This window comes from Myotis nattereri, assembly GCF_964212035.1.
Source record: "Myotis nattereri genome assembly, chromosome: 5".
Lineage (NCBI taxonomy): Eukaryota > Metazoa > Chordata > Mammalia > Chiroptera > Vespertilionidae > Myotis > Myotis nattereri.
The window spans coordinates 107,307,903-107,450,011 of record NC_138080.1 but is presented as its reverse complement, the minus strand read 5'-3'; the positions used below and the strand labels follow the sequence as shown (position 1 = coordinate 107,450,011).

At 50.4% G+C, this 142,109-nt stretch overlaps 4 protein-coding genes across 4 annotated transcripts in view; 2 read left to right on the top strand and 2 right to left on the bottom strand.

Annotated features, from left to right (window-relative positions):
- The window catches only part of OCM2 (oncomodulin 2), a gene marked incomplete at both ends in the record, with an annotated part of 3,752 nt that extends 2,522 nt beyond the window's left edge, over positions 1-1,230 (bottom strand). Inside the window, 2 exons of the mRNA XM_081090712.1 lie at positions 213-345; positions 1,170-1,230. Of these exons, the coding sequence (XP_080946838.1) occupies positions 213-345; positions 1,170-1,230 (194 nt within the window). The remainder of the gene's footprint in view (positions 1-212; positions 346-1,169) is intronic.
- A 50,466-nt stretch (positions 1,231-51,696) lies between these two features.
- On the top strand, positions 51,697-108,868 carry LMTK2 (lemur tyrosine kinase 2). The gene is made up of 14 exons (XM_081090869.1): positions 51,697-52,092; positions 70,166-70,290; positions 74,712-74,856; positions 76,332-76,405; positions 78,951-79,069; positions 80,795-80,882; positions 88,917-89,050; positions 94,305-94,389; positions 95,862-95,983; positions 97,778-97,927; positions 99,439-102,418; positions 107,224-107,356; positions 107,574-107,816; positions 108,724-108,868. The coding sequence occupies exons 1-14, from the start codon at positions 52,005-52,007 to the stop codon at positions 108,750-108,752; spliced, it is 4,515 nt and encodes a 1,504-aa protein (XP_080946995.1). The 5' UTR covers positions 51,697-52,004; the 3' UTR covers positions 108,753-108,868.
- A 5,252-nt stretch (positions 108,869-114,120) lies between these two features.
- On the top strand, positions 114,121-114,684 carry BHLHA15 (basic helix-loop-helix family member a15; the record flags this gene model as incomplete). The annotated part of the gene is made up of 1 exon (XM_081093057.1): positions 114,121-114,684. The coding sequence occupies one exon, from the start codon at positions 114,121-114,123 to the stop codon at positions 114,682-114,684; it is 564 nt and encodes a 187-aa protein (XP_080949183.1).
- A 2,484-nt stretch (positions 114,685-117,168) lies between these two features.
- TECPR1 (tectonin beta-propeller repeat containing 1) lies at positions 117,169-141,876 on the bottom strand (the record flags this gene model as incomplete). Its single annotated transcript, XM_081091063.1, has 24 exons — positions 117,169-118,638; positions 118,837-118,956; positions 119,091-119,197; positions 119,899-119,991; positions 120,697-120,832; positions 121,095-121,275; positions 121,772-121,828; positions 122,750-122,829; positions 122,902-122,998; positions 123,541-123,643; positions 124,623-124,750; positions 125,436-125,593; positions 125,710-125,859; positions 126,308-126,463; positions 127,335-127,480; positions 127,682-128,157; positions 132,946-133,091; positions 134,270-134,371; positions 136,283-136,383; positions 136,479-136,653; positions 138,654-138,779; positions 140,601-140,723; positions 141,029-141,211; positions 141,652-141,876. 24 exons carry the CDS (start codon positions 141,874-141,876, stop codon positions 118,489-118,491), a joined length of 3,519 nt encoding a protein of 1,172 aa, XP_080947189.1. The 3' UTR covers positions 117,169-118,488.
- Between the last annotated feature and the right edge of the window lie 233 nt (positions 141,877-142,109).

Here is a 142,109-nt window from a genome sequence, read left to right as displayed (position 1 = left end):
CTAAAACTAGCTCATCTTGGCCCCTCCAGTCTTAGGTGCCCATGTTTCGGCATGTGACCAGCCGACTCATGTCCTTCCCTTTCTTGAGGCTGCTGAATGCCCGGCATCGAGGCTGGTCCATAAAGAAATACCGAGCAGCTGGCCTCCACTGCACCCCAGCCCCACTAGCAATGTCGGGGTGCCAGACAGGCTTAGGACAGGCTTAGGCTTACTTAAGCTCTTCTTCATCCAAGTATCCACTCTGGTCGTTGTCTATGAACCGAAAGACATCCTTCACCTGACTGGCCGACATCTTGGAGAGGCCTGATGTCTGGAAGAATTTTTGGGGCTCAAAAGTATCTGGGTCTGAAGAACAGAGAATGGGTTATTCTGGTGCTCACGGGACCGCATCCTGTGTTTGGGCAAGATGCTGAAAACATGGGTTATTAAAAATAAGAGTATCATTGAGCCACAAGGATGCTCTGCTCAAAAAAAATAAATCTTTTTATTTTTTTATTTTTTTTAAATATATTTTATTGATTTTTTACAGAGAGGAAGGGAGAGAGATAGAGAGTTAGAAACATCGATGAGAGAGAAACATCGATCAGCTGCCTCCTGCACATCTCCCACTGGGGATATGCCCGCAACCCAGGTACATGCCCTTGACCGGAATCGAACCTGGGACCTTTCAGTCCGCAGGCCGACGCTCTATCCACCGAGCCAAACCGGTTTCGGCAAAAAATAAATCTTTTTAAAGACAAAGAGGGCTGTGACTGGTTCAAGATTCTTAAGCAGCCAAGTCTGGATGGCTTTGGGTATCGTCTCCTGCCCCCAACCCCAGCTTTCCTCTCCACTTGGTTTGCCCCTCTCTCCTCTGCTCCCCTGTGCCTCCCCTGCCCATTTTACAGCTGTGTCTCCAAGACCCCAGCACCTCTGGTCTCCTCCGGGAGGGAAAATGCAATTGTTGTAGTCAAATAGGTACATAGCAGCCAATGACCTCTTTTCTCGCTGTGAGTTTCTTTCGCCTTACGGAAATGAGATCTCATGTCCCTATAGTCTTAGTTAATCAAGAACAGTTTTATTCTCTGATCCCATGAACTTTCGGCAAAGTTCACATGTTAATTTTTTGGGACTTTGCCGGAAGTGCGAGTACAAGGGAAAACCCCGCCCGTGCCTCAACCGCCCTTTACCTTGGCACTCCTGCAGGGCGGCCGCAATGTCTTCCGCACTGAGGACATCTGTGATGCTCATGGTCCACCTGTCCGCACGGGATAAGGGACAGCTGGTGAGTGGCGGCAGGAACAAGCTCGTCTTGGGGGATCCCCCTCTTTAGCCCATGGAAACAGTACATTCATTGAGAACTTGAAAAATGTAATCAGCGTGGTATTAAGTGATGGGACAGAGTATCCACACAGAAACCAAATACTGAGAAGATCCCAGCCATCTTTGTCTCAGGGCCCTCTCCGGAATACACCCCGAAGATGAAATTTAAAGCACAACCTAAAAACCAATTTGATTTCATTTTCTTATCAAAATTATATTTACATAATTGACCTTTTATATAAGCATCTACAAACCATTGCGAAGTAAAGCATGTCACAATTGCAGGAGCATCTTCCTGCACCAGCCAGAGAAACGCAATGTTGCAAATTCCACAGGGAAAGGATAGACCTTCTGTGGGAGAGATGCTATTTCTCCTGAAGGATGGGAATCAGAGACATGAAAAGCCCATCTTCCGGAGATCAGAATCCTTCCAGGTGTCAACTCCATGGGAACAGAGATATCTGAGCACAGCATGCACCAGCCTAATAAGAATGCGTAGGAAAGAAGAGTCTGGGGTCTGGTAGGTCCACCAGCTACTCACCGTTTTAGATTTTCCCCAAGAAGAATCAGAAAAAAGAGCTGAAGGAGCAAAACACATGGATGTGCTTTTGCGTCCTTACTGACCTACCTTATATAGGATTGAAAAAGTGATAGTAAGAACCTCTTAGATTTCCTTTTCAAGGATCAAGTGGATGTAGCTCAAATGTCTTGCCTTACTAATTAAACCTCTTTTTTTCTTCTATTTATATCTCAAGGGAAGGTGGGTGGGAACAGCCAATTTTTAAAAACAAACCTCAACAAACCTTAAGGCATCAGTTCTGCAAACAAACCCCTCTGGGGAAGCCTGGAGAAGGCACTAGAGGCCAGAAAGCGGCCGAAATGAGGTGAACGCATAAACTGTAAAGGGCACCCCACATGTTAGTGGCTGCCGCCTGGCGCAGGCCTGTTGTTAACCTCTGCGACTGTGGCCGTGGGAGGCCGACCTCAGTCCAGAGTTGAGACTCAAAGTCAGTGTGTCAGATGGACACAGGACTTGTCCAGAAAATGAACGATCCTGGGTAGATGACTTTCTAGAAAAGCCCTGACTTTGCTATTTCCCAGCTGTATCTTCAATTGCACACACTAAAAAGGCAGCAGGGAGGGGGGACCACCAACCACTTCCAACCCCATAGCTAACATTGGCAGCAAAGACATCAGGCCAGGACTTGCGCCAGCAAGATGATTGCATTGAGCAAACATTGAGTCCCCTCTATGGCTAGGGCTGTGCCAGACTCTTTTTTTTTTTAATTGCAGTAAATAAACACATTTTTAAGTGTACCTACCGTACAGTAGCGTTAACTGTAGGCATGTGGTTGGTTGTACAACAGATCTCTAGAACTTCTTCTTCTTGCCAAACTGAACTTGACGCCCATTGAACCAGAACTCCCCATTCTCCCTCCTCCCAGCCCCTGGCAACCACCATCTGCTTTCTGTCTCTAGGAGTCTGACTGCATTAGGTGCCTCCTACAAATGGAATCGTGGTGTGTTTGTCTTTTTGTGACGGGCTTATTTCACTTGCATAATGTCTTCATCCAAACGGTAACATATGTCAGGATTTCCTTCTTTTTAAAGGCTGAATCCAAGTTTTTTTAAAAGTCAAAAACCAGGCCCATGTTGCAATCAGAAATATTCAGTGGCTTAGAAGTAGACAATTCAAAGGCTCAAGGGAGAGGCCTCAGACTCCTCCGTGGGTAATGTCATCTGGTTGGTCATCTTCATTTTGCCCCAAATATATTCTCTGCCCCCACCCCAGCATCAGACTTCAGTTTGTGTTAGCAATGAAAGTTTCTCTCAGGAACATCTACCGCATTTCTTAAATTACCAAACCTCGGGCCAAGAACCGTTTCTGTCCTGCCCACATTATATGGCCCAATGCCCACTAGCATAGTGCCTGACCTGTTAGGTGCCCAGTAATTATTTGATGAATAGATACATAAAAACAGCAACACACACACACACACACCCCAAAACTCAACCTGAAAACAGGATTACCAGCTAGCATCAACTTGCCTAACTCTTAAAAAACAGTTTCTGAAAATAAGTCTCAAGAGTTTTGATTTCGCTTCCTGACATTACGTTGTCATGGAAACTCTCTGAGCCTTTTCTTTCCCCAGGGAAGGCTTTATGATTGTCCATAGAGATTAAAAAAAAAAACACAGAACAAAACACAAAAAATCCTGCCCACTTAAATGAAAATAGCATATGAGTTAAACCAAGACACGTGTTTTTCTGGTAGAAAATAAAGATAGCAGAGAGTAAACGTCATTTAAATCAGCACAATAGCCAGATTATGACCTGAATTCCACTGTGCGCAATCCGGGGTAAAAATGTTGATTCACACAAAAGGACAAATAACCTCTGATTCCGCTATCTGAGGCCCCTGGAGTAACGTTTGCAGAGACAGAAAGTAGAAGGGTGGGTGTTGGGTGGGGGAGGGGGATGGTGAGTACTTGTTTCATGGGTGCAGAGTCTCAGTTTGGGAAAATGAATGAGTTTTGTGGATGGATGGTGATCATGGTTGCACATCAACATGAAAAGCCACAGAACTGTACACTTAAAAGTGGTTAAAATGGTAAAGCTCATATTTATGTGTATCCTACCACAATAAAAAAAATGCTGATTCAGTAGTCTTCATTGCTTTGGCCGCCGATTCACAGCCACTCCCAGGAAAGAGCAGGAGGCAGGCTCGGAAGTGGGTCTTAATTCGAGCCCCGCTCTGTCCTTTTGCCAGCCGTGGGCTTCTGGGTCTCAGTTTCCTGTTGAAAATAGGAGTCCTGCAAGCACCTGCTCTGTCAACGTCCCAGCGTTCTTCTGAGGATCAGGACCAAGTGCAGATCTGCAGACGCCTGGGGAGGGCTGAGTCCGCTGTTGAACCCCACCCCTGTCCTGGGATCGCAAGAGGATTCCCTCTGTGTCCATTCTGCTCCATTGGTGGGGGCTTCCAGAGTGGAAGGAGAAGATGCTGGGATCGGTTAGCAATGTCTGCAGCGGGGGAGCCAGGGTGCGTGTTTGGGCTTTGCTACTGCCAATGGCCCCGGACTCTCAGATCACACTTCTGTCTCAGGTATTGGATGCTCCAGCTGACCACCTGCTCTAATGCAGATCCCCAGTGTGCCTCTTAACCCACAGACTTCCTCCACCCAGGGCCCCCACTCTGATCACCTGCTGCTTCTGTAGCCCTGTGACGTCTCTCCACCCATGCTGGCCTCACCCATCTCCTGGCTCACTGGCCTGTCCTAGGTGCCACCACGGCCTATTCCCACCTTGTTGGTGACAAATCTCTTGAACATGTCTGAAGACCACGTTTCAGTGTGTTTGCCACTTGCATATTCTCTCAGTAGATGTCACCTCTTAAGCACTCCTCAGCTTGTCTTCTTTCCTCACCTCACTCTCACCACCCTAGCCCAAGCCACCATCATCTCTTTTGGGAACAACTGCACTGCATTCCTAACTGGCCAGCCCTCATCCACTTGGACTCCCCCCCAACCTGGGTGGGCGGATCTTTTTAAAGCCCCAGTGTGCGAGTTTCCTAGAGCTTCCACAATAAAGTACCACAGATTGAGTGGCTGAGAATAAGAGAAATCTATTGTCTCAAGTTCTGGAGGCCAGAAGTCTGAAATCCAGGTGTTTCAAGGCCCGCTCTGAAGGCTCCAGGGAGGGTCCTCCTCTGTCTTTTCTAGCTTCCTGTGTTTGCTGGCGATCCTTGGCATTCCTTGACTTATAGCTGCATCACCCAATCTCTGCCTCTGTCGTCACATGGCCAACTTCTCCCTTTGTGTCTGTCTTCTTCTTAAAAGGAATTTCCCAGGAAATTCTAAGGGATTTAGGAGCCCCATATCAGGAACCAGAGTCAAAGACAAAATATTAGAATAAAAGGTGTTCCTAGTGCGTTTACCACCTAGGAAATTACAAGGGTCTCAGGAGCTCTGTGCCAGGAACTGGGGACAGAGACTAATATAAATACATTCTGTTATCTCACATCTACACGGTGAGTTCTCAGAGGCTCTATAACATACACATTCATTTTATATTTATTTTTTCCAAGCCAGTAATATTTATTCAGTTAACTAGCCAATCATTTAAATTAATAATGTTTATTCCTTGTGCCAGGCACATAACAGGCATTCCATAATAATTTATTGAATCAATGAATAAGAAAATTGATGTGCTATGAGCTTGGGTAAATTCCCCAAAATCAGATAGCTGGAAAAGTAGGAACAAGGGTGGGCTCCCATGTCTCCTGACTGTGTATCTACTTAAGGCCATCCTAATATATAAAAAGCCAGGGGCCGTCACGACTGAAACAACCAGACGGACAACCGAACAGTAGGCTGCGTGGGGCGACCAGGCTGGAAGGGGGGGGCAGTGAGGGCCGACCAAACGACCAAACAGCTGGCTGTGTGGGGCAACCAGGCCGGCAGGGGGGGCAGTTAGGGGCGATCAGGCAGGTAGGCAGGTGAGCAGTTAGGACCCAGCAGTCCAGGATTGTGAGAGGGATGTCCAAGGGGTCCCGGATTAGAGAAGGTGCAGGCTGGGCTGAGGGGATCCCCCCCCCCCCCGCACAAATTTCATGCACCGGGCCTCTAGTGTCCAGATAAGAAGGTGAGGCTTTAGAACAATCTCCTGGGTTTTGGACCTGGCTCTGATATCTGAGGTCTCCAGAACTTTGGGGTGACAGTGCCCCTTCCTGGAAGTTTGTCCTACTGGATGGTTTTCCCTGGGGTCTGATTCTCGGAGGGATGCCTACCCAATTCAAGGGGCCCCTAGCACCGCATCCTGGGGGAGAGCATACAGAGAAGAGGGGACCCTGGAGCAAGAGCAGCAGCCCTCCTTATGTTGGGTTTAGTTGCGATTTCTCCTTAATTAACTCACTCAGTGTCCATTAAATGTTGCCTCCAGCCCAACGGTAAATTGAGACGGTGATGCTCACATTTCTCGTTCATGAAAAAATCAGTCTTCTAACGCATTTTGTTTCTTTTCTCCTCTAACATTTCATACTTGCCTGAACAGTTTGGGGCTCTACTCATATTTTTGCCCTTGGTCAAAAATCGGTCAGTTGATCAAATAAATGACAGAGTTGGTCAGATGGCAAAAACTCCAAGGACAGGTTTTTAGTAATAAAACAAAAAACTCTCAGGAGCTTCTTGCCAAGAAGTCCTTGAACGTGGTAACCATGGGGCGGCTCTCGCCTCTGACCCAGAGTGGTGGTGATGGTGGCTGTAGCGGTAGCTGTCCTTAACAGGATGAGGAGGGTGTGCTCGGGAATTCCAGTTCTTCGGGGGAGGAAGCTGGAGTGGAATAGCTGGGTCGTATGGTAGTTGTCACATTGTACGACACTGCCAGCCTTTTTTCCAAAGAACATTAAATTCAGGAGGGAAAATATGTTGAAAGGTAACTAAGAGTCCATGAGAACTGCTGAGCACTTAGGCAGCATATTTCTGAGTTCCAGTGCCTCCAGACCCTCACCAACACTTGGCATGGTCGGGCTTCTTAATTTGGGACATTCTCATTGGTGTGCAGTGGCGTCTCATTGTGGTTCGAATCTGCATTTCCCTAATGACTAATGAGAAGTGTCTTTTCATGTGCTTATGCTATAGACCGAACGTTTGTGTCTCCCCCAACCCTCAATTCATGTGTTGAAATCCTGTGTGGATGGTATTTGGAGGTGGGGCCTTTGGTAGGTGATTACATCATATGGATGGAGCCCTCATAACTGGGATTAGTGCCCGTACATTTTTTTTTTATCGATTTTAGAGAGGAAGGGAGGGCGGGGGGGAGAGATAGAAACATCAATGAAAGAAAAACACAAACAAAATAGTGATGAGAGAGAATCATCAGTCAGCTGTCTCCTGCATGCCCCCAACTGGGGATTGAACCTGCAACTTGGGCATGTGCCCTGACAGGGAATCAAATTGTGACCTCTCTCGTGGGTTGACACTCAACCACTGAACCACACTGGCCAGGCTAGTATCCTTATTAAAAAGATCCCACAGAGCCCCTCACCTTCCGTCACGTAAGGAAACTACAAGAAGCTGGCTGATTGTGAACCAGAAAGTGGGCCCTCACCAGTCACCAGATCTTCCTGTACCTTCATATCAGACTCCCCAGCCTCCAGAATTGTGGGAAATAAATGTCTGGGGGTTTATTTAATTTTTATTTTTTTCCTTTTCATTTAATTTATTGGGGTGACACTGGTTAACACTGTATAGGTTTCAGGTTCACAATTCCACAACACATCATCTGTACACTGTATCGTGTGTTCACCACGCCAAGTCAAGTCTCCGTCCATCACCATTTATCCCCCCTCTCCCAGCATCACCACACCGTTGTCCGTGTCCATGAGGTTTTCACTTTTTCTTTTATGCTCAGTCTCTTAAGCCTGAACGAACTAAAGACAGCTTCTTTGCTATACATATTGTGAATTAATTCTAAATATAGGATCAATAGCAATATGTTTATATGCTAACGGAGAAGATTTATTAGGCAATGAAAAATTGATGATGGAGCAGAGGGAGGGGAGACCGACAGGGGATGGGACCTAGGGACACACGGAGGAGCTGCTACAGGAAGGACACAGCCAGTTTATCTTACAGAAAAGGAGAGAAGGCAGAGTATGTGGGCAGCAGAGGCTGGTAATGGGCTAATAGGGACTGGGCGCCAGGTCATCTGCTGAGGACGGAGGAGTGTGGGGTTTGAGGAGTGAAAGAGTGGTCTGGGAAGTGAGAGAGAGAGAGAGCTAGAGATGTATAGTATGATCTCCTGGCTGGAATTTTTCTTGCAGGAGACCTTTCAGACTTCAACGACCTCAAAAAGTGACAGGCACTGTGGGTAGTTTGATACCACTGGACATGACCTGGGCTTCCCATTAACCAAATTCGGTGTCATCCTGACCCAGTCACCTGATCTAGTCACCTTGAGCCTCTCTGTAGGTGCTCGCGGTTCTTTTTGGCCAGTGTCAGCACAGCTGAGCAGTATGATTCGCAAATGCCTGAATTATTCATGCTTTTGACCTATTCTAATGAGAACTTTGCCCAAAAGGCTAAATTATTAAGCACCTGGGTGCAAGCTTGGAGGACGCCGTCTAGAAAACCGGGGCACCATGAATTTTCTTGCTGGTTTTGCTTCTTAAGAGAGTTGAACTTTTACCAACGATTGTCCCCCAAATAAAAACGGTGATGCCCGGTGGCATTAACATCCTAGGACACAGAGGAGGAGCGAGAACCTGACTCATAAGGAGAGAGCACTGACCCTTACCTGCCCTTTGAAAGCCGGTGCTTTTTAGAACATCGTGGATATGGTTGATGGTGGCCGCGCCATTCCCTCAGCTCCATAGGCCGAAGCAATTTTAAAAAATATGCTCTTACTGATTTTAGAGAGGCAGGGAGAGGCAGAGACAGACAGAAACATCAGTAAGAGAGAGTCATCGACCAGCTGCCTCCTGCACGCCCCCTACTGGGGATAGAACCCGAAACCCGGGCTTGTCCCCTGATCAGGGATCAAACTGTGACCTCCTGGTTCATGGGTTGATGCTCAACCACTGAGCTACTCGGGCCAGCCCTGAGACAGTTTTTTATTTTTTTTAAATATATTTTATTGATTTTTTTACAGAGAGGAAGGGAGAGGGATAGAGAGTTAGAAACATCGATGAGAGAGAAACATTGATCAGCTGCCTCCTGCACACCCCCTACTGGGGATGTGCCCGCAACCAAGGTACATGCCCCTGACCGGAATCGAACCAGGGACCCTTCAGTCCTCAGGCTGACGCTCTATCCACTGAGCCAAACCAGTTAGGGCCTGAGACAGTTTTTTAAATAAACATAAATCACTTCTAACAACAGAAGAAAATTAAATTCCAGAAATAAAACACATTGAACAGTGCCCGGGAGCCCATGAGAACCGTCCCGTGCGTTTAGAGAAAGTGAGTCTAGCTACAGATATCAATGAATAGGCAACGGCGATACTGAAATCCTTCCTTTTTTAATTAAAATTTGGAAAGTAAAAGGAATGTACACAACTAGATGTGAGGTAAATACGCCAATCTTTTAATAATGGTGAAATTGTCTGGGTTTTGTTCTCCATTTGGATAAAGATTCTAATTGCTTCAGTCCCATATCTGCAGGGCAACTTGAAGACTATTGTATGTATTTGTGCAAAATGTTCTGTCAGTAACACTAGGCTTTCCTTATTTGTATTCAGTGGTTTCTAAGGATGTTGGGTGGTATTAAAAGGACCCATCATATGCTCCCCCAGCCCATGGCAACCACCATTCTCCTTTCTGTCTATGAACTTAACTACTCTAGGAACTTCATAGAAATGGAATCATACAGTATTTGTCCATTTGTTTCTGGCTGATTTCGCTGAGCACAGTGTCCTCAAGGTGAATCCACGCTGTAGCAGGTGTCAGAATTTCCTCCCTTGTAAAGGCTGAATAATAGTCCATGGTCCCAGGGGTGGGGTTGCTGGATCTGCTTTTGTTTTTGAAGTGGGTCAGAGGAGGGCAGGGAGCCAGGCTGCCTCAGCTCTGATCCCGGTGCAGAGCTGGGTGGAATAAATTACTTTCTCTCTTGGAACCCGGGTGCCTCAACCGTGCAAAGGGAGGATGATAATAATAGTAGTAGTGACAAGGTTGTTTTGAGAGACATTTAAAATTGTACGTTTTGTATATGGGACGGTGTCTGGTGCTGCGCAGCTTTCAATCATTGTCGCCTTTTTCCCCTGTAAAATTCAGAGAAAACGGACGCATGCTTCCACCGTCCACCAGGGGTCGCCGCTGTCCGCGGTGCTGAATCTTGCCTGGGCAGTGCCAGCCTCCCGCCTCCACGCCTCCATCAGCTCCCATGATCTTGCCCCTCAGTATTCAGAGAAAAAAGCCTCCAGCTCTCCCCTCTCACCCAGTCCCTTTTTACTGTAAGGTCCCAGTTTTCTTCCTACGTCACTGCTTTAACTCAGGAAGGAGGACGTGTCCTCACGGCCCCATCCACAGGAGCCAGAGGCTGGGCCTGGGAGGAAAGAGTGTCAGAAAGTCCAGGTGCTCAGCTCTTCACACCACCCAGTGAGTGATCACGGCCTCAGGCTCCAAAATAGATGTGCTTGGCAGGGGGCCTGGGAGGGTGCTGAACCGGGATTTCACGCGCCGGCTGGTATCCAAATGCAGTGAGGAGCCAGGCCCTCTGCCTGCCCACCGTGTGTGCCCACCGTGTGTGCCCGGGCAGGGCTCCTCGTGGAGGTCCCAGGTTGTCTTTGCTTCTGACCCCACGCAGGCAGCAGGATCACGTGGTCCTGAGGAGGCGATCCCGGTCCCCAATCTGGGAGTGTGAGCTGCTGAGGGCAGCTCTCCCGGGCACATTTACCCCCTTCTCCCCCAGACTTAACTTCCAGAGATGAACGAAGTCCAACTGTGACAAGGATCATACAGCCACGGTCAAAATAATGCTGGTTCTCTTTCTATAGCTCCCAAAGAGCTGAAAACACATGTGAGTGCCTGTGAACACACACACACACACACACACACACACACACACACACACCATAAATAACTACTGTTGACTTTTAGAAACAGAACTGCTCAAAACAAAGGAGGTTAATCACAGCAGCACTTTTTGTGATTCTGAAATTTGACATCCAGTCAAGAGAAAGCTATTCCCCTTGCCAATCCCAGAAGATGAAGCTGACCACCAGTGTCCCGCCCACTTCATATCCACCATCCAATCTACTTGTGAGAAGTGGCCTCTGTCTCGGAGAAGGGAGAAGTACACCCAGTTTGTCGCTGACATCTCTTTGGGCAGAGGGGGGAATTTGGCATCGGTTTTGTACACCCCCACCCCCACCCCCCCGCCCTCCCTCGCAGGGGTTCTCAGCATTTGGGGCAGCATCATCCTTTGTTGGGGGGCCATCTTGTGCGTTGTAGGATGTTTAATAGCATCCCTGGCCTCTGCCCACTCGATGCCTTGAGCACCCTCTCCCCCCAGTTGTGACAACATCGCCCCTGGCTGAGAATACAGCCCTACGTGGGTCTGCAGAAATTAAAGATCTCGAAATAGATCAGACTGGGGCTTTTATCATGATAAACATCATAACACCGTAGTCCCCCCTTATCTGCTGGGGATACAGTTCAAGACCCCCAGTGGATGCATGAAAGTGCAGACAGTGCCGACCCTGTATATACTGTTTGTTCCTGTATGTCATACTTAAAGGAAGCACTTCACCGCTTCTCTTTGGCGTATTCGAACTGCTAGGATCACTACTCCTGCGCTTGGGGCCTTCGTGAGCACGATAAGGGTGGCTTGGACACGGGCACTGTTACGCTGTGACAGTTGGTCTGATGACCGGACAGATGATTCATGTCCCGGGTGGGAGGGAGCAGGCCAGCACGAGATTGCATCACGCGACTCATAATTGCATGCAATTTAAAACGAATGAATTGTTTATTTCTGCAATTTTCCCTTTCATATATTTGGACCATGGTTGACGGTGGGTAACTAAAGCCATGGGTAGGTAGGGACTATGTAATACTGAAGGGGGGTCTGGTTTGGAAGGAATGCGGTGTGCACTGCAGGGAGCCCGAGAGGTCTGGGCAGGCAGGCGGATGGGTGCCTGACTCCAGGAGGAAGGGGCCCAGCCTCTCACGGTCCACTCCTGTCCATGTCCCTCTGCGCCAACCACCGCAGTAAAGGCCTGGGCTCCTCCTCGGTCAGGACCTGGATAGAGCCTGAGGGGATTTCAGGGCCAGCGGTAGGAAGAGGGCACAGTGAGGGGCCTGGCCAGGGTGGCCAGGACAGAGACCAGACGGTGCTGAGAGGGGCCTGGAAAGCAGGTCACCTGTTGGAGAGGCTGGGACCCAGGGAGCGTCTCCGTCCCTGCAGGAGGCACAACCTCAGGGCCTTAGCTCCGGGTTTACCCTCTTTCCCCAAGAGCAGGGGAGAGAAAACAAGTTATTCTTCACTGAAGCTGTTGTGTCCTGGTCGAGGCGCAAATGCTTTCCTGACCCGGTCGGTCGGCGTTCTTGCTGGATAAGCCGCCTGGAGAAGGCTTTGTGATCGAAGCTGCCAGGTTCTGCAAGACACACAGACCCGTAAGGATTATTTTTTCTTTTGTTTTTAACTTGAGATACGGCCCAGCCTAAAACCTGGAGCCCTGACCTCTGCCATTTCCAAGAAGGTCCTTGTAGGTATGTGTGTGTGTGTGTGTTTATTGGGGTAAAATTCACATAGCATAACATTAATCATTTCAAAGTGTACACTCACAATTGTGCAACCGCCACCTCTATCTAGTTCTAAAACATTGTCATCGCCCCAAAAGGAAACCCCATGCCAGTAAGCTGCTCCTCCCCATTCCCTCCTCTCTCCCCTGACAACCACCAGTCTACTTTCTCTATACATGGCTTTGCTTATTCTGACTATTTCACACAAGCCGATCTGTCCGTTGGGACTGGCTTCCTTCACCTGCCCACCCCGGTGCAGCGTGGGCCAGGACCTGGCTCCTTTCATGGCTGAACAATAGCTGATAGTACGTGTGGGCCACATTTTGGTTTTCCATTCACCTTGTGGCGGGCACTTGAGTTGTTTCCACCTTTGAGCTATTATTGTCAATAACGCCGCTCTGAACATCGGTGCACAAGTGTTCATTGAGAACCGGCTTTCCATTCTTTGGGGTCTCTGCCCAGATGTGGACTTGCCGAGTCACATGGTAATTCCATGTTTAACTGTGTGAGGAGCTGCCAAACCGTTTCCCACAGTGGCTGCGCCGCCTGACGTTCCCACCAGCACCGGCGACGCGTGAAGTGAGATTCACACCCTCGCCAACACCGTTGCTTTCCGTTTTTAGAATGACAGCCAGCCCAGTGGGCATGAGGGACTCGGGGTTTTAGAGGAGGGACTCGGGGTTTTAGAGGAGGGATTCAGCACATTTTCATGAAGAGAATCATATCCAATACCCTCTTCTAGAAGAGTCAGCTATCAGTATAGACCTTTCTCTTACATGCTACCCCCAGGTGTGACTCACCACACTCAGAGACGGCTTCTGTTTTTATCTCCGTTTTGCAAATGAACTCCTGGAAGCTAAATGGCCATTTAGTGGGAGTTAAGTGGCTGTTCTGTGTCCTGGGGTTTGGTAGGTGGCGGAGCAGAGGCTGAACCTGGGCAGTCTGAGCCCAGGGCCTGGGCACTTGACCTCGGCCCTGGCTGCCTCTCGAGGTGCTCGCCCCCTTACCTCCCAGCTGCCACGGGAGGAGCCCTGGTCTCCGTGCAGGAGCCGGACCTGGGAGTCTGGGAGCCCAGCGATGGCCCTGGGCAAACCCACCCCCTCTGAGCCTCAGTTTCCTCATCTGAGAGCAAGAGGATTGGACTGAGTGACAAGTCACATCCTCTCTGACACCCAAGGCCCTCCCCGTTGGGAAGAGAGTAGACCCCTCACTTTCGCAGCTGCACAGAGCAGGGTCGGTGTCCTCTGGGGAGACGATGTCGTCATCACCCTGGCTGGGCTACGAAGTGACAAGCAAGAGAGAGTCTTCGTCCTGGACTCCCCAACCCGCTCTGCCAACACTGGGAACCACAGCCAGGCCTGAAGGTCAGGTCTGGAGACCAGAGGCACCCTGAGAAACAGGCAAAGGGCGGAGGGAGCAAAGCCTCAAATTTTGGGCCGGTCCAGTGCTGGCCAGTCCACACCATGGTCTGGGGACCGGAAAAGCACTCCCGGTCACCACCCAGGGGCTGACTTGCACTGTCCCTGCCAGGAGGGCCCGCAGACTCGGAATCCATCCAGCGCCAAGCCTGGAATCCATGACTTCGGCAAATGCCTGTTTAATCAAGAAGAGTGCGTCCCTGGACCTGCTGCCCACGCTGAGCTAATGCTTTGGAAATGGGTGTTAAGCTCGCAGCCTCGGGGACGGGGAGGGAAAAGCTTTTCTGCCTTGTCACTGTGACTCTTTTCACAGGAAGCCAGAAATAGCCATGCTGGGAAGGGGGCTCTGCCTGGAAATGGCCGGCCTGCCCCCCCCCCCCCCCCCCCCGAGCCCAAGCAGTTCTCAATGTGGCCTTTTTGTGGAACTCGAAAGGACTTATCTAATTAACAGTTAGAGACCTTACAAACCCCATCATGCCTGGCCGGGGCAAGTCCTCTTGTCCACAGTGAGCTAACAGGCTTCCCAGGCAGGAATCCGTGCAAACAGGTGACAGGGATGAGGTGGGTCCTGGGAGCAGCATCGCCTCTGGATCTGTTTCAGATAAGCCTTGTGGGGGGTGTTCCAGGCTTTTCTATGAAGAAGGAATTATGGGTAATGCATGTTTCCTTGGGTGGTTAAACCGTGGTTTTCTCCTGCAGTCCTTAGGAGTGTCCCACTCAGCGGCTGTTGCGTTCTCAAAGGGGTTCTCTCTTTCTCTGGTTTGTTTTCTTCATCGACCTTGTAGTTTTGACACTGTCTTATGTATTGGCTTACTTTGCGTGGGGGGTCTGTCTCCACTCAATAGAATGTAACAATGGCATCATATGGAACTTACTCTTGCCAGGCTTCATTCTAAGTACTTTGTATGTAAATTAATCCATTTAAACATCACAACAGACCCTAGGAGGGAGTATTCCTTTACCAGAGAATATTTTTTCCATTGATTTTTACAGAGAGAATGGAGAGGAAGGGAGGGAGGGAAGGAGGGAGGGAGGGAGAGAGGGAAGCATTATTGTGAGAGAGGCACATCCATTGGTTGGCGCAGGGGCCAGGTGTCAAACCTGCAACCCAGGTACATGTGCTTAACCGGGAATCAAACCCACGACCCTTCAGTGCAAGGGCTGATGCCCTATGCATGGAGCCACACTGGCCAGGACAGGACTGTTTCTTCAAATATCCCCATCTTATCTATAAGGATGCTGAGACCCAGAGAGATAAAATGATTTGCTCAAGGCCACCGTGCCAGGAGTTCAGCTCAGTCACAGACTCTAGAATCTGGCTCCTAACCACCAACCACACTGTTGCTGGGACCAAGTTGCTGGTCGTAAAGACACATCTCAGGGCTTAGTGATCGCTCAAGGCGAGCTTCTTGAGCCCCCACCCCCACCCCATGAGCACTGGATGGGGGGACGGAGGGAGGCAGTTGCGCCTGTGTATGCTGTGTCCGCAGACACTGTTCCTTCCAGCTCATCCCAAGGGTCTGGCCTGAGAGAGGGTCCTGAGCTCACCAAGCAAGGGCCCCTAGGAAGTGCTCAGGCCCACCCTGGCCTCGGTCCTCCGATTAGTCCCCATACTCTCAGGGACTTGACATCGAAAATCATCCCTCCCGCCCTAGCTGGTTTGGCTCAGTGAACAGTGTCGGCCTGAGGACTGAAGGGTCCTGGGCTCGATTCCAGTCAAGGGCACATGCCCAGGTTGCAGGCTCGATCCCCAGTGTGGGGTGTGCAGGAGGCAGCTGATCAATGATCTCTCTCATCGATGTTTCTCTCTCTTCCTCTCTGAAATCAATCAAAATATATTTTTAAAAATTACCCCTTCTACCCCATTGAGCATTGACCTATGAACCAGGAGGTCACAGTTTGATTCATGTGCCCAGACTGTGTTGTGGGCTTGATCTCCCTTCTGCTCTGAAATCAATAAAAATATATATTTTTTAAAAATCATGTCCTTCCATGTTTCTGGCCACATACTTGGCCTTCAGGCTCCTCCTAGAGAAGCACAGTGGGATCCCCGAGCTTACCTTTGGGTGTTCTTGGGTGGGGCCCGCAGGTGTTCCAGAAGGTGCCCCAGCCAGGCCCTTCCTGTGGGATTTCCCACTTTTACACCATGTAAGCTGAGTCCATATGGGCCTGGCGTCCAAATGGGGCCAGTGTCAGCTGAGCCCACCGACCCTCGCTTCTTGCTGTTTTTATCTTGAGAGAATGCACATAGACTTTGCGAATGAAACAGGGTAAGTGGCTGAAATCTGGAGAAAGTGCATAGCAGATAGAATTTCTTAGGATTTAAGCAGAAAGTGTAAACTTCTCCTGCCACCCAGAGCCAAGGGCAGAGACAGTGCTGGGCTGTGCCCAGGGTGGGGTGAGCCCCCCTGCGCAGCTGGCAGTGGTGGGAGCAGAGAGGCTGAAAATGTGCTAACAGGTCCCGCTGCGCCCACCGCATCTGGGGAAGAGACAGGCCTGCACTGTGCAGCTCAGGTTTCATTTGGGGTGAAGGGGCAGGAGCAGTGCCGACTCTGGTGTATGAAAGTGGAAAACGAAGGGAACATTGTACAGGGTGGGACCCTCTGGTGTGTTCCCGTGTTGTCAACAGAGGGGTCCCTGCCAATGGGGGGCCTGCAGCTACTCACTGACCCTTGGATTGGCAGACTTCCAGTTTTCCCATTAAATGACAGAAAGGGAATCTTGTGCTTCATTTTTTTAGTTCAGTGGGTTCTTTTTTAGAAAAAAAAGTATTTTTATTGATTTCAGAGAGGAAGGGAGAGGGAGAGATAGAAACATAAATGATGAGAATCAATGATCGGCTGCCTCCTGCACCCCCCACCATGGGGATTCAGCTCACAACTTGGGCATGCGCCCTGACCAGGAATCAAACCATGACTCCCTGGTTCATAGGTCGACACTCAACCCCTGAGCCACACCAGCCAGGCTCAGTTGGTTCTTTTTAATTTAAATTTTTTTTCTTTTTATGTTAAAATACACATACCATGAATTTTACCATCTTAACCATTTTGAAGTGTATGGTTGAGTGGTATTAAGTACATTCGTCCATCCATCCCTCCTCATAGCTCTTGTAAACCTGAAATGTTATACCTGGTACTTATTGAAGAGCAACTCCCACTTCTCCCCTCCCTCTAGCCCAGGGGTGGGCAAACTTTTTGACTCGAGGGCCACAATGGGTTCTTAAACTGGACCGGAGGGCCGGAACAAAAGCATGGATGGAGTGTTTGTGTGAACTAATATAAATTCAAAGTAAACATCATTACATAAAAGGGTACGGTCTTTTTTTTTTTTTTTTAGTTTTATTCATTTCAAACGGGCCAGATCCGGCCTGCGGGCTGTAGTTTGCCCACGGCTGCTCTAGCCCCTGGCAACCACCATTCTACTTTCTGTCTCTATGAACTTGACTCTTCCAAGTACTTGACATAATTGGAATCATACAGCATTTGTCTTTTGGTGACTGGCTCACTCACTTAGCATTCCACCATCAAAGTTCATCCATGCTGTAGCCTGTCAGAATGCTCTTCCTTTGAAAGGCTGAATGATACCAACTGCATGTAAAGATCCCATTTTGCTTATCCACTCCCTCATCAATGGGCATGTGGGTCGCTCCACATTTTGGCTATTGTGAATAATGCTGTTATGAACGTGTGTGTACAAGGATCTCTTTGAGAACCTGCTTTTAATTCTTTTGGGTATGTACCCAGAAGAAAAATTGCTAGATTATATGATAATTTTTTTCTTGTTTTAGATCTTTTCTTGATTTTGAGCATTATACTTGTAATTACTGATTTTTTAAAAATTTTGTTTTATTGCTTAAAATATTACAAAGAGTAGTACATATGTCTCCTTTTTAATTTTTAATTTTTTGAGGAACATACTTTTTTCCATAGTGGCCAAACCATTTTACATTCCCAACCCATTTACGTTCCCAGTTTCTCCACATCCTGGCCACACTTGTGATTTTCTGGGTGTTTTGTTGTTGTTGTTGTTTGCTTTTCTTCTAAACACAGTAGCCATCCTAATGGGTGAGAGGTGATACCTCATTGTGGTTTTAACTTGCATTTTCCTAATGATCAGTGATGTTGAGCATCTTTTCATGTGCTTACTGGCCATGTGTATATCTTCTCTGGAGCAATGTCTATTCAAGTCCTTTGCCCATTTTAAACCAGATTATTTGTGTGTGTTTTTTGTTATTGAGTTGTAGGAGTTCTTTACATATTCTGGATATTAATCCTAATCAGATAGATGATTTGCAAATATTTCTCCCACTCCAGGGTTGCCTTTGCACTTTGTGAGCAGTGTCCTGTGATGCACAAGTTTTTAATTTTGCGGTATTCCAATGTGTCCATCTTTTACTTTGTGGCAAGTGGTTTTACTTAATTTTTTTTTTTAATATATTTTATTGATTTTTTACAGAGAGGAAGGGAGAGAGATAGAGAGTTAGAAACATCGATGAGAGAGAAACATCGATCAGCTGCCTCCTGCACATCTCCTACTGGGGATATGCGCGCAACCCAGGTACATGCCCTTGACCGGAATCGAACCTGGGACCTTTCAGTCCGCGGGCCGACGCTCTATCCACTGAGCTAAACCGGTTTTGGCAATTTTACTTAATTTTTAAAAAGCCATTTCCTCCTCGTCCCGCCTGGAGGACAGCAGTAACTTCCTAACTGGCCTCCTGTCTTCCTCCCCTTCCTGCTTCATCTCCCAGGTCTGTCACACGGCAAGCTCACGTGGCAGCCAGATGTCGTTTTAAAAACGGAAGCCTTGGAATGAAGTTCTGATTCATGCAACACCATGGAGACAGCACAAAAACATTATGCTGAGCAACAGGGGACAAATAGTGTATGATCCCACTTATATAAAATATCTAGAATAGAGGGATTCGCCCACAGAGAGTAGAATAGAGGTTCCCAGGTGCTGGGATGAAGACAGGAACAGGGGAGTTACTGTTTAATGGGTACAGGGTTTCTGTGGGGGGTGATGAAAAAGTTTTGGAAATAGATAGTGGAGATGCTTGTACGATACTGTGGATATAATGAATGACGCTGAATTGTACACTTAAAGGTGGCCAATGTGGCAAATTTTATGTTATATATATTCTACCACTTTTTAAAAATTAATAATGTACCAAAACCCCTTGAATTGAACACTTTAAATGGGTGAATTATATGGTACATAAATTATATCTCAAAAAAGCGTGTTTTGTTTTTTGTTTTTTTAAAAAAAATGGAAACCTTGCCAGAGATCAGCACCCTCCTGGGTGAAATTGTTAACCTGACCAGGCCCTTGGTCACCTGTCACCCCCAGGACTCCTCTGACCTCCTTTGCACTCACTCCTCTGCATGGATCGCTGGCTGTTCTCCCGGATGTAGCAGGGCCACCTGCGCGGGGCCTGTGTGGGCTCTGCTCCCTCTGCCTGGAGTGCTTCCCCAGGCGCCTGCGAGACCCACCCCGAGTGTCCTGGCTTTGCTGAGTTCTCTGGGTCCCTCCGGAAAATTATTGAATTTGAGCCTGGTCTTGGGGACTCATGATCTAGAATTTCTTTTTGCAACAGTTTGGCAGCAACTTCTGTGGCCTGTGTAGGTGTCTGTGTAACACAGTGTCTGCTTCCTTCTGCCCGCCTTTTGGTGTCCACTCATGGTTCCAGTCCTACCCCCAGCATAGCCATTTAACACGTTAAGCGCCCAGCCTGTTTTGTCTTTTGGATGGAAAGTATAGTCACCAGTGACTGACTGGGCACTTAACGTGTTAAGCTCCTGCTCTGTCTCCTGGGGTTCTCGGAGACCATCGGGGAGGTGGCCAGAATGCACCCTCCCATGCTGGCTTGAGATTTGAGGACAAAATCTTGATGCATCAGAGAGTTGGGCTGGCCAGGCCGCTTCTTAAAGTCGTGGAAGACTAAAAACAGGCCGCATGTCCAAAAGGAGAATGGCAAAGTGAGTTATGGCACATTTACCAGATGGGATGTTACACGGCTCTTAAAAATAGCACCCACGAGGACTGCAGCAACATATAACAAATGTCCATGGCATTTAAAGTAAAATAAGCAGGACCCGAAACGGAATCTGTGCCGACTAGGACTATGGGAAAAGGCGCCTGCAGCTGAACAGAGAGGGCAGGACGGGGAAGAGTGTGGAGTTGATGTGGATGATATTTTTTGTTTTGTCCTTTGTCGTAAGTGATGATTGACAGAGATTGAGAGAGGGGGAAAGTGCTGAGCCTCACAAGGCCAGAGGTGGGGAAGGCGCCTCTGAAAGGGCTGTTGTGGGGGCCCCCAGGTTTCTGCAGGCTCTGCACACGGGGGCTGGGCTCCGCTGAGGGGTATGCCATCCGCACCCGTGTTTCCCCCAGCATGAAACATGGCCCACATACTTTATAGACAAGTGGGATTTTGTTGTTATTGATTATGGCACAGTTTGCCTCACATAAAACTTACCTTTTAGCATCTGTCACAAGTACAGTTCAGTGGGATTAAGTGCTGGGGTCCAACCCCAGCAGGTCCAGGGGTCCCCAAAGGTGTGGACGGAGTCGGTGAAGAAGGAATGACACGGAGACAGCGTTCAGTTGATCAGCAGCCTAGCCAGGATCTCCAGTGAAGTTCTGGTTAGGATCTCCAGCCAGGTTCTGTGTCCATGTTCTCTTGCTAGGTTCTCCAGGTTCCCCAGCCAGGTTCGGTTACCAGATTCTGTAGCCATGTTCCCTCGCTAGGTTCTCCAGCCAGGTTCTGTCCAGGTTCTCCAGCCAGGTTCAGTCACCAGGTTCTAGTCAGGTTCTCTTGCCATGTTCTATCCAGGTTCTGTAGCCAGGTTCTGTCTCTAGGTTCTTCAGCCAGGTTCTCTCGCTAGGTTCTGTCTCAAGGTTCTGTGGCCAGTTTCTGTCCAGGATCTTTTGCCATGTTCTCTCCTGCAAAGTTCTTCTGTCTCTAGGTTCTGTGTAGGTTCCTGTGTCTAGGGTCTGTGTAGGTTCCTGTGTCTAGGTTCTGTGTGTTGTTGTCTTGTTACATCTATATTTATACCAGTTGATTCCAATCCTATCAATCTCTATTCCAAAGGTTAGGGCGTTTCTTATCTCCATTTCAGGGAGTAAAGGTTATGTAGCTTAAGCATGATTGTTCGTAGTTAAAGTGATTAATTACCCGCCTGGCACTTAGTTAAGGGGTTTTATTCCCTCTCTAACTTCAGGGGAAAATCCCTACCTGGGGAAACAACCTTTCTCAGAGAGGTGACCTTGGATAAAACACATAGTGCCAAGAAGGTGAGCAAACATATTAAGAACAGTATGCCATATATGCCAGGTCCCTTGAAACAGCAAGGATGGACCGGCTCCTGGCAATTAAGTACATTTGCCTTGTTGTGCAACCATCATCCATTTGCAGAACTTTTTCACTTTCCCCAAACTGAAACGCTGCGCCCATTAAGCACTAACTCCCCATCTCTCCTTCCCGAGGCCCTGGAACCCACCCTTCTAATTTCTGTCTCTAAGAATTGGACTACTCTAGGGATCTCCTATAAGTGGAATCATACTATAGTTGCCCTGTGGTATCCATGGCAACCAGGGTCACTGCGTGGCTGGACCAGTTGTCAAGTGAGGCTCACGGGCGCCACCTGGTGGCCGTTCTGGTGGCGCGCTCTGCGAGAGGTCCCCAGCTGTGAGTCAGAGGGGCTGCTTTGGGGATCTCCTTGTGTATAAAGATCTTAATTTACTTGATATTCTGAACTGAATTAACTTCATTATGGGCATCTTTTGTCCATACCTATAGCTTTATCTTCTATTACATAATTGTATTTCATTATATGACTACATCATAACTCATTAACAGGTCCTTATTAGTGGAAAGTAGATTGTATATCAGTTGAGAATGTCTTTAGCAGCAAACCAGAATTCCCAAATAAAGTATTTCATTCTAAAAAAAAAAAAAAAAAAAAAGAACAACGTTCTCCAGTCGCCAGAGTCCCTTGTAGCCACGCATGCTGCCCTTAGGGCAATGGCAGCTTCTTTCAGAAACTGCTTTCATTAACCTTCGGCTGCAGCCATTGACCATCAAGGGTTTGTCCCCCCCTGCCCACCCCACCCCGTCTTCTGGTCCCCACAGCACGCTGGGAATTTAGGGGTGTATCTTCATGGGAACCCCCAGAACTCGTGGTTACAACTCACTTAGAGACCCAAAGAGAGAAGAGGGAGTTATAACATGCCACTGTGGGCTTTTATATAGCATATGGCCATTCTTTTATGTTTCATAAATGTTTTACTACTAAAAGTAACATAACTTGTAGAATCATCTCACTACCCACACGTGACCAGAAGTAACATTTGTGTCTTTATCCTCCCGATATCCTCCTGCTCCGCTCATTTTTGAGGGGTTGGTTTCTTAGAAAATTGGAAATTCACAGCCTCAGAGTGATTTTCCACGGGGACCTGGGTTACAAGCGCAGCTCCTCTGTTTAATTGCCATCTCGGGCAAATGAATGACTTTCTCTACAGTCAGTCTAACCTGTAAAATGGGAATATTGACTGCACCTACCTTGTAGGGTCGCTGGGAAATGTTCGACCATCTGATGCATATAAGACTCAGCCGAAAACGTAGTAAGCAGTAGAGCCTCAGCTATCGCTCAAATTACAGCAAAGCACAGCATGGTATAATGACGGCATTCTGCAACCCACTGTTTTTCACTCAGTACAGCAAGAGCATTTTTCCTCCCTCCGTGCAGCACAGGGTCCTCCCTCCATCATCACAGGCTCCTCCCTCCATCATCACAGACTCCTCCCTCTGTGCATGCCAGGTCCTAATCGCCTCTACTTACAAGGACCCCAGTTGTAATGGATCGGGGCGCCCGCCTGGCCTCATTTACCCTAGTCACCTCCAGAAACAGACCCGTCTGAGTACTGGGCTCTGGGACTTCAGCATGTACATGTGGGGTACACACAGCGAGTGGCAGCCCCTTCCTGTTAGTTTGGGCTTCTAGTTCTGAAATAAGTGGAGGAGGAGGTCTGTGCTGGGACCTGTGTGTCGGGACCAGGAGGAAACACCAGTCGGTGAGGGGCATCCAGGGAGCCCAGCCGGTTCCTCCCGCCCCCCTCCCCCCAGAGGAGGCCACCCACTGCACCCAGAGGCCTCGGCGGGACAGAGCACCGGCGAGACTGCCAGGGGTGATGCTGAGACAGGTCCAGGCCGGCAGCGCTTGCCTCCACGCAGAGCCCCGGAGGGGAACGCAGGTGCTGGCTAAATGGAACAGAACAAGCCTTCAGTTAATGCCTCCCCTGGGCTGGGGGGAGGGGGGAATTGTTGGGGGATGGCTAGACTGACATTTTCATCTGCAGAGGCTCCCAGCACGGGGGACAGACAGTGAGTAAAAATAAGCCAGCGAATAATGATGGGGCCCTGAGAAAGGGACACCATGTGATGTGATAGGGGGGTGACAGGAGGTGCCCCATACAAAGGGTGGTCAGGGAAGGCTTCTTGAGGAGGTGGCATCAGAGTTGGGGCCCGAACGGAGGACGGAGTCACGGAAAGACCCAGAGCAGGGTTTGTAAACCTCAGCATGGCGGATGTTTGGGGCAGGAGAATTCTTTGCTGTGGGGACCGGCTGTGCCTTGTGGGGTGATGAGCAGCCCCCGTAGCCTCTATCCACTAGATGCCTGTAATGCCCTTCGTCCCCGCCCCCCCCCCCAAGTTGTGACAACGGGAAATGTCATCGGACATCGCCGAGTGTCCCCTGAGAGGCAGAGTCACCCGTGCAGATGCTCTGTTCCTGAGGATGGCGGTGGGGGCAGGGACAATAACAGGAACAGTAAGTGAAGGGGCAGAGGCAGGTGTGCCAGGAGCAGTTTTCAGAAATGGAAGTTTTCAAGGAAACGACAGTTCATGGTAGAGTCCAGTGAGGGAGGCGGTGAAAGGAGAGGGAGGGCCGCGGCCGTGGCAAGACCATGCTGGATTTAACCTGAGGCAGGAGAGTAAGATGCTGGGAACATTCCTTGTCAAGCAGAATGGGGAAACCGAGGCTGAAAGCTGAGCCCGCTGGCCGAGCACTTCACAGCCAGACACAGGTCACCTCCCTAGAGATAACGTCCAGGCTCCCATTGTATTTCAGCTCCAGGCCCAGTGGCTGAGTGTCGTCCCATGCACCAAGAGGTCACTGGTTCGATTCCCGGGAGGGGCACATGCCCAGGTTGTGGGTTCCCTTCCCAGTGGGGGGCAAGGGGGGGTATGCAGGAGGTAGCCAATCGATGTCTCTCGCCCTTCCTCTCTCTCAAATCAATAAAAACATATTAAACAAACTAGGTGGGCGCTGGCAGGACCAACTGCAGTGATTCATGACCCTCTGCCCTGGCTCCGACCAATCCGTAGAGACCATGACCCTAGAAGGGCACAGCTGGAAAGCTGATGAACAGGCTACTGAGATCCTGCCCTAGACCTCCCTCAACTCCCAGCCTTTAAAACCCTCCAAACAAAGATCCAGCGCTGCTCTCCTTCCTGGGAACCCGCCGTGCCTTTCCCTTCCCCCTTCTTCCCCCACAGGCAAGCATCCCTACACTGCAAGGGGCCAGGAGACTGCAGCCAAGGGAGCAACAGGCCGGGCAGCCCTTCCCAGGCTGGCCCCCTGAGCCTGTCTCCAGGGCCCCCTTTTTAAATTTTCTTATTTTAAATCCTTATTGTTGAAAGTATTACATATGTCCCCTCCCCTCCCCCCATTGGCCCCTTCTAGCCCGCCCCGCCCCCAGGCCCTCACCACCCTATTGTCTGTGTCCATGGCTTGGGCCTATATGCATACAAGTTCTTTGGTTGATCTCTTCCCACCCACCACCCCCACCTTCCCCCTGAGATTCCGCAGTCTGTTCCCTGCTTCCATGTCTCTGGTACTAGTTTGCTCATCAGTTTATGTTGTTCATTAGATTCCACATGTGAGCGAGACCGTGTGATACTTGTCTCTGACTTCCCAGTGAGCCGAAGCAGCCCAGCAAGGCCCATTTCCCCACCCAGTCTCTTTCCTGCTGCTGCTCTGTCCTAGGCCCTTCCTCGTTTCACTGTCCCCGGCTGTAGTAAACATCCTCTAAAAGTCGCCTGGACTCGCCCAGCCGGTGTAGCTCAGTTTGTTGAGTGTTGACTCATGAACCAAGAGATCACTGGTTTGATTCCCGGTCAGGGCACATGCCCCGGTTGAAGGCTTGGTCCTGTGGACGAAAGGGGCCACACGCTGACCTGACAAGCTCAGGGAAAGCCTGCGTGGCAGCCTAGCAGACTCAGAGACCTAAAGTAACCACAAAGGATGGTCTGAAATTAAACTTTGACTAAAAGCAGTTATGGTGGGCAGTTATGTCCTAAGCCAGTATCTTCACTGACAAGATCAACTTTGATCCTTACTGAGCCCATTTGCCTTTTTGCCTCTAAGATAACATTCCTTTGAAGTGTCTGGGTAACTTGTAACTTCCCTTTTTCTGGAACCCCTGGGGCATAACCAAATGTTCTGGGCGCCAGGGCAGATACTACAAATTCCTTCATTATCATGTTAATTGATCCTGCACCCACCTAAGTATGTGTCCATCATTTTACTTTTTATCCTATCACAGAGGTTTCCCCGCTTCGCTTAATCCCACCTCCTTAAATCTGTCACCAATGAATTTCATGTATAAATACGAATGTAACCCTGCCATTCTCCGGAGCACTATCTCAATTCATTGAGGTTCTGCTTCCCGGCATATGTCGACAGTTTGGCTCAAATAAACTCACAAAAATTCTTTACAGGTTTCAATGGTTTTTTTTACGTTAACATTAATTGGCGTAGTCGCGGCAGGATTCCAAAGAAGCTCACCCGGTACCACCTTGCGGGCTCGGACTCGGTGCTAGGATCCAGCAAGGGGCCCATTGAGCCCCGCCGGCTCCCCGCCGTACCAAGTGAACTTGGGTGAGTTTTCTCTTGGATCCAGAACCTTCCCTTCCTTTGGTGGAAGGTCGGACTTTATTTGAGCTGTTTTAAAATCCTCGAGGTGGAATTGGGGTTGATTAGGACCCCAGGTTAAGGGTTCACAGCGGAACCTAGGCTAAGGCAGGACTGGAGGAAAAAATGGGTGGCTGGTTTTGATTTCGGCTCTTCAGACTAGAATTGCTTTCTGAGAGTCTGAGCAAATAAGAAAACCTTCACTGTATAAATGGCTTATCTAGGGGGCCACCTTAAGGCTTGGTCTGCCCGGGCCCTAAACCTTTCCTGTGGTTTTAGACAGCCGGGAGAGAAACTGAGGCCACATTTGACCCACTGCATAACATGTCTAGAAAGTTTGCTCAGACTACAGATATTCAATAATAATAAAAAAATTAACATGGGAAATTGTGCCTCCAAGGCCAGAAACTCCCGAGACACCAGCCCTCATTTAATACTCCTGATAGGAAGCCTTTACTTGCAAGTACTTTAAAATATTAACTGAGAAATAGCTAAAATGCAGTTTGTTTGGGGTACCTATGTTAATATTTTGCATGCAGAAATTAGAAAATGCCGGCTCTGAAATTAAACTGAATGAGTACATGGGAAGCATATCTTGATTTGAAAATTGGAAGCTTCTAGAGAAAAGCACAGGAAAAATTTATTCTAATAAGATGGAATTTAATAAAATTTTAGAGACTGTCTCAGAACTATTCTGAAGTTAATTAATGTCTACACCCTGTTTTTCCTTTAGCCCATTGTTTGTTTGTTTTTTGAATAGTCCATTGGGAATATACTGAAATTCTAGAGAAGGGAAGTTCCTGAACCAGGGACAAAAGACACTGCTTTGGTAGTTTCTAATGCTGGACATTCTTTGCTGTAAACTTTAGTGTGTTCTGTGCGCCTTGATGTTTTTGTGTCTTTGTTGTAGTGAAATAGGAAAAAATTTTAAAATGTCTTTCTATTAATCATGACTTTGGGAAAATACGCCATTTGAGTCATTTGCTGAAACTTCCCCAAAGCAGGATGTGGGGAAGGGGAGAAGGGAACTCATGGTGGTCCAATATGGACGCCTCCTCCCCAAGTATTCTGATTTAAAATCTCCTTCTCGTAATTGAAAAGTTTTACAAAATTTAAAAATGCGTCTGGTACTTCTGTTCACATGTAAAGAGAAAAGCTGGTTTAAAACTAATGCGCGCAATTGTCCTCTTTTTGGACATTTAGATAGAGTTTTAAACTGGAGTCTCTTCACACATATACAGAATAAAACCCAAGACTGATTATTTCTTAGAAAAAAAAAAATGGCGAATTTTACCCAGGGAAGAAATGCAGGCTTGTTCTAGCAACAAGCCTCCAAAAGAAAATTCAGTAAAATTGTCTCTGTTACAAAAATTTGCCGAAGTAAATGACTTAATAATAATAATTGGATTTGAATCTCAAGAAATTATGTAGCTACAAATTTGCTTCTTGACTTTCCCCAGAGAAAAATGGTCGTTTTAAAGTCAAGGGATGGGCCAGGCCTGTTTTGCCAGCCTCAGGTGTGGTTTTCCAGAGCTGCTGGGAACTTGAGACCTTAGAGTTTACTGAGTCAAATGATAAAAACTTATGTCTAGGTATTTTGAAGTGACATAATACATAATGTTGATCTGAGTATGCCTCGTACGAAATCTAGAGGGTAGAATTGAATCTGTTGGTTGATTGTGTCTTATATTTTTGAAGTTTATTCTTAAAAATGTTACTGATGTTAAGGTTCGGGTTGAATTGGGAGAAATGTGTAGCTGTGGTAGCTAGATGCCTAAAATGTAGAAATTTTTGAGAAAATAATTTTTGCTTTCTCTGAAATAATTAGGAATTCAAAATATGCTGCTTATTGGTCTGAAAAAGAAAGAAAGAAAGAAAGAGGATTAACTCTGTGATCTCAACTGAAATTCTTAATACAAAAAAAAACAGTTTAAATTTAATTGCAAAGAACTCGCAGAGCCAGGTGCAGACAGGAGGCTCTCAATGGGGTAGGGTAGCAGCTGCCCCGTCAGGGAATGGACAGCCAAGAGTCAGGATCCCCATGGGGGCATCTGCCAGTGATGCTCTGGTGTTTGCTTTTCACAGATTGGGAGTTTATGAATTATTTTCAATGCTGAAAACACTGCTTGCAATAAGCCATGTGCCTCATTTTAAAATCTTACATATTTATATTATAGAAAAGCAAAGTTTTTATCAAATCTACAACCATGCCACCTTTAAATTTTGTCATTTGTGGACAGCTTTATTCTGATGCATTTGTAAGGTATATTATATGTTTAGAAAAACCCATGAAAAGGACTCTGACTTAATCTAAATTGCAGGTTTTTAAGCAGGTCATATCTTTGAACTGGATGAAGATTTATAGAACTTCAAGGAATAACTGAATTCAAAACCTACTGGCAAATAATCGGGATAAACAAAAATAACTATGGGACTAAATGAATTAAGGATAATTATTCTTATGACTGTTTAAAATATTGTTGACTTTTAAATCTTTTGTTTCCCAAATATAAGGAAAAGTAAAGAGCAGACATTCTGCATTATAGGAACTTACAAAATTGGTAATAGATTCATTTCACAGTGCACTTCCGGGCGACGAAGATTTCAAAGATCATGGCTTACAACCAGGAGATTTGGTGTGTTGGAAAAGATACCAAATAAAAGACTTTCTCCAACCTCGTTGGAGACGACCTTACCAGGTATTACTAACTAACCCATGTGCAGCCAAACTTAAAGGAGTTAGCTTTGGATTCACATTTCTCATTTGAAAAAGGCACCTGACTGTGAATGGACATCTACTTCCATCTCTGACACCCATCTCCATCTGGAGCGGAGATCAAAGACTTTTCAAGGACCAGAAACAGCAGAGGTCTTTCAAGGATGAGAAGTTGCTGACCACGAAGGCAGACAGCTATCCCAAGATGACGTCAAAAAGGCCTGTATACTCACAAACTGATATTGCTAGCTGTGGTGATTCAAAGTTTTTAATGGGGAATGTTATCTGTCTTTATTGTTTAAGTATGTGTCTTTGTTTAAAATTATTTAGCTAGTAAAATTTCTGTTTGTGTCTCTTAAAAAAAAAAAAAAATGAATGTATTACTAATCTGAGGAATGTTAATTATTTACATGTCACCTAAAAATTAAGGCTAAGAGTTCTAACTAACTGGAAAGTATGGCTTAGGTGTGATGGAGGAAGGTAAAGAGAAATACTTAATGGAAGGTCTGAGGCATGGCTATGCATTTTTGAAGGACAGAGAAAGAGGGTTTGAAGGCTAATTTGAAAGTGTGAAATGTATGAAGGTTTTGTATGTAATGAGAAGGAAAAGAGAAATGTTAAAAGAAAGTTGAATGCATGATAGGCCAGTAAGCTGAAACAAGTAAAATAGGGAAACTGAGCAGAAATCCTATCTTCCTTAAACCAAGGACACTTGGGAGTAAATAATTTGCATTTGCCTCCCTAAACAAAGGTTAAATCATTTATGTCAATCTGATTAGTGTTATTTGCTGTCCACACCCAAGGACAAATGAAGTTAAAAAAAATTAAGCCTTATTTTGATTAGTTCTTTTAGAATGTATGTTAAGGAATTTTAAAATTGCTCAGACCTTGCTGCCTTGGGTCGGGTTCTGCGTGTGTAAGAAGGGACAGAGTAAGGTTTAGCAGCAGGAGTGAAGAGGCAGGCAGGGCAGGAGCAGGCCAGAAGAAGCTGGAAAGGCCATCCAAACCACCCAGCGCTATCGGCCAGAGCCGCCTGAGGCAGACCTCCTCGGACTGACAACAGCTGACTCTGACTGGGACAGACTGGGCTCTTTCCAAATGGGCCCCCATGAGTCGATGGTTGAAATGAAAATCGGGGGCCAGACTGGGAACTTTATGGTTGATACAGGGGCAGAGCACTCGGTAGTTACTCAGAAGGTAGCTCCCCTCTCAGGACAGGAAGTCACCATTATTGGAGCTACCGGGACCACAGCTGCAGACTGTTCTGCCACCCCCTCTGATGTCAGTTAGGCGGCCACCAGGTGGTTCATGAATTCCTGTGTTTGCCAGAATGCCTGTACCCCTTTCTTGGATGTGATCTCTTACAGAAATTACAAGCCACCCATAAGCCTGTTCGAGACGCCCTGCGAGTGCCACCTCGGACTCTGTACATCCTTTCCAGCCTGGGGACTCGGTGTGGGTAAAGAAGCTCACTACCTAAGGACTCACCCCAACTTGAAAAGGACTATACACTGTCGCCCTGCTGACAGCATCCAGACCTGGCTACACCACTCCCAGCTCCTGCACCAGGAAACGGCCTTGATCCCGGCAACCAGCGGCCTCACCCGTGAGAGCCAGGAGGAGGCTCGACGTCCGCAAGAGTGGAACTGGACTTCAGTGAGGACAGTACTAATGGGGACCATGGCACTAGGGCACTTGGTAACTGTAAGACCATTTTTTTTTTCTAGCCAGTGAGAAAGTCCAGGGACAAGTGGGGCTAGATGCACAAGGGGACAGAAGAGCAGGAACAGAATAGAGAATGCCCCTAAAATAAGTGGGGTGAGTAAATGAAAATTAAATGTGCCAAACTGGCAGTTTAGAAAAATTAATTCGGTCTAACTACTTGTAGTTAGAGGGTAGTACAATCCCCTAACTAGTAAAGATGAGTCCATGATTTGGCTCATGTACATAAAACCAGTAGGGAATGAAGTGTGGTACATATTTGCTTTGCTTAGCAGTGGAAAAGTTATTTGATTTTCTGAATTGTATACATCATCCCATTCAATTGAATGACCATCCCATTGATTGTTATCTTACTGGTTTTGGAAAGCACGTTCTTCTGTACCTGGGAAACAGGACAGCGCAATTATCCTAGGTTGTTTTAGTGACCACAGATAATGCATTCCAGTTGACTCAGTGGTCCCAAGGCCAGGGCAGCACAATTACTCTAAATTTAATGAGTTCCTGGCAACTCAGTGGTCTCAAGACCCGAGGGCTCTGGATAAGGTGTTTCTGTCAATCCAGTGACCCCGAGACCCAGAACTATAATTCTGCTTCTGTAAACTGTTCTTTTGCAAACCAGGTTCCTCATTCCAAACCCTGGGATGTAACCAAGACCTTTGTGATTTTTGTGTTCATGATATGTAAATGTTATACTAGATGCAGAAAAGCAAAACTTAAGACAAATAGCAAAAAGACTCGGATCATGATGGCTCAAAAATTAGAAATGATCCAGAATACTTTTTAACCAGGACGTATAGGACCTGACTGCCTCCCATTTACCTGCCCTTTTTTAAATAATAATAATTCGACCTTAAATGCCATCTAAGGTTATGGTCTTGCCCCATCCCCAGTGGTCCACCTGTTCAGCAAGACATGCTGACACTGAGACATCCTAGGAATGAGCCTTCCTAGCACCGTGGGACTCCGTTATCCAACCAAAAGGTTGGTCATCAATGCATCCTTTGGATTGATTTATGACCAAAAGGGGGATGTGTGGACGAAAGGGGCCACACGCTGACCTGACAAGCTCAGGGAAAGCCTGCGTGGCAGCCTAGCAGACTCAGAGACCTAAAGTAACCACAAAGGATGGTCTGAAATTAAACTTTGACTAAAAGCAGTTATGGTGGGCAGTTATGTCCTAAGCCAGTATCTTCACTGACAAGATCAACTTTGATCCTTACTGAGCCCATTTGCCTTTTTGCCTCTAAGATAACATTCCTTTGAAGTGTCTGGGTAACTTGTAACTTCCCTTTTTCTGGAACCCCTGGGGCATAACCAAATGTTCTGGGCGCCAGGGCAGATACTACAAATTCCTTCATTATCATGTTAATTGATCCTGCACCCACCTAAGTATGTGTCCATCATTTTACTTTTTATCCTATCACAGAGGTTTCCCCGCTTCGCTTAATCCCACCTCCTTAAATCTGTCACCAATGAATTTCATGTATAAATACGAATGTAACCCTGCCATTCTCCGGAGCACTATCTCAATTCATTGAGGTTCTGCTTCCCGGCATATGTCGACAGTTTGGCTCAAATAAACTCACAAAAATTCTTTACAGGTTTCAATGGTTTTTTTTACGTTAACAGTCCCCAGTAGGGAGTGTGCAGGAGGCAGTTGATCAATGATGTTTCTCTCATCATTGATGTTTCTAGCTCTCCCTCTCCCTTCCTCTTTCTAAAAAGGCAGTAAAAACATTACCTTAAAAGAAAAATCACCTGGACTCGTGTTGTGAAACCTTTGGAGAGAAGGGGGTGGCATGTGACCTGGCCTTGAAAGGTCCCTCCAGATGCCGGGGGCGCGGAGGTTTGGGGCAAAGATTGGGGATGAGTTTCCTGGGGCCGCTGTCACAAATTCCCACAAACTGGGTGGCTCAAAACAACAGAAACATATTCTCTCATTCTGGAGGCCAGATCCAAATTCCAGGTGTGGGCCTGGCCGCGTTCCATCCGAGGCTCTGGAGGAGGAGCCTCGCTTGCCTCTTCTAGCTTCTGGTGGCCCCAGGCACCCGGTCCTGGGCTTGTGGCTGCTTTACTCCCATCTCCGCCTCCATTGTCACATGGCCTCTTCCAGGCGTCTCTCTGTGCCCTCTTCTTCCTAGAAGGACAGCAGCCATTGGATTTAGGGTCCCTGCTAAATCCCGGATGCCTTCCGCTCAAGGTCCTTAACTAAGGACATCTGCAAAGACCCCGTTTCCAAATAAGGTCACATTGTGAGGTTACGGGTGGACGTGGGTTTGGGGGGACACTGTTGAGCAAGCAGAGAGGCCTGCTACTATCTCCAGGCAAGAGTTGGTGGGGCCTGGCCCTGAGACACCAAGGAGACGCAGACACCGCCCCGCTCTGACCCGCAGTGCCTGAGTTTGGCACATAGACCCAGGCCTTGCCTCCCAACCTGTCCCAGGGCGGGCAGCGGGCAGCCCTCACAGGGCCGGATTCAGGCCGCCCTTCTCCCTCTCCGGGGCCTGGGGCTCCGCTCCCTCCCTCCAGCTCTCTCTCCGGGGCCCTCCTGAGCTGGGAGGTTCGCCCCTGGCTCCGGCCTTCCTCCTGAAGCTCCTGTGAATAGTTAGTTTTCTTCAAGAACAGGGGTTAGGAGCCTTTATCTCGGGGCCAAGGGCAAAAAGAAGAATGTCCCTGGCACTCCCGGGCAGGCCGCCCTCCTTGGGGCTGGGCTGGTTTTTCAGGTTTCGGTCAATGGAGGGTTTTTGTTCTCCACAGAAACTGAACCAAGGGCCCTGTGTCCCCTGTCCTGTTGGGGCACAGTGGGCATCGCTGGCCAATCAGCCCAGGTGTTCTTGGTGTGCCCCTCCCCCACTCCCAAAGCCTCAGGCCTCTGGGGAGTGGGTGTGACCTCCCTGGGAAGGAAGCTCCGCCAGCAGGAAGCCTGGCTCCCACCCCAGGCCCCTCCGTGTGATTATTGACAAGCAAGCCGGAGTGGGGGCCGGGAGTGGGGGCCGCCAGGGCAGGCCAGCCTGGGGGAAGGAGTGGAAATGGCACGAAAGGTTAGTGAGCAGGGCCAGGAGGAGGGCACATCCCCATGACACCCTGGAACGAGTGTTTCGTTGGTTGTGACTTGGGTGGCTCATGTACTCCCACCGAGCCCCACTCTGTCCGAGCCGCTGGAGTGTGGTTCGTGTTCCTTGCATCGGAATTGAAATGGCTCTCCGCTCCTCCCACAACGAAGCAGGGCCATTATGTCCACCTCACGCCTGGTCCCCAGAGGCCTTGTGCCGGCCTGGACCAGGACATATTCTCCTGGAAGGAAAAGAACAGCTCAACCCAAGTTAGGCTACACCATGAGGATGTTTATCTCACGTAGCAGGGTGTCTGGGAGGGTCCAGCTGCCGCCAGGGCCAGCAGGGTCAGCGGTCGGTTGGAGCCCAGGAAGGTTCCCCGAGTGGCTTTGAGATGGCCAATGCCCTTGAGGTGTCTCTTCCCGACACCTCGCTTCCATGATCGCCTATCTTTTCTTCCTAATGTCCCTTAGGAGCAAGATGTCTGAACAGAATTACACCACATGGTCATGTGTGAGCCAGTCCATGGCAGGGACACTGGAGTTATGTGACTGGCAGAGACCAATCAGGATCCACTCTGTGGAGATGGGGCTGGGGTTGGGGCTGCCCTCCCCACCTCCCCACTCCCACGACCCTATGGAATCCGAAGAACAGCTGAAGAAAAGTGGGATCTGCCAGGAAGGAGGAGGAGGAAGGTGCGGAGTAACCATCATGCCTGGCCAGTGCTGGTTTCAGATCCTCAGTTAAAAGAGGGCGCCACACTCCAGCCTTCCCCGCACAGGCTCCCGCCGAGGGTGGACAGGGTGCTGTGTGGGCGAAGGGGCCACATGCTGACCTGACAGCTCAGGAAGGCCTGCAGGGCGATCTTGCAAACTCAGATGCCCCTCCCAGTGGAGGCGTGGACAGGGCTAACCTCTCCCAGCAGCATGTGACAATACACCCGGGATATTGCCAACCAGGAAGTCCCCTGAGCTTCGCTGTCCAGAGTCTTTATTGGGGCTCTGTCAGGTAGACAGGGTTGGCTCCCCACAGGGCTGACCTCAATTTCCAGCCTCCGCTAGAGGCCAGGCTGATACTGTGTGGCTCAAAGTCCCCACCATAAATCACAACGTCAGGCTGTCCAGTGTGGCCCCAGGGCCCCGCTCAGTAAGGCAGGACATTTGCAGGCACAGGCAGAGGTCACCTCCCAGGAGCGGAGGGCAGAGGCCGGGCCTCTCTTTGGGGGAGGCCAATCCTAGCCGCTGTCTGTGGAGGTTCTGAAATCACCAGCAGACAAGAAGGGACAGGAAGGCACGTCCAAAAAGCCCAAACCGAGTCCCCAGAAACATCTGGGGGACGGGGGGCTACATATTGGTCCTCTCCTCTCCTTCCCTTGAGCTTGGCCATCAAGGATTTGGGGCAATCTGATTAGGGGACCTTCCCAGCGTTGTTGGTGGTTAAGAACGAAAGGAAGACATTTAGAGGGAAGGGGGGCTCTCACCCCAGGACTAAGCTTTTCAGGGCCCGGTGAGTGCAGGCCTGAGTGCTGGCACCCCTCCCAGGTTAATTGTGGGTTTTGTCTCCAAGGGGTGGGAGTTCATTTTTGCTGTAATTAGGTGAGAATTGTGTTGCAATCATGTCAGTAATTGCTGTACTGACACCAAAAGGCAGGGCTGAGTGGCCAGCTTCTCCTGGGAGGGAGGCCCCAGCTCCCTCAACTCAGGGGCCTGGGGCTCAGATCTGGGATCCAGGCTCAGATTGAGGCTCTGGCCACTGTCTGGGTGTTTAAGCATAGGTTCCCCGGAGCTCTCCAATTGTGACTGTTGTTATTTCTTAATACATGATTGCATTTAGTAATCCGAAGAGATAGGACCCCAGGGCCCCTGTTTCCAGAGGAGGAAACTGAGGCCCAGAGAAGTAAAGCAGCACCCCAAAGCGACACAGCTAGAGGTGGCAGCCCGGAGTGGAAAATGGCTCCCGTCCCCGTGCAAGGAGGCAGGCAGTGAGGAAGTACATGTGTGGCGCCTCGGATGGAGATAAGCCGTGCGGAAAAGTAAAGCAGGAGATGGGGGGTTGTTATTTCATATGGAGTGATCAGAAAGCACATTTCTGATATGACAGAAATTCAAGCAAGAAATGCTGGTGGCCCTAGCTGGTTTGGCTCAGTGGATAGAGGGTCGACCTGCAGACTCAAGGGTCCCGGGTTCGATTCCAGCCAAGGGCACATGCCTGGGTTGCAGTGTGGGGTGTGCAGGAGGCAGCTGATCAATGGTTCTCTCTCATCATTGATGTTTCTATCTCTCTCTCCCTCTCCCTTCCTCTCTGAAATCAATAGAAATAAATAAATAAAGAGTAGGAGTGGAAAGAAAATGAAAAAAAGAAATGCTGGTGGTTTGGCCCAGGTGGTTGAAAAGTACACAAAAGCCTGGTCAGTGTGGCGCTGTGCTGGAGCGCCGACCCAGGAACCAAGAGGTTACCAGTTTGATTCCCCTTCAGGCTCCATCCCCAATGTGGGACGGGCAGGCAGCAGCTGATCGATGATGTTTCTCTCTCATTGATGTTTCTATCTCTCTGTCCCTCTCCCTTCCTCTCTGAAATCAATATATATATATATATATATATATATATATATATATATATATATATATATGTCCCTGGACAGGGTCACTTGTCCCCTAGAACTCCCAAGCGGCTCCTAATTCTTGAAGCAATGAAGAAGAAGCCGGCAGACACCACATCAAATTCTCATGAGGTGGAGCAGAAACCCCTGAACGCTGCCTGCCTCGGCTACTTTACAGCCCCAGACCAAAAACCCATGTGACATGAACTTCCCAGCCCCTTCCAGGGACCTTTTGATCTTTCTTGAGGGCGCGCGGGGATGATTACAGTTGTAGTCATTAGGTACAGATATGTTGGTTTTTTCCCCTCTTTCTTACCCTGTGTTTTCCTGCAGAGAGTCTGTGTACCTTAGTGGGTGAGCTTAAAGACGGTGGGAGCAGACTGCCTGGGTGTGATTCCCAGGCTCTCTTAGGCTGTGTGACTCTGGGAGAGTTACTTTATCTCTCTGTGTCTTCGTTTACTCATCTGTAAAACCCTGGTAATCGTACCTACCTCGTTGGGCTGATGTGCTGACAGAACGAATTAGCAGGTGGGCTACACACAGAACAGGGCTGGACGGTGGCTGAGGCAGCTGTGCACCCGCCAGAAACTCAGAGGCCACCCTGGGTGTTTCCCCTTTGCTCCGCCCGGTATCTGATAGAGGGCACGTTCTGCTACCCCTGCAGCGTCTTTCTGCCGTCCTCCCATTCCCCTCATCTCTGCCTGCACCTCCTTCGTCCATCATCCCCACCAGTGCTCACTCTCCTAGCTGCTCTGCCCTCTTTCCTCTGTCCACGTAGCTTATCACCATAGCGATTTCATTTCTTTCAGATAAACACCCAGAAGTGGGATTGCTGGGCTGAATGGTAATTTAGTTTTTAATTTTCTGAGGACCCTTCATACTGTTTCCCGTAGCGGCCGCACCAATTTACGTTCCCACCGACAGCGCACAAGGGTTCCCTGTTCTCCACGTCCCTCGCTCGCCAGCCCGGATCGCGTGTCTTTTTGATAACAGGTGTCCTGACAAGTGCAAGGGGACCCTCCCCGCGGCTTTGATTTGCATTTCCCCGGCGATTAGAGGCACCTTTTCATGTCCCTGGTGGCCATTTGCATGTCTTCTTTGGAAAGGAGTCTATTCAGTTCCTCTGCCCACTTTTTAACTGGACAGTTTTTTGTTTTGTTTTTTGCTATAGAGACGTATGAGTTCTTTTTATATTTTGAATATTAATCCTTTACCAGATATATGCCTTGCAAATACTTTCTCCCATTTCCTGGGTTGCCTTCGCATTTTGTTGATGGTTTCCTTTGCTGTGCAGAAGCTTTTCACATGGATGTAGCTCAATGTTCTTTTGAAAAAGGCCCCCAATACCTGTCTACCCGCCCCCTCACCTCTCATGGGGTCCCCCAGGCGAGGCACCTGTCTCACAGGCCTTCGCATTCATTGGGTATGTCGGCATTCCTTCCCCCATCAGGCCTTTCAAGTGCTGCCTGGAGAACTTTCTCATGCTTCTCTCTTTGTAGTGCTGGTCACAGCGGCAAAGTCACAGGTGCTGGTGTTATGTTTTTTTATTGGCACCGGCATCAGGCCTCTTTTGGTAACAGAAAGTAGAAAACAAGCTAACTTAAGCTAGAAGTGCATATCTGTGTCATTCACTGAACAAGAGGTGCAGGCAGCCCCTCCCAGCTCTGAGTTCAGTAAATGGGCCCTGGTGAGAGTGTTTACACTCTGGAAATTGGCAGCACAAAAGTAGCCATAGACTCTACATGAACAAATAGAGGTGGCTGTTCCAATACAGACTCTCTTTTGGAACCTGAAATTTTAATTTTCTTTTATTTCCTGTTTCATGACATATTCTTCTTCTTTTGATTTTTTTTCCCAACCATTAAAAATTTGAAAACCATGATGGAAAACCATCTAGAAGTTCCTTAAAAAAATTAAATATACCACAGGACCCAGCAATTCCATTTCTGGGTATAGATCCCAAAGAAATGAAAACAAGCCATCAACAAGACATCTACACCCTTTTATTGCAGCACTAGTCACACAGCTGAGACATGGAAACAACCCGTGTGCAGCAGCGAATGACGGGATACGGAGGATGTGGTGCACACACAGTGGAATATTGCTCAGCCACGACCAAGAACGGAACCCTGCCGTTTGTGACAGGGATGGATTTTGAGGGCTTTATGCTGAGTAAGTCAGAGAAAGACAGCTGCTACCTGGTATCACTGTAGGTGGAATCTGAAAAGCTGAACTCACAGAGCGAGTGAGTAGTCCGGTGGACCCGGGGGCTGGGGCGGGGGAACTGGGGAGAGGCTGCAGGACACAAACTTGCAACTAGGAGGAGCATAAGTCTTGGAGACCTAATGCACAGCACAGTGATTATAGTCAACAGGTTGTGCGTCACCTTCAAAGTTGCTAAGAGACTGGATCTTAACTGTTCTCCCCACAGAAAAGCAGTGATACTTGTGCGGCAGGATGGGGTGTAAGCTGCGGCTGCGGTGGTAACCATATTGCAATGTATCAGAGCCACACATGGGTTTACACAACGTTAAACGTACACGGTGTTTTGTCAATTAGATCTCAATTAAAAATTGCAAAACCAGTTCTTACTTGTGGGCCACACAGAAAATGGACCAGGGACCACACAGATCTGGCCCGGCTGTGGTTGGTCGACCCCTGTCCAAGGCTGATCTTGCCGGTTTTACTGCTCTAAGGATGGATGGGACAGAAAGAGAACACGGAACTCATTGTCTCAAAACTGACATCTGTTGGGCACCTGTAGCAAGTCGGTGGTGTTGACATCCAAGCTTTGTCACGAAGGAAGGCGACTTCCTAACTTCTTTTAGCTTCTATTGATTAGCATGTGCAGGACTGGCTGGCTTTATCCCTTCACTAAGGGCCAGACAAGAAGGGGAAGGGGCCCCTTGCAGCACACAGGGCTCAGTGAGGAGAGAGGGACCGAGGCCAGAGGGAGCAGGTGATGAGACCCTTGTGCCCTGACGGAGCTTTTCGAGATCCAAGCCCCCGAGGGGGCAGCTCAGGGCTGGGGAACCCGGCGAATGGGACCCTGTGGCTGTCCTTTGCGCCAGGGGGTGGGGTACGCACAGGGAGCAGGGCACACTCCTGCCGCCACCACAACGCGAATGAGCCCACAGCAGGCCTGAGCGGTGGCTTGTTGGAACCTGCTGGTCCTGGCCGGCTGATGTCACCAGTCGGCCACGGAGGGAGCATTTACACTGTGAGCATCGGCAAACGCTGTGAATGGGGTCGTTTTACTTTCCGGAGAGCCTGCTGTCAAGCACTTACCAGAACTCCTCTGCATGGCTCTCGGGTGCTATGTTGAGTGACACAAGCTACATTCAGTTGTGCCTCTGTGATCCCCGTACAGGACCCTGTGGCAGAGTGGGAGCAGGGCACCGGGATGCGGAGGTTGACTCTGGCTGAGGGCTGGAGGTGTTGCGTGCCAGTGCTGTCTGGTGTAGTCACTGGTCACATGTCGCCATGTAGATTTAGATGTAAAATTCAGTTCCCTGGCGTGGAACTGGTGCCCAGACTTCGAAATGAGGAGGCTTTTGTCTTATTGGTCGGGGGGAGAAGGGGACGCTGATATTCACACTGAACTACTTCTTCTTCTTCTTTTTCTTTTAATCCTCACCTGAGGATACTTTTCCAATGATTTTTAGAGAGAGTGTAAGAGAGAGGGGAAAGACAGAGAGAAACATCGATGTGAGAGAAACACATTGATTGGTTGCCTCCTGCACGCACCCTGACCAGGGCCCGGACCGGGGAGGAGCCTGCAACCGCGGTCATGCCCTTGACCAGAATCGAACCTGGGACCCTTCAGTCCACAGGCCACGCTCTATCCACTGAGCCACACTGGCTAGGGCTACACTGAACCGACTTCTAACTGGTAACCAGCAGTGAGAGGGGTCAGTCTGGGTTCTTAGTTGTAAGCACAGAACCTCATTCTAACTGGTTTGAGCGTGAAAGGGTCCTGGGCAACTCACAGTGCCGCAGGAAGGCTGCAGAGCGTGCTTGGAGCCCACACGGCCGGAGACTGGAGAGCAGGGTTAGCGAGGCACCAGTTAGGAGCACACAGCAGCCGCCTGGTTCCCTCTCTCTGCCCCAAGACCCCATTCTCACCACCACCCTCCTCCCAAGTGGAGAGCCTTTCTCCCCCGCTCCTGCTTGGGCGCCTGTGGTCTGACTGTGAATAGAGTCCCGCGGCAGGACCCCAGCTTCAAGGGAAATGATTGGCAGCTGCCACGGCCGGTGCTGCTTAGCCGGAGGACTGACCAACGGCCCCTGCAGCCCCTCCGGCCTTTCCCTCCGCTGCTTCCGAAGCAGGATCTCCGCTGGCTGTTTGCTGAACGGAGCCTCTGGCCGATGTTCACTGGAGGAGACGGACAGCGGCTTATCCAGGACCGACCCAGCCGCACCTCTGCATGTGCTCCGGGGCCTGGCACAGGGACGGATGCGCCCGCGGGGTGCCTCCTGCACCCCCTGCCCGTCCTGAGGAGAAGCATCCGCACGTGCAGCCCGCGGAGCAAGTTGTTCCTGACCCGCTGACCCAGCAGAAAGCCCCCTACGGCACCTGCTCCAGAGCTGCTGCTTCCGGTTTCTTTTTCTTTTTCTTTTCTTTTAATATATATTTTTATTGATATCAGAGAGGAAGGGAGAGGGAGAGGGAGATAGAAACATCAATGATGAGAGAGAATCATTGATCGGCCGCCTTCTGCACGCCCCACACTGGGGATTGAGCCTCGCAGCCCAGGCATGTGCCTGACCGTGAATCAAACCTGGGACTCTTCAGTCCACAGGCCGACGCTCTATCCACTGAGCCACACCAGCTAGGGCCCGCTTTTGGTTTCTTTATCTCCGAGAGGAGAAGGTCCCAGGCTTCGTGACCAGGACAGAGGAGCTATCTCCTGCAAGACTTGGACCCCATGCAGACTCACCATCTGCAAAAGAGAGAGCTCTGAGCTCCATGCCTCCGAAGGCCCTTGCAGCTCACACCGATGTTCGGGGTTTGCTGCTGCTGCATTTTGTAATCTTCCCGGGGTCCCTCCAGGATGCAGGTGTTGACACCAAGGATCGCTGAGAGCCAGAAGACTTTGCAGCTGGCCTCATTTCCATGTCTCTTAAAATGTCTGCTTCCTCAGCAATGCAGGGACATGAGCAGGTGTTTGCACACCACAGTCCTAGCAGCATTATCCACAACAGCCAAATGGTGGAAACAACCCATGTGACTCTGTGTGGATGAATGGTAGACAAGATGCAGCCTATCCATACAGTGGAATATTAGTCAGCCATCAAAAGGATGGAGATTCTGACGTGTGTGCCACAATGTGGACTGACTTTGAGGACATTGCGCTCAGTGAAAGAAGCCAGTCATCATGTTTCCACTTGTATAAGGCACCTGGAGAAGTCAAGTTCATAGAGACAGGAGGAGGAGGGTGGGTGCCGGGGGCTGGGGGAGGCGGGTGGGGAGTGAGTGTTTAACGGGGACAGAGTCTCAGCTTGGGAAGAGGAGAGAGTGCCTGCGACGAGGGTGGTGGTGGTTGCAGCACAGTGTGAATGTGCTGAAGGCCACCGAACTGTACAATTCACAATGGTTAAAGTGGTACATTTTATGTTATGTGTATTTTACCATAATAATCATTTGAAAATGTCGGCTTGCTCAGAGCCCAGTGTCTTCAAAGACTTCTGGCTGAACTAAAGCCAAGCAACATGTCAGAACATCCCATCAGCTCACTTGTTCATTGATAACTGGAATCGGGACAGAGGAGAGCACCCAGCCAACCGCCCCCCCCCCTCGCCCCCCCCCCCCCCAATTCTTATTAAACGGGCCAGGAGACCAGACCTTCTGAGCATCACAGTGCGGACTCCGCTCAGATACCCTAAAATTGCACAGCACGTCTTGTCCCCAAACAAGCCAGTTGATGGCTCCAGCTTCCTTCTGAACATAGACACCTACTCCTCCAGATTATTTTTTAAATATATTTTTATGGATTTCAGAGAGGAATGGAGAGGGAGAAAGAGATAGAAACATCAATGATGAGAGAACCAAACCAGCTAGGGCCTTCCCCAGATTTTAATGAAGACATGATGAATGGAACTGCATCTCCATGCATCTGTTCACAAACAGTGCCCAAGAACAAGGACCAACAGCCATCGGCCATCACTGAAGAGCAACAATCTTTAAGGTAAAATTTGAAGAGAATACATGGACGATAGTCAACCATCCCAACCAAAAATAAAACACCCCACTCTCCTAAGCCGATTCAATTATCTCTCTTAAAAAAGCGCTTTTTTTTAACACCTCCCAGCAGGCAGCAGGCTCAGCTGGTGTGGATAGCAGTGCATAAGCAAGCAGCCAGGGCCCAGGTGGAAACCAAAACATGGACTGGCCCGGCCAGGAGCAGCCGACACTGGCGCCATGCATGGCAGCGTTTAGAGACGGATGCCATCCTTCTGGTCTCGTCGGGAACACTTCCCACCCTGTGAAGCATATGAAGAGTTCCTCACAATCTCTCATTGCGAAGCCGTGCCTCGGACGGCGTCTCTGTGCCTGACACGATGTTCTGGGTGGCACCCGTGAAACCAGCAGCTCAAGCGCACGGAAAGTAAGCCACGCGGCGAAGGGAAGGCCTTCCTTTCGCCTGTAAACTAGCTCAGGTTCCTTATGAAAACGTGAGAAAATACGAAAAACAATAACAACAGAAAAACCCCAAAGCGCCAACAAAGAAAAGGAAAAACAAAACAAAACAAAGGAAGACACATCCACAGCCTCCCGCTCAGAGAGCGCCACGTTCGTATCGCGATGGTTGGTGGCTTCCTTCTATTCCGCGTGAATATGTAAGAATGGGAACGTGGGGCCCAGCTTGTGCGGTGACATGGCATTTTCCCTTGACCTGGTCACCCCTGGCCCGGTATTTGCATGACTCCCGTCCCTGCCTGTGAAGGCCTCTGGCCTACGACCGGCCTCCCCCGGCTGGCATCTCCCCTGCCAGGCCCTCCCTGTCTCCCCCGGCCTTACCTCCAGAGATTTTCCACTTTGTTTCCCTCTTAATTTGGAGTTTCTGTGTTCGGGCCTCAGGGCCACCAGGCCCTTCTGGGGACCCAGCAGCCAGACCCACTGGACCCCCAATTCCCTGGCCAGACTGGTCAGCCGGGGCAGCAGCCTCAGCAGACAGCTGCCGCTCACCAGCGGCCTCCAGATAAACGGCTCACGAGGCCCATTTCTGCCTTGAAATGACTTGTTTGAAGTGTAAAGGAACTTGCCAGCGGTTTTCCCTGTAAGAATCATGGTTCCCATTCTGTGGGAGAAAGTCATAGGTGGTTGTTCAAAGGAAGCCAGGCCGCGGTGGGGCCAGACCCCCGGGAACACGGCACCCGCGGAGGAGGCCGGGCTGTTTCCAGGGGTGCAAGAGAGGTCCCACACTCTGAGCCCGACTCCTCGCAGGGCCCGAAAGTCCCCGGTCTCCTCTGAAGGGCTCGGTGAGGTCTTCTGTCCTCTCGAGACCTAGGACAGACCTGGGTCAGTCCTTGACGCCCAGGTCCCCTCTGCCCCATCTCTGCCGCGCCACCTGGACTGGGTGAGCCTTACCCGTTCCCAGGTGGCAGCCTTGGTGCTTGTCAAGGAGAGGTGAGCAGGTGGGACAGACCCGATCTCCCCCGAGAGGAAACGGGTGTGGAGAGGGAAACCACTTGGGCCCATGGTTGGAAGGTCCAAGTTGGAAGGTCAGCCTCCTCTGACCTTCCTGCTGCCAATCAAATACTGCCCCGCCCCCATCATCCTGGGGCGGGGGGGACAATGATGCATCTGTAGGTGGGCGCAGTGCCCACCCCGGCGGGTGCTCTGGGAGTAATGAGGCAGCGAGCACACCGGCAGTGTCTGCATGTCACCAGACACGGCTAGGTCAGCACCCTGAGCACAGTCTGGAACTGTGTGTGGTCTGTTCCTGACAACCCGAGCGAAGGACACCCACATTCATCCCCCTGGAAGGGCCCGGCTGTGCAAGGAACAGTGAAAACGCCCATTTCTAATGAGATCTGGTGATTAAAAGCAGCCACACCTCCCTCTGCTATAAAATAATAAACCCATTGAGGAACCACACGTCCTTCTGGCTGAGCCTGTCGGCAGATGGTGGAACCGCCCTAAACAGCTCCGGGCACACACACGCAGGTGGGGCGCAGGGAGGGGCAGGAAGTCCCCAGGCTCCTTGGCCAGCAGCTGGGGTGGGGGTGAAGGGTGCTGCTGGGAAGGCACAGCTTCCTGCTGGGCACTGAGCCCCCCTCACACAAGACCAGGCGCTAACCAAACAGTGACCCCTGGCTTATCGGAGTGACCTTGACCCCCGGTTCTGAGCAGTTGAGTCTGGAGGAGTCACTTCCTCACTCGTCGGCTTTGGGGTCACACTAAGTGTTTGTTGCCTGGCATTTGGGGGCAGACCGAAAAGAAAAGGCAAGTTCCTAGTTTCAGCGATTCCCATGGGCCACCACGGCCACCTCGGATGGGACAGGGTGGCCTTGCTGCAGGGCCTCCCTCTGAAACCCCCTCTGTCCCAGTGCCAAGGAGGGGCCCGAGGGTGGCGTTGCACGAGCTGGTTGTGGGGTGAGCCCACAGGCCCCTGCCTGCCCTTTCCAGCCACGCTGGGCCCACGTGCCAGCCCCACCCTGGTGACGCTCCCACCTGCACGGGCAGGCCGCCTGGCACCCGCCACCCGCCACCCGCCTCCCCAGCTGGCCTGCGGGGCTGACAGGAGAGGTTGCGCTGGAAGCCAGCCTCGGTTTCCCGGGCTTGGGGCGAGGATCTCGTGACTGGCAGGTACGCGGAGCCAGCAGGACTTTCCACAGCAGACTTGGCGCTGCCTGTGCCAGGATGCCACTCCCCAGAGCAGGGCCCGCGTCTTGTTCACTCGGGTGCCTGGAACCTGGAACGGGGTCAGCGCACCACAGCCACCTCCTAGGACAGTGATGCGAACCTATGACACGCGTGTCAGAGGTGACACGCGAACTCATTTTTTTGGTTGATTTTTCTTTGTTAAATGGCATTTAAATATATAAAATAAATATCAAAAATATGCCATAGTAAATATGCCATATGCATAATGAATCCTATGATTCCAGCAGCTCAAGCTGGTTGCAAATATCAAAAAATTTCTATATGTGACACGGCACCAGAGTTAAGTTAGGGTTTTTCAAAATGCTGACACGCCGAGCTCAAAAGGTTCCCCATCACTGTCCTAGGACTTAGGTTGGTTGAAGTCATCAAATGATAGGTGAGGAGCAGATGTGACGGGAACACGCATCCCGCCCCAGACACACGCTGCAGACTGTCTGGGGAGGGAGCTGCGAGGAGTGTGTGAGGAGCGGCCAGGAGCCCTACTCCAGGGAAAGGCAGGTACACAGAGGGAGGAAGTGGCCGTCTGTGTGAACTGTGTGTGTCTGCCTTGTAGCCAAAAATGGAAATGACGCTCCCCCGGCCCCACTGCAGGGGAGAAATGGGTGGAATCAGGACCCAGCTCAGCCATCCTCCATGTCATCCCCAAGCCCTGTGTCTACACCACACTCGGGGCCTGACCCTGCCATGCTCCCGGGGCATCCCCGACTCCATGGTCTATACCAGACTCTTCCCTTTCCCCATTAAAACTTACCTGTCCAGGGTCCTACTATCAGACAGTGATGGCCTCCACTTTGAGCCATCCGAGATAAAACATTAAAACCCGTGCTCCTTCCTTTATCCCTTTCTTGCACTACCTCCTGTTCGTCCTTGGGATTGCCACTTATGTGTCACCTCCTCCGAGAAGCCTTCCTGGATCCCTAAGCAGGGCTGGGTCAGGCTGGGTTGCACACACACTCTTCACAACCTCCCACTATCACAACAGCACATTCACAAGTAATTGCATCATAGGTTGCGTGATTTCTGTGCCCAACAAGCACAGCGCCAGGAGGGACAGACTCCATCTGTCTTGTCCATCACGGCATCACCAGTGCCCAGCACAGCGATCGACATGAAGTTGATGCTTGATGGACGCCTGAGGGCTTGGTTCGGGAGCAGCTCCTGTGGAGCTGGCCGCCCGTTTAGAGTGCCCACGGATCTTTGCAGAAGCTTGACGTAGCTGAGTTGGTTGTGAGCATCTTCTGATCCTGGAGAGGCTGAGCAGGGCTGAGAAGTCGCTGGAGAACTCTGGACAGGCACCGAAGAGCTGGGCATTTGGGCTCAGGCCATAAGTAGCCACTGAGGGGGCTGGGCAGTGGGGAGGTCACCAGGTCCCACCTGGGGAACTGTGTGCTAGGATGTCGCGGTGGCTGGCACCCTTTCGGACTTGAAAGGATGCCTGTGCACCGCTGCTGGGGCCCCAGAGGGCATATCTGACCTCCAGTCTTCATAGTGGAGGCGGCCTTCCCATTTCAAGATTCCTATCATGGGGCTTTCTCGGTAATGAAGGGATTCAGCTGCTGGGCGGGCCAAAGGGAAAAATGCAAGTGTTCATTCCAGGAGGAGATTCTGTCTTTCACAATGGAAAAATGTACTTTATTGAGCAACTACTGCCTTCAGGGTAGTATTGGTGTCCCCACCTCCACTCTTCTCCCTGTCCCCACCTCTGTCCCCAGCAGAAGGCAACTCCTCGTAGGGCCTCTCCCCTGAGGGGCATTTTGGCCCGTACACTTTGACCTCATTCAGGTTTGGTGTTGAGACTTAGCAAGGACTCTGGAGCCAGCCTGCCCGAGTTTGGGTCCTACCTGTGCCACATGACCTTGCCAAAGTACTTAACTCTCCGTTTCTCAACTTCCTCCTCTGTAAAATGGGAACCGTAGCTGCAGCCAGTCACAAAAGCCACATATTGTATAATTCCATTTATAGGAAATGTCCATGTTAGGGAAGTCCATAGAGACAAAAAATAGAGATGAGTGGTTGACAGGGACTAGCGGGAGAGGGGAAGTGGGGAGTGACTGCTAATAGGTAGAGAGTTTCTTTTAGGAACGATGAAACTATTTTAGAATTAGGTGAAGTTTAAAAGAGTTATTACTTACAAAGTGCTTAGAGCAGTGCCTGACAGGGAGAACGTGGTTTTTAAGTCATTGTCAAATAAAACTCACCTCCAAATGAAGCTGTACACACCAATAAGCTTGGAAAAAATATATTCATAATACAATTTTAAAGTGCAATCTCGGAGGGAACCAAGATGGCGGCATAGGTTAACGCTGGAGTTTGCTGCCTTGAACAACTACTTCAAAAGTGAAACTAAAAAACGGAACGGACATCACCCAGAACCACTGGAACGCTGGCTGAGTGGAAGTCCTACAACTAGGAGGAAAGAGAAACGCATACCGACACTCAGAGGAGGCACAGTGCTGAAGTCAAATTCTGAGGTGCGGAGTGCGCGGAGCGGGCTGGCGTTTTCAATCGGGAGGGAGTCGCAGACTCTGAGCTCCAGATACAGGCGAGTCTTTGGGGACTCAGACTCAAACGGGAGAAGCGGGACTGTCTGGCTTCGGTCGGAGCGAGTGCAGCTTTCTCTCTGAGGTTTGCAGCGGGTGCTGGGACTCAGAGAGGCAGAGCCCCTGGGGACAGGACTGAGAGCCGCCATAACTGCTCTCTCCGGCCCACCCTGTTGATCCTGTGAGACCCGCCCCACCCAAGCCCTGCACAGAGGCATTTGCCGGATAGCCTCAGGCAAACGCCAGATTAGCACCTCCCTAGAGGACAGAAGTTCTCTCACTGCAGACACAGCTGATTCTCATAGCCACTTGGCCTGGAGGTCAAACCCTCCCTGGTATTAGCTACAACAATCAAGGTTTAACTATAAGACTGCGCACAAAGACCACTAGGGGGTGCACCAAGGAAGCATAACAAAATGCGGAGACAAAGAAACAGGACAAAATTGTCAATGGAAGATATAGAGTTCAGAACCACACTTTTAAGGTCTCTCAAGAACTGTTTAGAAGCCGCCGATAAACTTAATGAGATCTACAAGAAAACTAATGAGACCCTCGATGTTATATTGGGGAACCAACTAGAAATTAAGCATACACGGATTGAAATAACGAATATTATACAGACTCCCGACAGCAGACCAGAGGAGCGCAAGAACCAAGTCAATGATTTGAAATGCGAGGAAGCAAAAAACACCCAACTGGAAAAGCAAAATGAAAAAAGAATCCAAAAATGTGAGGATAGTGTAAGGAGCCTCTGGGACAGCTTCAAGCGTACCAACATCAGAATTATAGGGGTGCCAGAAGATGAGAGAGACCAAGATATTGAAAACCTATTTGAAGAAATAATGACAGAAAACTTCCACCACCTGGTGAAAGAAATGGACTTACAGGTCCAAGAAGCGCAGAGAACCCCAAACAAAAGGAATCCAAAGAGGACCACACCAAGACACATCATAATTAAAATGCCAAGAGCAAAAGATAAAGAGAGAATCTTAAAAACAGCAAGAGAAAGAAACTCAGTTACCTACAAGGGAATACCCATACGACTGTCAGCTGATTTCTCAACAGAAACTTTGCAGGCCAGAGGGAGTGGCAAGAAATATTCAAAGTGGCCGAAACTGGTTTGGCTCCGTGGATAGAGCGTCGGCCTGTGGACTGAAAGGTCCCAGGTTCGATTCCGGTCAAGGGCATGTACCTGGGTTGCGGCACATCCCCAGTAGGAGATGTGCAGGAGGCAGCTGATCGATGTTTCTCTCTCATCGATGTTTCTAACTATCTATCTCTCTCCCTTCCTCTCTGTAAAAAATCAATAAAATATATTTTTAAAAAAATATTCAAAGTGATGAGTACCAAGAACCTACAACCAAGATTACTTTATCCAGCAAAGCTATCATTCAGAATTGAAGGTCAGATAAAGAGCTTCACAGATAAGGAAAAGCTAAAGGAGTTCATCACCACCAAACCAGGAATATATGAAATGCTGAAAGGTATCCTTTAAGAAGAGGAAGAAGAAGAAAAAGGTAAAGATACAAATTATGAACAACAAATACACATCTATCAACAAGTGAATCTAAGAATCAAGTGAATAAATAATCTGATGAACAAAATGAACTGGTGATTATAATAGAATCAGGGACATAGAAAGGGAATGGACTGACTATTCTTGGGGGGGAAAGGGGTGTGGGAGATGCGGGAAGCCTCTGGACAAAAATCGTGCACCTATGGATGAGGACAGTGGGTGGGGAGTGAGGGCGGAGGGTGGGGCGGGAACTGGGAGGAGGGGAGTTATGGGGGGGAAAAAAGAGGAACAAATGTAATAATCTGAACAATAAAGATTTAATTAAAAAAAAAATAAAGTGCAATCTCATTGCTGAATCTCACTGTCTGTTGTGTACTTTTCATAAATCCTGTAATTATGTTGTGGATAGCATCGTTATATGGCAATATAAATTATGTGGTCCATTAAAAGTGTTCATTTGTTACACTTACTTCAGCATGTATTTGAGCCTTGCTTCAGCAGTTCTTATTTTCCTTCATTCATTCATTCATATTTTTGCCATATAGGTGTGCCCCCCTAAATGGGAGATGCCTCAGGGCTCTGAAATGCACCTGGTGCGCTGTCCTTGACTCAGACAGTTTTAGACAGAGGATCCAGAAGACAACAAAAGGTGAGGACTTAATACAAAGGCATTTAGAAGGCGAGACAGGCTGAGGTATGCGACCTTTGTTCGATTGGCAGAGAACCAGGAGAAGTCTGGCTTTCAGTCTTCGCAGTCTCCTTATTTGCCAAAGGCCGAAGTAAAGTAATGCAACCACAGAAAAGATTCAGGTCAGCAAGCGGCAGTCATCAGGCCCTATGGAGGGTCCCCTAGGCAAGACCACTAGTTGCGGAACAGACGGCTCTCTGGGAGGAAAAGAGCCCTGATTAGAACTGTTTGCCAATTTCCATGGTGTAAAGACTCACACCACGGCGTACTTCAAGCAACAGACATGATATCACTGAAGGGGGAGTGGGGAAGAGGTGTGCAGTAGCCTAGTATCACACAGCATTTCTACTATACAGCTGCAATCGATGTGCATAACCTCAGAGCGTAGATCACAGCAACATGCGGTGCAATACCTCCCACCATCACAGTTTGGGATTTAATCCCACATTTGTGCCAAAGGTTACTTTCTGACTCCTAGGTGAAATGAGACAAAGCCGGCAGGTTTTCATTTGTTTTATAAATTCCGGGAGCCTTCAAGAGAAGCCCTGGGCGGGGAAGGGGCGGGGGGGGGGGGGGGTAAAGGTTGCCGTTAGCCTCTGAGGAATGTGCACCTCAACCCCTGTGCTGTCAAGTGGAAAAAAAAAAAAGGTTTTCTCAAAGAACCTTTGGGCTTGCTCAGATGGTCATGCAACCTGCTTTGCGATCCTGGCCTGGCGAGGGGAGTTGGGGTGCACTTTCATTAGGATGGACTGCAGGCAAGCTCAGCGGCTCCTCCCGGTCCTCAGCGGGAGCGTTCCCCGCTTCCGGGGACTCCACGTCCGGCTTCCTGATGGATGTCGAAGCACCACAGGGTGACTGTCTCTTTCCGAGACCTTCGCCTTCCTTCCCGTTCCCACGTGGAGATGAGCAGATAGCCATGCCGCCGCAACAGCACGTCGCACGCCAGCCAGTGTTTGTTTCCTTAGCGTTTCCTGGCTCACCTTGATCACTGGACAGATATTCCTGGGCACATATTGTTTGTCCAGCGCCGGCTCAGCACCACAGAGAGGGGGCATTGAGGATGGGCGTTTGAGGAGTTTGGAGAACTGGGGAGGCTCCCCGGCTGCCGGTTGGTAGAGCCCATCTGATAAGATTCAGATCAGTTCCTCTCAGGCACCAACTGGACTACAGTGCATTTTCCAGAAAAGCCCAACCTTTGCCCAGCCTCTAGGCCTCCCATGATTATGTTACTTGGGCCTGGAAAATGCTTTCTCTGCCCTTTCCCCCTGATGGCTGGGCCTTGTCCTGGGGTGGGGAGAGGGTGGACCTGGGAGTTGCTCCCAGGAATAGGACAGGCACCCTTCCTTTAGAGAACCCCTGCTCTGAGCCAGCCCCCGGGGACCCCTGCTGACAGGGGCACAGTTCTTGTCCTCAGGGAGTTTACAGTCACGGGAACAATAAAATAGGGCGCCTGGTGGAGCAGTCTGTCCAGGGCCGGGGCGGGGCGTTAGGAGACAGTCATTCCTCCTGGGATGGGGAGCGGCCTGCTTTGATGACGCCTTCCTCCAGGTGAGTGCTGACAGATGAGAGGGAGTGTGCCAGGTGGCCATGACGGGGCAGGAGGGCACTGTTGGCAAAGGGAATGGCTTGAGCTCAGGAGCTGAGTCAGGGGGTGTGAGGGAAGAGGGATTCTATTCTTGAAATAAAAAACCAAAAGTGCCTTGATGGCTGATAGGATGTGTAGGTCAACCTTAAGGAGAAGAGCCTGAAACGGCTCCGACAGTAAAAAAGGCCGAAGGCAAAACATGTTTTAAAATAGGGAGGGAGAAATTAAGGATGGATTCCGGGTGCTTTTTATTGTCTTTATGCTTTCCCGTGTTTTTAAATTTAAGATAGTTGCCGGTATTACCTGCTGCCCACGCACTTCTCGGTCTGCAGGGGGCGCACCCTCAGACACACACTCTCTGACAGGTTAATGGGCGGGGCCGCCTGTGGCCTGTGGAGCTGGCCATTGGCTAGCTGGGCTGTCCGTCACGGCTTCCCGCCCCCGCTCTACGTCACATGACGCAGCCCATCATGGCGGCGGGAGCGCGGCTGCCGGGGCCCGGGGTGCCGCAGGGCTGCTGCCGTTGCTGCTGTTGAGAGGCGGCGGCGGCGGCGGCGGCGAGGCGGGCGGGAAGGATGGTGGTTCTGTGGCCGGAGCGGCGGGTGCGGACCGGGAGCCGGGCTGAGGTTTGGCCGAAGCGACGCGCGCTCCGGAGCGGCCAGCGCGGTGCCGCTGAGGCAGCGTAAGGGCGGCAGGAGCGACTGACGGACGGACGGACGGAAGGCCACCGAGAGCCGGCCCCGGGCCGTGCGGTGGGCGAGATGCCGGGGCCACCGGCGTTGCTGCTCCTGCTGCTGCTCCTGGCCGCCGGCGGCGCCCGGGCCGTGCCACTTCCGCAAACAGGTGCAGGTGAGCGGGCCCGCGGCGGCCACGGGGCTGCGGGGGCCGGGCTGCGGGGCCGCGGAGACCCGGGGGGAGGCGGCAGGCCGGGCCGGCCTCGGCGCCGCGGAACCGGAGGGCCTGCGGGGCGGGAGGCCCGGGAGAGCGAGCGAGTAGGGAGGCTGGTGCCGCAGGCGCGGGCTGCCTCCCCGGGGCCGAGGCGGGTGCGAGGCGATGCGGCTGGGTCCGGGGCTGGCGCTGGGCGGGCGGCGAGCGGGTGGCGGCGGCCGACCCCTCCCGGGCCGACCCCTCCCGGGCCGACTGCGGTCCTGGCTCCAGACCTATTGCCTGAACGCCCTCAGCCCGCATCCCCTCCTGGCCGTTCCGCTTCCCTTTGCAGATGTCACCTGCCCTCTGCGAGTCTCCCCGTCTCGCCGTGAGACCCGTTTCTTAGCTCTCATCGCGCACCTGCTAGTAAATGCTCAGGATCGAGGGCTCTGCGGGGTTCCCTGCCCCCCCTGCCGCTTGTGCTGAAGTTACAAACGGGTGCTAGACGCTGTGCTTTTTATTCTGATTCATTCTCGGGGCATGAGAAGGAAACAACTCTATGCATATTTCTATTTTAGGAAGCCAGTGATTAGAGTAGCAGCCTTTGAATAACTATTGACAAAATGGCCCAAGGGTGATTGAAGTTTCTATTTTAGCTAAGTCGTGATTTTCCTTCTATTTTAGCGATGCCGTTTTTCATATGCGGTTTATTTTCCTAGATAAACCACCAACCGCAGAAAGCATCCCAAGTTGGGTCTTTTTTTTTTTTTTTTTTAAAGGAAAAAAAAAATCTAGGCTAATTTGTCGTTATCATCTGCTGCTTATCTTTGAAATGAAGAGACTGAAATTTCATAGAATTTTCTTTATTTTATTCTGTTTATTAAATTGGTTGGGGTGACATTGGTCAACATGAACACATAGGTTTCAAGTGTGAGTTTCTATGTGTACAAGATCTGTGTATTGCACTGTAATGCCCGCCACCCAAAGTCAAGTCTTCTCCTGTCACCATCATAGAATTTTCGAGTTGGAATAGTCTATAAAGAAAATTTAGTACAATTTCTTCATTTTTTAGTTGAAGATACTGAGGCCATGGGGGTGTCTTCAATCTGCCTGCTTGTGTGATTCAAGCCTTGTAACTGCCTCGGAATACTTTTGAAGTTGAGGGTTATTTTAGAATGATGGTAATTCGGTACGAACGTGGAAGTTACCGTCCCCAGCAAAGACACAGTTTTCAAACACGTCTCCAGTGAAAGCTGTTGTAATTATTTTCAGAGCTATGCCAGGTTGTGCCATTGGGTGTCCTTTAGTTGAGTATTAACTGTTATCATTGTATCATATAACGTATGGCTAAATTCCTCCCACTGCCTTAGATCAAATATTTGTAAGGTGAATTCTGTTTTCTGATATGATAGATAAGAAGAGTGACTATTATTAGAAGTGTATAGGCAGGCCAGGTAGGAGTCACAGAAAGTATCTGGGAAGTTATAAAAGACTATATGGCCCTAACTGGTTTGGCTCAGTGGATAGAGAGTCGCCTGGCGACTGAAGGGTCCTGGGTTCGATTCTGGTCAAGGGCAAGTACCCGGGTTGCAGGCTCGATTCCCGGTCAGGAGCATGCAGGAGGCAGCCGATCAAAGATTCTTATTGATATTTCTCTCTCTCTCCGCCTCTCCCTTCCTCGCTGAAATAAATAAATAAATACATACATACATACATACATACACATACACACACACACACACACACACACACAAAGACTATGGAAAGATGTTGATATTGGTATTGAAAGATATTGATGATTAATTTGAAAATTAGCCCCAGAGTAGGATAATGGATAAAGAATGGAAGGGATTCAAGAAGTTTCCAGATGACTTGCACTTAATCGAATATTTTTATATTTTGAAAAACGGATCCTATGTAGGAACCTATAAAAACTTGCCTTCCTATAAATCTCTTAACGTGCTTTTTTTAATGGTGGTATGAATAATCTAAATTTTTTTGAGTGCTGTAAAATCAGAAAAATTAATTCATAAATAGAAATATCAAATCCTGACATAAATAAAGCATAAAGAAGTATTTGGTGATTTATAGCAGCTTTTTACATTTTCCCTTCATATCCTATTGCTTGGAAGGTGTATGGTTAGACATGAGGCTTATGACTGACAGGTAACTAAAGTTAAATTTTGTGGAAAAGATGCACAATCACACATAGATTTGGGGGTTTGTATTTCCATCCAGAAGAGATTATTAATCCTGGTAACAGAGATGGATTCTAGACCAAGAATAAAGGAACCTTGGAGCTAATCCTCATAAGTGAGATCACTGATTATGAAAGATATACCCCTCTGAATATACATGGTATATAAAAGAGCAGTTAAACATTGAAAACATAATAATTCCCAAGCTTTAATTATCTGCGGGGCTGGCCATCGTCACATTAAGGACAGATCATTGCATGGGGTCTTTTGCCTCGTTAGCCACATCTTTCTACTTAAAGTTCAAATTGGTTAATAACGTCTTGGAGAAAGCATGGCTTACCAAAACCAGGTTGGAAAAAATACTTGAATTTTATCCTTTGCCAGCCCATTTGCACGGGGAAAGAAATGAGGCAATTTACTAAAATTCAGCATTTAAACTGAAATTTATTTATCCAAGGTTGTTTTTTTTTTGTCATCCAAAATAATTTCTAGATTCAGAAGTTAACAAATATCCATTTAATCATAATAAAACTTTGTAAATATGTCATTGCCTTTGCCCATTAGAGGCAAAAGGCATTTCTTGGTTGCACTTTATTTTGGGTGTCTCTCTCTCTCTCTCTCTCTCTCTCTCTGTCTCTCAGGGAGTCCCTTACACCCTCTCAGGAAGCTTCTTTTCCTGAGAATCTGTATTTCTGCAAATACAGAAATATCCTTGTTAGGTAGACTGACATCTTGCTGGCCCTCACTAGGAAGCTTTCATAGAGGGAGAAAGTCCACTGTTTTCACACAGTTAAGTTGCCGAACTAAGATTGCAGTTAAATTCTTTTCTACAGATCATAGTATCCCATTATGTGCCTTTTATAAGATTTTTCCGGATTTCCATAAGAAAGACAGCTCTTGTATGGGCGAAGGCATTCCCCTCAGCCCATGGTTTATTAATATTGGGGTAGTGGTCAGAGGGGAAACCATTGCCATTGTTCTGTGGCGCATTAGGTCACAGCGCAGAGGAAGCGTTTAGCAGCTCCAGAGAAAGGACCTCGCGGAAGTCGGTGAAGCCGGTGGGACCCAGCTGCTGATTAAACAGCAGCTCTCGGTTTAGATTAAACAAACGGACTTGTGTCTTGAGCAAGATTTCTGAAGTAAAGGTAGTGCTTTCTACAGTTTGAATTTTTGTGTTTATTATAACAGCTTCTGAGAAAAAGTATTTTCAGTAAGCTTTCCATGCACATTATTTCAGCACTTATGGCTGTAAGGCTTGAGATTCAGGTTGGGAATGCTCTAATTGCTTTCACTTGGTGATATTTTTGGGTTAACTAAATAGGCTCATTTGCCCAGTAATAGGAAGTCTGGCCAACAATTTTGTAGCTGATTAGCATTGTAGTTATCAAATCCCTACAGTTTTGCTGATATCAATGTGCTGACTGTTTATGCAGCTCTTGAAATGTAGAGTCCTTGGGCCCTCTGTGTCCCCTGTGGGCTGTGTCACTTAGATAACAGCTGTACATACAATAAAAAAAGACTTTGTAGTGTGATTAAGGGATGGCCAGGGTTTTGAAACAGTTAAACGAGTGCTCAAAAAAGTTCTTGTAGGTGGACATAGAAGAACTTTTTCAGTCTCGTTGAGAGTAAAAGTCATGAGCCAGCCATAGGAAGAGCAGGTGTGGTAGATGGAACTTGGACTTCGGAGTTGGTCTGGCGTTGGCCTTCCTGTGCCACTTCAGTAGCTTTAAGTCCTCGGGCCAGTTACTTGAACTCTCCCAAGCTTCATAGATCTCAATCATTAAAACAAGATGATGATAATATTTACCTGCAGGGCTGTTGGGCAGGTGAGGTAGAGGTGGTGTGACATGTGACACACCTGCTACATGTTGAGCACTCAACAACATAGTCTTCGTCATTGCTTCTGATTGGCAAATTTAGGGGGTTATCATAGAATTGACTAATGGTGAGTGTATGGCTTCAGAGAGGGAACTCAGTGAAATGCCTAGAACTTGCTGGATTTAAAAAATCTTTGTTACTCAGAATAATTTGTTCTATGATGGGTGGAGAAGGAACCCTTTAAATTTAGCTTAAGTATGCAATATAGGCTGGTGGTGTTACTTCTTGAAATTTATAATGTTGGGGAATTACGCTAGAAATTTAAAAGATGATCTGGATTACTCCACTTTTATGTAATAAACTTGGTCTTGAACATCAAGATGCCTAAAGCTCTTGCATGTGCACAGTTGCTGGTTTTAATTTAAAGGAACAGAGAGCAATCTCAGTTTAGTCCCAAACAAAATTATATACTCGCATAAAGCATCCCTGAAGGCAGCCAGTCAACCTGGACCCACAGGGCCGAGGCTCCTTAGAAAATGTCATTTGGAGAGATGATTATGACTGCCTTTTCTTCTCTTTTAAAAACATGTATTTTTGCAGCCTCCTAGCTGCACGCTACACTTTTAAAAATGTGTATTTATTACTTGACATGAGGAAAAGAATATTTTAGAAAGAAGCTGGACAGATATTCCTGGTATAAAATAGACAGCTACATCTAGGGCTGTTTTTAGATTCTAATCTCAACCTTTCTGTGAATCTTCATACGAAGACACTGTTGTGAGAGAAAGCTGAAGAAATAGGCTAAAACTGGTGTGCCAGAGCAAACTGCTGAAGTATTTTTAAATTGTAGCAAGTGACTAATTTGGAACCATGCCTTGGCATTACAGTTATTTGCCACAAAGAACAGGCGTATCAGAAAAATAACCTCGCCATTTCAAAAAGTGTTTTGTTTTTTTACAAAGGTTAGCACAGTGCAGAAACTCCGCATTTCATTTGACCTCATTGTGACTCAAGTGGGGAAAATGAGAACTATTGACATGAAATGCCTCAGGTACCTGAGAGCTCTTTGCAGCCTCAATTTCCCTACTAAGACCTTTTTAATCCCCCCCCCCCCCCCCGTCCTTAGCTATCCCTAACCCTAACCCTAGAGTGTTTATTTGTGGGACAGGATGTTCATGGGGTGCAGGATGAAAACACTGGAACTTAACTCTATATTTATCTTCACCTTTTTAATATTTTGGTTTATGTGATTTTTTTAAGGTATAGAATATATTGGTACACTAATACATTTTTATGGTTTGTAAATAAATAAATTTACATGAAATGGAAGGAATGTAAAGAAAATTTACTGATGGGTGAGCTGTGTGATCAAAAAGGTTTGGATTCAATGTACAGTCTACAGTTTTCATTTAGCAAATAGCCCTTTTAAGTTCTGCCTCTTCACCCAGATTGGCAGGACTCTGTCTTAGACCCTTAGTATTTCTAGTGTTTGCATCGTATCTCACGGTTTGTAGATGATCAGTAGAAGTTTGTGGGTGAGGATGATCAAGATACTGGGGAACGGGGTTCATCACACCAGGGGCCGCACGTGTGTGTGTGTGTGTGTGTGTGTGTGTGTTAAAAGGAGAGAGTATAAGCTTAGAGCAGCGGTTCTCAACCTATGGGTCGCGACCCCTTTGGGGGTCGAACGTCCCTTTCACAGGGGTCGCCTAAGACCATCGGAAAACACATATATAATTACATAACATAATTACATATTGTTTTTGTGATTAATCACTATGCTTAATTATGTTCACTTTGTAACAATGAAAATACATCCTGCATATCAGATATTTACATGACGATTCATAACAGTAGCAGCATTACAGTTATGAAGTAGCAACGAAAATAATTTTATGGTTGGGGGTCACCACAACATGAGGAACTGCATTAAAGGGTCATGGCATTAGGAAGGTTGAGAACCACTGGCTTAGAGCCTATAATTTTTCTGTGAACCTTGCTTTTTATCCAGCCACAGTTCATCGCCTGGAATGAAGCCATTTATAATTGTTTTATTTTTTAATAATGAACTTTTTCTTTTAGAACAATTTTAGATTTACAGAAAAGTTGCAAAGGTAGTACAAAGAGTTCCTGTACATCCTTTACCCAGATTTCCCTATTGTTAACGTGGTACAGTAGCATAGTACATTTGTCTCAAGTAGGAGCCATTACTAATAATTATTATTAACTAGAGTCCATCCTTCATTCCGATTTCTTTAGTGATTCCCTGAGTCCTGTTTCTGTTCTAGGACACCACATTACATTTAGTTGTGTCCCCTTAGGCTCCAGTAATCTGTTCTTTGTTTTGTTTTGTTTTGCTTTTTAATCCTCACCCAATTATTTCCCCCCATTGATTTTTTAGAGAGGGTGGAAGGGGTGGGGGAAAGAGAAACAGAAACATTCATTCATTGGTTGCCTCCCACACGTGCCCTGATGGGGCCAGGGATGGAACTTGCAACCCAGGTCCGTGCCCTTGACCAGGAATTGAACCTTCGACCTTTTGGTGCGCAGGCCCGCGCTATAATCGCTGAGCACCACCGACCAGGGGCTGCTCTTTGTTTTGATGCTCTTGACAGTCTTGAGAAGTACTGGTCAGGTGTTTTGTAGAATATCCCTCTTCTGTCATGGTTTGATGTTTTCCTCCTGATTAGATGGGGCTATAGGTTCTGGGAGGAACACCACAGAGATAAAGTACCATTCTCATCACACCATATAATGGTTACATGATTTCAATATGACTGCCATTGGACATTTTATCTGAACTTTTACCAACTGAATTTCCAGACCCTCTCAAATCACTCTACAACTAAACTCTTAAGCCTAAGAGGTTGGTTTTCTTCCCTTGATCACCTGGCTGAGGTGCTGTTTGTCAGCCTTCTCCACATAAAGTTACTGCTCCTCCCTTCTCCACACTGTGTGTGTGCCGTGATGATGTTATACCCCTAATCTCTCAGAATGTGAGGGACGCCTCGCAGGCTTAAGTGTAGAGTGGTTTTAGGGGTCTATCGACTTTGGAAATTGTTGAAAAGTATTGTGGCACCTCCTGTAGTTGGTGAAAGTGAAGATCAGATGTCTGATGGCAAGTCTCTTGCAGAGCATGGTGGTAGACTTGTTTTGATCTCTACGGAGCTTTTCTCTTTTTTTATTATGGAAAATTTCAAACATACACAAAAGTAGAGGAAGTAATATAATGAACTCTCATGTACCCATCACCCAACATCAACAGTTTTTAATTTACGGTCAATCTTGTTCACATGTACCCTTCTCACTGGCTCCAACCCCATTGTTTTGGTGTAAATCCCAGCTATGGTATCAGTTCAGCTGAAAATGTTTCAGGAAAAAGTAAAGATGTTTTTATAAAACGGTCTCTTCAACAAGATCACCTGGGGATCCCAGCTGGCATGGCTCAATGATTGAGAGGGGACCTATGAACCAGGAGGAGGTCACTGCTCAATTCCCGGTCAGGGCTCATGCCTGGGTTGTGGGCTCGATCCCCAGTGCGGGGCCTGCAGGAAGCAGCCAATCAATGACTCTCTCTCATCATTGATGTTTTTCTCTTCCTCTTCCTCTTCCTCTTCCTCCCTCTCTTAAAAATAAACCAAAACCAAAAGAAAAAGAAAAAAGATCACCTGGGAATTTGTAGGAGTGCAGGTGTTTGAGCCCCAAACAGACCAACTGAATCAGAATTCTGGAAATCTGTATTTATAATACTTTTCTGGGATTTCTCTGCCCCAAAACAAAATATTTTATTTTCTACTAGCGACAAAATCAGTTATTTAATAGAAATCTGTTGGCTTGTATAACCAGTGAGACTTAAGGAAGGAAGAACAATTTTAAATTTAAAAAATTTAAATTAATGTCAGTTCCTGAAACGTGGAGAGGTTGCTACCCCTGACCTCTGTGCCAGCATACAGTGCTGAAGACTCTTCCTGGGAGAAGTGCCTGTTCCGTAACCACAGAAGAATTTAGACACTCAGGGTAGAACACCCTCACAGCTCGACATACCTTTGATTTTATTTTTTTAACTTCAGCCCCTTCTTTGGAAGTCAGTATAACTAGTAACTTCTTTACGTTTTATAAATATCCTGTATAAATAATCAGTCAAAACTGTGAACCGGTACCTGATAGATGCTGGCCCTGGGAGCTGAGAACCTGTGGTGTAGACGTGCCAGCCGATACCTGGTTCTGCCCTGCACCCCCACTGGCCAGGACCTTAAGCTAGAGCCAGTGTAACTCCTCGATATTCCTGTCCGTCCCCCCGTCCCCCCCCCCCCCCGGTCACAGATGCGCACAGTATCCCAGGCGGGCCTCGGTTCTTGACCTATATAGTAGCTGCTGGTGTTAGTTCTTTTCAGCACAATATCATGTTAATATCTTGGTTTTTAAAAAGTTTATTTTTTCAAGCTATTGATCTTGGAATAGTCTAGGATTCGTAGTGTATTTCATATTTTCCAACAGGTACTTTTTTTTAAAGCTAGTCGATATGTGTTGATACATAGGATGGAGCAAAACAGTTGTGAGTATGGGAAACATAGCGATTATTCTTGTATTATTATTGATTAATTATTGTATTATTTTCCAAAACTGTACATTTTATTTTTATTTTTTAAAATATTTTATTGGTTTTTTACAGAGGGGAAGGGAGAGGTATAGAGAGTTAGAAACTTCAATCAGCTGCCTCCTGCACACCCCCTACTGGGGATGTGCCCGCAACCAAGGTACATGCCCTTGACCAGAATCAAACCTGGGACCCTTCAGTCCGCAGGCTGATGCTCTATCCACTGAGCCAAACCGGTTAGGGCGTGTACATTTTACATTGATGTACAAAATCCTATCTAATAAAGAGGGAATATGCTAATTGACCCTCATGCCATTGCAAAGATGGAGACGCTCACAGCCACAAGATGGCCAGCGGGGGAGGGCAGTTGTGGGTGATCAGGCCAGCAGGGGAGGGCAGTTAGGGGCGACTAGGCCAGCAGGGGAGGGCAGTTGTGGGTGACCAGGCCTGCAGGGGAGGGCAGTTGGGGGCGACCAGGCCTGCAGGGGAGGGCAGTTGGGGGTGACCGGGCCAGCAGGGGAGGGTAGTTAGGGGTGACCAGGCCTTCAGGGGAGGGCAGTTGGGGGCGACCGGGCTGACAGGGGAGGGCAGTTGGGGGCGATCGGGCTGGCAGGGGAGCAGTTAGGCATCGATCAGGCTGGCAGGGGAGTGGTTAGGGGTTGATCAGGCTGGCAGGTAGAAGCGGTTAGGGGCAAGCAGACAGGAAGGCAAGGCGAGCAGTTGGGAGCCAGTAGTCCCGGATTGTGAGAGGGATGTCTGACTGCCGGTTTAGGTCCAATCCCACAGGGATCGGGCCTAAACCGGCAGTCAGACATCCCCCGAGGGGTCCCAGATTGGAAGAGGGTGCAGGCTGGGCTGAGGGAGATTCCCCCCCCCCCCCCCCCAGTACACAAATTTTGTGCATCGAGCCTCTAGTATTCTTGTGATTAGCTAAAAAAAGTAAACTACCCCAGAAACTGCTGTATTATAATGGGTTTGATTAAGAACATCATAGGTTCATAGACCAGTACAGATAATTCAGGACTTTATTTTTTGCAACACATATGCCTTGAATAGGAGAAAAGAAATTAGTTCAAGCATCTATGATAGTGAACTTTGAGAGAGAAGTTGCTCTTATTCCAAAGTGAAACCACTATAATTTAATTTTTAAAAGCTCTTTTTTTTTCTCATGTGTTCTCCATGTTCATAGTCCATCCCAAACACCTCTTACATTCTTTTTTTGCTATCGTGAACAGGAGACTTGAGTTTCATATATAATTGCAACTTTTAACTGTAGGAAGTAAGTCTCTAAGATATCTTGGACTTAGAAGGTAGATGAGGGAGAATTTGTAGTCATTTTACACATTTCAAATATCTATTTTAACCAAATAGTAATTGTGAAATTTTGTAATTTCAGTTTTTTATTGCAAAATAGAAGTGTTATAGTCTGTCGGTTACCTCTCACATAGCCTCTAAATTTAAGTTTTATGTGTTTTTCACATTGCAGATTCTTCCTCAGAACCTCAATAAATTCAACTTGTGTTCCTTTCAGAAGGAAAAATAATCCTCTTCCTGGTTCTCCCTGGCAGGGTACCTCTCTAGAATAGTTCTTTATGTCAGTAGCAACTGTTACTTTCCAAGGACCCAGCCTGCAGTTATAGGCAGAGCCCCACTTGACTCTGACTTCAGACTGTTATTAAAATGCAGCACCCGCACACTGATTGCTAGTGAGACACTGAGAAATAACAAACTTACCAAAATAGTCCCCTGGGAACACTCTCCCAGAGGCCTGATGGAGTTCAGAAATGTGTAATCTAATTTCTTCTTTAGGAAAAAATTAACTTTTAACAAAAGATCATTATAACCAATATTAACCATATAGGCACAGGGTAGAATCATAACATTTTGAAATTATATATCCTTATAGCTAGAACTTGGAGCTGATATGCAAGTTTACAGGTGCAGGAACCAAGGCTCAGAGAAGTTAAGGAGCAGACCCAGTCCCGTACTGCCAGTCAGTGGCAGACTAATTGTGGAATGTGGGGTCCTACCGCCCAGCCCACCCTGCTCACCAAGTTCACTGCCTTGCACTGTCGAGAACGCACTTATTAGCGAGATGCACACTCACAGACTATAATTCCAGTCATTTCTCCTCTGGATATTTATTTCTATGTACTGTCTGAAAATACTGGGATGGAATTTAAACACAGTTGTCATATAGTCAATTCTTGAAGTTTCTTAATTTTCACTAAGTAATTCTCTTCAATACTTCAAGAATTGACTATATGACTATTGCCGGAAGGTCTTTTATCTTGGGCTGGACACCTCAGTGTGTGGAAGCACCTAGTTATATCGGGTTAACCTCTCCTTGGTCTGTTTTTCTGTATAATGTGAAGGCACATCAGGGAAGCACTCTCAGGACATCCTAGTTAAACCTCATCTTTGTGTGCCTCGGGGCCTTGTCAGGGCCGGTGTGGTAAGCAGTTTCTGGCTGAGTTATGAAGATAGTACTTAAAAAAGAAAACTTTGTTACGGAGGTCTTTGAACATACACAAAAGTAGACAGAAGAGTAAAATGAATTCTCTTTACCCACCTCCCAGTCCCAGCCATGCCTCTGGCCAGTCCAGCTACATCCATACCGCCATCAACTTCCTCTCTGAAGAGAGAACTTTTAAAAGACACATTGCTTACAACTTTGTTTCAGTTACATTAACAAGAATTCAATTTCAGCCTTAGGAAGCTACACAGCCTCTGGAACTCTAGGCTCTAGCAAGGTGTTGTAGGAAATTAGAAAAAAGAAAAAGGGAGACGTGTTTTTCTAGGATTTTTAGGGTCTGCCCTGCCTGGAAGTAAGGCGCATGCGTTTAGGTCAGCTCCTAGCCTTTGGCCTGTTGTGCAGAAATTGCATTGGCTGAAGTTTGTGTTGTGACTCCAACTTTCCACTGATTTGCCTGCACATCTGTACACATTTCCATGGGAAGGTGAGTGAGGAGACAGAATGTCCTTTCCCCGAGGCAGTAGTGGTCAGTGAAGTAGCCGGCGTTGGGGAGGGGCCCTGGGAAACGGGCCCTGGGGTCCTGCTTCTGGGGCCGGCTGCTGCCTGTTCTGACCTGGCTTCCGGGACTGCAGGAAGGCCTGATTCAGAGTCGCCACAAACCTCTGAGCACGGCGCATGACCGCAACAGGCAACCATGCCATCAGCTTCATGAAGAGTCTAGTTCAGTGATGGCGAACCTAGGACACGCGTGTCAGAGGTGACACGCGAACTCATTTTTTTGGTTGATTTTTCTTTGTTAAATGGCATTTAAATATATAAAATAAATATCAAAAATATACATCTTTGCTTTACTATGGTTGCAAATATAAAAAAATTTCTATATGTGACACGGCACCAGAGTTAAGTTAGGGTTTTTCAAAATGCTGACACGCCGAGCTCAAAAGATTTGTCATCACTGGTCTAGTTCATGGAATACCACCCCTGCCATCGTTTCCCAGGTGTGGGGCACGGGTCCCACAGAAGTCTCCTAAGCCCGACACCCTTTTGGCCAAGCTATGCCTCCTTAGGGGAGCTCTCTTCTTTGGTAGCTTCCATCCTAGTTAGTATCTTTAAAATCGGAGTGAAATGAACCTTTGATAACAAATTTTAGTGGAATAGGCTGAGTGAAACAACAAATTTAGAGTCATGTCTTAGAAAGCATCTACTTGGATTCCTTTTTTTACCAAAAAAAAAAAAAAAAAAAAAAGGAGTGGCAGCCCAGGGACAGTGAGCCCCGTCTCCACAGCCCAACACGCCCTGGGCTGCCAGAGGGGAGAGGGCACCTTTGGGCTTTTGCTTTGCCGGCACCGGAGTCTCCTACAGCTTCCGGTGAAAGGAGCCGTCATGGAGAACAGGGTGTGTGTGAATGAATACTCGCGAACAGAGGAGAACATAAGTTGGGGGAAACCCACTTTCTAAGAAAATTTATTGTTTAAAGAAAACAACTTAATAGTTACACTGCTTAATATGAATTGCAAAATGGGTAAATTAAGAATGTTTTTGGAAGTTCTCTGAGACCCGGGAATAAGTGATGAACTTAATGGTGGGGAGGGACAGGACCACCCAGTACAGGATGCTTTAGGGGGTGGTTAGTAGTGGGAGGAAAATCTTTGCCAAATAAGAGCATCAAATTATCAAAGGACTGCTGCTGTTACAATGTTGTTTGACCCTTAAAACAACATTCTGTTAACCAGGAGATTAGTCATGAATTTCTTTCTCCACCGCTCTCTCCTTGCTTATCTTCCCTCCTTTGCTGGTGCTCCTTAGTTGGTGTCTCTCACTTTTTTCTCTCTTTCTCCCCCTCCCCCTACTTCTGACTGAATGCCAGGCTCTGTGCTGGGCCCTGAGAATCGCTGGTGTAGTACACATGCCTGGTCCCCAACCCTGTTTAGCTTGCAGTCTTGTGGGGAAGACGTGGACATTTGGAATGCTAGTGTGATAAACTCTACGGTGGGGAAATACAGGGTGCATTGGGGGTCCGAAGGTAGGGACTGGGACCTGCGGGGCCAGTTTCCAAGTTGAGATCTGAATGGTGAAGATCAATGGGGGGAAGGGTGTGTCAGTGGGGAGCTTCCTGGTGGGAAGAGTGTAAATACCTGTGACGGAACAGGGAGTACATCCTTGGTCTTTGTCCCCTTTCCTGGACCAGAGCTCCCGAAACACGGGATTTCCTGGTGACGGGGTGATGGGAGCATCTCTTGGTATTAACAAGCCCTTCTCAGTCACACATGAATTTATGCTAATGAAGTGACTCTAGGTGGGCCCCCATTAGCTTCTTGATGGGCTGGCAGCCAGAGGAGCCAAGCACGTGATTAGAGGGTTTGTCCTGGCAGCCCCACCCTTTATGACTTGAAGCACTGGGTAACCACACGGTAAGTATGAGGACATTTCTCTTTATAAAAGTCTATCAATTTGTAACTGAAGAAGGAATGACAACATGAGAGGATCAGCATTTTGCAGTCTCTAATGGATCGAGCATTGATTATCATTGCTTTTTATCAGTGGATGTTTACATTTTTTATTTAACCCCAGGATTGTTTCACAGGTAACTCTTTAGTTAATTACATGTATGTTCACATTCTGATGGAAACTCTAGGCAGGGATTTATAATGGTTGAATTAATAATCAGGTAGTGCTCCTGACTTACTCTGAGTCATTACTGAGAAATTGCATGCTCCTAATTACCTGTCTATAAAACAGATAATAGGTACCCACCTCTTAGAGTTCCTCACGGTTTCTGCTTATTAAATCAAATGGTAGATAACTATTAAAATGGTTTGAAACTGTGAACTATCACTCACAGAATGTGTTTTAGAGATGCCAAGGATGTTTTAATTGGTGTCTGAGGGAAGCATGCTAAGCACCCAGACCTCCAGTTACCCTCATTTCAGTTTGCAGTGGGTAAAGCTGCCTCAGTGTCTGGAGACACTCCTGCTGTTACTGATGTTTTTCTTTACTGGACGTGGGTTTGATGTATGCATTCTGGATGGCGGAGACGGGAATGTTCAAGGAAACCCGTCTTGCTTCATGGTTTCCTAACAGTTGTAATCCAGCCTCCCAGGGGCTGGTTTGCAGTTTGCCCGCAGGGGTGTGGGGACTTCAGCTGCAGTTCCTCGGGCTGGAATTTCCTTCCTCTGTGGCCTATGCAGGCCCATCTCGCCTTCCAGCCTGTGCTAGGTTGGTTCTAGTTCTTCAACTTACGGAAGTTTTTCCTTCACTGGTATAATAGAGGTTTTTTAAAGCACAGTGCTTTGGACGAACCAAGAGAAAAACACAGTATATAAAATAGTTTTAAAAGTGATAAAACTAAAAATTCCTACTGGAGGCTACCTAGTAGGTTCCTTTTCAGGCAGTAATTTGTGGAGTGCTTTCGGTGGGACTGGTAGACACAGGTGCAGGGGTCTGGTGCATGAGGAAATCTGCGTGCGGGAGCAGCTGCCTCTGTGGTGTCCTCACCAGACAGGCATGTAGGTGGACCCAGCAAGTGAGTGAGGGGAGGGCCAAGCTCGACACAACGGGTTGTGTAACACGTGGACGACTTCTCCTGCCGACCTAATGGCCCACAGGAGAGGCTTTCTGAATCAGATAACTGAGCTGCCTTCAGGCAGTTCTGATCCAACTTGACAATAAATAGTCAGTGTGTGCTGAGAAAAAAAATACGGATGGAAAGAGAGGAAAAAATGACTTAATATTTGTTATGTGGAGCTTGGAGGAGAGCCCCAGAAGTGTGTACTGTCTTAATTAACAGTGATAGACTTCGGTTCAAAGTACTTAGGTTAAGCTGTTTTTAAGTGTTAAAAGTTAACCTCGAGAGGCAAAACAGTGTGGGGTCCTGGGGAGCATGGGGTTTATACTCAGCACCACATTCCCACTGTGTCCTCGGGCATATCAGTGTCTCACCGTGATGTGGAGCTGGTCGAATCCCTCAGCAGTGTAGTAACGATCGGATGAAATCATACTGTAGTTTATCAAATCTCAGATACAATTGATTATGACACACCCTTACTTCTGTGCCATTAAAAAAGAGGAAACTCTGCCAATGAAAACCAACTTTTCGAGTATAAGATACACCTGAACATTCAGGATGTTAAAATGCAGTGGACAAACTGCATTTTAAAAATAAAAGACAATACAGTGGCTATGAAAGTGCTTTGCTGTAAGGAGCCTCAGGAGTCATATTTACTTTTTATTGCATGAGCCAGGGGAGGAAAACCAAGTTATAAGAATGAGAACCAGTGGGACACACAAACCGAGCTGAATGAGAGAACAGGTAGCTGAGCGGAGGAGAAGGAAGTGATCTTTCTGGGTTGTCTTCATTCTTAGAAAGTTGGTTGTTGCGCCTCACTTAGTTGAGAAATATGCCGTGTCTGTAGCTAAGGGATTCTTTCTCTCTCTGGAAGTTGACTTCCTCCAGATTGGCTTTTGAGAGGAGTCAGCAAGCCAGCAGTGTGGGTTCAGTGAATGTATGGACTTTGAATGTATAGATATTGTTGGTTTAGAACTTGCAGATTCTTAACAACCTCGGTTTACTGTATTAGTTGTAAATGCAGAGGCTGAGCCCCACTTGTAACAATGTGGTTTCGGCGTTGCTTTCACAAACAGACTTTTGTGTTGAGAAGGAACTTAGTCCTGTTTGCAGCTGGCTTTAGGCCTCTCCGCTCTTCACTGAAGTCGTTTATGCTCAGGAATGTGTCTTGCTCACGTAGGCATTTGGATTCGTTGTTCTTTGCTTCAGGTATTATAGTTTCGCTGCAGAAAAACGGTGGCATCGTTCATAACTTGTCTCCATGCCTTCCCCTTGGTGCATTTGAACACATAATTAGCTGCAGATGAGGATTTTAAGGAAAAATTTATTTCTGACCTTATTGTGGTAATCATTTCCCAATACATATGTATATCAAATCATCACGTCATACGCCTTCAACTGATATCATGTTATATGTCAGTTATAAGCTCAATAAAACTGGGGGGCAATGTTTATTTCTTAGTAAAACACCAGTAGGTGAGACTCAGCAGTTTGCTCTACTAAAGAAGATACTCAAAATAGCCCTAGTTGGATGAGATGTTTTCCAGGTAACTTTTTGTTGAAAGTGAGATGTAAAATCTTTATGCTGTAGACAGGGATTGCACACTTTCCTACAAAGGGTCAGATAGTCAAATATTTAGGCTTTGTGGCTCACATGCAGTGTCTATTGCATCTTGTTTTGTTTTATTTTGAAAACAGTTCTTTAAAGATGTAAAAATCACTCTCCTCTGCCCCCTGCTCCTACCAGTGCCATGCAGAAAGGGGCCACGGGCAGGCTCTGCTCTAGTGGACAAGCTCCTGGTTATGACCGAGGCTCCTCGGAGAAGTGGCTGCTAGCCCGGATCACTGTAGTGCCGGCACGTTAAGGAGATGTGGGGAAAACAGCAGAGGACGGGCACAGCCCAAAGGCCCCGTGGGCAACTGGAAAGCGCTCCCAGGGCCAAAGCTAGAACAGTTTGAGCAACAAAATAATGATAATCCTGGGTTGTAACCCCAGCATATAAAAGAAATATCTGTGAGTTCATCTCTATATATAAAAAGCCAGCAACCATAACGCTGTAACGACTGGTCGCTATGACACCAGCGAACCACGTATCGGGGTGGGGCCAGCCAGCCAACCTCCCGAGGCCCCTCTCCCCAGCCAGCCCAGCACCCAGCCGCTCCCCCTACCCCAATCAGAGGTGGGGCCTACTGGCCAATAGCCTGCAGCCCCTCCCCCCAGCCAGCCTCCCACTGTCTCTTCCTCCTGACAGGCCCAGCCCCGATCTGCCGACTGGGGCTGAGCTGGTCAGACCCCACCCATGCATGAATTCGTGCACTGGGCCTCTAGTAGCTGTATAAGTGAGGGGGGAGGAACTAATCTTCCTTGCAGAAGAATTACAAATAATAAATGTAGGAGTGAGGGAAATAGAAAATCACCATTGGAACATCATGATATTAATGGCTGCAGGTAAGATGCAGTGACAGATAAGAAAATTAGTGTGTAGAACTTACGGGGACACAGGATATTTGCCTAACCTCAAAGTGTCTTCCCCAAATACTAATCACTGTGGTAGTTTTAACGTATGTCCATGAATTCTGTGATGTTCCTCCCTCCAGGAAGTACAGCTTACTCCCCTGTGAGGTACACCTGACTTTCAAACCCACTTTTAAGGAATCGAGTAGTAAAGGAGACAGTGGTAACTTCCCAGTGGTAAAACCCAGCAGAAACCACCTGGGCCAAGTGATCAAGTTCACAGGCCCAGGAACAAGTCGTGCCAACATCTTGTGTCCTTGCTATGAGGTGATGAGAAGGGTCGTTCACCCTGTGCCAGTCTAGATTCTTCCGGCATATCTATAACCTCAGTCCAATCATGAGGCAGCCCACATGGAGGAACACTCTACACAGTAACTGAACAGTACTCTCCAAAAGTGTCAAAGTTATGAAACACAAAGCCTGAGAAACATCAGGGGTTGGAGAAGACTAAGGGGCCATGATGGTTAAATGCAGTGTTGGTAACCTGGATTGAATCTGGAAAAGTTAAAGGATATTAATGGGACACCTGGTAAAATCCAAATAAAGTCTGAAGTTCAGTTACTGGTGTTGTACCAATGTTACTGTCTTAGCTTTGATACGTGCACCATGGAAACATAAGATGTGAATGTCAGTGGGAGCTGGGGAAGGGGCATGGGGACTCTGGATTGTCTCTGGAACTTTTCTGTAAATCTAAGATGATTTCACAATAAGATTTTTAAACCCTAGCTTCTTATCTTGGGTTGGTTGTCATCTTTATCCTGAACACTTAAGCATTATTTTATTAACTCTTGGCCCCATTTATATTTGGTGGAAAATATATTGATTTGTTTATTAAAGTTGATTTTGGAATGTCTACGATGTTAATATTACTTATTTCTCTTTCCAGGGGAGTCACCTGCTGCCGAAGTTTCCTCATCTTTTGTGATCCTATCTGTGTGCAGTTTCATTATATTAATCGTGTTAATTGCAAATTGTGTATCCTGCTGTAAAGACCCAGAAATAGACTTTAAGGTGAGCACAGATAGTGGGAACATTCAAAATCATCCTCTGATACATTTATCAATAGGATGGCTAAATCTTACACTCCCTTGGGAGCAGGGGTGGGCAGACTTCTTCTGTAAGAACCAATACTAAATATATTCTGCCATTGTAAATAGTAAATACCATAGGCCATGCAGGGTCTTGTCACAGCTACTCAACTCTCAGCTCTGCCATCGTAGTGCTACATCAGTCATAGACAGCACAGAAAGAGATGTACCAGTCCTATCTAATAAAATAGAAACATGGTAATTGGCGTACGACCGCTACCCTTCCCATTGGCTAATCAGGGCAATATGCAAATTAACTGCCAGCCAAGATGGCAGCCGGCAGCCAGGCAGCTTGAAACTAACATGAGGCTTGCTTGCTTCAGTGACAGAGGACTCCAACGTTCCCCGCCTGCCGCTGCAGGCCTCTGAGCTGCAACTCTATAACAACTATGTAACAAATATAGAAGCTATGTAACAAATATAATATATAATATAATATATTACATATTCTATATAATATGTAATATATATAATATATAATATAATTATATAATATATAATATAATATATAATATAATATATTACATATTCTATATAATATAGAAGCAACTATGTAACAAATATAGAAGCTAAACAAAACCCCAGAAACCTGCTTTAGTTCACCGCCGGACTTCAGCCAGCAGGATCGCAACATTGTAAGCAAAGGCCAGAAACCTACTTTCAGCAGCGGAGGCCTAAGAGCTGGAGCCAAGCTTCAAAGCTAAAGCTGGCCCAGAATAAAAAAAAAAAAAAAAAAACAGGAGCGGTTGGGAGCTTCAGTCACCCCCAGCCTGAAAACAGCCTCAGCCCCTCACCCAGACTGGCCAGGCACCCTAGTGGGGACCCCCACCCTGAAGGGTGTGTGACCAGTTGCACACAGCCATCATCCCCTCACCCAGGCTGGCCAGGCACTCCAGTGGGGACCCCCTTCAGGGCAAACCAGCCGGCACCCACCCGTGCACCAGGCCTCTACCCTATATAGTAAAAGAGTAATACGCCTCCCAGCACCGGGATCAGCGGAGCCGCGAGGCCTCCCGGCACCAGGATCAGCGTGACAGGGGGCAGTGCCCAAACCCCCTGATCGCCCTGCGGTTCTGTGTGTGACAGGGGAAGGTGCCCCAACCCCCTGATCAGCCCTGCTCTGTGCCTGATAGGGGGGAGCTCCCCAACCCCCTGATCACCCTGCGGCTCTGTGTGTGACCGGGTGCGGCGCCCCAACCCCCTGATCGGCCCTGCTCTGTGTGTGACAGGGTGCGGCGCCCCAACCCCCCGCCCCCACGGGCCCTGCTCTGTGTGTGACAGGGTAGAGCCATCACCTCCCCATCGTCCCTACCCTGAGTGTGAGAGTGGCAGCGCCCCAACCCCCTGATCGGCCCTGCTCTGTGGGTGATAGAGGGCGGCGCCCCAACCCCCTGATGGGCCCTGCTCTGTGCATGACAGGGGGCAGCGCCCCAACCCCCTGATTGGCCCTGCTTTGTGCATGACAGGGTACAGAGCCCCAACCCCCCTGATGGGCCCTGCTCTGTGAGTGACAGGGGGCAGTGCCCCAAACCCCTGATTGGCCCTGCTCTGTATGTGACGGGGTGGCGCCGCAACCTCCCCTTCGACCATGCCTTGAGTGTGACAGGGGACGGTGCCCAAACCCCCCAATCGGCCCTACCCTGAGCATGACTGAGGGTGGCGTCGCAACCTGCCGATCCGCCCTGCTCTGTGCATGACAGGGGGTGGCGTCCCAACTCCCCAATCGGCCCTGCTCTGAGCCCGAGCAGGGGCTGCACCTAGGGATTGGGCCTGCCCTCTGCCACCCGGGAGCAGGCCTAAGGCAGCAGGTCGTTATCTCCTGAGGGTCCCAGACTTTGAGAGGGCACAGGCCAGGCTGAGGGACCCTCCCTCCCCCCCAAGTGCACAAATTTTTGTGCACCGGGCCTCTAGTAAAACTATAAAAGTGGGTAGTTTGGATTTGGCTCACTAGCTGTAGTTTGCTTGCCCTGCCTTAGAGCATTATTGACAATTTTAAGTTTTGAATGGGAGGAATAGAATGTGATGATTCACTTGCTATAAGAGTGTGTATTTATTTGCTATAAGGCCTACAAGGAAGAGCAGGCTGGTTTTGATTTTTCCCAAAACTTTTGTATGCTGGTGAGTCTGTGATTGTTGAGGCCAAGGGATCCTCTAGGGTGTTTCGTGTATGAGGAGAGCATCTTTCAGTTTACCTTGAACCCTACAGCTCCCTAAGTGGGGAGAAAGAAGAATGCTGCCAATTGTAAATACTGTCTTGTATAGCCTCAGGTGGGTAGAAGGTTTCTATTGATTTTTAGAGAGGAGAAAGGAGAAGGAGAGATAGAAACATCAATGAGAGAGAGGAACATCATCAATTGGCTCCCTCCTGCCTCCTACCGGGGATCAAGCCCGCAACCTGGGCGTGTGCCCTGACCTGGAATCGAATCATGATCTCTTGGTTCTTAGGTTGACGCTCAGCCACTGAGCCACATCAGCCGGCCACCCTCTCTAAACCTTAGAATCATCTGCTGCCTAATGGTGTATCATGCTGTGGCAAAGTCTTGAGTAGCATTATTTCTAAGGTGGGAGTGATGGATAAAGTTCTTTTCAATGGGAGAACCTTTAGGAATGTCCGGAAGGAAAGTTGACACAGCTCTTGTTTGAAGGTGTACCTCACTTATTCTGCTTCCCGCTTCCCATTAGCAGTGATGCCCTAATGCATATGACAACATATATGACATATATGGAAGAATGCCCCCTCACATGCACGTGAGAACATAAATGCTCCATCAGAGGAATCTGCCCTTGCAGCTTTTAGTTTCTTCCTTATATGGAGGGCTGTGGGAGGTGGTAGAAAATGAAATGGTTGTTCTGTGAGGAATGGAAAGCAGTCTTGTTCACTCTGTTACGTCCTGGTGGTGTAATACTTTTCATTACATGAGGGAACGAATGACCTTGATGATCAGCTGTATCTGTGTTAACATGGACACCAAGGCAGACCCAGCTCGCTGATGGGAACAGGTAGGATCGTTTTCTGCTGAACAAAGTCACTTCAAAGGTTTCTGCAGCTCAGCGAGAGCAGCCTCGGTTTTCAGGTGCCATCTTTAGAAACCCGGATGTTCTTAGAATGTCAGCTGCACGTGTGTGCTACAGTTTTATGCTGTAATCTTGGTGTTCAGATCTCAGATTATTTTCTACCTCGATTAATTTTTTATTCTACTCTTTTCATATAAATAGGACTTGCCTAAAAATACCTTTTCTGAGTCTTTTAACTTCCTTGTTTTGATTAAAATCACATTGTAACCAGAAGTGCATATACAATTTTAAAATAAATTGTTTTGATTCAATATGCAAAAAGATCTATGAAAGTGAATAATAAGAAAAAAGATTAGCTTAGACCAGCAGTTCTCAACCTGTGGGTCGCGACCCCTTTGAGTGTCGAACGACCCTTTCACAGGGGTCGCCTAAGACTGTTGGAAAACACATATATAATTACATATTGTTTTTGTGATTAATCACTATACTTTAATTATGTTCAATTTGTAACAATGAAAATACATCCTGCATATCAGATATTTACATTACAATTCATAACAGTAGCAAAATTACAGTTATGAAGTAGCAATGAAAATAATTTTATGGTTGGAGGTCACCACAACATGAGGAACTGCATTAAAGGGTCGCGGCATTAGGAAGGTTGAGAATCACTGGCTTAGACTATAATAACTTAAAAGTAAAATTTTGAACTTAGAAGAGTATTTCCATTTTAAGTTCCATGGTCATTATAGAAAACTAGAGGCCTGATGCATGAAATTCGTGCACTCAGGGAGGTCCCTCAGCCTGGCCTGCGCCCTCTCGCAGTCTGGGACCCCTCGGGGGATGTCCGACTTACGGCTTAGGCCCGCTCCCCACTGTGAGCCCGGCTTCTGGCTGAGCAGCGTTTCTCCCCCCCCACCCCCCCGTGGGAGCGCACTGACCACCAGGGGGCAGCTCCTGCATTGAGTGTCTGCCCTCTGGTGGTCAGTGCACGTCACAGTGACCAGTAGTTCTGCCGTTCTGTCGATTTGCATATTAGTCTTTTACTCTATAGGATTTTACATTTAACTTCAAGCTGTCAGCCTAAAGAGTTACATAAAATATATATATAATTTATTTTCAAGTCTTATTTATTCTGCTGTTTGGAGTTGGAGAACCCAAGTACATATGCTTTTTACTTGAAATAAGTGTGAATTGGGGAACAAATTATGGCCACATATCCCAAATAAGTGAATAAATGTTCATATATTAAATGTTAGCCAGTGGTTTTAAGGATTTGCTCCCAAATTGACCTGTATTCACTATAACATTGCTCTTCTTTTATGTTAGGAATTTGAAGATAATTTTGATGACGAGATAGATTTCACACCACCAGCAGAAGATACTCCCTCCGTTCAGTCCCCAGCAGAAGTGTTCACACTTTCCGTACCAAATGTTTCACTACCAGCTCCATCCCAGTTCCAGCCTTCTGTAGGTAAGACCTTCGTATTTTCCTGAGTTCTTTCTAAGAGGTGAGACTGGGAACCTTGCTGGGAATCATAAAATAATTGTACCGACTGTCTCCTCCGGGGGCTTATTTCTCTTCCTTCTGCTCCCTGCTGAGGCTGAATGGTCAGGCCTATTGCCTTCCCGCAAAAGTTGAGTCCTTTCCTTTGGACCCTGGATCTGTTTTAAGAATAAACTGGCCTCCTCACTTCATTAAAGTGGAACTCTTGGACAGAGCTTCTGCCTTCTCTTTCTTTTTTTTTTGCTAATCTTCACCCAAGGATATTTTTCCATTGATTTTGTGAGAGAGGAAGGGAGGGGAAGAGAGAGAGAGAGAGAGAGAGAGAGAGAGAGAGAGAGAGAGAGAGAGAGAAACATCGATGTGAGACACATCCATTGGTTGCCTCCCGCACACAGATCAAGCCTGCAAGCGAGGTAAGTGTCCTTGACCGGAATTGAACCTGGGACCCGTTAGTCTGAGGACCTGGCTTCTATCCACTGAACCAGGGCTCCTGCCTCTTTTTCAGTAGACAAGCTTCTCTCCTAGTTCTCTGCCTGCTTGTCATGCTGAATGGACTCTGCTGTCTTCTGGGGTGCCCTGTGTTTGGGAGGAAGGGTGTATTTGGATTTGTTAATCAAATAGACTTTGCACCCTAAGATAGGGAGAGACAGTCCCTGGGGTTCCCTGCTCCACCACGAAACAGGACTAACTAAAGGCCAGCAGGATGGTGACTAGAGGTTATAGTAGTGTAGTTAGGTCAGAAAAAAAACAGTACAAGTTATTGGAGAATCAAGGTGGGATACTCAATTACAAAATATTGTCAGTTTTAAAACGTGTTGGCATTGTTAGTTTGAAAGAGATGTTTTATGTATTTGTTTCTTTATTAGCACAAGTATTAAATTTATGTTGGTGTTTGAACTTTATAGGTTGTATTTTTTAAATATTTTTTATTGATATTAGAGAGGAAGGGAGGGGGAGAGAGAGAGAGAGATGTCAATGATGACAGAGAATCACTGATCAGCTGCCTCCTGCACGCCCCCTACTGGGGATCGACCCTGCAACCCAGGCCTGTGCCCTTGACTGGGAATTGAACCACTGACCTCTTGGTTCATGGGTCGAGCTCAACCACTGAGCTACACCAGCTGGCTATAGGTTGTATATATTTTTTAAAAATATATTTTTTTGATTTTTTACAGAGAGAAAGGGAGAGGGATAGAGAGTTAGAAACATCAATGAGAGAGAAACATTGATCAGCTGCCTCCTGCACCACCCCCACTGGGGATGTGCCCGCAACCAAGGTACATGCCCTTGTCTGGAATCGAACCTGGGACCCTTCAGTCCGCAGGTCGACCCCTCTATCCACTGAGCCAAACCGCTCAGGGCTAGGTTGTATATTTAATATTGAATTTATTTCAGTTAAATACCTATTTTTAGTTTTTAACGTTCTTTAATTTTTCCTACAGAAGGTTTGAAGTCTCAAGTTGCCCGTCACAGTCTAAACTACATACAGGAAATTGGAAATGGCTGGTTTGGAAAGGTAAAGTGTTGTTCACTTCTGTTTTTTTCCTCCTACTTATACTGTTTAGAACTTAAGGCTAATTAAGAATTGTATTGCATGACATTCCACATTCTCTCCATATGTTGTAGTCCTCATTGATTTTTCCCATTACCCTGTGAAACTGCATGGGAATGTGAGCTTCAACATTCCTGTGTGGTATGTTTTTCTATGAAGGTCTTTTATTTTTATTTTTTTTTAAATATATTTTTATTGATTTCAGAGAGGAAGGGAGAGAGAGAGAGAGAGAGAGAGAGAGAGAGAGAGAGAGATAAACTTCAGTAATGAGAGAGAATCATTGATCAGTTGCCTTCTGCACTCCTGAGGAAGTTAAAGGGAGAAAGTGGAGACAGTGTATTTAGACAAGTCTGTAGAGGAGATTTACTGTAAAGCAAGCAGAGAAATGGAGTAGGAGACCTTTGGGACCAGCCAAGATGGTGGTAGACAAGTGGTATCATTACTGGACTCAGAGGACAAGTTGCACCCTTGTTGGATTAGACTGTTGAAGTAAGTGGGCTGGAAATCAAAGGACTGGCAGAGAAGAAGTTAAAATTCAAAGTTTGGGACATACTATATTTATTAATTAGCTAGGCATAGACTCATGGGGGTGTTTGCTGAGATGGGATCGTAGGAAAATGATCATTGGAAGTGAGATCAAAGAACTGATAGGTTGTGGTTTTGAAGAACTTGTCCCTGCATCTATTGAACATCAAGAATGGTAACAGTGGTGGCGGGGAGAGAAACAGTGAGCCAGGTTATTGCAATAGCATACTATCATTCTTTCCCTTTTTGAAATTAATACCTTATGGTTATTAGTCTTATAGAATACTAGAGACCCAGCACACGAAATTCTTGCACAGGTACTGTCCCTAGGTCTGGCCTGCAATCAGGGCCATCTTTCCCAGCTGCCTGCAGCTGGCTCCGCCCTTCTGCTACTCAACCCCGGTTCCCCATTCGCCATTGGGTGATCGGTGCCTGATGGCCAGGGGAAGGGACCAAGAGGTCGGCTGTTCCCACTCGCTTGCGGGCCTTGCCCCTGCCACGGGTGGCCATCAGGTGATCGGAGCCTGCTGGCTGGGGAAAGGGACCAGGAGGTGGTCAGTGTGCTTCATAGTGACTGGTCCAGCGGTCGTTCTGGTCATTCTGCTGTTAGTGTCAATTTGCATATTACCCTTTTATTACATAGGATTGGCACAAGTTCGCTCTTTGAAACAAAAAAAATATGACTGTTAATTATCAGAATTTCTTGTTCTGTTCATATTTCTGCCCTTATAGTCCTAATAAAGACATTAAATTCTGTTTTAGTGTATGCTCTCTCTTTTCAGGGTATTACAATGAGTGTTTTATAAAAAGACAAAATAACTTCTAAAAGCCAGCCTTTAGTTTTGATCATTCTCAAATTAAATAAAAACTTTTACTTCATCATCATTTTTACTTTAGACTAGAGGCCTGGTGCACGGGATTCTTGCACCGGTGGGGGGTGTGGCATCCCAGTCAGCTGAGCGGCTATGGACCCGCCCTCTGAGCAGCTGCTCTCTGGTCCGGCATCTTTCATGGAGCCAGAGCACTCATCTCTCCAGAGGACCCGGTTGGGGCTGGGCCCAGGGACAATAGCACTGAGAGGCGGAGGAGTGGGCCTCAGTCCCATGGTGGCCACAGACTCACCTCCCAGCCTCTGGGGTCAGCTTTGCGAGCCTGGTGGTGGCACTGCACGGCCTGTGGGCATTCAGAGGAGGCGGCAGGGAGTGAGGAGGAGGAGCCTGCGATGATCGCAGCCCGGGTTCCTGCCAGTCGGTCCGGGGGTTGCAGCGGGAGCAACCGCTCATCACAGTCAGCCAAGTGGCACTCCCACTGTGGCAGCCCACTGACCACCAGGGAGCAGCTCCTGCATTGAGCGTCTGCCCCTTGGTGGTCAGTGCGCGTCATAGTGACTGGTCGACCGGTTCTGGTTGTTCTGCCATTCGGTCGCTGGCTTTTATTATATAGGATATTATATTTTGGAATGCCTTAGCATCATCTTATATTACACTTAATATTTCATGTGTAACTTATTTTCATTCTCATTTAGTTTTTTATTAATTTCAGTGCTATATTCCCTCCCGCACTGAGTTTTGATTAAGGTTTTAGTACAAGACAAGGGCCTGGAATAATTGGAATGCCATGGATTTTTAGCATTGTAATGCAGTGATAATTTGTTTGTACATTGGGTCTTAGTTAGTTTACTTTCTCTATGTGAAGGAGACAAAAATAAAAAAACTCATTTGAAGTGTTTTTGAGAAATATTTAAGTTATGTTTGAACTGAACTTACCGATTACTCTTCTGTAATACCATTGGAAATTTCCATGAAAGTATAATACATTTTTAAGTAAGTAGAAAAGAGATACACATAAATTTATGAATATTGTAAATATCTAATGAATGGTTTAAAACTGAAGGTTGTATTTTACTTTTCCAAGCTTAATAAACGAGGCACACTTCTTTACCGTTTTGTGGGAAGTGAAATGAAAACCTGTTCTTTGGTTTTAGGCCCTCCTTGGAGAGATTTTCACAGGCACTAGTGTGGCAAGAGTGATAGTGAAGGAGTTAAAAGCAAGTGCAAGCCCAAAGGAACAAGATACTTTTTTGAAAAATGGAGAACCGTACTAGTAAGTAAACCTTAATATATGTTCTGTAAACGCAGTGTGTGGTCTTTTGAAAATCACGTGTTTAAAACTACTTTGTAATTACATTGTAAAGTATATAAATGTTGAATCACTATATTGTACACCTGAAACTAATACTGTATACCAACTATACTCAAATTAAAAAAACAACAAATCTGAAGGGAGCTATAGAACATGAGAGTTCCTAGTCAGGAAAAGGATAGCATTGTAATTCCAAAAGCAAGAACTAGAGTACGATTGTCAAGGTTCTTGGCAACAAATTGATTTTGTGACCCTAAGGGAGAATGAAAGATTGAGATTTGTCAGCCAGACACAGGGGACCTCAAAGGAAACCGACATTGATGTCACAGGCACATCTGCTCGTCCTGCTTATTCCACTGCACGTCATGTTGTGCACTTGTCATGGATAACGAAAATGAACTCATTTAGGAAATCTCTCTCTTTATCTCTGTATGGACAGATTGCAAAACTTCATCCGAGGAACAATATTTTAAATATGTCACTTAAAATTACAACATTGTTAGATCTAAGAATATTTTATCTACCAAATAAGTTTGCTTTTGAGTAAAACCAAAATATTTGTTAAGGCCCCCAAAAACTAAACTTCGAAATTTCTCTTTGCAAAATACACAATTTAAATCAGATCCAGAGTCTCATAACTTAAGACTCAAAATGAAAATGTGTCTCAGTAGGTGAATGCTTAAACAAACTGATACTCCATACTAGGGACTACTCAGCAATAAAAAGGAATAGATATAAGGTAGATAGCCTAGGAGTAGCTGGGCTATTTAGTATGTGGATTGAAATGCTTATTGATACAGGCAACAACTTGGGTAATCTTGAGGGCATTATGTTAAGTGAAAAAGTCCATCTTAAAGGCCACATACTGTATGATTCCATATACATAATATTCTCAAAATGAGAACATCATAGAAATGGAAAACAGATTAGCTGTTGCCAGGGATTAGGGAGGCAGGGAAATGGGGAGGCAGTGGGGTGGCTTAAACTGACCCAGGGTAACTTGGGGAAGGTCTGTGTGGTGTTGGAGCACTTCTGCATTTCTGTTCAGGTGATGGTTTGGTGGTTGTGGGAATCTACCCATGTGATAACAGCACACACACGTACACACATGGGTGCTGTGTCAGTGCCCTGGTTTTGGTACTGCACTGTGGTTATCAGATGTAACCAGGGGAAACCGGGCGAAGGAAAGGTGGGACCTCTTTATACTACCTTTGCAACTTATTGTTAAGTCATAATTGCTTCAAAATAAAAAGCTTTTTAAAAAGCTATTTTGGCATATCTTTTTTTATAAACTTTATTTTGGACAAAATATTTTCCAGAAAAGAGTTTGCATATGTTGTGGGAATACTGGAAATACTAGTAGTATATAAGGTAGATAGCCTAGGAGTAGCTGGCCTATTTAGTATATGGATTGAAATGCTTTATGAACTTTATATATTTGCCCTGCCTTTTTAAAAGTGCTACTTCAAAATGGTCATCTATAAATTAAAATTACTAAAATTAGAGATTTTGAAAATGTTCACCTGATTACCTTTGAATTATTTAATCATTAGATAACAATCAATCTGTTAATGAGCTCTTTTCAGCTTATCCTATTTAAATCATGATGAATGTTAAAATGTGGTTACTGTTTGAACAGTGTTACTCGTGCTTTCTGATGAATGTACTGTGACTGTTTTTCCCCAGTATTCTTCAGCATCCGAATGTTCTTCAATGTGTCGGGCAGTGTGTAGAAGCGATTCCCTACCTTCTGGTGTTTGAGTTCTGTGACCTGGTAAGTTTTTAGTAGAAATTCAAGTCAATCATGCAAGAGGTTTGACAGCTAGAAATGCTCGATGAGGGGCAGCTTTCGCTTCTGTCCTCCATATTAAGAACTTAATGAAGTATTCATTCATTACCTTTGATAATAGTATTAGTGTTATTTTATACTTCATCCCTATGCTAAGCTATTCTTATGCATTGCTTATCTAATCATATTTCTCTCTCTCTCTTTTTTTAATCCTCACCCAAGGATATTTTTTCTAATGGCCACTCATCTATCGATATGCACTTGGGCTGCTACCAAATCTTGGCTATTGTAAATAATGCTGCAGTGAAATAGGAGTGCATATATTCCTTTAAATTACTATTTTAGGTTTCTTTGGATATATTCCCTGAAGTCCCATTTTTAATTTTTTTAGGAAACTTCATACTGTTGTCCACAGTGACTGCATCAGTCTGCATTCCCGCCAACAGTGCACGAGGGTTCCCCCCGCACCCCGCCCCCCAAGCTGTCATAGGCAGGACAGAGCTAATGGCTATTTCAGTTAAGTCCACCATCTAGTGATACACTGATCAACAATCCTATATAATAAAAGCCTAATATGCAAATTGTCCCCTCGACCAGGAATTAGACCAGAGGGTGGGGCCAGTGGCAGCAGCAGGTGGCTGGGAGAAGGGAGGCGCCTCCGGCCAGCAGCCACTAGGGACCCTACCTGTGCACTAATTTCATGCACTGGGCCTCTAGTAACATTTATAAACCAGTAGTTACTTCTCAAAAAATTAACATGGAATCACCATGTAATCCAGCAATTTCACTTCTAGGAACATAGAATTGAAAGCAGGATCTTAAAGAGATTACCATGCACCCATTTCACAGCAGCATTATTCACAATAGCCAAGAGGTAGAAGCAACCCAGGCGTCCATAAATGGTTGAATAATGAACAAAATTGGTTATATCTGTACAATGGGATATTATTCTAATGTGCTAAGTGAAATAAGCCAAGTCACAAAAAGACAAATACTGTATGATTCCACCTATATGAGGTATCTAAAGTAGTCAAACTCAGAGACAGAAAGTGGAAGGGTGGCTGCCAAGGGCTGGGAGGAGGGGGATGGGGAGTTGGTATTTAGTGGGTATGGCGTTTTAGTTTGGGAAGATGAAAAAAGTTCTGTTGGTTGGATAGTGGTGATGACAGTTACATAGCAGTGTAAATGGATGTAATGTCCCTGAACTCTGCACTTAGAAATGGTTAATTTTATATAATGCATTTTACCACAATTCTTTTTTTTTAAAATATATTTTATTGATTTTTTACAGAGAGGAAGGGAAAGGGATAGAGAGTTAGCAACATCAATGAGAGAGAAACATCGATCAGCTGCCTCCTGCACACTCCCTACTGGGGATGTGCCCGCAAGCAAGGCACATGCCATTGACTGGAATAGAACCTGGGACCCTTCAGTCCGCAGGCCGACGCTCTATCCACTCGGCCAAACTAGTCATGGCTTACCACAATTCTTAAAACATTGATAATTACCCACTATTATTTAAGGTCCTCTACTCTGTGTTACCTCTACTAGGAGGAGGCAAGAAATTTCTAGATTTCCTTGGGAAATCTGTCTGTCAGTACTTAGAATGGCTAGTCTCATGTCAAAATAAAGGCCTTTAAGCCAGGGATCCTGCCAGGGTGCCCAGTAGTGAGAGGTCACATTTGTCTCCTTGGGCAGTTTCATGCTCATCACCTCTAGGCCTTAGGCAACTTCAGAAGCTCTCCTGCCGCTAGGACCAGGGCCTCCACGGTCACTGGCCTTGAGGTCTGTCTCTGGGCCCGGTTTGCAGAGGCTCAGTGTCAGGAACGGTCAGGTGGGGTCAGCCCAGTGAGCCAGGAGGGCCTGCCTGAGCGGAGGGCGCCATCCAAGGCCAAGCCGCCCCAGCCCGGGACAAGCAGCTGCAGCACAGTGAAAGGAGCCACTATCTTCACATGTTCTCAGTAGGTCAGGAGCTATTGGATGAGCACTGGCCTTTCAGTCGTCACCAGGCACTGGTCATGCTCAGTGATAACATCTTTTAAGTAGAAAGGAGAGAATATTTTTGCACTTACTTAATTCCTTGTAAGATAGAATTACCAGCTTGTTTTTCAAAAACACTTTATCTTAGGATTTTGTGAAAGAAAATGAAAACACTTCTGAGTGAGTTTGGCAGCTGGACCGCAGCCACTGATGTGTGATGCCGGTGGTGCGGTGTTTATGAAAGGAGCCCTCCCTGCGGGGCGTTGTCTGTGATTTGTTGCCATGGCAAGTACACAGGGCCATCAAGTGAACAGGGAGGCAAGGAGATTGCTTTTTGGGTAAGGATCACTCATTCAACAAAAACATATCAAGCACCTATTAAGTACAGAGAGCTGGGCAGTGCCCTGGGGACCCAGAGGTGAGTCACCCTGATCCCTGCCTTTTCTGCCTGTAGAGCCAGGCAGGACTGCTTCAGATGCTCATTCTGCCACGTCCTTGTGTATCACCTTGAAGTTACCTAAACTCCTTAAGCCTTACTTTAGACATCTGTGAAGTGGGGGTAATACTGCCTTCCTCACAGGCTACTTTCACCATTAATAAGATTATGAATGTAAGTTGTTGGGCTTATAGTAAGTGCTCAGGAAATGTAGGGTGTTTTTTTTCTCATTTTTAGTTACTTAAATTCATTTATCATAATCATCAAGTAAAGATTTGAGTAGTGTGTGTAGAAGAAATCTAACTGGAGCCATTGGGGAAGGCTTGGCCGAGGAAATGTGTTTGATCTGAGTGTGGAAGAGTGAGTGGATTGACTTCCTTGGCACAGAAGGGTATCAGGGACAGCATGGGCCGGGCCCAGCGGTGCGGGGGGAGGGGGGAAGGGGGAGAGGGAGGGGGCGAGAGAGCAGCAGATGCTCCTGAGGGCTGCAGAGTCTAGGCGGCGAGTGAGGAGAAGCAGGTTGGCATCTGCTGAGAAAGATCAGTTGGATGAAAAGCAATGACACCACTGGGGAGACCAAACTGCAAGTTGAGGTGAGAGAAGGCGTAGGTTACACTTGGCTCTTGTCTTCATCTTTCTCCCTTCCCTAGGCCTGGCTGCTGCCCTGGGCCCGTGGCGCTGGCTCTTTGCTGGCAGGCTGTCCTGACTGCGTATGTCCAGGCCGTCCTGCCCTCCTGACGCCTGCTTCACTCCTCCCTGGGTTTGCTGAGGCTGGTTACCCTGTAGCGGGCTCTGTGTCCTCCCTCATGTCACAGGTCCTCACTGCTGGGGCCCCGAGGTGCACACCTGGAGTTGATGCGTCAGGTGAACGCGCGGGGAAACTGTTCTCTCTAGGAATATGATGCCACTAGAACATTTAAAATTACACCTGTGGCTGGCACGTTCAAGTTGCGCAGCTCTGCTCTGTTGTGTCTGGAGAAGTACAGCATGAGGTTCAGGTGTACTCTGAGTTTTAGAACAGTCCACACTCCTGTTCTTGAAGTAAAATCTGTTGCATTTCCTAGTTAACAAAGATAAAACTTTCAAACAGAATCAGATTTTACTTAAAGTAAAATACTTTCTATATTGCCTCTTTTTGCTAGCTTTAATGTGCAAAATAATGAAGTAATAAATATTAAGTCCAATAAAATGTCGAAAGTAGAGATTTTCTCCTAAATTCATTATTATATTGTTAAATTGAAATATGATGGACTGCTTTGTGGAAAATGATTGTCTCAACTTTGATTTGGGAGAATGTCTTTTAAAACTTCTCAGTAAGTTTTTCTTTTCCCCCTCACTCATTAAGCAATGATGCCCACATTAAGCAATGATGTCCCTCGATATCCACAGGAGATTGGTTCCAAAATCCGCCCAGATACCAAAATTCACAGATGCTCAAGACCCTTATGTACACTGGTGTCATATTTGCATATAATCCATGTACATCCTCATGTATACTTTTTTCTTTTTAATCCTCACCTGAGGATATGTTTATTGATTTTAGAGAGAGAGGGAGGGAGAGAAAAAGAGAAGCATTGATGTGTGAGAGAAACATTGATAGGTTGCCTCCTATATGTGCCCATACCAGGGATTGAACCTGCAACCTAGGTATGTGCCTTGACTGGGGATTGAACCCGCAACCGTTTTAGTATAAGGGATGACACTGCACCCAGCCATCTGACTGGGGCCATCCTGTATACTTTAAATCATCTCTAGATTACTTACAATACCTACTACAATGTAAATGCTGTATAATAGTTGTATACTGTGTGGTTGCAAGAAAAAAATCTACATATTCAGTTCAGATGCGATCATTGTGGGTCCAACTACTAGTACATGTCAGCAACAATTTCTTTTCCAAATACTTTTGATCTGTGTTTGGTTGAATCTACAGGTGGGGGACCTGTAGATACAGAGGGATGACTATATTTGCCAAACTCATGGTGTTATAGATTCTGGGGACAGAATCAGACAGAGCCCCAGTCCTGTGTAGCTTATTTTTGGTGGGAAGGACAGACAAGCAAAGTGCCAGTTAGGACTGGGGTGATTTTAAGCAGTGGCTGCTCAGGGTAGAGGCAGGGAGGTTTTGGTCTGATCCACTCAGAAAGCGGTGCCGCTTCTGAGAAAGAACAGATTGGTGGAGTTTCACACAGGACGTGTGAGGTTCGAGGTGTCTCTTAGGTCATCCAGGAAAAGGTATCAAGTCAGCAGTTGGACAAATGAGCCTAGGGCTCAGGAGATGGAGGGGTTTGGGGCCAGGAAATGTATTTGAGTGATTTATTTATAAGCCATGGGGTGGGTAGAATCACTCGGGATTGAGTGTCACAGTGATGACCAAGGACTGAGCCCTGGGGTGTGGCAGCACTTATAGATCAGTGAGAGGGGGAGGATTCAAGAAAGGGCATGAGAAAGGAGTGGCCAGTGGGGCAGGAAGAAAGGCACGAGGCTGTGGGGAAAGGGAATGGGCCCATCACTTGGTTATGCTGGTGAGACTTGGACCAGGGACCAGCATGTGGCAGAGGCGGTCAGCCATAGACCTAACCCCTTGGGAGCAGCCACAGCTGAGCATGGGGGGAAGGGCAGTGGAGTTGGGTTAAGAGAGCGTGGGAGGCCAGGAGGAGGAACAGCCAGAACAGACCAGGCTTGTGAGGGTTATCTGGGAAGAGAAGAGGGAACTGGGGTGGCAGTGGGAGAGGAGTGGGGGCTGAGGAAACTTGTTTGGTTCTTTGTTGGATTTACCTGAGAGGTATTTAAGCATTGGAGTGGCAGAAGGGATGGGCTCACCAAGAGGTTGAGCTTAGGAAGGCAACGGGGTGACTATATATATAAAAGCCTAAGCGACCAGCCAACCAGCCGATAGCTATGACGTGCACTGACCACCAGGGGACAGGCGCTCAACCCACTCCGGGACCCCTCTGGGGATGTCAGACTGCCGGTTTCGGCCCGATCCCTGCAGGCCAGGCCAAGGGACCCCATCGATGCACGAATCCGTGCACTGGGTCTTTAGTCCGTATTAACAGACAGAGGTGTGGAGGTGCGTAAGGGTGGATGGAGTGGTGGGGTGGGGGCTCAAGTGGTAGTGAGAAAAAGTAGTTGTACAGACAGGGACCGGGTCCCTGGGGCTGCAGCTGTGATGATAGTCAGCAATGCTCAATATGTGGCTATGTAGGCCATTCATCCTTTCATTCACGGTTTTGTTTAAAAATGATAACTCCCCCCCCCCCACCCCCCCATCATTCTACCAACATAAATAACTAAATTTTCAGTTATAAAGCTATTTAGTTGTTTGGTGTTTACATTGTATTTAAATTAATTCATTGTTCTTAGTATCCTGCCAAAAGCTGGATAAAACCCTCATGGCAGTTTGTGTTGGAATTTAAGTAAATAACCCACTTAAAGATCTGTTATTCACGGGAGGACTCAAGAAGTCCTTCCCATTTGTTCTGTTCGCTGAGTTCTTTGTACGCATAGCACTTTGCTGCCATCTAGTGTCAAAAATTTTTCTTTTTGAGTTTTTTGGGGGAGGATCTGAGACTTTTTGCAGAATACATTGCTGTTTTTAAGTGTTGGGCATTTTTTGGGAAAAAAATATATTTTATTGATTTCAGAGAGGAAGGGAGAGAGAGAAAGAAATATCAATGATGAGAGAGAACCATTGATCGGCTGCCTCCTGCACACTCCACACTGGGGATCGAGCCCGCAACCTGGGCATGAGCCCTTGACTGGAATCGAACCTGGGACACTTCAGTCCCCAGGCTTACGCTCTATCCACTGAGCCAAACTGGCTAGGGCAGTGTTGGGCATTTTTAATAGCGAACCAAAGCAGTAATCCGACTACTCACTAAACATCGTTAAAACATAAAAAAAAAAAAACTAGATATCGAAAAACAGCTTTGTTTTGGATAGAATAGATCAATTTTTAGTACTTATTTAATAGGAACATTTTTATTATATAATTAAAGCTTTTATTCAGATTTTTCTTTTAAATGGAGAGCTCTTACAGATCTTTCTATCTAACCCTGGATCCTGCCAGTCATCACAAATCTCACCCGTGAGAAACTGCTCAGGCTCCTTGTAATTGTTGATGTAAACTCCTCACCCCAGGTTAGGGATCTGTGGGGAGAGGCTTTGGGTTTTTGCCCAGCTAGAAACATTAGGAGTGTTAGCATTAGGAAGCGGAATCTCCTGTTGGTTATGTTTGTCTTCTAGTGAAATTTGGGAGTGGACTCAGTTGTGGAGAGAAGATACTTTAAGAACAGTGAGTGGTAATGAATATACTTCAGATAACCTTGGACAGTAACTGCGCCCACTCTGCCTCCCTCTGCCTTCATGGCAGTCTCTCGTGAAGTGTTCCTGGTTTGCCAGCAACTTCTGTGTTTGCTTTGAGAATTAGCCAGACACAGCCAGTGTAATGCTACCCGGTGTGGGGTCACTTTTACCGTAGACGGGTACTTCTGGAAAGGGATTAGACAAATGAATTTAAGCTGCCATTTCATTGGTAATATAAATAAATTAAGCTATTTGTTTTCATACTTAGTTTCCATGTGGTCTACCTTATAAAAATCCCACAGCCTGTGGACCTGGACTTTTTTGCTGGAATTTTTCTGGGTTAATTTATTGTCATCCAAATTTGTTTTAATTCCCACCACTCCATGCTGGGGAGAGCTTAGCGTGATTGTTATAAAGCTTTAATTTGGAATTAAATCACATCAATAAATATTTAGTCGTATGGTAAAGAGAATGCAGAATACTTACTTCCTCAAAAGTGAATTCCCGAAAGCACGCAGTCTGGAATAAAAATGAATCAGTCATGAAATAAAGACAGTAGTAACATGGGGAGCCAGGCGGCGTACCTGGGAGCTAGCTCAGTGTTTACCTGTACGTGTAGTGCGTGTCTAAGTGTGAGTGTGTGCATCTTCCTGCCCAGGCTGCTGTCCTTTGAATAGGCTGCTTAGCTTCATGAATTTTTCTTGAGGGACTGGAATGTTCTTTCTCACAGTGGTCTTTGCACAACACGGGGCCTGGGGGGAGCGGGCAGACACCTGAGGCAGTTGGTACCAATACTGCACTTACTCACCCTTTCCCTTCCCGTTCCATTGTTCGGTCCCTCTGCCTTGTTCGCGAGTGCCTGGGAGTAGCCTTCATGATGGGGTGCTCGCTGACCTGTGTCTCCAGGCACCCCCAAAGGTAGTGCTAGGGACACCGTTTCTTTTACTCTCTTATCATCTCTGTTCCCTGGAAATTTCTGTACTTCTGCACTCGGTTTAAAGTGTGCACCATTGCAAAGTTAGCTTTTTACTGTTTTGTCTTACATGGGTTTAAATAACAAAGATAAGCTGGCGTTTAGTCAGAATGATCCTAAAGGTGAATAGTGTTTTTTATACTTTTGAAGTATTTGGTTGAAGTATTTTGTAATTTGAAACTTGTTCAGTGTGAGATGCTTTATTAAGCTAACTCTAAGTGATTGCTGATAAATAATCTTCATAACTAACGTCAGTTAAGGCCCATGTTTAGGTGTCCATTTGTTGTCTGCTTGTAAAAGCAAACCGCACTGATCTTTGCAGGGCGATCTGAAAGCGTACCTGCGCAACGAGCAGGAGCACGTTCGGGGGGACTCGCAGACCATGCTGCTGCAGCGGATGGCGTGTGAGATCGCCGCGGGGCTGGCCGCCATGCACAAGCTGCACTTCCTGCACAGGTGGGTCCGTCCGGCGGGAGAGGCCGTGCAGTTTTCAAAGGGCCTATCAAAAGCTCCAAGAGACAGGCTGTAGAGTCCGCTCTGGTTTAAATCGTAGAAGCTGCCCTGTGCAGAAAGGTAAACACCTTTCTGTCAAAGCTTTCCGGTCCTACTCACACAACTGCAGCTCCTTGGGCACATTTTGTTCAGATCATTGATGTAATTATTGTAATTAAGACAACAAAGGGCTTTAAGTCCTACCTGATATGATGGTTCCGTGAACCCAAAGGGAGAGTTCTGCTTATTCTTTAGCCTTTTGAGCTCTGATTTATGTTTAAAATATATTTAACCCTTTTCGGTCCAACGCCGAGGCTGACTCGACAGACCAGCTTCAAAAGATACCACACTATGAAATGTTTTAAAGAATAAACTCTTTGATTGAATATACTTAATAATATAACCAGTGAACTTTTGGTTTAAACTTTAAAATAAGAACATTAAAAAGTTCAACATTCAATCCCCTCAATTAATTTGGACCAGACTGTTTGAATTCCAAAAATAAAAGTGGACCGCAAAGGGTTAGAGTTATTTCTTGGGTCTCCTGTGACACCAGGCAGTGTCTCTTTAGTTGAATTTAATTAAAGCATTTAACTCTTAATAATCTAAAGACCTAAAAAGGGACACCTGTGTGTATTGATGTGAAAGAATGTCTATGAAACATTACATTTTTTAAAAGGCAGGTTGGCTCGGCTGGTGTGGCTTAGTGGTTGAGTGTCAACCCAGGAACCAAGAGGTCGCAGGTTCGATTCCCAGTCAGGGCACATGCCTGGGTTTTGGACTCAATCCCCAGGAGGGGGCGTGCAGGAGGCAGCCAATCAATGATGTTCCTCTCTCTCATTGATGTTTCTATCTCTCCCTTCCTCTCTCTAAAAATCAATAAAAAAAAATTTTTTTTAAAAAAGGCAGGTTAGACTGGGATATATTTATAGAATGACAATTTTTAAAAGATTGTATTGATTTGAGAAAAAGGGGGGAAAGGAGAGGGAGATAGAGAAACATCGATCAGCTGCCTCCTGCACGCCCTCTACTGGGATCGTGCCCACATTCCTGGCATGTGCCCTGAATGAGAATCAAACCGGCCAGGGCATTTTTAAAGTTGAAATTTAGAATATTTATTGGCTGACTCAAAGTCAGATTTTCTGTGTTGGTTGAAAATAGAATAGTCCGCATGTCCAGCTGAAAGCTGTGAGCTGCATTTGGAAACTGCTGTGGTAAAGCACCCCAGTACATTTTATTTTTACTATCGTTTAAAAAGAGAGCTAGGCCTGGCTTTAAGTAGCCTGCATGTTTGCAGTCGGACACAGGACATTCATGACACTCAGTGACTTTCAGTCATTTTGCTTGCCATTTGCTACCAGGAATTCAGATTATTCAGGAAAGCACAAGCAGGAAGTGGGGGTGTGGTTGGTTTTGGAAAATGGCTGCAGTGGCATTGACTGCTCATGAGAACAGTCCTTTTGCAGATGGGTAAACTCCAGATCTGGGGGGAGTTGAGGACAAGTCGGGTGGGGACTCCTTAGAACCTCGAGCTCCCAGTTCGTGTCTGTCAGCCCCACTCTCTCGGGTGGCTGAGTCGTGTGCAGTCACTGACAGCTGAGGCGACAGGAGGCGCTGCCAAGGGGGGCGAGCCAGAGCCTTGAGAGCCTTTCAGAGCCGGATCGCTGGCAGCCTGCCCACTGGACCTGTTTTTCAACTTGAAGGAAGAAGATACTGGGTGTGTTTGTGTTTCCTGACCAGAACCAGCATTGACGTCAAGAGTTAACTCTGTTGTTAAGAAGTTGCACCTTGTGTTTTTCTCATCTTTAGCTTTTCGTGTTCTGGGCTTCAGAGAATATTTTTTACCAACTTTTGAATCAAATTATATCATTAGCATCTTGAATCTGGGTAGCACTTTAGCGTTTCCTGTGTATTTTATTTTATCCTTATAGAGATTAGCCCTTGCAGGTTCAGCCCTGTTGTTTTCGTGAGGGCACGGAGGCTCTGATGTGCTGAGTGGCTTGGCCAGAGTTACCCAGTTCTTAAGCAGTGGAGCTGAGACTCGTGCCCGGGTCTGACAGTGGTGACTGGGGTGTTGGGAGTGGAGGGAGGGAGGAAGCAGTTTTCTCAGAAATCCCCCCAGTCATGCCACTGTCTTCTTCCCCCTCAGCTCCGGCTCAGTTAGGAGAGGCTTCCCTTCTTTCCCTGAGACGGTCAGCTGAACTGTACTCGAGGTTTGCAGTGCCGTTTACAATGTGCAGATGCCTTTTGCACATAATGTCCCATCTTTCACCTGACCTTCACATCTGAAATCTAAAGGCCTACAGTGACCACAAGTAAGGAGAGGAGGGAGGAAGCGGGCAGTCCAGGAACTGCTTGAATGGCCTGAGCAGAAAGTGTCCGGAGCTCGGAAGGGGCTGCAGCCAGCCCCAGGCTGAGAGAGGAACACACACACGCACACACACACACACACAGACACACACACACACCCACACCTCACCCTGTCGGAATGCTGGCACCCAGCTTTTCATTCTGGTCTCAGGAGGGAGGTGTGCGCAGGCTGAGCAGGGTCTGTGTATAGAAACTCCAGAGATGCTCATTAGTGGTGCTCAGTAGCAGGACCTCTGTTGGCAAAACCTGCACACTGTCCAGCTGCAGCTTTGGGTCCCGTGGGTAAAGCTGCCCCTTCAAGCTTTCATGTTTCTGCCCTCAGATGGATTACTACTTCTGCCCCTCCGCCCCTTTTTCTTCTCTTTCTAAATGTAGGGGCCAATTCTGTTCTTAAGATTGGAAGTTTCTCTATTATTTGTAGCAATGGAGTCGGGGGGCAGGGGCCCAGGTTTTTCCCAGACACATCCGCAGGTCTGAAGGCTTCTGGATGGAATGCTGAAAACCACCGTGTGTAAACAGATGTGTAGAGAGGAACGTAGTGTCACTTAATCGTTTGGGAGGTTAGTTGGAAATTCAGATCAGCACACGTTTGTGAGGACCAGCCGCACGCACAGTGCAGTGCTCTGGCTGCTAACGCATTGTCGTGGATATTTGCTGATGTTGACGGGGAAATGCCGCTGTCCTGTCAGCTTTGGGACCCTGACAAAGGCACTTCAGTTCTCTGTGCCTCGGTTTTGCTGTCTGTAAATGGGGGAATAATAGCATCCACCTCAAGGGCTTGTTGTGAAGATTAAATGAGTAACAACACACGTAAGGTGCTTAGAGAAACGAGTTGTGTAAAGTAAGTGCTTTGTAAATATTAGCCATTTGTATATAATTGAGTCAGTGTTATATACCAAGTTGCCATTGAATTATGCCAGTGTTAGTGATTGCTGTTGTCATTCTCATGATTATATTTCAGATGTGAGCTTTGGAAATTAAAATCTTTGAAAGTAAGAATTTAACTTAGTTAAAGTTTTTGGTTTTCTATTATCATATAAAGACAAACATTTTAAATTTTGGACTATAGATTTTCAGTTTTTGATAACTTTTATTCAGGATTTAAAACTATAAACTCATTTTTAATTTAGTGGCCTTTTTTATGTGTATGCCAGTTGATGATTTTAAAAATTCCAAGGACTAAAGCCAAAATAAAAGAAATTTAATCTGTTGTCTATATAGGAAGTTCCTTTAAGAAAAGTAATTTTTTTTCAAATTATGTGTTTTGAAAATCAGTTTGCTCTTACATAAACTGTGTAAGTAAATTGTTTTAATTAACTCTTGCAAATGTGCTCTTTAGCTCCCTGGCGGAGAGGAGGAGTTTGGAGGAGATGAGCGTAATTTGAAAAGGGCTCCTTCTAATGCCTGTGCATCATTGAAAAGGGAGTTAAAAACAAACAGTTTTAATAATGTGAACGGGGGGCTTGAGGTTGTAACTTTACTAATCTTTACCAGACTATTACTCAAGTAATACAAGTTATTGTACAAACTATTCAGACAATTTAGACAGTAGTATTTTAGAGTTCCTTCTTGACCACTCTTAAAAGACTAGGAAAGGAGCCACAAACCTGGTGTTAATGCAGCACAAGGTACAGATATGCTCAGTATTTGACCTTAGCCATCATAGCTATTTGCAAAAATATCTGATCAGCTCCATTATTTAAGTCACTAAAATATAATATGTAATCCATTTGCTATATAAAAAGAATCTACACTAATAAAAGAGAAAAATGGTAATTGGCGTACGGCGATACCTTTTTCATTGGCTAATCAGGGCTATATGCAAATTAACTGCCAACTAAGATTGGCAGTTAACTGCCAACAAGATGGCGGCTAATTTGCATATGTAGGCACAATGCAGGGAGGCGAAAGGGAAAGCAGGAAGAAGCCCCCTGCCACCGACAGTGATCCGAAACCCAGGGGGGAGCTAAGAGCTGGGGGGCAGGGCAAAGGCGGCCCTGGGGCCGCCTTTGCCCTGCCCCCCAGCCATGATCGGAGAATCAGGCGCCTTTGCCGCCCTGGCCAGTGATAGCAGGAAGTAGGGGTGGAGCCAGCGATGGGAGCTGGGCACAGTCGAAGCTGGCAGTCCCAGGAGCTAGGGGTCCCTTGCCTGGGCCCAAAGCGAAGCCCACAATCGCGGTGCCCCCCGCTGCCACTGCAGGTCCCCGCTGCCCGGGCCGGACGCCTAGGCCAGAGGCGTTAGGCCTGGGCAGGGATGGAGCCTGCAACCGCGGGGAGCTGGGGGTCCCCTGCCCAGGCCTGACACCTCTGCCGGAGGCCTCAGGCCTGGTCAAGGGGCTGATCCGGTGATTGGTGATTGGAGGGTAATGAGGGTCAACTCCTCTGGCTGAGGCATCAGGCCTGGGCGGGGGGCGGAGCCGGGGATTGGGGGGATATGATGGTCCCCTTGCCCAGGCCTGAAGCCTGGGTCAGAGGCATCAGGCTTGGGCGGGGGGTGGAGCAAGCGATCAGAGGGAGATGGGGGTCCCCTGTCCAAGCCTGACACCTCTGGCGGAGGCGTCAGGCCTGGGCAAGGGGCCGATCAGGCGATCGGAGGGTGATGGGGGTCAACGCCTGAGGGCTCCCAGTATGTGAGAGGGGGCAGGCTGGGCTGAGGGACACTCCCCCCCCACACACACACCCAGTGCACGAATTTCGTGCACCGGGCCCCTAGTTTTAAAATAAAAATTATTAAGTAGGGAGCTCAAAATACTACTCTGATTCCCAGAGAAAGCCTTTTTCCATAGCGATGTTTTCTGGTCACGGATTTTCCTTGTTCTTGAGTTCACGTCACTCTCTCTGTTTTCAGCGACTTAGCCTTGCGGAATTGTTTTCTTACCTCGGATCTAAATGTGAAAGTGGGAGACTATGGAATAGGATTCAGCAGGTACAAGGTAAGCCAGAGGTTCACAGGTTCTCTCCTTAGTCGTTAGTCGGATTTAATTTTTCCTGGTCCCAAGGTGGTAATAGCACAGAATGCCACTCCTTTTCTGAAGGAGGGTGAGAATCCTGTGCAGGTGGCCTTTTTGGAGAGTTCCAGTCATTTAAGTGGGAGTGTTGGCGTCTGATGTGTGGTTTTTCTAAATCAGTGACTTTGTCCTGGAGGTTTGGTTTCAGCTTCCCCGATGCTTTGTTTAAAAAAACGTGCTCTGGGCCTTGGCCGGTTTGGCTCAATGGATAGAGCGTCGGCCTATGGACTGAAGGGTCCGGGTTCGATTCCAGCCAAGGGCACATGACCAGGTTGTGGGCCCGATCCCCAGTGGGGGTGCGTACGGGAGGCAGTGGATCAGTGATTCTCTGTCATCATTGATGTCTATCTCTCCCTCGCCCTTTCTCTCTGAAATGAATAAAGAAATATATTTTAAAAAAAAACAAAACGTGCACTGGGTGTAATTGACATAGTTTGATGCTGTATAATAAATGTTAGTGTGCATTGGGCAGTATAATTAATGCCATGTGTATAATGAAATACACATGTCACATAACTATTTCTCCCTTCTATGTTCAGTAAAATTTTGGATCGAATTCAGTAAGCTTGGGGTTTAGGTTTTTAAACGGTCACAAACATATTCCCAAAGAAAGGAAGAAGTAGGTGAGGTTTGTCTGTGTTTGTGCAGCCCAGCTGAAGGGAAGGAGGTAGCTTGATGTGGGGCGAAGAAGGGAACTGTCCGCTCCACGCTGCCCGGAGACCTTGGCGCAGCCGCTCGGCCTCCTTTTCTGAGCAGCAGCATGAGGATTATATCTGTGCTGTGCTGTGGGGTTCGTGTGGCTCAGTACTTTTAACCAAAAATTGTTATGCGAATATAAGTTGGCCATTTGTTGATATAGTAGCTCTAGTGTCTTGAGCACTTACTGTATATTCCAGGCACTCTGAGGTGCTGGCCTGCATTATCTCATTTAATCCTCACCACGAAGAGAGGGAGGGATTGCATCACCTCCTTTGATGGATAAGGAAAGAGGCCGGGCATATTTGTTTCCTTCCTGGAGTCACCTAGCTGGTTAATGGTTGAACATGGACTTGCAACCCAGCCTGTCTGTTGAAGCCTGCGCCCTTATTAACTGGCACCACTCTCCTATTCGGGGCGTAGAGCCCAGCTCTTTTGTTCAGAGTCTGTTCTGGGCATCAGCTACAGTGTACCTTCCTTTTCCAGGAAGGGTGGCTGAGCGAGTGTTTGTGGTGAGACCAGCTCATGAAGCCCAGGAGGTTTTGGAGAAGCCTCACCCACCTCCTACCCAGAAAGTCTCTCTTTGTGCCCACTTCCTTTTGGGCTGAGTATTGTTGTCTGAGAATGACCTGGAATTAAATTACTGAGCTCATTAAAAGTATGAAAGAATTCAAAATTCTGTGTGCTTTCTAACAAAACAGGAGGATTATATTGAAACAGATGATAAGAAATTTTTCCCTCTGCGATGGACTGCTCCAGAGTTAGTAACCAGCTTTCAAGACAGACTACTAACTGCAGATCAAACTAAGTACAGTAACATTTGGTATGTATTGATCTACCATTCTACTAGGCTTTTGTGTAGCAACGTCCTAACTCTCTCCTGGAGCACTTTCTTAAAGGGAGTAATTGAATAAGATGTAGGGACTCAAGAGTGCCTGGTGGTATGGAAAAGACAATGTACGTATTGATATGGCAGTAGTCACATTGCAGTGACATAATTAACTTTTTGAATACTGCCTCTCTTACCCATTCAACAATAATAAGCTCCATAAAAGCAGGATCCAAGTCCATTTTCTGTGCCTACCACAGGGTCTGGCATATAATACAAATTTAATAAATATTTATTGAAGTGAATGAAAACACAGAAAAGCTAAGTACTTCTTACTTCTTGAACTTGATCGAGAAATGTGGGTCCTTTTATTTCCTCTGATAGAAATGATCTCTCAGCTTAGATACTGAATATGCTGATCGTTTTCACTGATTTGTGAAATTAGCATCGGAGAATTTAATTCATGTTATATTGTATTATACAATGTCAGATAATACATTTATTTAATTCCATACAGCTTATTCAGACAAGCATTCTGGTGGGTATTGATCACAGTCACGTAAACCATCTTTATCCAAACCTCGCTGGATATCAGAATCAGGAGGGAGCTTTTCGGAAAAACCATTTCCTAGGCCACACCGGCATCTGCCAGCTAAGAGTCCTGGGGGTGCGGGATCCTAAATACCAGAGTGTTCCTGAGAGCTGCCCAGATAACACACATGCTCAGCCCAGTGTGGGAGCCATGGCCGTAAGGAGGAGACAGTCATGCACGACAGAAGGCAGGAAACGTGGGAGAGAAATGCGGAGACCACGTAGAGGAGGTGAAGGGTCAGTGTCCATCTGACTTGAGCAGCAGAGGCCACTTCCCTGGGGACCAAGCAGTGGACATGAGAGCAAGTGGGACCAGCAGAGAAGGGGCCTTCTTGCCTTTGGTAATGGCTGCACAGGCATTGAGAGGCTGGGCAGGTGGCGCTCTTGGCACACAGATAGCTGGCAGAGTGATGGAGGGAAACCCCTTCATAACAGCAACATGCCCCCAACGACGGGAATAACTAGAAGAAATGTGTGGCTCTGGCCGGGCTGGCTCGGTGAATAGAGCGCTGGCTGTGACTAAAGAGCCCCGGCTTCGATTCCGCATGCATGTGCCTCGGTTACAGGTTCGCTCCCTGACCCTGGTCGGCGCTCATGTGGGAGGCAGCCAATCGATGAGTCTCTCTCACATCGGTGTTCCTGTCCCTCCTCCTCCCACTTTCTCTAAAAATCAATGGAAAAATATCCTCGGGTGAAGATTAACAAAAAAAGAAAAAGAAAAAGGAATGTGAGGGTCCAACAGGGAAGAGTTGTTCATGTAAAGATTTCTTTTAGATCCATTATGAATGGAACTCTTTTTCTACCATAAAACTCAGAATTCAGTATATTTATTTTCTATCTAACCATTTTGCTGAACTCAAGTCATTTTCATGATCTTTCAAATAATTTCTTGACTTTTGAAGTTGAGAGTCAGATTAGCTCCTCCCTGAATTTTGTGGCTTTGTGGCTGTTTCACATGGTTTGGCATTGGCCAGAACTACCAGAGCTGTGTTTACCAGTAGGTAAGAGGAGTCCTGCTTGCCGTGGTCCTCAGTTTCATGAGAATGTCTCTTTTTCAGATCATGTTAGAGAGCTGTCTTTACTGCCTTTCAGTACACACCTTGTCCTTAAAGTTCCTAGTGACTGCACAGATAATGTGGATGTTAAAAATTCAACGTCTAAAGGGAGAAAGAAATAATCACTTTCTTTTTCCCTCAGGTCCCTGGGTGTGACGCTTTGGGAACTTTTTGATAATGCTGCTCAGCCGTATTCCAACCTTTCCAACTTGGATGTTCTTAACCGGGTCATTCGAGAGAGAGACACAAAACTCCCCAAGCCCCAGCTGGAGCAGCCTTATTCTGACAGATGGTTGGTGACTTCCTGTTTCTGTTTTTATACAGTAAATGTTGTATTTTTCATTTGTATACTATTCATGACTTTTAAAAGAATTAATGTATATTTTTATAACTTAACATTGTTTTTGAAAAATGTATGGAATAAGTAGGAATTTTTGTGTATTATGCACATTAAAAAATGTGAAGTCAGATTCATTAAAAAAGTCAACAGTAATTGAGTTTGCTATTGCGGAATTGTTTTCAAATGAGGCTAGCTATAGGTGATATCTAACATGTGAGAAAAAAGGTAGCATAAAAATGATAATATTTAAATTGGCAGTTGAAACTAATTTGCATAACATAACATGTTCACATTTGCAAAACAAACTTATTTTTTATGCGTCTTTGAACCAGTTCTTACTCCATTTCCAATTAGGATCTGGTTCACTTCCCTTTAGGCCTCTGTCTACACCCCTGTGTGCCCAGCTGGCATTGCCCCTGGAGGCTGGTGCCCCTGCCTATAGGCAGTGCTCAGCTTCCCAAGTGCTAGAACCATTGCCTCAGAATAACTTGGCAGATACGCTGTAAGTTGAATACTTTGAAGCTGTCTTTGCGCATGGCTACCCTCGGCTGTGTTCAGCCAGCCCTTGGAAGACCAACTCCTGGCTGCTGCCTTCTTGGGCTTCATTCTCTCTCTTCCCTCCACTTGCAGCTCCTTTTATGGTCTAAGGAAACCATGTGCTGCAGAAGATTATAGTGTTACTGTTCGTCAGGGGAGTAGTGAGATGAGTTACAGCAGCATTTGTCTGTGTGAGTTTTTGCAAAATAAAGTGAATAAATCTACAAACTCAAGGCAAGTGCATTCTTTCCACACAGAATACCTGAGACAGTTGTTTCACGAGGACAGCATGTTAAAACTATTCTTTCTGAATTCAGTAGACAAGTCCTTGGTTAAACACCAGAGGAACAAATGACAAGGCAACAGAATTGCCGTGATCCTGTGGAATGTCCTGAGAACACAGAAGTTAGTGGTCAAATGCATTATTTCTGCATTTCCTCTCTCACCATGGTCTCAGCAGGAACGGAACGACTTCATGTGGCCAGCAGTGATTCAAGTGTAGAAACTTCTGGGATGTCCAGTTGGCTTAGGGCAGCGGTTCTCAACCTGTGGGTTAAGACCCCTTTGGGGGTCGAACGACCCTTTCACAGGGGTCGCCTAAGACCATCGGAAAACACATATATAATTATGTATTGTTTTTGTGATTAATCACTATGCTTTAATTATGTTCAATTTGTAATAATGAAAATACATCCTGCATATCAGATATTTACATGACGATTCATAACTGTAGCAAAATTACAGTTATGAAGTAGCAACGAAAATAATTTTATGGTTGGGGATCACCACAACATGAGGAACTGTATTAAAGGGTCGCGGCATTAGGAAGGTTGAGAACCACTGGCTTAGGGGCTCTTGTAAAGTCTTTTCTTATTCTAAAAATGATGTGCTATCAGTCCATTAACTACCTGTCATGTGTCCCTCAGGTATGAAGTTTTGCAGTTCTGCTGGTTGCCACCAGACAAGAGACCAGTGGCCGAGGACGTGCACAGGCTGCTCACCTACCTGCGCATGCAAAGCCAGAGGGACTCGGAGGTCGACTTCGAACAACAGTGGAACGCTCTTAAACCAAATACACACACCAGGGACACTTCCAACAGCGCTGCGTTCCCCATCCTCGACCATTTCTCCAGGGATCGGCTTGGTCGTGAAATGGAGGAAGTCCTCACCGTGACGGAAACCAGCCAGGGCCTGAGCTTTGAGTATGTCTGGGAGGCAGCTAAGCACGACCACTTTGATGAACGCAGCCGGGGCCCCCCGGAGGAGGCCTTGTCTTACACGAGCATCTTCTTTCCAGTTGAAGTGTTTGAGAGTTCACTTTCAGATCCCGGGCCCGGGAAACAAGACAGCAGTGGCCAGGAAGTCCCCGTGAGAGCCCCGGGAGTGGTGCCCGTTTTTGATGCCCACAACCTTTCTGTTGGAAGCGACTATTACATCCAACTAGAAGAAAAAAGTGGTAGCAACTTGGAGCTCGATTACCCACCTGCACTGCTCACCACTGACCTGGAGAAGCCAGAGAGGACGAGTGACAAGGCGCCCCGGTTTCTGACACTCGGGGGCCTTGAGCTTGAGGAATCCAGTACAGATGAGGATTTCTTCCAAAGCAGCACAGACCCCAGAGATCCCAGCACCCCTGAGGCCATGCGTGCCGCCAGCGGCCCCGAGAGCCCTGTCAACAGTATATTTAATGATCTGGACAAATCTGAGGACCTGCCCAGTCACCAGAAAATATTTGACTTAATGGAACTGAATGGAGTTCAAGTGGACTTCAAGCCGACCACTTTAAGTTCAAGTTTGGACGACCCCAAAGACTCGCTAGTAACAGGCCACCTTGAGAAAGAAAAGCCCCACAAGCTTTTTGACTGTGAGCCTCTTTGCTTCTCAGAAAGCCTTGCGCACCAAGATAATTTTGATCCACTGAATGTGCAAGAATTGTCAGAAAACTTTTTATTTCTTCAAGAGAAAAACTTATTAAGAGACTCATTGTGTAGCAAAGAACATATAAATGACCTTCAAACAGAACTTAAAAATGCTGGTTTTACGGAAACCATGTTAGAAACTCCACGTAGGAACACTTTAGACACCGAGTTTAAGTTTGCTGAAAATAAACCAGGCTTTTCTTTGTTGCAGGAAAACATAAGCGCAAAGGGTCAAGACACACGTGTTGTGCTCAAGGACCACGCTTTGAGCACCTCGTGGCCGTCTTCCCCGGAAGTGCAGGTACCTCCTACCTCGCTCGAAACGGAAGGAACACCTCACAGCGCACCAACAGATACGGTCCCGAAGCCGGGAGAAACCACGCCCAGGCGCTTAGATGTCAGGATCCATGACGGCCGTCTTGGCCAAGAAGCAAGTGTAGGTTCTGTGCCCGTCCCGGTTGGAATGCCCTCCGCCGACGCTGGAGCAAACAGCATAGGCCCTGGGTCCCACGAGCTGACTCAGCAAAGTGAAGAGGCCTCGGGACGGACCCAGAGTGACTGTGCTCTGGTGGGCGGCATCTTGGCCAGGAAAGCGAGTGCAGAGAGCAGTCCTCCGGAGCTGACACACAGCCTGCAGAAGCAGCCCCCTTCAGAGGACCATCGCAGTGACCGTCCCCTAGCGAAGAGCCCGGGAGCCGGGGACACTTCGCGTCAGCTCAGCTGTAAAGATGCAACCGAAGGGGCCTTGGTGTCCGCCCTTTCCTCAGACTCGACTAGTCAGGACAGCCTTTTGGAAGATAGCTTGTCAACACCCATTCCAACTTCAGAACAGTCGGTGGAGACCCCCGATTCTCTGGACTCCGTGGACGTCCATGAGGCTCTGCTGGGTCCTCTAGGGGGCGGGCAGGAGAAACTCATGCCCCCTGACAAGCCTGCAGACAGTGGGTACGAGACCGAGAACTTGGAGTCGCCTGAGTGGACTCTGCACCCTGCTCCCGACGGTGCCTCAGCCTCAGATGTGGCCCTAGCAGACGACAGCCGTCATGGCGAGTTGCCTCCCAACCCTGTCATCGTCATCTCCGATGCAGCTGACAGCCACAGAGGGACCGAAGTGACCTCCCAGACCTCTGCAGCTGGCTCTCAGAGCTCACACCGAGACTCTGCCTACTTCTCAGATAACGATTCTGAACCTGATAAGAAGTCGGAGGGGGTCCAAGGAACCTCAGTGTCAGCTTTGGCATTGGTGATGGGCCAGCCTCTGCCAGAGCCAGTCATCCCGGAGCAAAGTCCTGGCACCACGGACAGTGGCCTGGAAACCAAAAGCAGCCCGCCAGACCAAAGTGGTCTGTCTGCTTTGCAGAATTCCAGTCTCCTGGAATCAGGAGAAATGGCCACAGCACTGACAGACAGTTCCAAAGAGCTGCATGTTCCTGAAGACGAGGCTGGCAGTCCCTCGAGTGTGGTAAACTCGGAGCTGAGCAGCGGCGATGATTTCGAGGCACAAGAAGAGCCCCCGTGCACCATCGCCTCCACCGGGACAAACACCAACGAGCTCCTTGCGTTCGCCAGTTCTACCCTCTGCTCCGGTAGCCCGTCGGACCTGACGGTGGAGCAGCCCTTCTCCAGCCACGCGGAGGGCCCCAAGCTGAAGGAGCCAGACATCGAAGGGAAGTACCTGGGGAAGCTTGGCGTGTCGGGGGTGCTCGACCTCTCCGAGGACGGGATCGATGCAGACGAGGAAGATGAGAACAGCGACGACTCAGACGAGGACCTGCGGGCGTTCAACCTGCACAGCCTCAGCTCCGAGTCGGAGGATGAGGTCGAGCACCCTGTCCCCGTGATCCTCAGCAGCGAGGACGGGAGGCACCTGCGGAGCCTATTGAAACCCCCGGCGGCGGCTGCTGCTGACCAGCTGCCGGACGCCTGGAAGAAAGAAAAGAAGGCCGTGACCTTTTTTGATGACGTCACCGTCTATCTGTTTGACCAGGTATCTGTTACTTCCACGTCGTCATAGTAGAGGGTTCCAGAATGTGGCAGGACGTGGAGTGTGCTCTGTTTTCCCACTTTCAATTTTGAGGTCACGGACTGCTTTTTTATTTTATTTTATTTTATTTTATTTTTATTTATTTTTTGGGGGTCTTAGCTCTCTATTTATTTATTTATTTTTTAGTTTTGTTTTCTTTTTAGTTTTATTGCTTAAAGTATTACAAAGGGTATTACATATGTCTCCTTTTTCCCCCCCGCCCTTGACAATCTCCTACCCCCCAGTGTCTTATGTCCATTGGTTATGCTTATATGCATGCATACAAGTCCTTCGGTTGATCTCTTACACCCCCTTTCTGCCCCCCAACCCTCCCTGGCCTTCCCGCTGCAGTTTGACAGTCTGTTCGAGGCTGCTCTGCCTCTGTATCTATTATTGTTCAAAAGTTTATAATGGTCTTTATTATCCATGAATGAGTGAGATCATGTGGTATTTTTCCTTCATTGACTGGCTTATTTCACTTAGCATAATGCTCTCCAGTTCCATCCATGACGTTGCAAATGGTAAGAGTTCCTTCTTTTTTACAGCAGCATAGTATTCCATCGTGTAGATGTACCACAGTTTTCTAATCCATTCATCTACTGATGGGCACTTAGGCTGTTTCCAGATCTTAGCTATGGTGAATTGTGCTGCTATGAACATATGGGTGCATATATCCTTTCTGATTGGTGTTTCTGGTTTCTTGGGATATATTCCTAGAAGTGGGATCACAGGGTCAAATGGGAGTTCCATTTTTAGTTTTTTCAGGAAACTCCATACTGACGGACTGCTTTTTTAAAAAGCCATTTGCGGTTGATTGCTGTTACAATTCCAAGAATATGCAGAAATGTAGTTTGCACAGGGAACTCCTATCAAATTAAGAAAGGACATCTGTGCTCTTCCTGGGTCTCCCGGCAGAGTCCTGCTGAGGTTGGTTACCCTTCACAGACGTTGTTATAATCTGACGTCGGCAATAACACCCTGCCCTCAGGTCCACGCTGGCACAGGCTGGCTCATGATTAGCCCTGGAGACACAGCCCAGTGGCAGTGCCTATGGGGCAGCAGCAGGGTCTGCGGCTCTCCCTTCCTCCTCCCTCTCCTGCCCTCCTCCCCCCTCCTGCCCTCCTCCTCCCTCCAGTCCTCCCCCCGTCCTCCTCCCCCCTCCTGCCCTCCCCCCTCCTGCCCTCCTCCCTCCTCTCCCCTCCTGTCCTCCTCCCCCCTCCTGCCCTCCCCCCTCCTGCCCCCCTCCCCCCTCCTGCCCTCCTCCCCCCTCCTGCCCTCCTCCTCCTCCCCCCTCCTACCCTCCCCCCTCCTGCCCTCCTCCCCCCTCCTGCCCTCCCCCCTCCTGCCCTCCTCCCCCCTCCTGCCCTCCTCCCTCCTCTCCCCTCCTGTCCTCCTCCCCCCTCCTGCCCTCCTCCCCCCTCCTGCCCTCCCCCCTCCTGCCCTCCTCCCCCCTCCTGCCCTCCTCCCCCCTCCTGCCCTCCTCCTCCTCCCCCCTCCTGCCCTCCCCCCTCCTGCCCTCCTCCCCCCTCCTGCCCTCCTCCCCCCTCCTGTCCTCCTCCCCCCTCCTGTCCTCCTCCCCCCTGTGGAGCAGGCGGCCGCTGTGCACCACACAAGGTGGGCTCAGACTTTGCCTTCTTTAAAAATGAACCAGCCTGTAATTCAGACTTTTTAAAAAAATATTCTTTGTCGACTAATCTCTGTAGTCCTTGAATTTGCTTCCTGAATGAGCTAGATGGTGAGGAAAGCTCAGTCACAGACACACTGAATGGGACTCCTTTGTGTTGCAGAAGGTGTGGGAGTCCTTGGCCCTTGTCTCCTTAGAGCCGCCCGCCCTCCCTGTGTGTCAGTCTGGGACAGACTGTCAGGCCTCTCTCCCAGCTTTGTGCCTCCTCAGGCGAGTTTGTCTTTCCAAGAATGTCGTCTGCATGGACTTCACAGCATACCACCTTCGGAGGCTGGCCTTCTCTCCGGCGTGTAATGCCTTCGAACCCACCCGAGGCCACGGGTCGATAGTGCCTGCCTCTGTTGCTGAGCGCTGTTCCGCGTGTGGGTGCCAGTGGTCTCGGCATTCGCCGGCTGAGGGACAATGTGGTTTTTCCACTTTGAACAATTGTGTGCAGGTTTTCGAGTGGACATAGGTGGGGGAGGGGGTGAACACCAGGGGTGTGATTGCTGGGCTGTATGGTAAGTGTGTGCTCAGTTTTTTAAAGAAAATGACCTTTTCCACAGAGGCTGTGCCACTCCCATCCGCAGTGCAGGGGGGTTCAGTTTCTCTTTATCTTCCCCAGTATTTGGTGGCGTCACTCTCTTCTATTTTAGCTTTTCCAATAGCCTCAGTCGTGATCTTAAATTCATTTCCCTGTGGCTGGCCAGTGAGGCTGCACGACTCTTCATTGCGCATGTATTCCATGCACTCATTTGCTGTCTGTACGTCCTTTTCAGTGAAATGCCCCATCTTTTGCCCATTTTCTTACCTGGATTCTCTGTGTTTGAGTTTTGTTTGAGTTTGTAATAAATTCTAGCTATGAGCCCGTTGTCCAATCCACGGTTTGGGAATATTTCTCCCAGTCTGTAGGCTGTCTTTCACAGAGCAAAGGTTTTAAATTTTGATGGACTCCCATTTATCACTTTTTTTAATAGATCATAATTTTTTAAAATCTGTTTTTATTGATTTCAGAGAGAGGAAGGGAGTGGGAGAAAGAGATAGAAACATCAATGATGAGAGAATCATCAATTGGCTGCCTTCCGCACGCCCCCCACTGGGGATCGAGCCTGCAAACCGGGCATGTGCCCTGACCAGGAATTGAACCATGACCTCCTGGTTCCTAGGTCAATGCTCAACCACTGAGCCACACCGGCCGGGCTGGCTCATACTTTTGTTATGTCTGAGCACCCTTCACCAACCCCTAGATCCTGAATATTTTCTCTAAGTTCTATGTTTAGATCTGTTACACATTTTGAGTTGATTTCTGTGTAAGGTTTAGGTTGGGGTTCATTGTTTTATGTTGGGATGTGTGTGCAGCTGTTCCAGTGCTGTCTGTTGAGAAGACTGCTCGCTGTCCATTGAACAGCCTTTGCACTTTCGTCAAAAATTAAATGATCATCTCTCTATGGGTCTATTTCTGAACTTTTTGTTCTGTTCCACTGACTTGTGTATTTATCTCTTTGCCAATACCTCACTCTTGTGATTAAGTCTTAAAATCAGGGGTGTGATTCCTCTATCATTTTTCCTCCTTTTTAAAATTGTTTTGGCTTCTGTAGTTCCTGTAATTTGCCTTATAGATTTTAGAATCAGCTTGTCTATAGCTACAAACAAAAATCCTACTTGGATTTTGATGGGAACTGCGTGAAGCCTAAAGCTCAGCTGGAGGAGAATTGGCGTGTGTCTGTGTTGAGCCCCGGATCGTGACCTCTGCCCCTTCATCTGCGGGTGCCTCAGTGTGTGCAGGGTGCTCTGTTGCTCGCTTTGATTACCCTCACGAGGAGATGCTCACTGGTCTCATGAAAGAAGGTGGGCAGTATTTCTCTTTCTGAAAGAGTGTGTAGATTTATTGATCTGTTTGAAGAACTGCTTTTGATTTCATAGAGTGTTTTTTCTTATTTTCTTTCAATTTTATTGATTTCTGCTGTGTCATTTATTTCCTTCCAGTTGCTTTAGATTTATTTTGCTTTTCTTTTTCTAGACTCTTAAGGAAGACCCTTAGCATGTAAGACCTTTCTTCTTTCAAATATGAGCATTTCATGTTATAAACATCCCTCTGTGTGTTAGCTGCATCCCACAAATTTTAATGTTGTATTTTTATTCCGTTCAAAATACTTCCTAATTTTCCTCACGGCTTCCTCTTTGATCCTTAGATTATTTATGCACGTGTTAATGTTTAAGCCCTCGTGGTGGGGGTTCTCTCTTTAAGGCGTTTGCTGTGCTGTTTGGACTCAGCCCCAAAGTGCAAAGCGGGCCCTGGAGTGAGCAGAGGGCTCAGGAGCCCTTTGGTTCTGGTTCTGAAAGCAGCAGGGGGGTATCCTGCTGCCAGAAAGGGGAGACGACATCCTTTTTTATTCCCTTTCTCGGTCCCAGCCCCAGGCCATCCCAGGGTGGCAGCAGTAGGGGTGCGCGGCTCCTGTGGTCATGAGGGGACAAATGCTCTCTCCACCCAGAGGGCCTGTGATCCCCAGAGCGAGGAGAACCCCTGAGCTCCCCTGCGGAGCTACACGAAGTGTGCAGTGCAGTGGGGGGCCAGAGCCCCACCGGGAGTACCAGAGACCCCGCAGAGAGTGAGGCACCCAGAAAAGCAGCCCCATCAAGCTGTTTCTGAGCTCTCGCTTGCTTCCAAGTGCGCATGGCAGATCTGGCCTGAACCGGCACACTACACTCTACAGCACTGAGATGGAGCGGTCGGGGGACTGCCGCTCCAGGGGCCAGTCCGGCCAGAGAATGGCATGTGCACAGGGCAGGCTCAGTCCAGGCCAGGAGCTGTGGTCGGGGCAGGGGCGGGGGTGACACTCCCTGCTGTTTGCTATCTTTGAGTTCCAGCTTCTTCCCGACCGGCCTGCGACTGCTTGCTTCTCAGAGGCCCACGCGGCTGCTTCGTGTGTTCTGCCCGGGCTTCGGAGCTGCGTCAGTGGGAGAGACAGGGCTGTGTGTCCCTATCCACCTCCTTTAAGAGGAGCATTTCCCAGCCGGTCGGTCAGACGCACCGCGGCCTGTGATGCGTGCACCTGCGGCTCCCGGGGCCGGCGCTTCCTGACGGGCTTTTTGCTTGTCTTTTCAGGAGACCCCAACCAAAGAGCTGGGACACTGCGGGGCAGAAGCGCGTGGCCCTGAGCGGAGCAGCCCGGCACCGTCATCGGGTTCCCCCTACCTGAGCAGGGGCATAAATTCCGAAAGTTCCACCGATGAAGAAGGTATTTCACTTCACAGACGGGTTTAAAATCAACTAAAAAGAGTGCATTGTGAATGTAAACATTTGAAGATGACTTCACTGTTGCTTTACAGGACCCACGGCACACCACCTGTTGGCCGCGCGTGTTTGCTGAGCTGCAGGGTGCACTTGTGTGTTTGCTCTCTGTTCTCTATCATCAGCCGATCACAGGAGAATGGTGTCTCATTTTGTCTTTGTAGGTGGAGGCTTTGAATGGGATGACGACTTCTCCCCAGACTCTTTTATGTCAAAGACAACGAGTAACCTCCTTAGTTCCAAGCCATCTCTGCAGACTTCTAAGTACTTTTCTCCACCGCCCCCGCCCCGGAGCGCGGAGCAGAGCTGGCCCCAGGCGGCGCCGTACTCCCGGTTCTCCATCTCTCCCGCCAGCATCGCCAGCTTTTCTCTCACACATCTTACCGACTCGGATATTGAGCCAGGAGGTGAGGGGGTGCTGGCCCAGGGCCGTCCTGGGAGACCCGTCCCCCTGTTCCTGAATGCATGTTAACCTGCTGCTTGCCTGGCGGGGTAGGTTATGGACAGTTCTCTATGCAGCTTGCGGGGCCACATCCCACCTTCCAGACCCTGTTACTCCAGGGGCTCAGTACTACTTGCAGGCGTCGCCTCGCTGCCCCTGCTGGGCTGGCTGGCCTGGGCAGAAGCGGGACTTGCCCCCGTGTGAGGGCCATCTCCCTCCCTTTTTCTGCTTTTGCTCCTGGCTACCCCACCCCTGTCTCCAGTTCCTCCTCCCCTAGAAGCAGCTCTTCAGAAGGCTATGCTCCTAAGAACACTTGGCCCCAGGTTTGGGATTGAGCCCAAATTCACCCTGGTTTTCCCCAGGAATGTTGATTTTGCCATTAAGTCTTGGTCCTGTGCGATACCAGAGGCCTGGGTGGGCAGGCGCGGGCAGGGCACATTTGAAGTTGTATTATCTGAACATACGGACCCTTTCTTCCCCATAACTAGATTGGAAGATAAACGTTAAGAGGTACATTTTTTTATTTGAAGTTTGCAGATCAAATAATAACGAGGAAACATAAAGCTTCTGTTTGTGTCCGTGCTGCGCTTAATTGTGCCGATTAGATAATGGGCATGACCAACGCCTGTCAGAGGGCAGCCGTGTGCCGGCCAGACCCGCTCTCTCCTGCGCCCTCAGCCTCGACATTGACCCAGCGTGGGAGCTGAGCAGATGTGCTTGCTGCCCTGGGAAGAACACCTGGGGCTTGGCAGGTGCTGGGTGTCCGCACTCGCAGCTTCAGTTCCTTTTTCTGCCGTGCAGCTCAGATGCTACCCCGACTGTTTCATCTGGGGCGATCACTAACCCCGCTCTGCTTGCTCTCTCCTAAACAGGAAGCAGTGAAGATGGAGAAAAAGATTAGGTGGATGGTGATGCCCTCTCAGGTTCCAGGCTGCTTCCCCGCGGCGGCGGGCCTGTGCTGCCCACCGAACAGCACCATCCACACGACATCTGCTGAGGCGGGACAGGGAGAGAGACTCAGAGGCAGAGAGGGAGCCAGCACTGGGCCCCGAGCCTGGTACCCGTCTGGGGAGCCAGGGTCCTGTCTCGCGTGGTTTGCTGCCCTGGCAGCTGCGCGCCTGCAGCCGCCCTCACCACTAAAGACGCTCGGGCTCTGGTCTTCCTTGGGGAGGCCTGGCACTGCTCAGGTGCGTGGAGAACTGTGGGCTCCCGGCTGTTTCTGGTTTCCACGTGGGGTTCTCTGTCCACACCCGTCTGCGCACGGGCCCAGAGGACGCGTGGTGGGACTGGGCACCGTGAGCCATATTTATTATTTGTAAGAAATCACTAATTGCTTCTGTAATTGCACTGTGGGTACATGTCCTAAGAGTCCCTGATATTGTACAGAATCTTAAGTTATTCAAGGAAAATAAGGCAGGTCAAGCTGGTGCTACCCACTAGTTTGATTTTTTGGTTGTTTTATAGTTTATTTGCTCTGCATGGTACTTGTAAGCTGAAATACGTGGAGTGTGTGCAGTCCTTAGAGTTGCTGGAGTTGCAGATGGTCCTCTTTCGTAAACGATAACTGATTCCGGCGCTAGTGCTTCGAGCCTCATAGGAAAGGTTTTGATGAGCCCAGAGACACTGCTCTTCGGTCGATGGGCTGGAACCCCTGTTGTCTCTTCTCAACGCGGTGGTTTCCCTGTAGCGGAGGAGGCTTCCCTGAGTAGCCTCTGTGTGATTCTCCACCCCGATTTTTAAACCCTCTGGGGAAACACCAACAGGTGGTGCGCCCCAGCACTGAGTGCTGGTTAGACTGTGCGGTCCCCGGGCCCTTCCCCCAGAGGCACATCCCTCCAGCTGCCGTCACTGGACACCTGCTTGGCTTTCAGAAGCGCAGGCTGCTGTGGCTTCCGTGTCCTTGGAACTCCTTCCGCAGGAAGGTGGGAACGCGGAGGGAGGAGCTGCTGCCCCAGGGCTCTGGCGACAGGAGGGTTTGATTCTGTTTGTAAAAGCTCAGCCTCTGGTGTTGAGCTCTTAATACCCGCAGAGCGGAACTTTCCCCTAGAACCCCTCCGAGGCATGTCACGTCCAGGTGGCTGGTCTGCAGCCGAGGAGATCCCTGCATCCCATCCCGCAACTGAGGAAGGAGGGACGAGGGAAAGCGGCGGAGCCTCCACAGCCAGCATGTCCTCCTGGCCGGAAGCTGGGCAGCCCTGCCGGCCGCTCACCCAGACGCCACCCCGGGGCGCACTGCACTGACCCTCCCGTCTGCATTAAGCACCGAGTTCTCCCCTTGCTTGGAAAAGGACGCGTGTGTCCAGTGCAACCTCCTAGTGTTGGTGGCCTCCTCCTGCAGTTGTGAGTCCTGCTCTGACCTCGCGGAGTTCCCAGGGGCTAGAGCAGCGCTGCGCTGGGGGGGCTCGGCGTGTCCGTCCTGAAGCCAGGTCTGCAGGCCCCGCAGGCTGCCCTTCCCCAGTGTTCCCGGCGCTGAGGTGCTTTCCCACTCCAGCCGGGGTGCAAGTCACAGGAACGCCATCCCGGGGCGGGATGCAAACGTGTACACTGGCTAGAGTGTCCGTAGTAAATGTTGGTCCTTATTACCAATTCTGGTTCACTCCACTAACTTCTTACACTAGCAATAACGTTCCAGAGCGAGAGACTTCCGATGGAGAAGAGCCCTTCTCCCCACTTGCTGTGAGCATGGAGTACCACGGGGGAGGGGGGGGGGCGCGCTGCTGGGAGCTGGACCCTGTGGTGTGCACTTTGAAAAGTTAACAGGGCATTAGAAGGTGATTTTGCCAAAGTTGCCAAACTCTGAGTTTCTTACTTATGGAGACTTCCTGAGCTTTCTGAATTTTTACATCTAACTACCAGCTTGGTTTAGAGAGAAATAAGGCCATTATACTAGCTTTTTCAAAGTATAGGTTTAAGGGGTTCAGACTTAATGACTAAAATCAAGCCGATCTATAGAATATATAGTCTTCTTATACACCCAGCCCAGGCTAAATCTGGTGTTTTTGGGTTGACCATTTTTCACTACAATCAAGGAGATTTTAACAACATAATTCTCATTTTTATTTATTTTAAGCCTGTGTCGCTCTCATAATTGCCAAAAAGGCATTTTATACATTGAGTTGGGGGGGAGGGGTTGGAGTAGATCTTACTGTGGGGTTGCATGGTGGGGAATATTTTATATTTATAATGAACACGTGCGTGAACATGTTCTTTTGAAATCTCCAGCAATACACAGGAAATAAATCGTGTACACTAAAATTTTCAGCCCATTTTTGAAATGCCAGTGTGTGCTTTGTTTCTTTTTTTTACTCAGTTGTATAAAAGTAGTGGGTTTTCAAGCAGTACTTGCTCTAGTAAGTTATGCAGTGAAATAAATCAGTGATTCTCTAGGGAATACGGGTGAGGTTTGAAATACCTGCCTCACAACATTTCCTGGCCTCCCTTGGAATTGATCAGGTTTCAATGAGACCTACTTTGGTGGAGTTTAATCCCATGGTACAAATCTAACCTTCATTTCCTTCCTAGCTAGGTGTTAACTTGTGTTATCAATGACTGTTGTAAGTCAAAAAGAATGTAGAAAAGTGCTCCCAAATCCTCCTGACACTTGGACTGTGGTCTGGGAAGAAGCCATTCATCTTCAGGGTGAAGCAGCTCAGCAACGCTGAATTGAAAACTTGTTCATTTTAAATGTACAGGTGACTGTTTCTACGGAAATGGGTTTATCTAAGACAAGTCTCTGTATGTCTTGCTGCCATGAAACACCTTTAAAAGCCTCTTAGTATTATGTTCATAGGGTGTGTGTAGGGTTAATGACTTGCCGCATGTTTGCCCTGAGGGCCCAGGTGTGAGGGAGCAGCTCCTGGCATAACTGGCCTCAGCTGGTCATCTGAAAACCCCAGAAGCAAACCGGGTCAGAGGCTGCAAGACACACGCCTTCTGAGAAGTAGCCTTAGAGTAAGAATGCTGTAGTTCCTTCAGACCTGAATCTCAAACACAATCTTCCTAGGTTGTGATGGGGTTGGCTCAAGTTTTGACTATTAAAAGGAAAGTTCTCTTTAACGTCTGAAAAAATCCTCAAAGATGTGTTGACAGTATTGAACTGCCTCCAGCCGTTACTGGAATGGCTGGACATGCCTAGTAGGTCTCAGAGGGCCCAGGGGCAGTCACACTGTGCGGCTTCCCTGTTGTACTTTAACACGATCGTAAGAGTACTCACGGCAGTGTAACAGTTAATGAACTTTCAGTTTAAATTGTGTACATTTTTAAATTGTAAGATTTTTACTGTATATTGATGCATAGTGTGATTCAATAAATTGCTTGTAATTTAAAAACTATTTAATATTCAAAATAAATATAGTTATATATTTATAAATTCTGTTGCTGTGTTTATTCTGTAATTTTAACACGGAGGCCCTGGGTGGGTCGCTGGCACTGCCCTGGTCTCCAGATGCCCTTTTCCGAGACAGACCTGAACCCCACGCGCCCAGAGAACAGACCGTGGTGACTGGGAAACAGCTTTCACGCGAATTTGTGCTGCCTTAACGCGTGGCTGTAATCCGAAGCCTTTGATGGTTTCAGAAGCATTTTAGTTCCTGAGGTCCAGCACCCAGTGAGCAAACCAAGAGGCGAATCCGCTCCAAACCAGCCTTTCTGTGCCCCGAGTGGCCTCATCCCCATCGCGGGCCTTGCTCTCCTGGTCCCAGCGGCCAAGAGCACCTGACAGGCTCTTACCAAGCTGACCACACCTGGCCCCAACTCGGGTTATAAGAACTCCCATGTGACCCTCAGGGAGGAGATGGGGAGCCGTGACCCCCCCCTTCAGAGATGCCCAAGACAGGCAGCGAGGGACAGCGCTGACCCTGACCCTGCGGGGGTGGGGCACAGGCTCCTGCGCCACCGGCCACGGTCTCGCTGCACTGGGGGCGCGTCCTGTCAGCCCCCAAGGAGCCGAGCCAGACGCTTTCCACGCGCCCGTGAACAGTGCGCTCGGTAAAGCACGTGGGTGGCAGAGCCGGGTTTGCGCCCAAGCTGCCTGCCGGCTCCCGGAGACCGAACACCGGCGACCAGTTATTTCCCGGCGACGTGCGCGCAGGCGGGCCCAGGTGCTCCGCGGGCGGGGCTCCTCCCCTGGCACCCGGACCGGGGTGGGGGGGCGGGGGGGAGGGGTGTCGCAGAGCCCCCGGGCGGGCGCAGCCGGTTCGCCGGAACTTGGGCTCCCGCTCCTGGAGGACGTGGCCGCTTCCCGTTTAGGAAACGCATTATTAAACACGCTCCTCCGCGAATTCTCCAGACGGGCTCCGCGTTCCGAGCTTAACCCCACGGTCAGGTGCGGCCGCCAGGACAGTGCCGGCTTCCTCTCCGCGCCGCTGGGCTCGCCGGGAGGCCTCAGTCTCCCCAGCCGCGGCCTGGGCTCCGCGGCGCGGGTGGGGGCGCGACCCGGGCTGGGTCCCCAGGTGCGCGCCCCGCGCCGCCTCCGCGGACACCGGCCCCGCCCCGGCCCCGCCCCGCGGGCTCATTTACATGTGGCCGCGGCCCCGCCTGGGGCGGCTAAAGCGACGTGTCCTTGTCCCCCGTGGACAGCCCTGGTGCGCGCGGTCGCTGATCCCCAGGTAACGGGGTAGGGGTCGGCGGTGGGGGAGCCGCGGGGAGAGGACCCAGGTCAGGGCCGGTGGGGTCTGGAGAGGAACCTGGGTGGGAGGTCTGGGCCCAGAACCCTGACGGGGACCCTCCACGGCTTAGCCCGGGGGCTGCTGCAGGCGCTGGCCCCTGCGGACCTCTGCTCACCCAGGTCTACAGCAGCTGGCCCGGTGCTGTCCCTGCGTGTGACGGGCAGCCGGGCAGTGCAGTCGATGCGGCGGCCGCAATCGGGGCCAGTCGGTCAGGGCACCTCGGAGCTGGGAGGGGGTTACAGCGCTGAGCGGCCTGACTCCTAAACCCAGGAGGCACTTGGGGGCCGTGAGAAGCAGCAGCCAGAGAAAAGCCTGGGGCTCAGGACGCCTCACTCAGGGGGAGAGGGGGCCGCCAGGTCAGGGAAAGGTTTGAGGGGTCACCATGAGATCCAATAGGAACATGGGGGTGTGTCAATGAGCAGCAGCCTGGGTCACTGTGCACCAAGCGGTCAGCGGCCACTGGGCAGCGAGGAGGCTGCTGTGGGCAGCTGCCCTGAGTGTCCGCTGGCCCACCGAGTGACCACGGGGTGGCCTGTGTTCTGGATTTCAGCTCCAAGGGCCCCCCTCAGAGCCACCACCCCCTGGGACAACCAGTCTGGAGCCATGAAGACCAAGAACCGGCCCCCCAGGCGCCGGGTGCCTCCGCAGAACGCAGAGGCCACCCCAGGGGAGCAGACCCCCGACAGGCCCCAGCCGGGCTCCGGGGCCCCGCTGGCCAAGGGTCTGCGGAGCCGGACCGCGCGGGCGCAGGGGGTGCGGGCGGAGGGCGGGCGCCGGCGGCCGGGGCTCTCGGGCCAGGCTGGCCGGCGGGAGAGCAGCGTCCAGCGGCGGCTGGAGAGCAACGAGCGCGAGCGGCAGCGCATGCACACGCTCAACAACGCCTTCCAGGCGCTGCGCGAGGTCATCCCGCACGTGCGCGCCGACAAGAAACTCTCCAAGATCGAGACCCTCACGCTGGCCAAGAACTACATCAAGTCGCTGACGGCCACCATCCTGACCATGTCCAGCGGTCGCCTCCCGGGCCTGGAGGGACCTGGCCCTAAGCTCTACCAGCACTACCAGCAGCAGCAGGCGGCGGGGGGCGCCCTGGGGGCCCCGGAGGCCCAGCCCGAGGGCCACCTGCACAAGTACTCCACGCAGATCCACAGCTTCCGGGAGGGCTCCTAGCACCCGCCCTGGGCCCGCCACGAGCCCCAGGCTGGTGGCGACATCCCCACGTGGACGTGGCCCCCGCGGCTTCATCCTCCCTGAACACTCCGCTGCCTTTCTGGATGGAGCACGTGGGTTCCCCGGACCTGTTTTTCCATTGACCAGACAGGAGTTGACAGGCCTTTGTAGGTAGATTCTCCTCTCTGCTGGCTCCCTCCTGAAGCAACGGAGGTCCCCGGGAGGCGTCCTGGGTAAGTTACCCTAGTCACTCCTGAAGCGCAGGCCCCGGAAGGGACCGCCTCCAACCTGCATCAGAGCCTCCTCATTCGGGGTAAACTGAGGCACACAGCAAGTAAAGCTCAGGGCCACTTGGGGAGTGTGGCTGAGCCAAGATGGTTGAAGCGAGTTCAGCATCTGTGTTAGACAGAATCCCTCATCAGACGACCTCAAAGGAACTGGAAAGGGACCTTCAGAGGGGACGTCCCGAGGGGCTGGGATCTTTCCCTGCCTCCTCTTGTGCTGGGGGCTCCTGACTGCGGAGGGGCTGAGCGGGTCAGAGGGTCTGTGGCCTGGTGCTGAGGGGCAGGGGCAGGACGGGAGAGAGGCCACTGGGCTCTGCTCCGCTGGGAGGCTGGGCCTCTCAGCCCTGGCCCGTTGGGGAGGTTGTGTCCCCACGCCTCCCTCGGGTCCCACCCAGGTTTGCCGCTCGTTGTCATAGTCGTGCTGACTGTGTGGTTTGTTAGGACTTTAGGATGTTGGGTCCTGGTTGGGGTTGGGGGCTCTGTGGGGCGCCCTTGGGAGAGCCTGGGTGGCAGGAGCTCCCTCCCCCACTGGTGCTGCTCTGCAAAGACAGGACTGGCATCTTGGCAGGTCTCCGCAGCCCTGGGCCAAGCTTCCTTCTGTGTTCCTGCCCCGCTGGCTTCAGCAGGCTTGGCGACTTTGTCCTCCAGCCCACAGCCAACATGGGGAGGGGGCAGGGCCCTTGGCAGCCTCAGGCCGGAACCACAGTGACAGGGGCTGGGGTGAGGGTAGAGTTGCCCTGGCACGTGGGGCCCAGTCCCCTGCCGGCCCTCCTGGGCATTGCAGATGGGGGATGGCTGGGCAGGGAGTGGGCTGTACAGCCCAGGACTTGTTCCTGATGCGTGCCCTCACTGTCAAGCCCGGTAGTCCAGGCCCAGCCATTTCATGCGTCCCTGGGCTGTGTGTCAGCCCTGGCAGCACCAAGGACAGAGGGTGGCACCCCTCGGAACAGCCAGTGGCCACTTACCTGGTCAGACACTGGCCGGGCCCTCCCTAGGCCCCAGTGCAGGCCCCTCTGGAAGGTGGCCCTGGGAGCCTTCAGCGCCGGTCAGGTGAGGGCCCAGGTGCGCCTGGACTGCCGTCAGGCGTGGCTGCTGGGGAAGGTGAGTGGCGGTCAGGACAACCCGCCAATGGGACCTGAGGTGGAGAGCAACTCCAAGCTCGGGACTGATGGGGTCCGTGCGGCCCCGCTGACGGCTGCTGGCTGACACAACAGGTGAGGCCCGCACACCTGGTGGCTCTTGTCCTGGCCGAGCCAACGCCGGAGCAGGGCTCCGTCCGCCCCTGAGCTTGCTGAGCGAACGACAAACAGCCGGCAGCACAGGGAGGGCCCAGCAGTGCCCTGTGTCCAGGAGAGCGTGCGGGTGCACAGGGAGGGCGCCCAGCAGTGCCCTGTGTCCGGGAGAGCGTGCGGGTGCACAGGGAGGGCGCCCAGCAGTGCCCTCTGTCCGGGAGAGCGTGCGGCTGCGGGAGGGCCCAGCAGTGCCCTCTGTCCGGGAGAGCGTGCGGGTGCACAGGGAGGGCGCCCAGCAGTGCCCTCTGTCCGGGAGAGCGTGCGGGTGCGGGAGGGCCTGCGCCACCGCCTTGTAGGACAGCCGTGGGGGCTCTTGCTCTCGGTCCCAGACGTGCACCTGCACCTCCTCTGTTCCCCAGAGGGTGACCCGGGCCCGCATGCCAGTCCTTCACCAGAGGCCGGAGGGCACTTGCACGCCCTGTGGCCACATTACGAAGGGTTTCTGAAGGTCTCAGTTCCGCTTTGGGGGTGTTAACTACGGGGGCGCGAGGGAACAGGTCTGGTCAGAGACCTGCTGCTGAGTCTGCTCCCTCGACCCTCACTGTGGACCCGAAGCCCAGCGGGACTCACCGGTCCTTGGAGGAGCCCTGGCGCCTGGCCCACTCCTGGCCTTGGACCTGCCTGCAGACCAGACAGCCCCGAGGCGAAAGCCATAGGCGGAGCAACCAGAACGTCCACTTCTCTGCCTGGGAAAACCCCTGGACGGAACGGCCCGGGTGGTAATTGTGGTGAAAACGTTTCTTAAATGACCCAAATTTGGTTTTTATTTTCCCTAATGGCCCCTTCAAAGTACTCATGAAATTGATGTTGTGTCACAAAACGAAAATAAAAGATTTCACAGCAGTTTGCATTCCAGCACGGGGAACGGTGCGTTGTACACGATTGTAGCCACAAAAAAGTCTCGCCACTCACACTCTGGTGTAAGTTTTAATTGAATAAAGCATCTGGGACTCAGTGATGCTGGGCAGGTAAACAGGTGGCTCAGCAGTGAGAGGACTCAGGGTCCCTAGAGGAAGGGCAGGGTGAGGCCAGCCACGGGGACGCACAGCGAGGACAGCAGCTGCTGTAGACGAACCTTAATGCCCATGCAGACCCTGACGAAGGGATGTAAACAGACTGAGACCGGCAACCCCATACGGCCCCTCTGGGCCCTGGGCCGACTCACGCCTCCTGGTCCCACCTGCAAATGCAGAGGCTGCTGGCACCCTCAAATGTCCCCGGGGAGGGCACCCCGAAGGAGGTACTGCACCCTCCTGCCAGCTTGCGGGGGAAGCCCCTGGGAAGGGCTATGTGGTCACGCTCCACCGTCCCAGCCGTCCTTCCGCCGGGCCAGGTCGGGCCCACGTGCGCCTGGACTGCTCTCAGGTGCGGCTACTCAGGAAGGCGCGTGGTGGTCAGGACGACCCACCAATGGGACCTGAGGGTGGGAGCCACTCCGAGCTCTGGACTGGTTGTGGAAGCAAACCGGGGCCTTCACCAATGGGGTGTCGTCGGATAAAAAGCAGCCGGAGGCTGCGGGACAGGAGGGGGATGCTGGGGAGGTGCCCTCCTACCGCCTGGCTGGTCTCCGCCTCCATCCCGCCCTCCCCTGCAACATGATCAGAAGTAAAAGATGCCCCAGCCCCCAGCCCCATCGGGGAGGGGCCAGCTGAGCACTCCAACCCTTCTCCCAGGCCCCTCGGTCCTCTGTCCACCCCGGGGACCCATGCCCACCTGGGGAAGGTGACACCTCTCCAGCATTTATTTCGGACCTGCCAGCTCCGCCCTTGACCTTTGGAATGAGACCGTATCTGCAAGTCCCGTGCTGAGAAACGACCACAGCGTGGGCCACGGCCCTGAGCCCTCAGCTATTTCTGCGTTTGGACCCCCTGGGCCACCGGGCGCTCTTTGTGGGCTCAGCTTTCCCAGGGGCCAGCCTTCCTGGAAGGTTCCGGGCTCTAGGTTCCCGCCCTGGAAAGGCGGGAGGCGGAGGGGGAATGGATGGGTGGGAGAGGCCGGGTGAGGGCGCCCACTCCACACCAGCGCCCTCCTTGCTGACAGGGACAGTGTGGGGAACGTCCACAAGGCTTCACATTTCTGGGCTGTTTCTGCTGCCTGAGCTGTGACCTCAGGCCAGGTCCCCGCAAGCCACGCCAGGACCCGCATTTCAGCGCAGAGCGCTCACTCCGAGTGAAGGCTCATGGGCCGTGCTGATTCTTCAGACGGAACCCGCCAGGCGAGAGGGTGGCTCAGCAGCAGACCGGGCCCACGGCCTCCTGCAGGGCACCGGCCACGCTCGAGGGCCCGCTGGGGAGGCCCTGCTCGCCAGCTGTCTCCTGGGACGTGCTCCTGGGGGCCCTGGTGGCATTGGCCCGGATGGAGACGTGGTCCCAGCCCCCCTGAAGGAGAGAGCTGCGTCACTGGGGCCACAGGGGTCGCGGGGCAGGGGCCCTCCTCCCAGACGCTGGGGCCCAAGGTCTCCTGAGGGAATGCCCGGGTCTCCCACCAACCCCAGGCCAGGCCCCAGCCCGTCGGGGAGCACGTACAACGTGACCAGGCAGCCCCGGCCCAGCAGCCACCCCCGCCGGCTCGCTCACCCCGATGCCGTAGTCCCAGCCCTGCCCCTTGGGCTCCAGAGGCTGCACGCCCGTGCGGTGACACACGGTTCCCTGGCTCAGGCTGTGGCTGCCCTGGACTTTGTTGGCGATGACCCAGACCTGGAACACAGACCTGTTGAAGGCCCAGCGCTGGCTGTGGCACCGCGGGGACGGCACTAGGGAGACCAGAGCAGGCACCGAACCCCTCAGTCCCCAACCCCAGAGCGAGCATCAGCCTGTCCCGAGCCCCCGACCTGGTCCAGAGGCCCCACGGACACTCGGCGCACATTGTTGGACACGTGCTCCCAGCTGGAGCCCTGCGGGTAGCTGGGCGTGACCCCCTGGCGGTACCACAGGTTCCCTGGGGAGAGAAGGTGTGACCCAGGGTGAGGCCCAGGGCGTTGGGACCCACCGCAGGGTCTGCGAAGCCAGTGGTCTGACCCCCTCTCCCGCCCCCGCCCCCCCCCCCGCCCCCGTGTCCCCACACTTGCTGGGCTTCCCTGACTCACAGCGAGAGAGAAGCCCAGAGGTCCAGCTCTGCCCGCCCCACACCCAGTGCCACTGCGCCGCTGGGCTGTGCTGCCACCCCCTCTGCTTTCTACGCATGAGAAACTGAGGACAAGGCATTCTTTACAGAGGACGGCCTGGAACTGGAGCCTGGGTCCCCGGCCAGTCTCTGTCCTTCCTGGCCTTGCTCAGCCAGGACAACGGCGCCACAGGAACGGGAGTGGTGACGGAGGCGCCGGAGGCAGTGCCACGTGGCCACTCCGCTCCCCCGGGGCCTATGGCGGGCTCGCAGGTCACAGGCCCTGCTATGCAGCGTCACCCAGGCCTTGGCACCGTGCCCTCGGCCCAGGCAGGGCTGACCACCAGGGGGAGGGTCGGGTCCCTCCCTGGGGAACACGGGGGAGGGACCTGTTTGGAGGCCGACCTTGGGCCTCTCCTGGTGGCTGATGTAGGTCTTGTGTCAGGGACCTGGGGGCTGGTGAGGGTCTCATCCCATCGGGGTGCTCAGAGAACCCCAACCCCCCTGGTGACCACTGGGGACCAGGAACAACTTGCCATTGTCATCCACAGCATACACGGACGTCTGGCCCACAGACACCTGCTTCAGCCTCTGCTTGGCAGGAGATGGGATGTGGTACCAGCAGTCACCTGCCAAGGGAGGTCGGACTTGGAGGCGCCTGGGAAGCACCGAACCTGTGACCCAGGCACTTGAGGTCCACGGTCTCCTCTGCAGCTCCCAGGGTGGGTGGGGGCCGTGCCCTGCTGACCTCCAGCACCCTGGTCTCTCTCAAGGCCCCAAAGAGGCCGGGGCAGGTTTCAGATGGGGCTGGAGGGGCCGGTCTCACACACAGGGACATGTGGTGCCCAGCCCAGCACGTGGGCAAGAGCCAGCCCTGCAGCCGCTACACAAACCCAAGGCCCTCAGCCCCGTGTGGAGGGCACGACACACCAGCCACCACCTCTTCATCCGTCCATTCCAGTGCCACCCTCCCCCATGCCAGACACTGTCCAGACATCCAGCCAAGAACACGCCGGCCTAGGGTGCCCTCTGGGGAGTGGCCACTGTGGAGTGGGCCGAGCGGGGCCACCCCAGGAGCGTCCCAACAGGCCTGTCCCCTGGCGGGCAGGACCTGCAAGGCACCCAAAAGCGCCCACCACCAGCTGCCCTGGCAGGAGGCCAGGACGGTGCAGAGCAGCTGCAGGGAAGGGGCGTGGCCTCGGGATCCTGGCTGTGCCCAGCAGCTGGTCCGCAGGCTGCTTTCACCACGGGCTTGCTGACGAAGGGGCAGCCAGGGGCCGTCAGCCTGCAGCCTCGCTGACAGCCCCATCCCCTCCAGGGCGGGCAGCACTCACCAGCCGGCTTGGAGGGGGACACGGAGCCCCTGTAGAAGGCAGAGCCGTCCCTCGCCACGGCCCACACCTGGCAGTAGCCCCCGATGGAGACGGAGGCGAAGGGCTGGTCGGTGCCCACGTGCAGCCAGGAGGCGCCCTGGAGACCGAGTGAGGAGGCACTGAGGGCTGCCTGGTCCAGCCTCTGCCACCCCAGCCCCGGGTCCAGGAGCTGGTGGCTCCTCACGCCAACCTCATCCTCGGTTCCAACTGCCCACAGAGCCTGGCGACCCCTGGACGGGCCCACACCTAGCCCAACTCCTCAGCAAGAGTCCTATTTCTGGAACAATCTGTCCGAACCCCACGAGTGACCACAGGTGGGCAGGCCGGTGCTCCCCAGAGGCAAGGACTGGGGTGCTCACCGCAGGGTTGAGCTCGGACACACCCAGGCGGCACAGCACGTCCCCCTTGTCACTGACGGCCCAGAGTGCGATGCTGTGTCCACTCTCGTCGGCGCCCGGGCTCTCGGGGATGATGGACACATCCCTGAGGGCAATGGGGGGCACTTCCAGCCAGGGCCCGCTGGTCACCAGCTTGCACTTTCTGTAAGTGGAGAGGGCACAACCCTGGGCACTTGGGCACTCAGATGCTGCTGCCAGCCTCAGGCCGCCTGCCCTGGGCACCTGGAGGCTCAGGAGGAAGCAGTGGGTTGCCCTTCTCCCAAGGCAGCCTCCGTGGGACCCTGGGGAGGGCAGGACACCCCACCCACCCCTGCACCTGGGTGGGCACCCCTTCCTGGATGGGTGGCCCCACCCTCCTGCCCCGGCCACTCCCTCCCCCAGCCAGGCCTCCTGTCCTGCCCACAAGCAGAGGCTGCCAATGACATTTCTCTTATTTGTTCTTGAAAGCAAACTCTCCAGAAATAAGAGCGTTGGGAGCCGCGGGCACTTCCTGGGCTGACATTTACTTTGATTCTGTTTCCCCTCCCCGTGGCCTCCCTGTTCCTTCCAGGGGACTGAGGTCGGAGGGGGCCTGGCCTGGAAGGGACCGGGGCGAGGGGCCAGGCCACACCCCCAGCTACCCTGTGCTCAGTCCTTACCTGGCCCAGCACCTCCTCCTGACAAAATCCCTCATGGTTTTGTACCCGTGATATGAGCTGAAAGAGGAAGAAGAAGCTGAAATCGAGACCACTTCGGGGAAAGTGACACTGCACACACATGCACACACATGCGCACACATGCACACACATGCGCACACATGCGCGCACACACTCTCCATCGGTACAGGGCTCGGAGCCTGTGAGCTGTGGAGTGGGCTCAGAGGGAGCAGGTATCACAGGACACGATGCTCCTCCTTCAGACACCTCCTGCCTGGCTGGGGTCTCCCAGGGCCAGGACATGGCAGCTGCCTGACCAGGGGTTCTAGCTAAGGGAGCTCTGCCCCTCGCCACCCCAGGCCCAACCAGAGCCCTCCTGGGAACAGTCAAGCCAAGGGCCCAAGGCCTCTGACACCTGTCACCTCCTTGGTCGGCTCACATGGCTCGGGCCCTGGCTGGGCTCTCCAGCTCCGTCTTCCACTCTAACCTATGACTTGTGTTCCCTGAAGGCCTAGGACCCCAGCCCAGCAGGCTTGTCAGCCGCTTCTCCTTGTCCTGCCCGCCTCTGACACTTAGCCTCCTGCCTGGCCCAAAGCTCCCTAGACCCCTCAGCTGGTGAACCAGGCCCGCAGCTGGCCCTCCCACACCCTGCTGGGCAGACACAACCAGGTGTCGAAGGAGCCATGGCATCCTCCCTGGGCCCATCTGGGCCCCTCCACATCTCTCCAAACCCTGCTGGCAGCTGAGGCAGGCACACAGGGTCTGCTCCTCAGCTATGCCCAGGTGCTTGGGGGGTGGGGGGCAGAGGGCAGGGCTCTGCCTGGCAGGGTGGTGAGGCCACTGCTAGGGAGGAGGGTCCGGCTGGGCCACACCCCCAGTCCTGCTGCTCAGGGCAGCCCCTGAGGGCCTCCCCATGGGGGGGGCGGGCGGGAGGGGGGGAGAGAGAGAGAGAGAGAGAGAGAGGGAGAGAGAGATGCTTACGAAGGGAAGTCACTGGCATACTGCCACCCCTCTTGGTCAGTACCCCCAGGAACGCTGAAGTCCACGGACCAGTCAGAAACCTGGGGAAGGGGTGGGTCAGTGCAGGCAGACCTTCCACTCCAACCCCTGCCCGCCCCACTGCTGGAACTCACCCAGCTCCACTGAAGGGAGGGGGGCTTCGTGCCCGCCTTGGTGCACTCCTGCAGCCCCGTGGCGTCGCTCCACATGTACCGGTCAGTGGGCAGACCCCTGCGGCAGGACAAGGCGGGGTGTGTGTGTGTGTCTGTGTGTGACTTGAGAGGCAAGAACAGCCTGTCCCACCCAGACACTGGCCAGTGACAGACACACACTGGGACCACTGCACCTCGGAAGGGGTGAACTGCCCCAGGTCTGGGACCACAACGGGGTGACCCCACATCATGAGGGGGCCTGGCCTGCAATCCACTGAGGGCTGTGGCCACCGTGAGGGCGGGAAGCCCCCCTCTCTGTCTACCCCTACCTATGGATGAACCTGTCTACATGCAGACAGATCGACCTGTAGCTCATTGTATGTACATTTACGTGTTGTGCATTTCATGTATGTTGTACCTCTCAAGTAGGTTGTTAAATCTTCCTTACATTTAAAGACAAGAAGAAAAGCCTCTGTGAGGCCACGGCGGGGCCGGACTCCAGCTCTCACGCTGCATCATCACCTTGGCCGTGGCCGCCCCGTTTTGTCAGACCGTGGCCTGGGCCGGTCGCACCTGGAAGCCCCCACAGCAGCTGGTGCAGCATCCACGCTGCGTGCTCACCTGCTGGTGTAGCCCGTGACGGGGTTCCAGCGCTGGTTCTCATAGATGTAGACGCACTTCACATCTGACTGTGGGTAGATGTTACCGGTGCTGCTGGCCAGGCCTGGGGGGAGAGGGGGCTGCCAGGCCGTGGGCTGCACCTGCCCGCTGGGCCCCAAAGGCCCCTCAGACTGGGCGGGGAGGTCAGGCTGAAGGTCAGCCGAGAGGGGCTCACAGGCCTGCTGAGCTTATCTGGCAGGGCCCGGCCCGTGGGGTCTCTCTGTTCTGGGTTCGCATAACCTTGGTGAGAAGAACCCGCTAGGCACCCATCCACACGCCCTCCAGCTCCGCCGCCTCACACTCTGTTCTGGCTGCACCTCTGACCTCTCACCATCCCACTTACCTGGACTGGGCAGGTGAGAGGCCCAACCAGCTCACCCCCTGCTAACAGCAATAACCTCCAGGAGCCCCAATTTCCTCCTTGGTGAAACGGGGACCAAGGCACTGCCTGCCTCACCAGCATGGATGCTGCTAGTTCCCTGAGATGCGGCCGTGGTCTCAGTGGACACCCAGCTTTACAGCATCAGCCGGCGCGGGGCGTGGGCATGGCGTGTCCCGTCCCGGCATTGTTTCTGCTCCCCTTCCCAGGAGGAGAAAGAGCCCCCTGCCTCCCAGAGCTGGGGGGGCGCACGGGGCTCCCAGCCTGAGGCACAACCCACCTAACGAGGAGCTAGAACCTGGGGCTGGGAATCGGGACCCAGGTGCTGGGCTGCCCCATGTGCCTGAGGCTCGTCTATGAAATGAGGGCTTGGACATGGTGGGGGCCTCGGTGGCTGCCTTTCTAGAGCCTTTGAGGCCGGGAAGGCACATGGGAGGCGAGGCGTGGTCTCCGGGCTGTCATGCCCCCGGGTTGGCCCAGGAACGTCCTCTGCAGAGGCTGGCAGTGCTGAAGGTCACCTGTCACCTGGTTGCCAACTGAGTGTCAACACCGGGACGGCGACTCTGGCGAGGGGCGGGGAGCCAGAGGGACTAGAGGGAACTGCTAGGAAGGCTGTGCAGGGCGGGAGCCAGGCTTGCCAGCCTTGGGGGCGGGCCACCCTCACCTTGGAAGCAGCCTCCTCCGTAGCCACCTGTGTACACCCAGGCTGTGCCGTCGTAGCCAATGCCCCACACCACGCCCCGGCTGCTGGCCTCCACCACCCGCAGGTGGCCGCCCATCTGCCGCCAGAACCTGGGAGGAGGGGAGAGAGGGCGGGGAAGCGACCCAGCGGGGCCTTCCAGCCTCCCCCCGGAGCCCTGGGGCCCGGGACAAGAGTGTAGGCAGGGAGCAGGGCCGGCCCATCGGCTGGATGAGCCACACGAGCCTGACGGTGAGGCCCTCTGGGAGGCAGAGCGCAGGGTGCGGCTGCCACCTGGGTCAACCTCCTGTGGCCAAGGCCCCGCCACTGGCACCAGAGGGGATCTGACTCTTTCAGATGCGAGTGGATCAACTAAGGGCAGACAGACACAGCCACTCATCTCCTGGGCAGGGCCTCCTAGTCGCGTGTCTCCCTGGTCCTCCCTGGCTCTGGGTGACCTTTTGGGGACAGAATCGGGAGCACCATGTCCCCACCAAAAGGGTGGGTGCCCCAGACTATCACACTGCCCCAGGGGATGGCCTCGTTCCACCTCCTGGTTTAAATGCCACCTGCAGAGCCATCCCCTCACTCTGACACAGAAACTGTTCAGCGGGGTGACCCTCCCTGATGCCCCCCGGGGAAGGGTCTTCACACAGGTCCAGGCAGACTCGGGCCTGAGAAGCAGCTGGCCGTGTGGCTGGCAGCGGGAAGCGAGGCCGTGTGTCCTGCGGGGGCCCCTCCCTGTGAAACCTCAGCGCTGGCTGCGGGGTGGGAGTGACCAGGCCAGGGTGGACTCACATCTGGTCGCAGGGCAGCGGGTGCTCAGGGGCCTCCAGGTCCGGGCTCGGCTCACTCACGAAGATGTCGCCCTTGCAGGTGATGGACCAGATGGCCTGCAGGGAGGGGCGGCCGAGGACCCTCCGGCTCTCACAGCAGGACAGGTTGAGCAGGGCCAGCTGGCGTGGGCAGATGGCAGTCACCACTGGGAAGGGGACGGGCAGCAGGCCAAGGCTGGGCTGCCCTGAGTCTGCTGCCCTTTGACCCCTGGCCCGTGGGGCCACTGCCCACTCACCCAGTCATTCATGTCCTGCTCGGTGGCAGTAGCCAGACGCACGGGCCACCTCTGCCGGGTCCTCTCGGGGGTGTACAGGGCGAAGGAGTGCTTGTCCTCATTGAGCACGGGGACCAGGGTGGTCACCTCATTGAGGAACACGTGCAAGTACTGCGCACAGAGGGCAACGGCGAGGCTGTCACTGATGGGCAGGGCTGGCCTGGGTGGCCCCCTTTCCACAGCGCTGGTCCTTGGGACCCTGGTGGCTCTGGGAGTCCCAGCATGGAAGCCCAGCTCGTGAGCAGATGCCGGGGTTCACTTCTGATGGCAAGGGGAGACTGGCTGGCTGGCTCAGACCCAGCCCGGGGGAGGGGTGGCTTTATCTCTGTGAGCCTGACTTCTCATCAAACAGGGGAGCCTGTCAGCGTCAGACCTGGGAGGCGGCTCTGCGGGCCACCAACACCTGCCCGCCACTGACGGGGACTCTGTCATGGGGGCTGGGGCTTTGTAGGTGCCAGACGCTGTCCTGGGCTGGGCACCTCGGGGCCAGCGTCCCAGGCCTATTCCTGCACCCGCCTCCCCCGGGCACCCGCACCCCTCCGCCCGCCCCTCCCCGCACCTTCTTCTCCTCGTGGACCACGTAGTAGATGAAGAGGATGCTGTCCCGGGCCCCGTCGTGCCCCGTGAACTGCTCCAGGGCCACGCGGACGTCCACCCACTTGTGGGGCTTCCAGTCGCACCACCACTGCAGGGCCCCTGTCTTCACCCACACGGACTGCAGCACAGGCCCCGGAGGCGAGGGACTGTCACAGGCAGGCCCCTGGGCCCCCAACTTGGGCCCTGCGTGTGCCCAGTTCCCAGCGCCCCAGGGCTACCCTGGCCCCAGTCCCTTCGCCACCTCACAGGGGACTCCCGCACAGTGCTCCCAGCTCCCCCACTTCACCCTAACGACGAGGGACACTATCGAACCCCAACAGGGGCCAGGCCGCAAGCCAGTGTCAGCTGCACAGAACAGCCTGTGGGGTCACAGTCACCCCTTGTTCTGGGTGGGGAAACGGAGGCCTGGGGAGAGTCTGTGCCTGCCCCAACGTCACAGAGTGAGCCAGTGGCACAGCTGGCGCACACCCTGCCCGCCTGCCGGGTGGCCCCTTGGCCACCGGGAGATGCTGCTGCACCACCATTCGAGACACAGCCGGGTCCTCTGCATGAACCCAGCTGAGTCCTTCATGTAATTCCCGCCTCTAGGGGCTGGGCTCGGCCTGAGGGGCCCGAGACTACCCTCAATCCTGTCCTCAGTTCCCCATAAAACACTGCACCATCGGGCACGTGGGGGCCCCTCTGCAGGGAGAGGACAGTGTGGTTCCCACCCCACCACCCGCTGAGACTGCTGTGGTCTCTGGTCCCAGGGTCTACGCAGGGCCCGCATCACAGTGGGGCCTGACAGAGGCCTTCGGGGTGGACGAATAAAGGAACGAACTTGTTTTTCATTCTGGAATCTCCAAGGAGAAGGGCAGGCTTCCCATCCGAGAGAGATGGGCAGAGGGATGCAGGCATCCGTCTGTCTGTCTCTCCCACCTCACCCTGGGGCTGGTACACAGACACTCAGTAAACGCCGGCTGAGACACAGGGCGCCGGCGCCCGCCCACCTGCTCCACGGCCTGTTCGTAATGTCGGAAGTTCTCCAGCTCCCGTTTGGTCCTTTCCGTCAGCTGCTGGAAGATCTGCTTCCGCCAGGCGGCGGTCTGGGCCGGCGTGATGGACAGGGACAGTGTCTGCATGGAGGAGGACAGGCCTGCGGCCGGCCAGAGCCTCAGGGCCAGGTGTCTGGCCCGCCCACAGCTGTGCAGCAGGCCAGGGTTTTGTTTTTAAATCAGCCCTTTCTTGCTAGAGAGCTATGATCTCCCTAAAATGCCCACGAGCCCTCCCCTCACCCTTCTCCCTGATGTCCCCCAGTCCCGCCTAGAATGGCAAGCACAGGGCAGCACCCTCTTACCCGACTGGGCGGTGAACCACTTGAGCACAGTGTGGGCCTCCACGGCACAGCCTCCTCCTGACACCCAGACCCACAGCGGGTGGTCGTCAGCGCAGTAGGGCTCCTCCAAGCCCAGTGGGAGCATCTCGAGCGAGGAGAGGCCGGTGGTCTCAGCGGAGTGGCCGGGCGCTCTCTTGGGCTCCTTCAGGTCGATACTGGTCCAGGGCAGCTCGGCAGGGGTGGAGGCCTGGCCAGGGCAAGGCTCAGGCCCCGGGGTGTGATCAGCTGGGCTGGCACCCTCCAAGGCATGCTCTGCGGTCTTGGTGGTGCCTAGGCCTGAAGCCGAGCTGCCCTTGGAGTTGCTGGGACTTTCCGGAGACTCTGCAGGGACAGGCTGCTCAGGCCCTGGTCTCTCAGCTTCCGAGGAGGCATCCGTGTCGCTCGGTGCGCAGGAATCGCCACTGACCCTCACCTCGTCACCAAAGAAACAGCCAGCGCTGGGGACGAAGGGGGCAGAGCTGTGACTCCCTGGAGGGAGGAACATGTGCTGCTCACCTGCTCCACCACCGAGAACCTGTGTGACCCCCGGGCAAGTCACAGCTTCTCTGCAATGCAGGGAGCTGGGCTCTGTGCACAGTCCCGGCACCCAGGCCGTATCCACATCCATCAAATCAATATTCCTGGACGTGGAGATCTAATACCTTTTGTGTGTGTGTGTGTGTGGCAAAATATGTGTGATGTAAAGTTTACCATTTTAAATCATGCAATGCATTAAGTATATTCATAATGTTGTGCCACCATCACCACAACCCAGTTCCAGAACTTTCTCATCACTCCAAATGGAAACACTGTACCACTGAGTCACTCTTCATCCTCCTCTTGCCCAGCTTCCTGGCAACCACTAATGTGCTTTCTGTCTCTATGGATTTGCCTATTCTGGACACTTCATGTAAATGACATCATACAAAATGCAACCTTTTGGGACTGGCTTCTTTGACTTAGTATAATGATGTCAAGGTTCACCTATGTTGTGGCTGGTGGCAGTACTTTGTTCCTTTTTATTTATTTACTTTTAATACTAGTGGCCCGGTGCACAAATTCACGCACATTGAAAGGAAATTAATTAGAAGAAATATCTCTATTCTTCCTTTCTGTATAATAGAAGTATCAACCAAATTCACGATCAACAATGACAGATCAAAACACATGTGTGTGATTGGCGCCAGCAAGAGCTTTATATGTATAGCACATGCTATACATTTAAAGTGAGTCAACTTAGCCTTTTATATATATAGATACACTTGCTTAATTAGACCTGCTTTCTGATTTAGCTAAACTTTTTCCAGCCCAGTGAAGCACCCCAACTTCTCTTTCAGGTAATTGTCAGCAACACAGCAGTAAATATCAACACAAAGCAGATTATTATTATAGATCACACAGGGAGAACCAAGGGTGAAATATTTAACTGCAGCAGTGTTTACTTATATTCTGCACAGTGAGAAAACCTGAAGTCACTGTCAATGTCCACCATTTCTTACTTTTTTTCAGTCGGGTCCAGTTTCTAAGCTTTCTAAATCTCCGTTTTCCAGCTAATGAAAAGAAAATAGGATTCCATCGAGTCTCCTATCTACCTACTCCAGGACTTCTGTGAGGATCAAATGAGATGAGGCACAGGAAAACGCTTCACAGACATTTGGTTACAGTGTGAAATGTTTGCACCTGGCTATAAAGCAAGTCGTGTTCCTGGGCTGAAGAAACTGTAAAGAGGCTAGTCGCTAGGGAGAGGAAGCCGGGCATTGCTATGTGATGCCATTACCCAGACAGTTGGACACTTAGCATATTAGCCTTTTATATATATATATATATATATATATATAGATATTTTTATTGATTTCAGAGAGGAAGGGAGAGATAGAAACATCAATGATGAGAGAGAAAATCATTGATCGGCTGCCTCCTGCATGCTCCACACTGGGGAATGAGCCCACAACCCAGGCATGTGCCCCAATCAGGAATCAAACCGTGACCTCCTGGTTCATAGGTCGATGCTCAACCATTGAGCCACACTGGGCAGGCCATTCCTTTTTATTTATTTAGTTAGTTAGTTAGTCCTCGCCTGAGGATATTTTTTCCATTGATTTTTAGAGAGAGTGGAAGGGAGGAGGGAAGGGGAAGAGAAACAGAGAGAAACATCAATGTGAGAAAGACACATCAATTGGTTGCTTTCCTCACATGTCCTGACCAGGGCTGTGGATAGAACCTGCAACCAGGTATGTGCTCTTGACTGGGAATGGAACCCTGGAGCCTTAGGGGCTCGGGCCGACACTCTAAGCACTGAGAACCACCAGCCAGGGTGGTACTTCATTCCTTTTTATTGCTGAGTGATGTTCTACTTTATGGCTAGACCCCGTTTTACTTATCCATTCACCCAATGATGGACATTCGGGTTGTTTCCACCTTCTGGCAGTAGTGAGTCCTGCTTCTACAAACATTCGCACACATGTTTTGTGTGAGCACCTGTTTTTAATTCTTTCAGGTACCTGTCTAGGAGTGAAACTGCTCGGTCACAAGGTGACTCTATAACTTCCCGAGGAACTGCCAGACTGCTTCCCAACGCTTAATTCCTGCCAGCTGTGTACAGAGTTCTAATTCCTCCACATCTCAACACTTTTACTGTCTTTCTTTTGGATCGCAGCTGTTCTGGTGGGTGTGCAGTGGTATCTCACCTGGGCCCTGACTTGCTTTTCCCCAATGACTGATGACACCTAGCATCTTTCCCTGCTCTCACAGGTCATTCACATATCAACTTTGCAGAAATGCATTCAAGTCATTGCCCTTTTAACACATTAAGCGCCCAGCCTGTTTTGTCTTCCGGACGGAAAGTACAGTGTCAGTCACCGGTGACTGACCTGGTGCTTAACATGTTAAAATTGGGTTGTTTGTCCTTGTCATGCTGTAAGAGTTCTTGATGTGTATTCTAGATACTAGGCCCTTGTCAAATATATGCTTTGCAAATATTTTCTCCCATCGAATTATCTTTTCACTCTCTTGATAGTGTGCTTTGGTGCATAAAACTTTTTATTTTGATGAAGTCCAATCTATCTTTCCTTTTGTTTCTTGTGCTTTTGTTGTATTTAAGAAGCCACTGCCGACTGCAAGGTTGGGCAGATTTTTGGCATCAGTAGTTTCAGAAGCTTCTCAGCTGATTCCAATGTGCTGCTCAGCGTGAGAACCACCAGCTGAGATGGAAACTTCCGGTAAGTGGGGGGAAACCCTGCCTGGCTGGCCTCCCGCCCGCTCAGCTGGTGGTGCAATGACCACCAGGCTGTGGGAGGGTCCAGGCTGCAGACAGGAACCTGGCGGGCTGGGGAGCACCGTGTGAGGTCCCATGTGCCGCACGACAGGCAGGTAAGCACTGTGGGCACTCCCCTGCGGAGCGGAGCCGATGCTAAATCACCTGCCTGCACTCTAAGCGCCGGTGGGCAGAGCTGGGACTCACCCACACCCTCCAGAACAGGGGTGGGCAAACTTTGTGACTCGAGGGCCACAATGGGTTCTTAAACTGGACCGGAGGGCCGGAACAAAAGCATGGATGGAGTGTTTGTGTGAACTAATATAAATTCAAAGTAAACATCTACACTAATAAAAGAGAAAAATGGTAATTGGCGTACGGCGATACCGTTTTCATTGGCTAATCAGGGCTATATGCAAATTAACTGCCAACTAAGATTGGCAGTTAACTGCCAACAAGATGGCGGCTAATTTGCATATGTAGGCACAATGCAGGGAGGCGAAAGGGAAAGCAGGAAGAAGTCCCCTGCCACTGACAGTGATCGGAAACCCAGGGGGGAGCTAAGAGCTGGGGGGCAGGGCAAAGGCGGCCCCCAGCCATGATTGGAGAATCAGGCGCCTTTGCCGCCCTGGCCAGTGATAGCAGGAAGTAGGGGTGGAGCCAGCGATGGGAGCTGGGCACGGTCGAAGCTGGCAGTCCCAGGAGCTAGGGGTCCCTTGCCTGGGCCCAAAGCGAAGCCCACGATTGCGGCGCCCCCCGCTGCCACTGCAGGTCCCCGCTGCCTGGGCCGGACGCCTAGGCCAGAGGCATTAGGCCTGGGCAGGGGCGGAGCCTGCAACCGTGGAGAGCTGGGGGTCCCCTGCCCAGGCCTGACACCTCTGCCGGAGGCCTCAGGCCTGGTCAGGGGGCCGATCCGGTGATTGGTGATCGGAGGGTGATGAGGGTCAACTCCTCTGGCTGAGGCATCAGGCCTGGGCGGGGGGGCGGAGCCGGGGATTGGGGGGATATGATGGTCCCCTTGCCCAGGCCTGAAGCCTGGGTCAGAGGCGTCAGGCTTGGGCAGGGGGTGGAGCAAGCGATCAGAGGGAGATGGGGGTCCCCTGCCCAGGCATGATTCCTGGGCCAGAGGCCTCAGGCCTGGGCGGGGGCCAGAGCCAGTGATCGGGGGGAGATGGGGGTCCCCTGTCCAAGCCTGACACCTCTGGCGGAGGCGTTAGGCCTGGGCAAGGGGCCGATCAGGCGCTCGGAGGGTGATGGGGGTCAACGCCTGAGGGCTCCCAGTATGTGAGAGGGGGCAGGCTGGGCTGAGGGACACTCTCCCCCCCACACACACCCAGTGCACGAATTTCGTGCACCGGGCCCCTAGTCATTACATAAAAGGGTACGGTCTTTTTTTTTCAATAGTTTTATTCATTTCAAACGGCCCGCGGGCTGTAGTTTGCCCACTGCTGCTCTAGAACCAAGGACCTCAGTGTGCGGCCCCAGAACTGAGGCAGGAGCACACCTAGGGCCGGAGCAAGAAACAAAATCTCGGGTGCCCGTATCTACAGAAACAGATGCTCTGGGGGCGGGGACTGGAAAACACCCAGGGAACAAGCCCCCAAAGAGTCTGGGGCATGCCCCAGGCTGAAGCCCCAGCTCCCGAGGAGAGAGACCGTCCATCCTCATCCCCGAGCATCCACCTGCAAAGAGGCCTTTCCCCCGCTGACCTTGAGATGCCAGAACCAACAGGCCAGTCCTGCTCAGGGACAATCCAAGGCTCCAATAGGGACAGGCATCCCAGCCTCGCTCCCCTGTCACCTCCCACCCTCGGGACCAGCCTCAACACCAGGCACAGGAAGGCGAGACCCACAGGCTGCCGTTTTTCCTGTCTGAGATGAGGCTCGGCGCCCTGTTGAGAGGCTGGGTGGCGGCGTCCTCCAGACACTGCCCACCGAGGCCACGGCAGCCCTTCCCCGCCCGATTCCTCCATGCCTCGCGCCCCTGGGATCACCTGAGGAGACTGGAGGAGCTGCCGGAGTGTGACCGGTCACACACACGACTGGCGACAATGGCCTTCCACATCTTCCCACTGAGCTCGCTCGGGGTGATGCCCTGCCGGAAGTACACGGCCCGGTCCTCGTAGCCGATGCCCCAGACCTGGAACAGAGGTGCTGCTGGTGGGAAGCCGGGCAGACCTGGGGGCTCTCCTCCCGTTGGGGTGTGGGAGGAGGATGGGGTGGGGGAGAGTCTGTACATGCAGTGGGGTGTGTGTACACGTGTGCTGGGGGGGGGAAGGTGGATGGCGTGGCCGTGGGCGGGTGCAGAGGTAAAATTCAGGAAGTTGGGTGAGGGCTCGGCACCAAGCTCAGGAGAAGCAGGGCCTGTGCGGCTCCTCGACCTGCAGGCAGACCCGGGGCCAGAGGAGGTGGTGGTGCCGGTGGGCGCTGGGCTGGGACACGAAGTCCACCCATGTCCTCATTGTCTCTGGTGGGAGGGCAGCTGTTCCCAGTGAACACCAAGGGTGGTCCTGGTCTTTAAGTAAAATAACCTCCTTGATCCTGGCCTCCTTTTCCATGAGAAAGGTGGCCGGGACGCTCCTTCCCTCTGCCTCTGGGCGCCGCGGAAGAGGTGCTGGGCAGCTGAAGGGCCCAGGGGAGGGACCCAGGGAGCAACCATTTCGAGCCTAGACTTGGGGTGCCTGACGGGCCCCAGCCGGGCTTGGCAGAGCCTTGGCCCAGGAGGCCTTGCCGGGAGGGCTCCCGGGCCTCCGCCAGGCGGGCTGGCCTCGTGCTCCATCCCTGTGTGCACCTGCTGGCGCCTGCCTCGCCCGACCGCTGTGCACACAGCTCACTGGGGCGGGTGGGACAAGGGCCAGCACCCCTGGGAGGAGCTTCCATCACAGTGCAACAGGGGGGACATGTCACCTTCACACGTCGAGTCTTAAAAATCGCCAAAACCTCATTATGTATGAGGAGGCTCCGCTGTGCAAACTACACAGGTGACGTTGAAGAGACCCTGCATCTAGAAAGTCGGGAAGATCGGCTCCATCCTTCCCTAGTGGTCTGATTTCCCCCAAATATTTCTCAACCGAAGTCCTCCTGTCTCTGGGATACATGTCTCTCCCCCAGATCTGTGCTCACTGTCCCTGCTCTGGCGGTCCTGTGGGGATGGTGGTGACCCAAGGCAGGCGGGGGCTCTGGGACAAAGGCTGGGAGAGTGTGGAGGTGCTGCCCCCCCCCCATGGGGGCACCAGGAAGGGATGTGGGAAGGAAGCATCAGGAGCCCCCATTCTGAGACCCGCCCCCAGGAAGCAAGGCTCGGAACCACGCGCACACCTGGTCGTTGAGCCCCACGTCCACCATCGTCATTTCTCCAACCATCTCGATCCAGCTGGTGCCACGGGGGTTGTGAGAGTTGACACCTCTGCGGAACCACACCTGGGAAAGTCAGAAATAAATGCCTCCCTGGAATGCCACTGACACAGGTGGGGTGTTTTGTTCTTAATTAAAGCGAAAGAAGAACATGAATAATCTGACCCTGTGGTTCACGCCGAAAATGAGCACAACACATCCTTCAGGAAGGAAACGTTCACCCCGTGCCTCTTGCCCACATCCCTCTGGGCTGAGGGTCACCTGCCCCTGTCACACTTGTCCTGGTGGCTTCCTGTCCATTCTCCAGCTCAGGGCATTGTTTCTCTAGGAGACAACGCTGCCTGAGTCATTCTAGAACAGTGATGGCAGACCTATGACACGCGTGTCAGAGGTGACACGCGAACTCATTTTTTTGGTTGATTTTTCTTTGTTAAATGGCATTTAAATATATAAAATAAATATCAAAAGTATAAGTCTTTGTTTTACTATGGTTGCGTATATCAAAAAATTTCTATATGTGACACGGCACCAGAGGTAAGTTAGGGTTTTTCAAAATGCTGACACGCTGAGCTCAAAAGGTTCACCATCACTGTTCTAGAATCTTCTCCCCGCCAGTTCAGACACTAGTGACACCTGTTGGCAGCAGGTAGCAGCAGGTGTCGGCTTTTTGGTGCAGTGAGAGCCGGGAGGGGGTTGAGGGAGGGAAGGGCACATACTCCATCTCAAATCCAGACTCTGACCTATGAGCCTGACCAGTGACACCCCATCCCATGGACCTCTGCAACCCCCACCTTAGCTCACACATAGTCAAATATTTGTCTTAGACTGAGCACACTGCTCATTTAATCTAATTTGCTGCTCATTTAATCTGTTGCTCTGAGAGTGGGGTGCTCAGGGGCCTGGGGGTTAGCCCATCTGTACTTTCCCAGGGGCGTGTGGCCTGAGGCTCTGGAGCTTCACTGGAGATGGATCGGATGTGTGGGCGACCCGTCCCCCTGGATGGTAGGGGATGCCCTGGATGGATGTGGGTGGGGTTAGAGAACTTGTAAGCAACCTGAAATCAGCTTACAGTAGGTCCTCGGGTTACGTCAGAGATCAGTTCCTATGGTGACGTAACGCGATTTTCGCTGTAAGTCGGAACCCACCTACATAGCACCTACGTCACTCACAGGGAGCACAGACACAGCAGCAATGAAGTGAAACAGTAAAAAAATTTAAAAGAGAACAATTCCTGACCTTTACTTGTGGTAACTAAATAAGAAAAAACATAAAGCACATATGTACATATGTCAAAATGACGGAACTTTTTAATAAATGCTGTAAATGGGAGATGGCGACGTAACCACGAAATGACATACGTAACCACGAAACGACATACGTCGAGTCTGACATAACCTGAGGACTGCCTGTATTTTATTGGCCTTGCCTCTGATAAAATAAAAATGACAAGCCCTGGCTGGTTTTGTTAAGTGGTTAGAGCTTCAGCCCAGGGACCGAAGGGTCTCGGGTTCGATTCCTGGTCAAGGGCATGTACCTCAGTTGCAGGTTTGTCCCTGGCCCTGGTTGGGGCACGTGCGGGAGGCAACCAATCAATGTGTCTCTCTCACATCAATGTTTCGCTCTCTTATTGACGTTTCTCTCTTTCCTCTCTCTCTTCCACTCTCTAATAATCCATGGGGAAAAATAATAAATAAAAATGATAAGCATGAACAGGAGCAGGGGGAGGCAACCAATGAGGTGAGGGTTTCAGAAAATCAGCTTCTGATTCCTGGAGATGTTACGGCCTGTGCAGCTGTGCCGCACTTGGTACAGGGCCCGAGCAGGCAGGATTCTGCAGGTGCCAGACATCTCAGACGTGACAGACAGTGCAGGGTACTTGGCTAATTTGCTCAAGGGTTCAGGACAAAAGAACAAAACACACACCACCCTCAATGTGAAAGAGTCCTGGAACCCAGCCCCCCTTCGACCCGGCCTTACTTTCCGGTCCTTGGTGACGGCCCAGACCACGCCCACTCCCACGGAGATGTGCATGATGCCGTTTTCAGAGGTGGGAGGCTCCACTAGGCACCAGGAACTTCCTACTCGACCCCAGAAGGAAGCACAGGGTCCCCATCAGCAAGCGCACAGGGAAAAGCTGGGCACACCCCTCCCTGTAAGGGTGTAGGGCTCCCACCTTTGGGGTTGTTCCTGTTGATTCCTTCTCGAACCAAGGCCTGCCCCTCCCAGAGCGTGACCCACAGGAGGTCGTGAGGCCCACAGCTAATCTGGACCACCTCCCCCGGAGTGTCCACGTGGGACCACGATGAGCCTTCTGGGTTGGGGTGGCTGACGTCCTCTCTGTACCACACCTGAGAGTGAGAGAAACCCACAGGAAGGGTCCAACGGGGTCAGGCCAGGACTCTGTGAAAAAACCAGCTGCCCAAGCTAGGCTGCATGTGCGTCAGCACACGCACAGGCCAAGCATCGGTGCAGTCCTGGGAGACCAGGGCCCAGAGTGCCAGGGGCGGTGATCTCTCCCGGCTGCTAAAAATGCCACACCTGGATTTCCACTGTCCTAGGGATAACACCCTCCACACTCACCCATGTGCCCAGTGAGAACTCAGCCCCAGCTTGGGCGTCCTGCACACTCTAGTGGTGACAAGCTCTCAAAACACCTGTCTCTAGGGGAAGCTGACCACTCCCCTTCGTAGGAATGTCTAAGGTGCCTGGCCAGTGTGGGTGAATGGTTGGTTGAGTGTCAACCCATAAAGCGGGAGGTCATGGTTCGATTCTGATCAGGGCACATGCCCGGGTTTCGGACTTGGTCCCTGGTGGGGGGTGTGCAGGAGGCAGCTGATCAATGTTTCTCTCTCATCATTGATGTTTCTATCTCTCTATCCCTCTCCCTCCTTCTCTATGAAATCAGTAATAAAAAAAAATCACTTATTTTTCTCTTTAACCTGGGGACAGTGAGCATAATCAAATATTTAAGACTGAGCCACCAGATCATACTGTCCGCACTGCCTGGCACGTTTCATCTGGAGGGGGCTGCACATGGCTGTGTGGTCTAGGAGGGCTGGGGGCTCCCTCCTGGGACCTGTCTCCATATGGGGCACCGTGGCCTCCCAACCTGTCACCTCGCCCTACAGCCCGCACTGCAGAACTAGGCCTGGACAGCCTTCCTCTGCTACCTGCTGGTCTGGGCCCCCCCGTCTCCCAGCTTCTCCTGGAGCCCAGCTAGTCCAGGGTCCTGGTCACAGCTTTTACGGACCATAGGACTAGTGCAGGGCAGCACTGGCTTATAGCTGGCAGCACAAACAGTGCTCTTGAGCCCCCATTCTCCCTTCTCTTTGCTTCCAGGTGGACGTGGCCCCTTGGTGGGGGCTCTGTCCCAGGCCACGTCCTGCAGCATGGCTCAGAAACACTGTGGTTGACTGAAGCCAGGGCCAAACAGGACCCCAGAGGTAAGCCTGATAAAAGCCTGCCGTGACTGTCCCAAAGCCAACCAGAGGATTTTGGTCAGTTTGTGGAACGGAGGATTGAATAGTCACGAGTAAGTGTTGGGTCATCCCACTCAGGGCCACCTATGTTGCTGCTATAGTCAGGTTGGTTTTATTCCTTTGTTTAATTTACAAACTCCTTGAGAAAAGGGTCTCCTCTCCTCTCTTATCCAAACATCCACCCACCCACCCATCCATCCATCCACCTATCCTTCCACCCACCCACCCATCTATCCATCCATCCATCCACCTATCCTTCCACCCACCCACCCACCCATCCATCCATCCACCTATCCTTCCACCCACCCACCCACCCATCCATCCACACACCTATCCTTCCACCCACCCACCCATCCATCCACCTATCCTTCCACCCACCCATCTATCCATCCATCCATCCATCCATCCATCCATCCATGCCTCCCCACCTGCCCATCCCCCTTCGCCCACCCACCAGCAATACTTCTAGAGACTGGTGTGGAGGTGCCACAGGGAGTTGGCAGGGAACTCTGAGTCTGTCTGAGGAGACTATACTGATGGCATCTGAGCCCAGGGTGGGCACTGGTCAGTGCTTTGGGGGCTCAGAGGAGGACAGGCCAGGGCAGGAGTAGGGTGGGAGGTCAGAGGCTTCTGGGAGGAGTAGAAGCCAGGGGTCAACAGGACAGCAGGATTCACAGAAAGGGCAATTATGGGGACCCTGATAAAAGCCACCTGCTGTGGGGACAGGAGGCGAGGAGGTCTCAGGGGCAGCCCCCCTCCTTCCTCCACCTCTGGGAGGACAACGAAGGCCGACTTGTCTCCTGTCCACTCCTGACTGTGGCCACCCCCTCAGCCACCCCTGCTCAAGGCGCAGGGGCCACAGGCCTTACCTTTCCCTGCAGAGACACAGCCCACACGGACAGGTGGCCCACGGGCTCCTCTGTGATCTCCCACCCCCCAACAGAGAGGTCGTTGAAGGGGTCGGGCAGTTGTTTGGGGTCATCCTTCGAAGGGATCTGAAACAGGTGGAGGCAGTGGCATCAGACCTTGTGGGCACGTGGGCCGACAGATGGCACTGTTCCCCTCCTGGTAGACAGCTGCCCTGAACCAGTCTGTGCCACAGGCCCTCAGCACGCTGCCTTCATGCTCCACCTCCGCGCACAGCTGCCTGACTTCACACAGCAGGCACATCAGAACACCGGGTTCCTGCCCCTGGGTCCTCTCCACCCTGCCCTCCCTCTGCCGGCCACCAGGCTCCGGCTGCTATCCCCGAGTGGTCACTGCTGCTCCAGCAAGGAAGGCGGCTGCACACAAGGGTCTTGGCTCTGTGCTTTGCAGTGACCTGCACGCTGTGACTCCATCCCCCACCAAGAGGGGGCCGATCACAGAAGGTGGCTCCACAGTGTAAGCCCTTGTTCTCTGGGCTGCTCCCAGCCCAACGGGAGCTCAAAGGGTCCACCTGAAAGCATGGACCCTCTAGAGAGGACTGGTGAGGGCTCGAGGCCTTCCCCTCATTCGAAGGCCACGTAGGACCCAGTCCAGGCCTCATGTCCCTAAGCTGGGAGGTGTGTCTAGGTCACAAAAACAATACAAGAGCCAAAGTGGCTCATCCATACTAATAAAAGGGTAATATGCTAATTAGAGCAGAACATCTTCCTGACGTCCATCCGGACAAAGCCATAGCAGCTGTGAGGGCCTAGGGCCAGCGCCGTGCAGGAGAGACCGCACCCAAGGGCCCTGGCTCAGGCAGCCATGGCAGCCGGCAATGGCAGCAGCAGCAGGGTGATGGGGCAGCGCCCTTCCAATTGGCCAGGTTGCCTCCCGCAGAGGGAGGCCAGACTGCGGCTTAGGCCTGGGTGAGGCAGAGGTGGTTAGGGGCGATCAGGCCAGCAGGGGAGAAAGTTAGGGATGATCAGGCCGGCAGGGGCGCAAGGTAGGGGCGATCAGGCCGGCAGGGGGGCAAGTTAGGGGCGATCAGGCTGGCAGGGGGGCAAGGTAGGGGCTATCAGGTCAGCAGGCCGAGGCAGTTAGGGGTGATCAGGCATGCAGGCAGAGGGGTTAGGGGTGATCAGGAAAGCAGGCAGAGGGGTTAGGGGCGATCAGGCAGGCAGAGGGGTTAGAGATGATCAGGCAGGAAGGCAGGCAGGCAGGCAAGTGGTTAGGAGCCAGCGGTCCCATATTGCAAGGGGGATGTCTGACTGCCAGTTTAAACCGACAATCTGATATCCCCCGAGGGGTCCCAGATTGGAGAGGGTGCAGGCCAGGCTGAGGGACTGCCCCCCACTCCCGGTGCATGAATTTCATGCACTGGGCCTCTAGTCTATATATATAACAGTCTAATATGCAAAGTGTCCCCACAGGAGTTCGACTGGGAGTTCTATTGCTTGCTATGACATATGCTGACCACCAGGGGGCGGAGCAGAACGAAGGGAGGCCCAGGCTGGCAGCCGGAAGGTCCCGATCAGCCCTGATCACCGGCTGGGCCTAAGGACCCTACCCGTGCATGCATTTCGTGCACCGGGCTTCTAGTTCAGGAATAAGGGAGGAAGACGTGCACAGACTGAGCCTCATTCTGGGACAGGGTAACCGGAGACCAGGGTCAGGACAGGTTCTGTGCTGTCCTAGGCCAATCTGGCCTGCCTCCTCATGTGGCCATCTCCCAGAGGAAGGGACACACAGTGCCACAGTGTTACCAGGAGACAAAGGCCAGGTCCCAGTGTGGGGGTGGCACCCTTTGTGCACAGGCGGGAAGGCAGAAATGAGGGTCCATGTGATCCTCCCAGCAGCGGGACTGCTGTGGGCCCTGCCCCACCCCCAGGCCACAGGCAGGCTCCGACCTTGGCCCAGGTGTCGCGGGACTTGTATCTCCTGTACCGGATCCACCTCCGCCGCCTCACGTAAGAATTCCACTTCTTGTCCCTCGTGTAAGTGGCAGGAAAGTCCATGGCATATGTCCACCCCTGAAATACAAGGTGGGGGCGCTCTGTAAGGCTCTGGGGGAAGGAAGTGATAGGACTGAGGAAGAGGGGAGCAGGCAGAAGGAGGAACAGCACTGATCCCCACTGATCCTGTGCAGAAAGTGGGGTGCATGCAGGGCAAAGGATCAGCACTGATCCCCACCGATTCTGTGCAGAAAGTGGGGTGCATGCAGGGCAAAGGCTGGGGTTGGCTGCCACAGGACACTGGGACCAGCACTGAGGGGACGGGCTAAGCCCAAAGCATTCCCTTCCCATGTGGAGCCACACCAGGAACCAAGTTCACCTACCCCTTTCTCGGTGGGTTCCCCTCCAAAGTTCTCATCCACGTACCAGTCGGACTCCCATTCCCAGTGCGGCGAGGGCAGTGCCACCCCATCCAGCGGCCGATGCTGGAGCCCACTCACGTCGCTCCACGGCCAGCGGTCACTTGGCAGGAGCTTCTCGCAGAAGCCACCCACGGGGTTCCAGCGCTGAGGGTGGAGGCAGGCATGGGCTTTAGGCCTGGGCTGCCTGGGGAGGCCAGGCCCTTGCCAGCAGGGTACTCGGGCTCGTCTCCATGGTGGGATGTGAGCAGAGGGCCTGCCCGGAACTCAGGGATCAGCCAACACATCATCACAGCCCCAAAGGGCAGAGAACTGCCACAGGACACGGTGCCCCCCACGGGCAAGCAGTGGAGGGCATGGCCCGTTCTGGGCTCCTGGAAACCGCTGGGAGCCCACCCTTGTGTGAACCTGACCAGCCTGCCCTGGTGAGGACACAACAGGGGTTCTGGTCCCAAAGGCCCATGACACTACGCAACTTGGATCTTTAGCCGAACATGAGAACCGTCTGAAGTCTGGTGAGTGGGGCCTTTATTTCCCAGCCAGCCAACCAGCCAACCAACTCAGCAACCCAAACATGCGTGCCCCACCTGGTTCTCATAGGCCTCCTCCTGGCAGCGGATGGGGACGTCGCTGGCGCACACGTACACATAGACCTGGTTGTCGCAGGCGATGCCCCAGCAGCCCTGTGTGGCCGCGCTGACCCGCTTGAACTCCAGCTGGGTGTCCTTGCAGAGCTCCCAGTACTGCCCGGCTGTGGAGAGTGTGTACACCCTCCCGAAGAGGTCCACTGCCCACAGCGCCGAGCTGGGCATGGCGGCAAGGGCTGCGGGAAGACCGGACGTGACCGGCGAGGGTCAGTGCCAGTGTCGTGTCCACAGCCAGCTCTAGGCTCTTACCACAGATGGCACAATGCGGTCCAGACAGCGGGTGAGTGGTCACCCCACAAATGAGAAGCAGAGTCTGGCTTCCAGTCTAGGGCCCTTTTTCGTTCTTTGCCTTTCTGTCCCTCTAATTGTGGGGACTTCTTTCACACATACAAAAGAAT

Excerpts from the sequence above, each read along its gene's own strand:
- LMTK2 (XM_081090869.1), top strand. The coding sequence starts at position 52,005 with ATGCCGGGGCCACCGGCGTTGCTGCTCCTGCTGCTGCTCCTGGCCGCC. Across the intron at positions 79,070-80,794 it reads AAAAATGGAGAACCGTACTA|TATTCTTCAGCATCCGAATG; the intron begins GTAAGTAAACCT and ends GTTTTTCCCCAG. Across the intron at positions 95,984-97,777 it reads ACTAAGTACAGTAACATTTG|GTCCCTGGGTGTGACGCTTT; the intron begins GTATGTATTGAT and ends TTTTTCCCTCAG.